The sequence below is a fragment of the Syzygium oleosum genome, unplaced genomic scaffold, assembly GCF_021117445.2.
Source record: "Syzygium oleosum isolate NSW1041296 unplaced genomic scaffold, Sole_v2.1 Sole_v2.06, whole genome shotgun sequence".
NCBI lineage: Eukaryota > Viridiplantae > Streptophyta > Magnoliopsida > Myrtales > Myrtaceae > Syzygium > Syzygium oleosum.
This window is the reverse complement of record NW_026607490.1, coordinates 2,802,622-2,918,767: the sequence shown is the minus strand read 5'-3', so window position 1 is coordinate 2,918,767 and position 116,146 is coordinate 2,802,622. Positions and strand designations below refer to the sequence as shown.

The following is a 116,146-nucleotide window of genomic DNA, read 5'->3' as shown; positions in this document are numbered from 1 at the left end:
TACGGTAGGAGTATTAGGACTCAATATACAAACTAATCATAACATTCAACGGCTTTTCCAAACATTTATCTGCCTTGTTTATCCGAGCCAAGGACCACAATCACGATAGCGACCATTCGAGCGTGGTGAGCCCATAGGGGTGATTGGTTCCCGGTCTGATCCGGTTTCAGTCCAATGGAACCGGTCACCTTTTTGTCATACAATAAGCAGAAGCGGGAGAGGGGGAGAGTGGAGAGCACGGGGAGGGGATGTGAGAAGGGTCTGGCTATTCTGGGGCTGAGGTTGGCGGGGGACCTTGCCGTCCACCACAAGTGTTGATAGTGCGGAGGATGAGGCGGTGCTGGTCGACGGCATCTTTCTTTTTCTGAGAGCCAAACTCCACCCCCTGGTCACAAAGAAGCAAAAGCAAACAAGAGAGAGGGGGTCGACGTTACGTGTTTAGAGGGGATGGAGAGAGCCACCCATTGCTGCTGCTATGGTTCGGATATTTTTTTTAAGAAATAAAAAATATATATATTTAGACGGTCTGGTCCGGTCCGGTTACCCTTTGGAACAAGGAACCGGATCGCCCAGACACCGGTTTCACTTTTAGGAACCGGGAACTTGACCGACACTCTCAGGAACCGGATCCAACCGGCCGATTAGGTCCAGTCCACGCGGTCTGTTTTGCTCACCCCTAGGCACATAACATTTAATCAAACAAAAGCTAGTTGCATGTATACAACAACAAAGATCCTACCCAAATGCTCTTCCATTCGTAAAAAAAATGACTGCACTTGGTCCCTTGACACACTAACAAAATTGTGCACGCTGTCAGCATGTAGAGTCATATCAATGATTAACAATACAAGAACATAGACTTAGGACTTCCTTTTCTTGTCGGATTTGGAGCCATGGTTGTTCCTGCTTCGCTTTTTCCCGCTCTCTTGATTCTCTTTGTGCTTTTTATGTTTCTCCATTTTCTCTCTACTGGATTTGACACTGATAACGCCACCGGAGGCTATCTTACCTCCATTTTGCAGAGCGCTCTCGAAATCGGATTCTCTGCCAACGATGGCGTACTGTTGAAGAAATTCAGGGTTTAGGAAACCCTCTGTCTTGGTCTTCATCTCGTCCTGGCATGGTTAAGTCAAGTAAGTGCAAGGAAAAAGACAAGCAAATAAAATAACGAGGGAATTGACCAAAACATCAACGTTACCTCAACTTTCTTCGCCGCCTCATTCAGATCTTCGTCCACAGATACACTGTGTGGTTCCAGAACAACCTGAAATTGGAAATCCCAAAATTAAGAACACTTGTATGTATGCTCATGACTCTATCACGTGATTTATGCTTTTGTTACATGTTAATAGTTTGATTTCCATTGCAGAGAGTACTACCCAACTGCTTATTGTCGTCAATGACGGTCATCAAAGCGCAAGGAATTATTTCGTGGTGCTACACATTTCAATGTCAAAGCTTGTCCTAGAAGACCCTTCGATATAGGAAAAGGGAGATTTGTTTTTTGAAGGGGGTTGTTTTGAAGAGGAGGGCAATAAAATCTTGCCGTGAGAATATGATTAAAAACACTTCGTGACAAACGACATGTCTTTAAAGTTACCTCTTTCAAGCGAGGTAGTGCAGAGTCTATCTCCTTTGCTGCAATAGCATATAGATGTTTGTAGAACTTTTTCATAACCTTTATGAACAAAGACAAAATTTGCTGCCTCTCTAACTTCATTTGTCCCTGCAAAATACAAGTTCAACATAAAATCCGCCATCCAAGTGGCAAGGAAATCCTCTGATAAAGAGCTCACAAAACACTAGAACACCATAGAGGTGCCTCACATTGTCCCAGGAGAAGTGACCTTATAAGCAGAAAAGGGAAAACTCATGCATGATGATGCTGGTGCAGTGGGCCCAGCAACCACAGCTTCCGGTCATCAAATGGCCGAAAGCGACTTTGATGCTAAATAAGACTGAATGATATCTAAATGAGCAAAACTAAGAGCAGACATTTGAGAATCATTGTACCCCCAATTAAAAATGAAAAAATGATTCACATTCCAATGAGCTTGCTTCCCTCGTAGACAACAACTATGTCAGAAGCTAGACATCCCAAGACAGGCACCATCAGATTAAGTGATAATTGTAGCACTAGTTTAGACACAGAAAAAGAAAATCCACCTTACAATTCTATTATAGCTTGCAACTGAAAAAGAAAAAGTTGAGCACCAAAAGCAAATGACAAACCTAAATTCAAGTTCACAGTTGAATAATGTGCACAAGGTATCTAGCATGAGGGTACATGGGCAAGGGCACAGACCTCAATATAACTGATGTCATGATGCTGCAATCCAATGCATAGCAAGACTGATGCCTGAGCATATGATAAAGAAACTGGAAGCTTCTCCTGGAAGTATGTATGCGAAATAATTGGCACAGTGTCCAGAATCTGTAAATTATGAAGGGTGCATCAGAAAATATTACAGTTCGTCAAGTAATGAATCAAATGCAAAATATTTGGATGACACTTCGACTGTGATTCTAATTTTTTTTTGGTCGAATATTGTTCTTCTAAGTTGACTAGGGGCAAATGCCACATAATGATCATATATTATAGCAAAATAATGTTCCGTTACTCGTTGTGTAATGCAAACAAGCCACCTCCTTTGATAGTTTTTAACAAAACAGCTTGCTAGATTCTTAATTAAGTATGCGGAATATTGTGCCACAGTAGGAAAGAAAGGGCTTATATAGTACATCCTGAACCAACAGCTCCAGAAATGAGTCGGATGTCTTTTCTAGGAACGATCTCAGGTAACAAATTCAACTTTTGCATATAATTTACATGCAGCATGCTCTCTATCATCATTATTTTAAAGACTTTTTCTCATATAAATTACTTCTGCCCAAGTCCATTTGAGGTCAAATGGTTCTGAAATCGGAATGAAAATAACTAATCTCAAAATACTACAAAGGATTGTCTTTGTTCTTACCATATGATAATCAGCAAGATTATTCGTATAAGCTTCAAGTCGCTTCATATCATGCGGTGATAATATTTGGTTGAGAGACCCTGAAAATCCTTCTGAGGTAGATGGGTTAATTTCTTCATCATCAAAGTTGATCTTCGGATCCAATACGCTGGTAAATTAGACACAACAAGCAATTTCAGTGAAACAAAAAGCATTTCAACCGAGACCAATTGAAAAGAACGTAAGCAGAGTGAGGAATATATGAACTTACCTCATAGCAAGTTTATATTCCATATTACGGAAACTATAGCTCAAAAGCCTTGCAAACCTTTGCTTGAAATCTGGCATTTTCAACAAAATTAAAGGGTTTCATGGAAGATCAACGCATGGGGAGCATGGGAAGCAATTAAAGCATCATCTTGAGAGGCAAGAATTACCTCTATAAAATGGACTGAAAAAACCCCACTGATCAGATCCAGAGACATCAATATCATCATTTTTTAAAGGCTTCAAAACCATACAGGTGTGCTCACCAGTCACAGTATTCTGTAATAATGAAGAAAGGTCAAAACACCACCCAACAGGGCAAAAAGGTCGTGTATTCAATGTGTTTCAGATAAGTGGTCTTAACTGGGATCTGGCCAATGTAAAATGGGACAAACTTATGTTTCCTCCAGAAGCGGAAAAGGTCAAGAGTAAGACCAAAGGAGACACCAATATAATGGAGCTTTTCAGGCTGTCTTTCACGAAGATGTACTAGCAAAGGTGGAAGATTAGCTCTGGGTTTTATATTCTCTTCTAGCAAAGACGCCTGAAATCACATCTGATGTGAGAATAAATTCAACTAACAATTGACGTTAAAACCAAGGGACAGCTTAAGTACAACGAATATGTACTGTAGGGGTAAAGACAAATAACAGAACCAACAAAATTGAACTACCAGAGATGAATATTTTCTGCGACTTTATCTCTTAAACTGTCCAAAATAATTCTAAATCTGAAATGGATTTGGACCTAATCAGATATAGGTAACGCAATTCTTGTCTTAAAGTCGACGGTCAATCAGTGCTTCTTGCAGAACTTAGTGAGGAAAAAGGTAAAACTAAAAGATACAGCTCTACTCAATTCATGTGGGTCACTTCTATGCTGCTCATTAAGACATCAAACGCCCACCTTAAAAGACTGGCTATAGATCCAATAAAAAGGAGAATGCAAAGGATTGCAAACTTGCTTGTAACACTGAAATACACACGATTCAAAATGTTTTAAGCCGTAATTTCATATTATCTCAACAATTTTCTTCTAAGAGCTTGTCGATTGTTGAATCTAGAGCTCATGCAAAAATACATTTCAACTTGCAAATGGGGAACAACAGGGACATTCATACGTTTAATTCTTCTGTCGAACGTTTTAGAATGTTAATAACCAACTTAAAGTAAGCCTAATACTCAATAACTGACATTGTTCAGCTACAGTCAATAACTGAACATATCCAACTACCCATTGTCAGTCACACTTTGGGTAAATGTAAGCATCAATCTAAGGTACTCCACAACTCTTATCAACATAACACCTAAAGATCCACTACCTAATCATAAGAATCAACTGCAGAAGTTCAAAGATCAAAGCACCTTCTGTGCTGCTTCTGTCACTCTGACAGGTGGCTCCTCTTCCATATTTTCGATCTCTGCTTCTGAAATATTTGTCAACTGTCCTTCAAAGTATCTGTGTGAAAGTTCGAAGTGCATAAGTCAATACATTAAGTACAAGTAACTTTTAATAACTATTATCCCAGTAAAGGAGTATTGTTTATTAATATTTTCTAACTTGGGTTTTACTGGAGGTGGTGTGGAGTTTCAGCAGTATCAGTATCAGAATATTCAGATATTCTGTTCACTTGGTTATCTATAGTTGTATCAACTGCATCTGGAAAAGTACCCTTTCTCAATGTTTCATCATAGACCAGTCAAGATGGGTATTTATTTTTTCTTTTTCAGTTGCAGTAGCTCACACGATGCATATTCCCGTGGTTCTGTGATCATCTTTCACCTAATCCAATTTTAGTGAGTCTACATTAACTTTCTAGGACATAGGAGTAACGAAGACACGTAGCAATACATAAGTAGGCAAAATGAATGAATACTCAACTGACCTCGCTAAGAGTTCCACAGCGGTTGAGCCATATCCAAGCTACACAATGTCGAGTCAAAGAGTAAGATAAACAAAAGAAGCAACATTAAGTAAATAAGAAGCTTTAAGGAAAAAAGTTACCCTCATTGCACTAGGATGTGTGGCTATTCGCACGATCCTAGCACCAGATAGACTAGGGAAAACCGTGTCTTGGAACTGCTCAGAGAACTTCCAAGGAATTTGATCTCCAAAGGGTTGATGCCCATCGCTTAGACTTTTAATCACAGATTTACGAGATATTTGTCCTTCAAGACAGACCTAAAAAAGGAGAAGTTTAAATGTAGTAAATACAACAGAATATCCCATCCATGATGAAGTTTTGTAATCGTATCCTTTCCTTAAAAGAATTGACACATATGACCACAATTAACAATCTTATTTTTGTCAAATATTGAAATGGTGTAAACGGAGATTCCTTCCATCGCCAACCCTCCCGGGCAACGCACATGAAACTCAGTGTGCACAAGCACAAGCACAAGCACAAGCGCAAGCGAGAGAGAGAGAGAGAGAGAGAGAGAGAGAGAGAGAGAGAGAGAGAGAGAGAGAGAGAGAGAGACCTGTAGGACACACAAGATGTCTGGCAGTTGATTCCTGGACTCATCAACAGGTCCTGCATATCCTATGTGAGGATCGAAGGATAGTAAAGGAAAAACATAAAGCTAATCATATGGAATGAGCATACCAAGCAATACAAACAAGTGGTGTGCCGGAGCATCAGCCATTAATTGCAAATCATTTGGCGAGTTTTTGTAGTGAGATGCAACATATAAGGCCATCATCCTCTGCATGCAGAGAAGTGAGTAAGGACCAACAATCCACATAATGATTTTGCACTCTAAAATCACATCAGATGAAACATAAGTACCTGTAAAAACAACTCACTGTCCTTATGATAGGAAAAAAGCGTATCTCTATTTACGTAGTAGAGATCACACTCGCCGGGAGAGGGAAAGCTACAAGGAGAAAAACAGAAACGTTATAACTAAATGTCCAAGAATTAAGTAGCTTCACTCCCAAAGACATTGTAACAATTGCGTCTAACCTGGTAATATTAGGAACATAATTGGCAACATCAAGGCAAAGCAACGCATTGAGCCAGGATTCAATTGGATCGCCAGAAGCATATCTGATAGATTCGGCCAGTTCAATCTTCTTGAAGAGACGACCTACATTTGTAGGAATTAAAAAACCAAGGAACTTATATGTGAAACAAAATAAAAAAGATTTGTGTAGATTCTTACCCACATTCAAATATGTAACTTGCCTAACAACAAGCAGTCTCTTTAATTTTTCATTTTTGCTATATTTTCAGTGCCCGATGCAGTCTGACTCAGAAAAGATATTGAATTTGGAGGAATTAATATTAAACATAGCACAATGGCATTAAAGAATTCATGTGGCTCATCTTTGTTTGTTTTGTTTTTTAGTGCCCTAGGATTTGTTCCTGTACAATAAAAGTTCTCCTTATTCGGAGCCATATATGACTTTATCAGCTAGAAAACTTGTCCCAAAAGTGTGTCAATGAAAAGAATTACTTATTGACGAAAATAATCACTTACTGAACCCATTTCCAGTTTCCTCAATTGGACCTTTGATCATCAACTGGTGAAGGGCAAAAGCTAAACAAAACCAGATAATCATCACCTGTAGTCCCAACTACCATGCTTTCAGAGTTTAGCGTTTCGAAATTGGACCAGAATAGCCAGTTCAACTGGTTAAACCAGGAGCGAATTTTTGCACTGGTCAGGTATTAGAAATAATTTTTTTCTCATTAAAAACCAATCAAAACTAGGTTTGTCTCAATTTGATACGTCAAAGTGGCGAACATCCAATGATCGACAGATATGGATAACTACAAAATATTTAAATGCTGGAGGTGGAATTGAAAGTAACCTTGTCACCTCTGTGTCAGCCACTCACAATAGCACTCGGCCAGGTGTCTTCTTCATCTAATTTATGCCAGAATTTGTTTATTGCAACTTAAGCTCTAGTTCCCAAGATATTAAAAGAAATACATATGTTGGTAATGACTGAGATTCAAACTTCCAATTAAGTATTACCATCCGAGTTGGTAGACCAGCTGTGCTATCATATGGTTTATCTATAGACATTTGTTATATCATATGACAATCTTCATCTTAAAACCAAACTGGAGGTTCAACCAGTTGAACCATCAATAGTTAAGCTGATCAGTTCTTGGACTAGTCCAGTTTTCAAGCATTGTAAGAATCTAGATATGCGACCTCAATCTAGGAGAGAAAACTCAAGTACAAACTATCCCAAGTTTAGGACAATTTTTCTTACAGACTACACTCACTAAGGATCTATCCAAGAGCATCGAGATATTGAAATCAACAGCTCCTGAAGACCTAAATAATTAAAGCATCAAAAGAGTTTTCTTCAATAGATAAGCATCATCAATGATGTTAGCGGAATGAAGCATATAAAAGTCTGCAATTACGCGGATGAAGGTCTGGCAAAGTCGTAGCAAAAATTATCGAAGAAACATATTGAACTAATTATCTATGATTTATAACCTTTACCAGAATTTAACTTCATGAACTAGTACAGACCAGCTTTTTGATAGACATAACGCTGAATTTTTAAAGTATATCCATATGGGCAATAAAATATCAAACAGGATGGACATTCCTCTGTATTTTATTTGCATATTACAGACAAAATTGGAATGTTAAAATTACCAGAATGAGCTGCCTCAGCACCATTAACTGTTGCACGACTTTGCTCTTCCAATTGCTGTAAAAGTTTCAGTGATAAAGACCGCCCGGTACCTTCATAACTGTTGACAGGAAGAAAATTATCAGTAGATGAATTGTACCATATGTTCTGAAATACTACAACCCTTGTGCAAAAATCCATGCTATATAAGCTGACAGTTCTTAAGCAGATATCATTTACTTCACTGTAGAATTGGTTTTAGTAAAACTGCCTTTAAAGCCCTTGTCTCTTTCGTAAAATTGGTTAAGGGGGAAAAAGGAAAAAAGGATATATTTTGAAAGTTCATTGATTTATGTGCCTTACTTTTCAAAATATATAATTTCGGTGAAGTTAAACTGGGAGAAAGGATGAACAATTGCAACAAGGAGGGTGTTGTATCCTCAGAGTGCTTGAGGAGTCGAAACAACGAACATTCAAGGAAAACTGTATTTAAGTTGTGCCACTCGACGAAATTCATCTCTTGCTTCCAAGATTATTAAAAGATGAGTACAACAGAACATACCCATTTACTGTGGATGAGAGGAACACCAGATATGGACCAAGCAATGATTTAACAACTGGCAGTGGAATTGCAGCTGCTTCATCAACAACCAACAATTCAACTTGGGATAGCTTCTCATGCTCATGTGGTTGTATGTACTGCAAGATGCATTACCAGGACAACTCACGAGTTGAACCACAAAAAAGGTGAAAGAGAGAAGGGGGGGAGGGGGGAGAGAGAGAGAGAGAGAGAGAGAGAGATAGAGAGGTTCGGGGCGGGAGGGAGAGGGGTACTTGGAGCTCTATATACTCAGAATAAATCATAATCGATAGCTCTCAAAGTAAAACCAATGGTTCTATAAAAACATGATAGTCCTAATTTGACAATCCACACCGTTCATCTCCCCAATCCAACAACTCATAATCCTCTCAATCTAGATAAAAGCCATTGAAACAATATGTCCAATCTGATAGGGGATTGGATTTGTTAACAATGACTAATGACCTTATCAGAAGCCTGCATTAAGCCGCTCAATTGAGTACACGGTCAACAAGTATCTAGATAGAAAGTAATGGACTTGTGCACAATCTCCACACGATAGACAATTCCTATTGACAAAAACTAACATAGCATAAAGAACAACATTCTCGGGTTCAACTATTCTCTCCCACCAACCTGAATTGTTTGTCTGTGCTGCTTGTAAATATTAATTCTCACTATTGCCTTTTTAAACTCTGGATTGGCACTTCTCACCACATCATAATCAATATGTTCCTGAGACAGAAAGTAGCAGGATTCAGCTGAAAGTTGAATATATAAAAAATCAAAAGCACATGGATCTCATATCCAGTAGAACCTTGTCCAACAATAAATGTGCCTTGAGTATTAAACCATATTGAAAACTTGATTTCTCATGTATCTATTGTATCTACTTTAAATGCTACTTTTGTTTGGTTACCAAGTTATATTGTATATTTATATATCCTTACATCTTTTAAATCCGTTCGGCAATCTTGCACATTGAAGAGGGGAGAAATGCATAGCAACAGGAGTGTTGATAATTACTCATTAAATGACATTACCCGTACAAACGAAAATTTAGAAATTTGTTCTATTTATCCTCAACTCTGATTCTTAAAGAATTCACTTAGGCGTTACCAAGAATCTTTTCAATTCAATTCAATTAACAAATGATGATTAGAAAATAAGTAACCGGATTCATGAATCATCACTCCATTTTGGAAACAATACATGCAGAAAGCTGAACAGACCCAATCCAGAAACCCAATCATCCAGTTAGAACTCAAAGGTATGATTCCGATTTATTAGCACCCTATCTGATATGTCCAACAGAATAGTTCATCACACAGGTCAATTTTTTCAGTTTTAACTGAGATGCAGGTCAAAGTAAAAAATAGAGAACCCATCCATGAGCATTATCTCTCGACTATGATTGGAGATTTAGCCAATTTGGTTGTAATGTCACTAACAAACACCACTAAATCTCGCATCATCTCTTGAATATTAGATGAGCATTATCTTATGAGCAATAACCCAAACTCAGACTGGTCGCGGACCACGATCTTCTTGCAAAGCTAAGAAATTTAGCCAACCCACTTGGTGAGATAAAGATTAATTCAACATACTAAGGAAACAGAAAAATAATATATATTACCGCAGGTTAATCCATCCAAAAGGATATTCATTTGACTTTTAACTGATTTAGGGGAAGAGAACAAGAAATCAATATTCTGATAGGAAATAACAGAATCCCCAGTTCATCGTTTTCTTTCCTGGAACGGAGAGAGAGAAAATGGTCAACCATCCCAACAACAGTGACCATCAATGCCCTTCAACCAATAACTTTATGATTTTCAATGGAGCAAACAATTGATGCCCAAAGCCTCACTTCTTACAACAAATGCTGACAGCTCAATTTAAACTTAATACAGGTGTTTTACCCATGACCTTACTAAATTTATCCGTCGGGTTTCTTATTTTCTCCATATAGAGCGAGCACGTTCCATAAAACATATCAAAGTGGAAATAAGATGTTGACTCTGAGTTATCAATCATTCTAACTAGCAATAGAGAAAAGAAGGGGGGAAAGAAAAAGGAGTGGAAATAAATGCACCTTGTATTCAAGTGAATCAAATCCCTTGCAAACAAATTCAAACAAAGTTTTCAAATTCTCCGGACTTGGTGCAGTCACAAAGATATTTGAATACCTAGTACAAAAAAACTTCTGTTATCAGAATGATGGAAACATGGAATTGGCAAAAAAACTATAATGAAAATGAAGAAATAATTACCCAGCAGCAATAGCACCAGCGATTGCTAAGCCAAGAGCAGCTGATTTACCACGACCCCGAGAAGCAAGTAAAGCAATTGTATTACGTAGAGTCTTATCCAAAATTGCATCAAGAAATGTAATGACAGCTTTCCCCTGCCCAAAAAAGATCGATTGTACCATAAGCCACTGAAGACAGATGAAAGATTTATTCTAAGATCACTGCAGATTGAAATTTATAAATCCACCTGATCTAGAGTGCAGCATTTCCTTATCAAAGGTCCGACAGGAAAATCATCATTGAGTTGGTCTTTTAAATCTTGTAGGTGCCTCTGTGCTTCTGATAGCCCTTCGGAGTCCTTAAACCACCAATTAAGAGGCAGACAATCAAATACTGTCCTTTAATAGTTGTAATGGGAAATGCAGGAGGAAGAACAGTACAATGTGTCGTGCTGGGCAGACCTAGTAAAAGATCTTAGACTTTCAACTTAGAGAATTTCCCATGCCAGAGTAAAGAGAAAATCCATTTATCACCTCTTTCGCCGGAACTGGAGTAATTGATCTGATGTGGGAAGATATTGGTAAAACATTGAGCTCGTCATCCATAACCACACATGATTTGCACGAAGCGAGTGATAATAAGAATCTCTCATTAAAGCGTCCAGTAGCCTCAGAATGGGATTCAGTACGGAACCTCTCGTGAACATCCTGTAATCACAGTCTTATATTAGGTGGCCAAACCATAAGACATTTCCATGAGGCCAATACTATGCATCATAGTGATGGTGTACAAAGACTACTCAATGAAGTGAGACATCTCAGCAGCAACACGATCTATTGCAAGACAAATAGTACAAAACCATGAGATATTGCAAGAAGAGTATACAACATACCATAACCATGGTATAAAGACTAGTCAATGAGGAGAGATTGCGAAGCAGCAATACAATCAACCCACCGCCCTCCACTGTTTCGATTGTTCTGGCAAGTAGATTTGGGGTCAAAGCTTCAAAATCCTAAAAGAGTGCAAAAGGTATTTACGCATGCAAAAGAAAGTTAAATGTTGCAAATTGCTATGATCAGGGGATTGTAACTAGAACTGCATGTGGGGGCAAACTGGAAAAAAGTTCCACCTGAAGTATGCACATTCCAAAAGTGTTTCCGAGAATTCTTTCAGAATCCTTGTACAAGCAATATGTCAACCCTCCACTTTCCACAAAGAGTGAAAAAGGGTCAACCTTCTCTGGATCCAAGAGCCCCCTCTGCATCAACTTTTTAATTTGCTTTGCCCGTTTCTTCTTGTGACTGCACAGAGAATCGGAATCATACCAGTCACAACTAACACATCGACAGTTATTTCCAATAATTAACAGAAAATAGAAATGATTATCAAGATAAGAGTAGTGCAGGACCCAGAATGACTGAATGAGGATGATGCCATTACCCTAACTTCATACAAGGAAAATGATTTCTAAATGACACCTGAAATACGACGAGGAGACGCAGCATGGAGTTCTAATGCATTCGGGGTGTTCAGAAAGATGACAACCTGCTGAGTTCAAGCTTATCCTTGTAGCACCACAAGACCGTCGGCCTAGACTTGATCACCGCCTTGCTCAGCATGTAGTGAAGATTCACAATCTGTCACACACGGCAACAAAGTTCTCACTTTCCCGAAACACAGTTCAAGAACGGGCCAACCCAGTTGGGCAAAAGAGCGGGCCACCAAAATTTGACCCAGTTCAAGACCTATGCAAAAGTTCACGAATTCAACAGGTCCGTCCTAAAATGCACTGAACTAGCTCACACCGGCAGGGAATGAATCGACACACAACCGAGCTCAAAACACGCGAACAGATTCCGGGGCGACGGGGGTGGCACCTGGTCACGGGACTTGTCGCCGACGACGACGAACACGGACCGGTGGCGCGTCTTGACGCCGTTCTCGATGAGCGTCCTGATCCGCTCGTCCACCTTCTTCCTCATCGTCGATCCTTTTCCCCGGCTGCTCGCTCCTCCCCGGAATCCGTCGGCGCGGCGCTGCAAATGGCGTCCGGAACGTTCCCCCGGGAAGGGCGGTGCGAGGAGGGTTTAACAGGCCGGTGGATTTAGGGTTTTAGGGGCCGGGGGGTAGGAGAGAGGGGTTTTGGGCGAAGACGATCCGATCCGATCCGTACCCGGACGACGGTGCGCGGGTCGGATCTCGGGCGACCCGTATGGGACCGAATCGGGTCTAGACGGGCTTTGCGACTAGGCCCATGTAATTCTATGCTATTCTAGCCATCGTGCGTGAGCCTAGCCAGTTCTGCTCATAACGCGGCATGTGTCCTTTGATGTTGAATACAAAATTGGAAGCGGAAGCTCTCTCTTCTCTTTCCATGGGCCGACGACAGACTTCGGAAAGGACCGACACAAGCGGTAATAAATGTCAGCTCTCTCTCTCTCTCTCTCTCTCCATGCTTTGTAACAAAACTCATTTCAAGATGGGCAAAAAGCTTTAAGACTGTTTATACTTTTTCTCTGAAAAAAGTCTGCCTTTACTTTAACTGTCGTCGTCGAAAAAAAACAGAACGCAGTACAAGGGCTGTGGCTGCCAGCGGTGGCCGCCACGCCCGCCGGAAGGAGCTGCGCCTCGCCTCGGGCCTTCCGGCGGCGACTCGCGCCGGGCCGAGTGCCGGCGAGGGCGGCGTCCGGGGCGAGGGTCGCGCCTTCCCCAGACGGGCCCGGCAGCCCTCGCCGGCGACTGCCCGTGGCGCGAGGTCGCCGGCCGCGGAGCTCCAGGCCTCGCCCGGGTCGCGGCCGCCTCTCCCAGATCGGGGCTCCGGGCCCTCGCCGGCGACTCTCGCCCGGGCGGCGAGGTCGCCGCCTTCCCGGAAGGCCTGCAAGGGCCGCGCTCCTTCCCGGCGTGCCAGGCGAAGGCTTGCCACGCCTGCAATGCTATTCTCGTTTTTTTTTTTTTTCGAGCGTTAATTGAACATTATAACGTAGGTAGATGGGACTGAAAAAGTTCGAGGTTTTTCTGAGAAAAAAAAAGTTCAGTGATAATTCAAAGTAAAGTTGTGTGGGTTTTTTTTGGAATTGAGCCTTTCAAGATGAGGCCCTCTTTCACGACCTTGAGGGATATTGCAGCTAGGGGTGTCACAAAAGCCCGAGCTGACCCGGCTCGACCCGACCCGACCCGAATTTTTAGGGTATTTTAGGGTCAGGTCTTATTTTCTCTGGGTATGGATTTTAGATGTGGGTATTTATTAGGATCGGGTCGGGTTGGGCCGGGCCGGGGGTTTTTGGACCTAGCACCAAATATAACCCTTCTCCCCTCCCCCTTTCCATGGGCCGACGACAGACCGCGGAAAGGGACCGACACAAGCGGTAATAAATGTCAGCCTGCTCTCTCTCTCTCTCTCTCTCCATGCTTTGTAAACAAAACTCATTTCAAGATGAGGCCCCTCTTTCACGACCTTGAGGGATATTGCCGCGAAGGAGGGAGAGAGAGAGAGGAGAGGGGGGGACATTAATTTTGCTATGAGCAAAAAAAAAATATAAATCTTTAATTTGGAATATCTCTTGAAAAGTCAAAAAAAAAAAAAAGAACTTTTTTCTTTTTGGTCTGAGAAAGCATGAAAAATACTTTGACATCTATATTCTCCTCCTCTTTAGAACAATAAAAAATGTTAACTTTAGTCTATCTATATAAAGAAAAACACACACTCTCTCTCTCCTCTCTCTCTCTCTCTCTCTCTCACATTTCAAAGCCCTGCCAGAACCCCGGCGCACCTCGCTGCGTCCGCATCAATGGCCGGTTCCTGGGCCGGCGCGAGTCATCTTCGTCTCCCTCCTCCATCTCCGAGCTCTCGCCCCGACCATCATCTCATTATCCCCAAGTCCTACTCCAGCACCTCCCGCGGTCCGCCCCGGCGCGCGCTCCTCCGCCCCCCGCCCCCGCACCGCCGCCCTCCGCCGCCGCTCCGGTTCCGACCCGAGAGGCTCCGCATTTCGCCGAAAGCCGCTGAATTCAACTCGCCCTTTATCCCCCCGGATGGCGACAGGCATGAACCCCGCGTCTTGCTCTCGCCCGCCTCGAAGTCCCTCAAGTTCTTGTCTGAAAAGCTGGTGATTTGTCTTCTGGGGTCGCTCGTTTTCGTGGGGTTTGTCCGTTCGAAGCCGAGCTTCGCGATACCTGCTCAGGCGAGCGAGTCGGGTCCCCAGACGGGTGAGGCCCAGAAGGAGGAAAGTGTAGAGGGGGAGGAGGAGGAGCGGGAGGAGGAGATGAGCGAGAGGCTCCTGGAGACGGACCCGACGAATGTGGAGGCGTTGAAGGTGGTCTTGTATGGGAAGATGAGGAGAGGGAAGACCAAGGAAGCTGTGAAGTATGTGCAGAGGTTGGTGGATGTGGAGCCGGACGAGGTTGAGTGGAGGCTTCTGCTTGCTCTGTTTCACGAGACACTGGGTCAGCTCAGCACTGCGAAGAGGCTGTTCAGGGAAATCTTGGAAGAGACGCCTCTTCTGCTCAGGGCCTTGCACGTATGATCCTTTCTTCGGACTCGTGCTTCTGTTATTCTGATCGGCTCATTTTAATTAGCTATGTTAGACAGAATCTTCGACGATTTTTACTTGAAGTGGTAGTAAGCTTATGCCCGGTTAGAAATCTGGCATAGCTAAAGATAAGTTGATGGATAGTGAAAAGAACGAACTTTGTACATATGACAAAGTGAAGGAAGGTGATTTGAATTGGGTGTTTGCATGATTCTAAACTTCGGCAGTTCTATAAGGGAGTTGGATGTAATGTATCTGGAGGTTTCGCATATGAAGATGTGACTTGATACGCCGGAATTCTCTTTCAATCGAGAATCTCTAAAGTCATGCTCATCGAAATGCTCTATGGCCTTTAGAGTCGGGAAGGGACTTTCTGCAGCTTCATTATTTATAATACGTTTGGACTTGTTTCGCGTCCTTACCATCATTTGGTACTTTTCATACATACATAATGTATACTGTCTTACAGTGACCCCCTTACTTTATTCTTCATTCCTCAATATGGATTTTGTAGAAGATCGAGCTTCCTTATAGTGCCATTTAGTTGTATTTAATTTCTTACTTGCACTTCAGTTTTCATCGACTATCTATCAGGGTCATATTTAACATGTTTTTCCTCTTTTTCTTTCCCTATAAAGAATAGTTAAGTGAATGCCAAAGTGCGTGTGCGAGGGCTAGTATTGATAAATCTGTGCCAAAGGGGAAAAATGACTTTCACTGCGGGTCATCAGCGTACTATGAATAAGCGGGTCAGCTTTAATATGTGTAAGTCCAATGTGAAAAGCTGCCCATAGGTGTACCTTTTCAGGTGCTAATCTATTGGTTGTTCTAAAGGCTTAGGTTAGTCTAATTCAAAGAACTGCCCATTCCCGTGCCAATTCGATGATGAGACAAGCACATAAAAGGATCTGAACTGCAGCTTTAATTTGGTTTTAGGCTTTTACCAACTCCTGGGCCATTCATTAGAAATCTCATTAGCTAATATAAAGAAAATCCACCACAGTATAAAGACTGAACGGATCATGCAGGTTTACAGTACAATGAATTGTTTCTTATGGAAAACAAAGACAAAAGAAAAAGAAAAATGAGAGAATGGTCAGACTAAAGCCCTAGAATTGTGGAGTTGGGAAAATGATTTAGTGAATGATCGCTGATTTATTTTACAATAATGTGTTATTGGTATCGTATTGCAAAATTTGTGTTGAAGCTTATGCTCTTTGTTTATTACAGGGCCTGGCCATGGCGATGCATAAGAACCAAGAAGGGCCGGCTGTCTTTGAGATGCTAAATGAGGCTCTTGAATTAGCCCGTCGGGAAAAAAGAGTCACTGAAGAGCGAAATATCAGGATTTTGATTGCTCAAATGCATGTCGTAGAGGTAGTTCATCTCTCCTACTTGCTACCATTACACTGTTAGTATTTTATATCCATACGTGCACTATTGGCTATCTCAAGCTAAATAGTCTGGTTGGAATAATTTCATTGCCATGTTCTCTGCATTTTGCTTGATTACAAAAACCAGATGACAGAAGGGAAGACCTTAACTCACTGAAACACAAATGGTGCCTCTACCCGCTAGTTGCCAGACTAGATAATAATTATGAGAGAGTAAAGGAAGGGAAGAGAATCTTGTACTAGCAAAACTCGCCACCTTTTTTTAAAGCAATTTATATTTGTGTTTGCAGGGGGACCTGAATGCGGGGTTGAAAGATTTTCAAGATCTAGTTAATGAAAATCCTCGAGATTTTCGGCCTTATCTTTGTCAGGTATGTAGCATGCTCTCTGCCAATTGAAATCAAATCATTACTTTGGTTCTCCTAGGCACGGCTTAACCATCCCTGAGATATGGGCATTCTGCTTCCTTGATCCATACAATCATACCTAAGGTTTCATGTAGCTGCTCAAAAAATTTCATACTTAATACGAGTACGGAATATGATGGAAATACTGATTGTCGTTACTTAATTATACTAATCTAGAATAGGTAAGTTCAACTATACTCTAGCCTCTTAACCCTAAAGTTTATTCCCATTATATGCAGGGGATAATATATAGTCTGTTGGACAAGAAGAAGGAAGCCCAAGAACAATTCGAGACGTATCGAAGCCTTGTACCCGAGGAATTTCCGCAAAGAGGATTTCTCGATGATGTCGTTTTGGCAGCAAAATCAACAACGTGGGAACAACTTCAGAAGGAGTTCAAAGCTGACGTTAGGAACTGAAAGATCAGCCGGTAGAATTTGACATTATCAGCACATATATTCGGTTACAAACATCAAACAGAGAGTTGAAATTAGCTTCCTTAGGGCAATATATAGAACTAGTCCACATCCAACTAAAATGGCCAGAGATTACATAAGGTTAAGGGAGTGGAAGCTAGGTTTTTCTTTTTCACTGAAAAAGAAACAAAAAATGCAAAGGTGGATTGGAACAATGCTGGTCATTGTAGTCTACTGTCAAAATTCCATGCATTGCCGCAACGGCTTTTATGGATGGAATACTACAGATTCTTCATTTTTTAAGGTCATGGACAATCAGAAGCTCATCATGATTGATAAGATGCAATCGTAGAGGTAGTAAGTTACTAGCTTTACCTCTGGTGTCACAGGAAGAAAATCACAAATTGGTGTGCCATATGTAGTGACCATAGGTTTAAGAGTTGTCGTCTATGGACAAGTGACAAGTAGAGTCTATATCAAAGTACTCTTTCAATCATTTACAAGAAACACACCACACAAAAACGTCATATATAATGACTTGGAGACATTCCAAATGTTACATATAACTTATTAAGGTGGCTTATACTAGAAACCCTGAAACTTAGACATCGTTTTTAATGGAGTTACTGTATCCACTTTGATCATCATAATACTTGGACCAGAGCATAACACCTCCATATTTTTCGGAACCTTTGATGGCTGGTAGTACTTTTGATGTGAGATCTGTTGCCGGTATGAAACCGCTTCCAGCTGCATCGGGCGAAGCGGGTAGACCCAGGAAAATCTTAGTGGCATGAATACTCGATGTCCATTGCTTCCATGCATCTTCCAGATTGCCGATGTCTCCCGAGGAGTACTGACATGGAGGGTTGTTGTAGAATTGGACCCAGACATAATCAAATAGACCGGTTTTGAGGGCCCCGCCGACCGACGCATCGGGGAAAGGGCATTGAGGAGCAGCAGTCAAGTAAACCTTCTTCCCGCGCTTGCTGTAACTCGAAAGGTACCTGGCAAGGTCATCCCAGTACAGGCCGGTCCCGCCTTCGATGTCGAAGTCGATTCCATCTAAGACTGCATTTCCCAATGGCCGAGAAGATGAACTTCCCCCCAAGAAGTTGTTCCAGAGGTAGGTCGCCAATTGTTGCGCATCGTTGGAGGATTCGAGAGAGTAGCCACCAGCCCCACCTCCAATCGAGAGCATCACTTTGATTCCCTTAGCCTGGCATGATTTGATGTCGGCGCTCAATGCGGTACAAGGGTGACTGTATGGATCATGAGTATACGGATCGCAGTGGCCGGCAAGGTTTATCATCGGAGTCCGACCAGCGCCGAAAGTCGCCAAGAAGGCTACATTCGCGAACTCATACTTTCCCGTGGCGCACGTCTCCGCCAAGGTTCCTTCGTTCCCATTCTGACCCCAATAGATAGAGATCCCTCCAGCATCGGACTCTACTGCTAGTGCGAGCACTACCGCCAATATGAGCGGACATACCACTACCACGCGATATTCCATTCTCGGTTAATTAGCTTGATTACTCTTCGCTCAATACTGAGAAATCAATTTGAGATCTGTAATCTTAAAATTTGCATGCAAAAATCAGTTGAGGAACCATCGTTTTTATAGTGGAAGTAGTGGCCAGTGTGAAAGAGGAGCTGTTTGGCTTTTGGTGTCAGATATTCAGAGCGTGCCTTGCTGGTCACTTGACCTCCATTTCTATCATGCTTTTCAAATTTTGAATATTGGCGATGATGACAAGAAAAGGTCATGTCTTGAAAGGCAAACCATCACAAATATGATCTTGCCTGAATGTTTTCATGTCTCTTAGCGTTTGTCCATGGCATCCGGGTCTGGAAGAACCGGAAAATGGCGTGCGTTCTCGAGTGTTTCTTGTCGTATGGTGAGTGACAGTGTTCTTTTTTTCAGCTGTATCCACCGTTTTCTTTTGTGCGTGCCTTGATGGTCATTTAGAGACTTAGAAATCCATTGGGCTACAATCAATTCACTCGTATTATAAGTGAATTTGGATACTTGATGATGACCATATTGGACACAAGGTGTATTTACAAAGCAAATCCAACTTTAAATCACAATTAATAGCAGCAAGGTGTAAAAACCGGCGTCCTAATCAAATCCGGGCTTTGCTTAGTATCTGTGGAAATTCAAGGAGAGGTTTTGTGAGCACAGAAAGTATGAGTTTGCAACTCTTCTTTTTTCCATGTGTGCTTTGGCTGATTGATAAGATCGTTGCATGGCGTTTGCACAAAGGAAGAAGTGAAGGAGAATCGAAAGGAAAACATGGAAAAGCATAGAAAAGAATATCTCCGAATCTCACGTCGGATGAAGAATAGTAAATGTTAAAGTTTATAAGAAGTACGTTCGACTGATGTTATTGTCGAGTCGACTAAAGTGAGTTTATAACCCAATGGGACATTAAAGTGATGGAATGTCGATAATGGGTTAGATCCGTGGATAGGCCAAGGCCCTCAATCATCCATACTAGTTTTACGTGCCCCGTCCCCGGGTGACAGGGACCTTGAAATTCAGCATGTGAAAATTTTAATATAGGCTCGGGAGATGACCCATCCAAGCATGTATTGTCTAGCCTACGTCAACTTACCACCAACTTCTGCTTCAATATTTGCAGTTCACATATTTCATGTTAGCTTTTTCATTGGAATTTAGAATCGATCGAGTAAATCTTGGTAAATGTCAAATAAAAGTTGGTAACTAAAAAGTAAGTGATAATTTCATAGAAGAAAAAGTTGGTAAACCTCTTAAACGAATGTTGATAATTTCTTATAAAATTGGTATTTTATTTGAGCTTTTGGTATTTTGAAAGCAATCAAATAAACAATTTAATTTAATGTAAGAATATCTAAGTTACTACCAAATCACAAAATATATTTACCGAAACGGAAAATTTTCGCGCTTTTTCCAAATTGTCCATGGCGGATTACCACGAGAAACACACTTTGCTCCTTCAATGTTGCACCTTCAAGTCAACACTACGTCGTTTGACCCTCCATCCTTTTACAGCCCACATGAGACTTTCTCCCAAGCGTAGCTACACATTAGCATATGATTATTAAAGAGAAGGAGAGTGGAGATAGCCATCATCATCGATCAATTTTTTGGACACCCACAACCTAATTCATCCCAACAAGTTTGTACTGATTGTGAAGATTTTGGTCAATTTGACATGGGTTATAAAAGTGCAGGGACAAAGTGATGCAAGAAATTTCAAGAACCAATGCTGGGAACTTCTTCCAGAGCTCACTCTATCATTAACCAGAATAAAGTGGCGAGACATCCTGCAGTTGTGAACCACCTTGTACCTTTAGGTTCAGCCAAGAACATGAAAGGACTTTTCTTAATATAAATTCACTCAGAAATCACAATTGTTGATCTTAAATGAAAGAATACTTCATTGTCAACCCCCTTCAGAAGGTACCTAATATGCCTAAATGCAACAAATACCGACTGCCCCTGCATAGTGGGAAAAAGTTACACCAGACGCCCCCCAGAAAAACGAAAGAAAACGCCAGTGAAGCTTCAATGAAATATGTCGGAGGAAAAAAAGGAGCTTCTCGAATTCCGCCGGACTCAGATACGAAAGAACATTAACACAATATGCTTGGATGCTCTTTCCAGAAGCTATCTTCAATGATATTTGAGTGGTCTACGATTATATTCTGTTTGACTTCTGTAGGCGTGACATTCTCGGGCATCATAGAGTCCTCTTCCTGCACATTGAGTGAATGTATAATCTTTGGGCAACAATTTTCGATGAAAATCCAAAGTTTATTGGCAGTTAGAAAGTCAACTTCGTCCAAGTACAAGTCTCATTCAACACTTTGACATTAATGGTGAAAGAGTTCAAATCTTTTAAGAGAAAATTTCGGAGTCATGAACAATGTGAATAGAGGCACGCTTCAAATGTGTAAGATCAAGCTAGCTCTTGCAGCCAGCATTTGTCACCAATTCTTGTCTCATCGGTTTTGCATAGATTAAAATAATATGCGATAACATAAATAAACAACAAACCTTCATGCGAAACACGGAGGAGCCCTGGCGGAACATTACAGGTAGTGTGTTGTAGTCAATGTTGAACTGTCTGATTAAAAGTTCATTCTTCTCTCGTGTTTGTGTGCCCTGAAAGTCAAAAACATAGGATGAAAAATTGCTAAAATATAAGGAAAATTCTCTCACAACTAAATGAATTTAGCATCATCATAGAAGGTGAAAAAAGTGGAGCTTGAAAATGCTTCTGCTTATACTTTCCTTTGGAGAGGGGGCCTGAGAAGAGAGTAATTATTACATGCTTCTGGAGCATTGCTCCTGATGCATTTCAACCACTGAATCTATGGAAAGATAATTAATGCATAACAGTCTCATACATCCAACCGCTGAGATGTACTACAACTCTACGAGCGATGCTCTTGAAGCACCCAATAAAAAAGTTTCGGTAGAAGAGAGAGAAATGAAGACTGAAAAATGGACCCAGACTCTTAGGTTGCGCATGACAACTTGCCAAATAGTGTTTGATTCTGTTCTTTGGTTCCCAGAATCAGTTTGGAAATAGAAATCCGTTTGTTTAATTTTTTGATTCTGGGCACAAATTTGCAAGAATTTGTGCCCAGAATCAGTTTTGGAGTAGAATCAAGAATAAAAAAAAAGTAACTTCTTGATTCTAGGAACAAAAATGAGAATCAGTTTTTTTTTCCTTCTTCTTTTTCTTGATTTTTAATATAGCTTCTAATGTCCGACGCGAGGGCCACCCTCGCCGTATCTGGCGAGATTAAAATACTTTAATAAAAAAATATTATTAATAAAAAAAATTTACCGGCCATGGCCAGCGACCAGGCCATGGCGAAAAAAATAAAAAAAATATTATTAATAAAAAAAATTTACCGGCCATGGCGAAAAAAATAAAAAAAATATTTTCAATAAAATTTTTTTTATTAAAATATTATTAATAAAAAAATATTTTACCGGCCATGGCCAGCGACCAGGCCATGGCAAAAAAAATAAAAAAAATAATTTCAATAAAAATATTTTTTTATTAAAATATTATTAATAAAAAAATATTTTACCGGCCATGGCCAGCGACCAGGCCATGGCGAAAAAAATAAAAAATATATTTTCAATAAAATTTTTTTTTATTAAAATATTATTAATAAAAATATTTTACCGGCCATGGCCAGCGACCAGGCCATGGCAAAAAAAAATAAAAAAAATAATTTCAATAAAAATATTTTACCAGCCATGGCCCAACGACCAAGCCATGGCGAAAAAAAAATAAAAAAATATTTTTTAGTAAAATATTTTTAAAAAAAATTATTAATAAAAAAATTATTTATAAGAAAAATTTTTACTGACCATGGCCAAGAAGGAGGAGAAGAAAAAAAGAAAAGAAAGAAAAGAAAGAAATATTAAATATTTAAAATGTTATTAAAATATTATTAATAAAAAGAAATTTTATGCCGTTACCAAACGCATTTCTGTTCTTTTACTATTTCAGGAATAAAAATTTTGAGCCGTTACCAAACGCATTTCTGTTCTTTTACTATTTCAGGAATAAAAATTTTGAGCCGTTACCAAACGCCTTGAAATACACAGAATCAGTTCCCGAGCACAGAATCAAAAAGAATCATTTCTGATCAGAATCTGCTCCCGGGCACAGAATGGTTGCCATGCGCAGCCTTAATAGAACAAGTCTGGAAGAACAAGTAGACAAGAAAACTGGATTCACATCAGATAAACTCCAAGTGGTTGAATCGAGAACAGTTCCATTATTCTTGTTTATTATGTGACAGCTTCTTGTACTAGATTACTTGCAGTGAATGTACGGAAAGTGGGGTGAGAGGCTAATGTACTAGTGTCTTGTAGAGCAAACTTTTCGAGTCCATGAAGACAGAAGAGGTCTTAAAACTATTCCTCTTTCTTTTGGCTTGTCAACTACCAGAAGAAGAAATGAACTTATGAGATGTTCAGACAGTTGATAAAGATGCAACCCTATACTTGGAACTTTTGTTACTTTCCAAAACACTCATATTTCTCTAGCTCAAAAAATTCCAGATCAAAGTAGCTGAAACAGCAGCGATAGAATGATAAAAAATTTGCATGCGGCCAATCTAACAAATATTAGCGTGGATATGCACAACATGTGATCGTGAGGAAGAGAGAGGACTGGAGAGTGCGTGCATGCTGACACATGGTTGGTGTGAGCGAGAGAAAGGGGGATTATGGAGAGAATGAAAATAAAACATCTACAGGTAGAAGAGCACCCAACTGAAATGCAGTTTCATAAAATAATAAGTTTTCCTATATGATAATATGCAGAAACTTTACATACATTTTCTTTTGCAATAACCACCACCAGTTCTCTTAATTAGCAGTACAGGTTATGAATTTACATTAATCAAAAGCAAGATGCAAACATTAGATTGCATATACAGAGCAAACCAAGCTGTTTGCACCAAAATTACATGATATGCACCAAATTGATGATAAATTAGACATGAAAACAAAAAGTAAGAGCACCACTAACATGGCATGGACCAGAGATATTAAGATACGTAAACAAACGGATTTCTATTGCTCATGGGCCCGAGATATAAGATACAATAGATGAAGGAGAAGCGAAAGACAGAGAAAACATGCTCTAGGACTAATAAAGTCTATCAATGCTGAGGCTTCTTCAGATAAGAGGTGGTCAAAAGCATCAATTATTTTTCTTCAAAAGAATTTAGCACCTTTAGATGACTCTGAGCTTCACTTTTACTCTTTCCTGACTTGACAAGCATCCAGAAACATGTGTTGTACTGATTGTTGATGTGGCCTACAAATTTGCAAAATACATTCACCATCTTCTCCAATTAAATAAATAGAATGGACCAAATGTATTTGACTGTACAAAATTCAAAACTATCTCTTCTTAGCCCAATACTCACAATCAACTTGTCTCCACGCCAGATAATCTCGAAGTATTTCAGTGGAAGGATAGCATACAGCGCGTCCATCAAAAGAAGGAGTATACTTCAACTCTTTAAATGGGAAAAAGTCTTTCCATTTCATCACATACGCTGAAGAGAAGAACGACACAATGACAGAAACTATTTGGCTGCAAACAAATGGAAGTGTATGAGGCAACATTTGATTGAATTACACAGCACAAAGCCAAAATTGCGAGCAAAGTCCATAAATCAACATTATGATGTCAAAATCTGGTACATTCTCAATTTTATATCTTCTTGCCACCTATTATGGTAGTCAACCGCTAACATTTCCTGAGAAAAACCGCACTCGAAAAGAAATGGGTATTTAAAAGAAATATCAATCCATTTGATGACCAACATCAGAGCATGAAAGGTTCTTAAATTCACATTCTAGAGGGAACAAACAGGTACGAACTTTCAATAAGCCACATATACAGCCCCCTTGAAAGTAGATGCAGTTCTCAGTTATTTGCCAACATCTTTAAATAGCTTTTTGTGACTTTAGCACAGAGCATCTTTCTTCAACTAACCATTAGAATCATTGGTTTCTGAAATGATTTGTAAAGAGAAAGGAGGAATTCTGAGAATAGTCCACCTCTCAAGAAAAACACCAGTAAAACATACTGTCTATTAATTGAAAGATCTCTAAAATTAATTTCTACTTCTGTGATCTAGAAACTTTTAGCTGAAAGTAATTGGTACTTTGCAGTACAGATGAGAAATATGTCTTCCAGATGTTATTTAAGGTCTCATATATTCTTCTAAATATTCAAAGTTCCAATAAGCATTGGCAGAATCAACAAAGACTGGGGACAAATTTGAAGAGGTACCTGGCCTGTCGCTGGTGAAGTTTAGAATCCTTACTCAAAACAAAGCTGGAGTGCGTAAACCCAAAGTGTCAGTACACCATCAAACGGTGCCCTAAACAATGAATTACAATTTGAAGTAGTAAGATACCTATACTCATCACTGACCCCATAAGAGAAGACAATATCTTTAAACTCTTCCAGAACTGCCACTGCACAGGAATTCATAAGGTTCAAAGCTTGCTGATCATTTGGCTTCTCAAACTCATGAACTTCCGAGAATCTACCAAAACCAAACCGAGAAAATTTCAAGTAAAAGCATAATTATAAGATGCCTCAGTTGTAACTTTGCACTTACATACCATTCACGTTGATGAGAATAACTTAAAGTCATAAGTCTCGAGATGAGCAGAGCATACAGAGACAATATAATTGACAATGACAGGTTAATCTATCCTAAAAACCAATTCTATAAGAACAAAAGTCCTATCCTTTTTATGTCCCCTCTTACCATCTGGATGTCCCCATTGTGTACCTATCAAGTGCCAAGATCTTTTCCTACCCGGAATTCCATCAAGAATCCTTTAGTTTGTAAGAATCAGTGGACGCGGAGAGGAGTTCTAAATCTTGAATGTCGAATGGATATCCTTTGTCACATGCTTGCTTCAAATAGTACACAAGATGAAAGAAAAGGAAAGAAAGTGCCGATCCCTCAAAAAATGAGCATTAGATCACCATCCCCTTCTAAAGCAATAAACATGTCCTTAAGTGTAATAATGATTGCAAATTTCTCCCATGACCATTTGACAGTCCTATTCAGGAAATCCTGGATGAGCTAAACATTGAATGGAATAATCTAATTTCGACATTAAAGGTCAAGGAGGTACTAGCCAACTACTATTACCTGTGGAAGTGGCAACCATCAATTCTGATCACAATCCAGGTAGATGGCATCAACTTGTTTTCAAACAGAAAGGATTTGATATATTCTGCTTTTATCTTCTTTATATCATTCTCAAACGGACCTAGTTCCGTCAAGAGGTATTGCTGTCCATTCCAAAAGTTTCGCCCAGCAATTTGTTCATTGTGGATCATCCTAGGCTTTCGCCGCATTCTTTTGATGGGAATTCCATGCTCATTGTGCTTCACTACGTCTTCTGCCTGAGCAATTTACACAGAGAATAGCAATGTGACATTTTTTTTCCTTTTTGCCAAGTTCAATTGACAAGTTAGAAGTTCTGTGCAACAACGAGCCAAAATTTAAAAGAAAAAAACACTTTCATTCCTATCAAATAGCGATTTAAAACACTATAGACAGATTCAGGGGTATTTCAAGCAAACAAAACCTAACAAAAGCACAACTGGTCAGGTCAATCCAAAAGTCCTAATACTTATTCCATGGCACAAGCAAGAATGTAGAATAATTACAGTAGAGAAGTTCCTCTGTATCATCCACATTAAATGACATTGCCTCTGGAAAACTCTGTGGTACCAAAGTTGCGTAAACTGATACAAAAAGTGCATATACATACAGCTTTGTTAAACCCTGAGTCGACTGGCTGGTTGAACACATTGAATCAGGAATAGGACCATGGTTGGGTCCACTTTTCATCAAATAACCAGAATGGTCAAGAACTGGTCATATTCGACATTGACCCAGCTTAAAAGTTAAACCTCGTGAACCAGTCAGCAATTTGGCAGGATCTTGGACTAGATCCTTGGCTTTTAAAAACATTGAGCAGGAGGCAGCAAGGGGAATTGAATCCCTGACCACTAGAATGCACATCTACTGCCAAAGCTGACTGAGGAGTCATCAACCCGGTGGTTCAACCGATTGAACCAGTTGACCCTTGAACTGGACGTGACACCGGTTCTTAACCGGTCTGGGTTTAAAAACAATGCATACATATGATCTCCCATAATGTGACTCTGTATATGCATATCTCTTAAACAGACCCAATAAAATACAATGAATTTTTCGCCCACGTGCACAGCAGGAGAATGCAGTATTTCTTTGCAACATAAAAATTTATTGATTCTAAGGGAAAAAATTTTGCTCACGTGCAGGATCTTGACAATCACACAAGTTGCATAATTTTTGGACTTTCAAAAATTTTCCCCACGGCAATCCTAAAACTTCTTACAAGATCACTCAGACAGTATAGCATGTCCTAATCTAAGAAGATACAACTGAGAGGAAACAAACCTGTGTCATAAAGATACATGACCCTTGACGAAACATTTCAGGAAGCATTCTGTAGTTGATCCCGAATTGCTGAAAAAGAAGCTCATTTTTCTCTTGTTTTTGGGTACCCTGAAAATATGGCAGATGAATTTAGCCAAACGAAAGTAGGAACCATTGCTTGGTATGGTTACGACATGATCAAAGCAGATGAAATAGGAACCAACACATAAAGAATATAGAGATTGGCACAGTAAGACTGAGCTACAGAAAGTTATACTTTTCATGAGTTTCAAATCAAGAAATAAAGAAAAAATAATTCAGATCAGATAACATGGTATTTAACAGATCAAGAGACAAAGCCCCACAGTTCTTCATTCAACATCCTTGTAAATGAATTCCACTCTAAATAACAATCCCAACAACAGCAAAGAACAAACCAGCTCTATTCTAAAAGAGAGAACATATGCATACATAGAGAAACACAAAGAACTAATAACCTCTAAAACTTCCACTGCTTCCTTGGCAGATTTTCCACTTTTAATCAGCATCCAGAGACAAGTATTGTGAAGGTTACGGATATGACCTGCAGAAAGACAGAACCGGCAATGACTTATCTGTTCCGCTAACTCACAAGTTGCCCTTCAATTACATTCCAACTGCTTAGATTTTACATACACAAAAACTATGAAATTGTGTCAGAGATGTTCAAAGGAGGTAGTATAATATAAAACCAAAAGCATTTAAAAAATTTTGGTTATTTGATTTTCCATATATAATAACTTCGGACTTACATACTTACATTCATTTTGTCTCCATGCAAGATATGCTTGAAGAACCTCTAATGAGGCACAACAAACAACACGTGCAAGAAAGGAAAGCGGACACTTCATTTCCTTATGAGGAAAGAACTCTTTCCATTTTGTGGCATAAACAGAAGAGAAGAAAGACACAATCAGCGACATTATTTTGCTGCAACCAAGATATGAGCAAGTTAGCTACATACACAACATTCAGGAAAAAAAAAGTAATTACAACCTCAATATCTGCGAAAACAACTTTTTATCCCCAAATATGTGGCATGAAGTCTTAAATTCTAAAAATATATTCTTCAGTCAATTCAATATGCCAAGTTACTGAAATGTTTTCTTAAATTGTTCAGTCACCACAGGATTGACGACTTTGGCACTATCCCAGTATTCCAACAATCAAATATTGCATCTAGCAACGACCAGAAAGAACTTTCATACACAGAAGAATTGAGTGTTCCACTTGAATCACCAAACTATTCTATTCCGAATCACTTCATCCCTTTACAGTCCGCTTAGCTAAGACTCTTTTCTATATTGAACTTGTTCTATAATGCAGCTCCACATAGTAGCGATCACTTTTGCAGCAATAGAATCAGCTGAATCAATTAAACAGATATCGATGTACTCAAAGAAGTAAGAAAAGAATATTAGTTACTTCCAGTTACTTTTTTTGTGTCCTTAACCCCCCACATACTTGCAAATGACATGGAGTCTTGAAAGTACCTGGCTCGCCTTTGGTAGAACTTCGTCTTCCTCTTGAAAACAAAACTGCAAGCCATATGAAAAACAAATACATCTAGTTTAACAACATTAATAACAATAATACAGAGATTCAGCAAAGCATGAAAGATAGAAGGAAACAGATAATAGCACCTGTACTCATCATTAAATCCATAAGAAAAAACTATATCAGGATACTCCTCCAACACAGCAGCAGCACAGGAGTTCATCAGAGCCAGTGCTTTCTCATCGTTAGCTTTTTCAAGATCATGGATGTCAGCAAACCTATTGTTGAAAAAGTCAAAAAAAAAAAAAAACATGAGTTGTTAAGCAAGATTAAGCAAAACAAACATTAAAGTCCTTCACTTTGAAGAGTTAGTGAGTGCTAGGCTTGGCTTCTGGCTTTTGAGGCTTTAGTTTTTACTTCTAATGTTAAAAGTGTGACCTTTTTCACATTAAACACACAAAATCTTATAAAAAATATAAATAGAATTATGATTGGTCGATACGTACCCGTCGAAATTGCATCCCTCGATTCGCACAACGATCAAATTCGGCAGCATCACCTCATCCTCCACTTCAAACGACTTCACGTACTCGTACTTGCTGTTTGCCATTCTCGCAAGCAAGGAATTTCTTCTCGACTACTCACACAGAACAATGAGCAAACACCTGGTGGGCATGAACAAGATAAAGCAATTCACACCACCAGCCGTACCTCGAGAAGATAAACCCAAGATCAAAACTTTAACCCACATGAGCAACACACATTGCCGTCATCAATTCTCGACCTAATAGTCCACATGCGATGCCTTATGAATTATGATACTTTCACATCAACAAACCCAAAACATATATGTAACTCTACCACTTAAAGTTGAGCACTAACATCCACACAACCATAGAGCGAGACAGGAGCGACCCACAAACCCAACAACAACAACAACAAGGAACAAAGTTACAGAACAAGGGACAAAACAGAACATCCAGGTGCTGAACTTTCACTTGGAGTTCGATTAAAAAGAATCGAGAGATACCCAAGTAAATTGTCGAACCCGTGACCCGAAAAGCCAGCAAATTCATTCACATGCGAGCACACAATTCCCAGGACTTCATGCTGGAGGTTGGGGGAGCATAGAGCGGCGAGAGAGAGACCGCAATGAAACGGAAGACGCTAAAGAATTGCAGCACAAAAGAGAGAGAAGTCTAAGCAGAAGGTCAAAGTCGTCGGAGACAGAAATTATTTCCTCCTATTTATTTTTTATGAGTTTACCATAATCACGACCTAATATTTCGTGCCATTTGGAATAACTTATTTTTGGCTACTTTTATTTAATATTAAACTTCTCCAATTTTTTGTAAACTTACACATGAGCATTTAAATTTTTGTTGCGAGTAGTGTAAAAAATTGTCGGGAATATTTAAAACTAATGTTTCCTTTTTTTGTTTGGGCAAGAAAGTTATTTGGATATCATTTTGCTTTCAAAAGCCAATCCAAAGAGGGCTTTAAGTTTACACTTTTTAAAATAGAAAGTAAAATTCGTCATTCAATTTGTATATGTAGATCGATCAGTCCAACTAAACTTAAACCGATAGATTAAAGCCTAATCAAACCGCCGAAAAGTTTTGAAACTTGATTACAATATCAATTATTCGATTTAGTTAGATTTTCATATCGATCCTATATATCATTGGGAGGGCTCATTCGTATTCTTTGAATAGGAATAAATATAAGAGCACTTTCACATTGAATGAGCCAAGATGAAAACAAAGAAATAGAGATTGAGAAGTTGACACGTGAAATTTAAAGTTCAAAAATGTCTCCAAAATGAAAAAAGAATTATCATGACCGACCGCCCTACTTCATTATAATCAACAATAATAAAGTTATTGATATAACCATAAATCAAAGGCGCAATTATCTCTCTTTTCTATTATTTTTGACTTGAGAAGTTGCGATCGTAGAATTAGAGAAGTCATGCAAAATTGAGCTCTAAATTGCTTCTATCTTGATCGGAAGTCATGCATGATTATGTAGTCATGAGATTTTGCCGCGGGTCTTGATGATCGAGAGCACCCCGCGACTAGACTTATAATATTCTTTTACCTTTTGATTTCTTTTCAAGAAATGAAAGATGGAAATAAATTGTTCAAAGATTGAAAAAAAAACTATACATAGTTCTACATCGCTGCATACACACTCCAAAAAAAATTACGAGAGCGCCCGCATAAGATTTAAATTGCGAGAGCGCCAGCAAAAAAAAAGAGGAAAAAAAAAGGTGAAATTGCATACTGAACAATTGCGCGATAAGTATTCTTCAAGAAATTCTGATGACAAAGATAGAATAATAGAAAAATAATAATAACATATAAAAGTAATTTTATTTTCAATTGTCTTGCTTCAAATTTTTGCGGTGGCGTATCTCGCTGGTACACTACGGGTTCTGCCGTATATTATACGCAGGTGTACCGTGCACGCTCATTCACCTGAGCAAATCCCAGCGAAATATATATATATGGAAAAGAGAGGAATTTCCGAAAAAGGAAATAAAAATGGAATTTTCTTTTTTAAGGACACCACAAAATGCTCAGATCAGATGACTCTCTGTGTATCTGTCTCTCTCTGTGTATCTGTCTCCTCTCTCTCTCTCTCTCTCTCTCGCTGGCAAGCTCGAGCTGCTGGTGATGGCCGGATCCTCCAGATCTGCGACGCGACCCTCGTGAGGTGATTCTGTGTGCTTCCTTTTGATACAGTTCATGTTCTGTTTGTGAATTCGATGGGTGTGGAGCTTAAAGTTCTCGGCTTGTTTAGGATAAAAAAATTCGTTCGTTTTTTGGTAGCGATCGAAGTTCCGGCTCTGTTGTGAATTCGATTTAGCTGCGAATTTTGATTCGGGGGCGATTGGTTTGGTACTGTCCGTGGGTGTTTCGATTTGGGTGGTTGACAGTATGGATGAACATTCGCAAAAGAGGAAGCTTCGGGACATTGATTGCGAGCAGTCCTCTTCGGGCGATCCGATTCTTTGCGCTGGTAATTGCGGTTTCTTCGGGAATCCCAGTACCAATAACCTTTGCTCTAGATGTTACTACCAGTATCTGCTGAAGAAACCGAAGGGTGCTATGGATTCGACAGCTGCGTCGGAAGGAGCTGGAGCTGCTGGCGGCGGTGTCGATGTAGTGGATGGTTGTAGTTGTGACGACGAGGAGGCACCGGCCGAAGCTGTAGCTAACCAGGCAGTGGCAGCAGCTGTTTCGGAGAATCAGGAGACAAGGGCTGTGGATCATTCTGGCCAGCCTTCTTCGAGCAATCCGGTTCTTTGTGCAAATAATTGTGGGTTCTTCGGGAATCCTACCACCAATGACCTTTGCTCCAAATGTTACTGCGAGTATCTTTTGAAGCAATCGAAAGAGGCTAGTGGTTCCGCTGCTGCAGCAGAAGAGGTCAAGGATGATGGGGCTGCGGATGATTCTAGTTATGCCGAGGAGGCACCGGTGGAAGCCGTGCCTAATCGAGTGGAAGAGGTGGCAGCATTAGAGAATCAGCAGACGAGGCCCGTGAATCGTTGCGGTTTCTGTAGGAAGCGGGTTGGCCTGACAGGTTTCAAGTGCAAGTGTGGGGAGATGTTTTGCTCCGTCCATCGATATTCTGATAAGCACGACTGCATGTTTAATTACAAGAGCGCAGGCAGAGATGCTATCGCTAAGGCGAACCCTGTTGTGAAGGCCGATAAGATTGAGAAGATATAACGGGCATGGCAAGTTATTGCAGTGCCATTAAGTGACATAGTTGCTGCCTCCCGTGTGAGTTGAAGTCGATTTAGCCAACACATTAGGAATTGAAGTCTATTTAATTTATGCATTAGGAAATAAGATATTATGTTCGCGAGTATTTTCATGTCTTATGTATATAGTTTTGTTTGTGTTCTTGATGTCATAATGTATCCACTGGATAATTTCGTTCCAAGTTTATGCGGTAGTGTTCTTTTCGTAATTTTAGCTCATGGTTTGCCAAGTTGTGAGTCTGCAAATTCTTTTGATACAACCTTTTCAGGAGATTTAGATTGTTATAATACATTTAGTGCAACCTTGGGAAGGATTGGGGGAGATTGTAGAATTCTTGAATTAACTGAAGTGTGTATGTCCATTCGAGTAAACCGAACTTTTTTAGCTAACAGCAGCTTGCTAAATGTACTCCACCATACTTTTTCTTCTTTTCCATGAAGTCCGCCAAAGTTACGTGATTGCAATCTATGGATTTTTTCCAAGAAAAATAATGTGGTTCACATTGTGAGGAAGCTGGTGCTTTTAAGTATGATCTCTCTAGATATTCTTTTTTCCCGTTTGAAGCATGCTTACTATAGTCAGCTATTAAAGGTCAGTTGTAACTAAAAGCATTGGGCTAGTAGTTTAGATGTTTTTGCTGCTTGAGCTGTGAAAGATTACTGAATTGCAGAGGAAGTTGCTTTGCTGTGGCATATGAGCCTACTCCTTATTATAGGGCCTTCTCGCGGTAGCAGCTTATTATTTGGTCTAATTTTGGGTTGAGTGGGTCACCTGCAGGGTTTCGTTGACTGCGGGATATCATTCTTTATTCTTATTACCTTTCCTTTTCTTTGACACAGTAGGTTGTGCATACTAGATTGAATTGCTTTCTGCATGTGTCTACCTAGCTTGTCTCCATTGTGTTCCGAAACCGATGTGAATGTAGGAAACAGGGATCTTCATTCAGGGTCCTTACATGATAAGTAGAATTGGTTTCTTCTTCTGTAGCACTTCAGAATGACTTAGATTTGCTCTCTAGTCCCTTGTAAGGGTTATGGGCCTTCTCTTCTAGATTTTCCATTGTATTCTTTGAGTGTGCTCGTGTGTGAGTTTTGGGAAAATCAATCCACTTCAAGATGTTCAGTTCTTGTTTACTGTGTTTCGTGCATTTAAAAAAAAGGTCATGATCATTGTGCAAGGACCAAGAGTCGGGAGCCTGAGTCATTGGGTGCAAGTTGGTGGACGATAATTTGTTGCCTGCCTTTTTCGTTGGAACCCCCAAAAGGAGACCTTTTTCAGGTGTTTCTTGCAGATTTTTAGTAGGAAACGTTAAATGATGCTTTATCAATCACAGTGCATGAACGTTATATGCTTTATTAGTCTCCAATATCAACCAGGTAGAGTCAGGACAGAAGTGGTTGAACTGCAAATGTTGGATTATGCGGCCAAGAATGAGGTTCAATTGATTTATATGACGTGAATGATGCGTTTGAATGTCGCTTTTAGAGGTTTAGATGAAACCAAACCTGACTTATGATGATTTGGTACACAGGCTTGTCTGTGGTGCTCCGGTGCTCATAGTCAGCTTATATCTTGTGGAAAACTAATTAGAAGTTCGTTCATCGCTCTTCCATAACCAAGCGCTTTGTGGTTTAGGCACTGTCTTGGATGTAAATTTACGAATATTTGTGACCGAACTGAAACAGCTCTAGTAATATAGTACGAGCGATTTGACATTCTTTGTTGGTTGAAGACAAAAATAGTAGCGTTATACAATGAATACTAATGAGGAACACCATATCCGGGGGCATTACAAGCTTTTCTTTTGTTGAGTTCTGATTAATGTCTAGCACCTGGTAGCTACAGCAAATGTTTGGCTTCAAACGTGAGGTGTCTGGTCGTCTGCAATAATGAAAGTTAAGATAGAATTGGCTGAGAAATCCTAAAGATCTTTGGGAAAACACCACCAAAAATCCCAAACTATGCCACTTGTGATAAATTTATCCTGAACTCTTTTTTGTGACGCGAAAAACCCCAAATTATGTCACTTGTGACACATTTACCCCACAATACATTTATCCATGGGCATTTTCGTCTTTTTTTCTGTTTTTTTTTTCCTTTTTTTTTTCTTCTCTCTTCCCCTCCGCCGTGCCCGACGCCGGCAAGGGTCGCCCTCGCCGGACCTCTGCCGACCACTGCGAAGGGGAAGAGAGAAGAAAAAAAAAAGGAAAAAAAAATAGAAAAAAGAAAAAGATGAAAATGCCCATGGACAAATGTATTGTGGGGTAAATGTGTCACAAGTGGTATAGTTTGAGGTTTTTCACGTCACAAAAAAAAGTTCGGTGTAAATTTGTCACAAGTGGCATAGTTTGGGATTTTTGGTGATTTTTTCCCAAGATCTTTTACACCGTGTTTGGAAAATGTACATATGTGATAAAATTACTCAGAATAAATTTTGGTCTCTCAAATTTGACATCTCACATGTTCGAATCTGGAACAATGTGAAGATGGTAGACAATTAAATTGCCTAGCTCATCGACGTCCATCAGCCATAATCAATGGTTTCGGCAGCATATTATTTCTGTCACACTTAGCCAACCATGTCACATTTCCGCGACCGATGACTAGAAATGGTTACAAAGTTATGCAAGCATTGGTTCAAGGCAGATTATGGCCCATAGGAAGTGAGAGCAATGAATGTAAACAAGCTATGCATCAGTCAAGAAACGTTCTGTTTTTCCTTTTTCCCTTTTGATATTCACTATTTGGTAAAGCTAAAGCATTCATTGTCGAAACCCGCATAAGCGACCTAAGGACATATTAAGCAGTTGCACCAAGTCAACGGGGGCAACTTTCCCTTAACACTTCTCTATCTTCCACTACAGGCTAGTTGATGCAGATTTCTGGGCAAACCTCGTGTGGATAACGAAGCATGAAGACCGGAACTGTTCAACATGAACGATTTTGACCACAATGTGAGTGCCAAACTGACTTTCAGCTAGTTGGATCTTTCTTGGGATGTGGAGGCGGAGGAGGATGTCTTTTAGAAAGGAACCGCTTAGTGCTCTCTAGGACGCCAAAGAATATCGACCCACCAATGCCGATCCATAGTACCCTCGGCTCAATTCCCTGAATTATACAGAACTCAGAGTGGAGTGAACATAACGAAAAAGCAAAAGGTTATCCGACGACCTACAAAATACCATGCGTTCTGCAGTTCTTGAGATAACAATGTCGATAACTACAACAGCGATCAAGTTTTCTCCCTGCTAAGTGAATTCTACTACATGGACGCTTGTATGAGGCTATGCCATTGTGCTATCTCATACTAAATCCTGACATTGAGCTTTTTCTTCAAATAATCTGGGGTCATTAGCATATCCATCATAGTGTCGCATCTTCTATTATGTTATCCTCACTCGACGCCATGCAAACTTTTCCTCAGTAATTATGTCTTTTTTCAGGGTTAGCAAATTCGTTGGAGCATTCATCGCTGGAACATTCACTTCGAAACAACTCCACCCAGGAAAAAATATTCAAGCTGTGAAAGCATTGCATGACAAGTGCCTAGGAGTTGCAGTTTGGTGCAAGATACGCGTGAAATATGGAGCAGGTTTCACTGTGTACCGATTATATCAAGAAACTGTTTGCACGTCGTACATTTACAACTCGGTAAAAAGTCAACATATTGTGTTTAAGCACTAATTCTACCAAACAAAAGTCCTACTTTCCATTTTAAACTGATTCTTTGAGAATTGAGAACTCATTGCCTTTCATTTATAATATGGGGCAGAAAACAGAGTAGAGTGGAAACACACTAACCATAGAGAAACAAGAGAAAAAGAGATGGTCTCAGAACTCAACATCAAGCTCAAAAATGTGCGCACGAGAGAGAGAGAGAAGAGAGAGAGAGAGAGAGAGAGAGAGAGAGAGAGAGAGAGATACCTTGAGAAGAGCTGACGGACCCTCTTCCCTCACAATAGTTTGAACACAATCAAATATCCCTTGGTACTGGTTTGCTGGTCCCTGCATGGATCAGAGCGAACCACTCGATAAACATCCCCAAATATGAACTTCAGGTAGCCACTAATAGCATAAACTCTCAAGAGGAGAAAACTAAATAAGATCGTGACTAAGGTGGATGTCAGAGGCAGCTTCTTAGTACCTGAGTCATTAGCCTCGTCTTGATTACATCAAGTGGAGTGGTTATTGCTCCAGTCAGTGCCCCTGCAAATCATAACATTATACCTAAAGAATGGTATAAATAGTTATCATGCATATCTGAGTAGTTCATACACTCCACTCCAACAAAGTTGATGGAAGTCTCAAGGCATGAAACTTCCTACCATGGGACAAGAACTTAATTCTTTCAGAATTTTCCCGGGTATTATAACTATGCATGTGAGAAACTGAGCAGTTAACTAAGGGAAAAAGACTAGGGCCTCTAAATTCTCAGATCTTACATATTAATATAAGCATTAAGCATAGTTTAAAATTGGCAAAAGGACACTATAAGTGCCATAACTTGTGTACGGAGATCACTTTGGTGCCATAACTTTTTTTCGGATCACTTTGGTGCCAAGTCGGAGGAAAACGATCACTTAAGTTGTCATAGTTTTTTTGATCACTTGCTAAAATTTTTGAAAAACGATCATTTAAGTGCTAAAATTTTTAAAAACGATCACTTAAGTGCCAATCTCCGCGAGCCACGCGCTTCGAAATTAATAAAAAAATGCCACGTCGGATTTCCGGCGAAAAATTGTGTACGGCACCGGAGTTGGCACTTAAGTGATCGTTTTTCAAAAATTTTAGCACTTAAGTGATCGTTTTCAAAAATTTTAGCACTAAAGTGATCCAAAAAAACTTATGGCACCAAAGTGAGCGCCGTACACAAGTTATAGCACTTATAGTGTTCTTTTGCCGTTTAAAATTGGTGAACACCTAAAATATATTGTTCAAAGAAGTTTAAGGGTGTGTAAATATCAACAACAAACAACCATCAGATTAAACTGCGTTAGAGAGACAATACTAGGCAGATAAAGCAAAAGGCATCAACTTTAGCTACTTTAGTGGCTCAGCAAGTGACTCAAGATATGCGACTATTCTAAATGCAGTATAACAATATCAACCACCAACTTTAATGCAATGAGTGGTGTCAGCTCGAATTTACTAAGACATTTTCCTAATGTAGCAGATAAGGCAAGACTGTTTGCCTGTTTAGACCAGTGTAAGAAAGCTGTGGAAACAAGAACATAATCATGCCACAGAGGAATTATTTAGGCAATTCACGGAACAATTCTCTTCAATTTTGATGGAACCATTTGTTGCAGTGTGCCACAAGATTTCATGTAACATGACCATACCCGATCATATTGTTTTAATTGGCAAATGGCCCCGATTGAGAGCCTTTGAAGACAATGTATATAAAAAGAGCACACAAAAATCACACCTGCGATGCTAATTTTAGAAATAAAGTCTGGAACCAAAACATGCACTAACCTTTATCCCATGGCAAATTATGCATCTAATAGCTGCCATATTATCTCTGTTATTCAAAGATAGGAGGTTACGGGTCATAAATAAGTTGTAGAGCGGATAGCAACACGTGTAGGTTTAGGGAGCAGGTTGCTCATGAGTCTATACTGCGGGTTTATTGAACTAACTAAAGGTAAAACCAACGCAGGCAATCGGAACTTTTTGGTGAAATCTTCGCCTATGGATGAAAATAAAATAAAATAGTGTACACCAGACTACCTCTTCAGTCTTCGGCAGTTCTGGTTCCCCTTTTGAATTGAACTTTCCCATTTTATATGAATGAAGTGATTGCGAAAAAAGCTCATTGATGCAGTACAGAATCAATGAACCATACTCGGCAGAATCAACAGCGACGAGTAAAATAGTTAAAAACAAATATAGCACCAACATCTGCAAAAGCACCAATAAGTACCTGCAAAAGCTCCAATTATGGCATTCTCTGGATCATTCAGTTCTCTACGTGCCTGTTTGGGAGACAATTAAAGAATCCTTAATCTCTTTTGATAGGCAAGAACCACAAAAGCAAACACGCATGACAACATGACTTTGCAAACGTGCTTCCTCCAAACAATGCAAACGCCATATTTAATCTGTTCAAAAGGTGGTTCCATAGTGAAAAAAGTCTCCTGAAGAAAACAGACGTCTACTCCATGAACAAAACTAAAGGCACGTATACTGGGGGTGCTAAATATAGGTTCAAAAGACCTTTCAACAGTCAACACTTTACATTGTTAAAAAGACATAAGTCTAGATGCTTACTGCTGCTTTATAACCAAGCCGAAGTTGCTCATAGATGCAGAATTGGATTGCATCAAATGGCAAATCCCGCAACAAGAATGATCCATAACCCTAGGTAAAATAAGATCAAAACATATGCTGAGTGAAACTGATACTAAGAAAGCGCTGATGTGTAGGTTTTTTTGGCCACAGCGCTTATATGTATGTGAAACACAAGAAAACATAGGCCTAAAACTCATAAAAAGAAGATCCCAACATTAAACTTAATCTCAAAATAGCAATTTCTTTTTTTTCACTCTTTTTCCCCATACCGCATAAAGACCTTTAAAACCTTCTTTAGAGACAATAAGGCGGACAGCATCAGGGGCGGAATTAAACTGCCTGGTTTGCATTCTTTGCTTAACAACCTGGAAAGTGTTCAGATACAAAGCAAGTTGGTATTCTTCGGATGAAAGAAAAAGAAACAATATGGAAAAATTTGTGCCGATAGAAGAACTCGACCTCTGTCGGAACACGAATAAGAGAAGCAGCCACTCCCCCTAAGGCACCAGCAGTCTACAAGATGCTCAATAAACTTCAAGAAAGTCAATATTCTTAAAAGGCAGCAGATTTAGACCAGCAACATGAGTGGTATGTGATTTCTATCACATAGCAAAAACAAGAGGAAAGAAAATCATGATATAAATGGCATGCCTACTTGAGACATGATCCTACTTATACTAATGATCTTACCATGCATCAAATTAGCCATCCTTAGCCAAACTAGAACTTATCTTGACCAAAAGCTTTACCATTGAGCTACATTATTTAACTTTTTATAATGCACGGGATCATACAAAAGTGTGCTACATTTTCCACAGTTAGGTGTTAATTTGCTCGACTTGTAGAATGCATTGATCCTCAATCCAGTACTATGATACAATAAGTAAACACCCATCAAGTTCTACTCAGGAACTCATTTTGAAGAACCTTGATTGCTAGTTGGATAACAAAATTTATCGATATCACAAATTAAATAATTATGTCAACTTTTGCTACATCACCGTATCTCTCTTCAATCATATACAAATAAATCAGTTTAGTTCAATTTAATTCACATGTTGCTTTACCAGAGAAAGCATTCACCAGAGGAAGTACTTAAGGATTCCTTACCAAATGAGCAAGAGCGCTGAGATTCTCAGGAAACATCCTTAGCAGTTTCTGTTTTGCGGGCTCATAAACACCGACAAATAGAGCAGAAGCCCTGAGAAGAGATGACTGCTGTCATGTAACTAATAAGACCATTCGCCGTTTAGCAAGAAAAACATATCGAAGAACTGATCCACAAAGAATATGACAGATGCATGATTTATTTCAAGTATTTCTATCCGGGTAGAATGTCCCAATTGTATTACATAATCTTCTTCCCGAAAGAAAAGTAGGAAATTTGATAATGTAAGGGAAAGAATGGCTGTACAGTTTCAAGATCTTTTCACCTAGCAGAAAAAACCTAAAGCTGCGCACATGAGTAGTTGATTCACATATAATTTCTATCCACTGAATAAGTTTTGCATTTTAAAAAGGAGCTTACGGTAATACACCAGCAAGATTTCCAGCCAACCCAGAATATAAGCCATTAAAATTAATTTTTCCCCCGCCGCGAGCTGCCTACACTAAATCAAAAGGTATCAGCAACTTCATGATGATATTTGAGCAAAATAGGAAAATTTCACCAATTGATGCAATTTGGATAAATGCTAAGAACAGGATTATTCATTTCCATGCAGTTTATGTATGGTGTCAGTGACTTCACTCTTGATGCTGTTTCGGCTTTTAATGGGTTCATAAATAGAAGGAAAACCACCACCAGTCCACGGGTACTTCAACAGCTAAAGGACCGATAAGGGCTTACTGAATAATTGTCCCAATGGAAGATGGTTACTCGAGTAACGACCAAGAGGGTTCAATACTACCTTAGAGAACAGAAAAAGCTCATCGCGGTATGAGAAAGAACTTAACAGACTTCAACATCTAAATTGTCAAAGAGAAATCTCTCAGTGATAGTTTTGTAAAGACCAAAAAGAACAAAAAAAGAGGGAGTCAGATGATGAGATGATCCTAGATATAAAAATTGAGAAACTGCAGTTCCCACATGTTAGCATCCAAAGCTGGAAATAATATCTGATTTTGGATGAAAGTACCACCAGAGTCTGCAAATATTATTCTCTTTTTGTCTCTCAAGGAAGAATTGGTTTTAAAGGCTTTTGAGGGTATATCCGTATCGATGCTTGACATCGTTGGAGAACTGTGCTCCATACTATACAATCCTTTACTTCATTTTCATTTTATACAAGAGGATTTGTTATGCTTATCCTCCTCATTTTCTGTTTTTTTTTTCTTCTCAAACTTCTCGTGACATCAGTGTATTCGTTCTTCGTTGCATAAACAATACCAAGGTAACCTGCCTGCAGCCTCGTTTTTATTGTGTCGATGGGGTATAAAGCTGTTTCAACAACAACACCAGCAGTACCTCCTGCCATAACTCCATCTGCGGATTGCAGCATACATATGAGAAGAGATCATACCATGTTCTATCAAACGCAACAACAGATGCAGAACAAGCGCTGAAACAAAAGGGAAAAAGCAGTGTCTCCAAGAAACAAACAGAGGAAACAAAAGCCAGGTTCCAAAAAATCTGAGAATGAACCATATCAGATGGCTCATCTTATCATATCCTTTCCCAGCTAAGTATCGCCATGATTATTTCCCATTCTCCTGCCCCGGACTATGGGAAGAAAATCACCAACCATGATGGACTTCCGCTCCCTCCCCGTATGCTTAATGCTAGTCTTTCATCAGCATTCCCTCTATGCTTTTGTGGATACAATGTTATTTATACAGACCTTGCTTCCGATGCAAATGATCTCTGAATTGGATATAACTTGGAGACAGGATAATTTCTAAGTCAACTCAAGTAAATGGAGCTCAGAAATGTAAGTCACTAAATGATAGCCCAAGATACAGTCACTGGAAGCATACTTAGCTTTATAAGTACTTTTGGCTTACCAAAAAAAGTACGAAAAAAGTCTAAGGGTTTTTCTTCTCCTGTGCCAAAGAACTTTGTCGCTTCCTGATGCAAGTTCTGAGGTTTCATCATGAGCAGATCTGCCGAGAATATCAATTGTTTCACAAGATAAGCAACAGAATATCAAAAAATAAGTACAGAAAAACAGAATACATCACGCCACATCAGTTGGGAAATTACTATAAAACAAGATCACATTCTTTTCTAAATCTGCATCAGCAACAACAACATTTAAAGAGAAAAAAATGGTCACACTTATGCACCCACCAACAATAAGCAAAATTAAAAAAATCTCCACTCAACACAGTCAACCAACAACAACCAAATTGGCAGAGCAGTCAAAGCAAAATGTTTCGGTCCTCTTTGTTGTCTTATTTCTCCAGCAAAGATATATACAAATTCGGATCCAAATGGGTTGATCCCATGGGATCTATTATTAAATGACAACCTATCTCACGATACAGAAATTAAAACAAGTTCGTTTCTTTGGGCGATTCCCTGCATTTCCATGTGCTGAATATCACAGAAAGCAAGTGCAAAACCACCAGATACATAAAAAAGCGAAGAACAAATCTGATGAATTCACCTAAAGGAGCTTGCGAAGCTCTCTTCGTGTCGAATACCAGCGCCAAAGGACCCATCATCCACTGACCACAACTCGACTGCACAAAACAATCACCATCAGTCACCTAGAGATACCCTGAAAAAAAACAAAACCCACCAAGCTGATCCCACGCCACAATTCATTACAATTCAAGTTCAAGAAAACTTTTGGACGAGACGGGGAGGAAAAACTGGAGAACTGCGACCTCGGAAAGAGGAAAGATATCGCGTTATATACAGCGAAGAAACGTAGGAGAAAATGCCGAAAATGGAATGCGGGATGCGTGAACATGGGCGTACAACGTTGCTGTCGGAAGTAGAGAGGGAGGGAGAAGTCGAAGGGTGTTGTTGTCTTCGGAGCCGTCGAGGGAAGAAGAGATAGACCGTTTCTTGTCCGGACTGTGCGCGACCGGTTGCGGTGGCAGAGAAACGGCGCTACAGCGTGAGCTTGGGAGGTATGGCATTTTGGTTATTATCATATGCCATGTATATATTCCTTTCATTATTATTATTATTATTATTTGGCCTGCCTATTTTTCTAATTTTGTTAAGAAATCCTTGGTGGTGGTCATCGAGGTTACGTCACTGAAGCCTAAGCTTCCGATTGGAGTCGTCCCGCTTGTCGAAGTATACATATCTGGCGAACTGATAGAACCGCGTTCTTTATTTTGATGTGCCGATATCCGTACGTCCAACCCCTCCATTAAAAAGAAATCTTTTTGCCCTTTTTAGGAAATACCCCGAGTTTTACATGCCAGAATTCAAACAAAATAGTTTAAAGACTTCGATTACCATCATGTGAGAGAAGATTGTAGAGCATATGAAAATGGAAAGTCAACGGTCCAAATGAGAGCACTTATCAGTGGTTGTTTTCGTGGGTTCTTCTTCTTCTTGTTCGTGGCGAGGTTCCTCGGGCGCTTGATCGCCGGCGCGACTGGCCTCGCTAGATCCGGCGACCTCGAGCCTTGCCGAGGTCGCCGACATCAGCGAGCTCCGGCGACCTTGGTGAGGCTCGAGCCTTCGGCAATCGGAGGTCGGGCTCGCGCCTCGCGGATCAGCGAGGCTCGACCTCGCGATCGCGAGCTCGAGCCTCAGGCTGGGCGATGCTCGAGCTCGCCTCCGGCCGTCGCGGCCGCCGCGCGCCGTTCGGTGACCTACGGGAGAAGCAAAAGAAAAAGAAAAAAAAGAAAATATTAAAAATATTAAAAGTATTGCAAGAAGGAAAATCATTTCTATCAACAACGGAAAATATTTTCCGAGGCTTTTTGATTTTAGGAACACGAAAATTGTGTTCAGAAAACATTTTTCGGGAAAATGACTTGGAAAATATTTTTCAAAGGAGAATATTTTAAAACGAACGGCAAGTACTTTCTTTTATCTATCTTTTTATCATCATTGCGATCTCCTCCAGAGTAAGAGGTTAAATTGCTTCATCTTAAGTTTCATACGGACCTCGATATCCTTCAGACGTTAAGTAATTAGAGCGTATTCCCTCCCCTTAGAAAAAATGAAAATGCAAGAGAGACAAGGAGGACTGAGCGTGAGGACATCGACACATTAAAATAAGGAAATGCAGTCTTGTTAACACGCCAGGGTTACCTGGACAGGTGGGGATGGGCTGAGTCGGTTGTTTCAGCAACCTATTCTATGGTGATGAAACACCTTAACCGTCCAAGGATCCATGGAGTACGCTGACTAAGTACTTTATTTTATTTGTCTTTTATCATCATTTTTATTGTTAGTTTATCTTATATATGTGTGTGTGGGTTTTGTACCATAAATAAGGTAATTTTTAAGAGGACCTTCCAAGGCCTATTTATATTATTAGCTGTTTTATGAAAATCATAGGATGACATTATTTCCACACCCATTTTGACAAAAAAAAAAAACACACCTTGTTTAGGCAATTGACTCATATACCTTAGATTTTGTCAAATGTATGTTGATGAGACTCTTTTTCTCTCGTTCCAAATTTATGAGCAATCGTTTTCCCATTTATATCTTATTTATAATGTTTCCTTTTTTTTTTCTTTTCCGTATGGGAAGAAGTAGACATATCTTTTTCCTTCATAATGGGAACAAAAATTAATCGAAATACGAAAAAAAAAAAGGGTTATTTTGCCAGAGGCATGGTCATATGCAAAACATGCCTATCTTTAGATCTTAATGATAGATAAACACAAAAAGGAAAGAAAAAGGAACTTCTTATTGTTCTACTTCTATCATGACAAAAATGATTTATATCAATCGTAGATTTAATATCATAGCAAGTGAATCAAAAAGTTTAAGAAATACTCATAAGTTTCCTAAATTAAAAAAAAAGTGAAAAGATCAAAACAAGGCACAAATGAGTGATCTTTAATTACATGAACCTACTAATTTAGTCAGGCAAAAAACCCACAAGTTCGAGATCGGTCAGACTAAAATTTAATTTTCAACTTTGGAATATAGTATACTCCGAACTATTTCAATAAAAAATATGCAATTAATTGAATATTCATAAGCCATCGTAAATAAAATGTACACTATTCTATATATGTTTAGTGATTCGAAAGACGAGACTATGAATAAAAGTTAACAACCTTATATAAGCATAGTGATAGGAGGATGGAGGAATAAGATGATATATTTTTGGGAGCAATGGTGGCATTTATATTTTTAAATTGTTGAAAGAGACGGTAGAAATAAGACTAGTTTTCTTTGAACATGGTGCAAAAAAGACAATATATCAATTAGCGAGAGGAGGTATTTTGGCCTGGTTAACTAAAATAAACTGGAATAGATATAACCTTACCCAAACTCGGATCATATTATAATTCAATAAAGCTTTAATGAATTTTTCAATGACCAGATAAATTTAATGAGGTACATGTTACCCTTTAAAATCAATACAAGATTACATTGCAAGTTAGACTCTTAGAAATTCTCAACCTAAAACCATTTTATCTGCATTGTTTTTTTTTTTTGGAACGGAATCTGCATTGTCATTAAATGAACTTAATGTCTTTTCTAGACTCTTCACTTTCGATTGAGGAAGATCAAGAGCTCTCTATCCCTTCATATAATATTTACTATGATTTTGAGAACCACTTAATTGAGTATTGCATCGACTTCTTTGCAAGAGCATGATAGAAGGTTTTTTTTTTTTTGGTCAGCAAACATTATATCTTATACTCATTCAAGTAAAAGTTTGCGACAATATACAGGCTTCAGAACAAAGCAATTCCAAAAGACAAGTAGGGGGATAAGCGACCCAATTAACCGGTAAATATTTATTACGGTGGGCTTTGGCGACCCAATCCTCAACTTGATTACTTTCTCTTCGGCAATGGGTCATCTTTAAATTGCTGAATAACTTTGCCCGAGCCTGGGCTTCGGTGATCAATGCATAAGCTTCCCAACTCACTTGATGTGCTCTCTCGCTCATCATCTCCACCAGATCAGTTCGATCTGTCTCTAACACGATCTTCAGTTCATTTTTTGCTTCAAAATGTTTTAGGGCTTCAAGTACAGCAGTGGCCTCCGCCTGAATCGCGCCGACGAGACTGTTACCGATCGAGCAAACCCATCTATCAAGATACCCCGGCTGTCTCGACATACACATGCAATGGCCCCTTCCCCTGTTTCGGCAACAAAAGACCCATCTACGTTAATTTTAATCACCCCGGGAGGAGGAGGGGTCCAAATCGGAGGTAATTCTTTCTATGTTTGCGGTTTTCCATTCGTTTTCTCTGACCATTTGCTGAGGTTTTTCTCCGTGGTGATGGCTGAGATGACAATGTGTTGGGGGTTTAACTTATGAGCTCTGAATATCAAGTCGTTTCGAGATTTCCAAATCTGCCATAATAATAAAGCAAGGAGCTCAAAGGATACAGAGGTATGTTTAAAATTCAGCACCATTCCTCTATTCGAGTCACTGCGTACCTATCAACTTCAATATTTACTGACGGGTTGTTCCATATTTGCTGAGTCCAGGGGCATAGCAGAAACAGATGCTCTATGGATTCTGGATTCTGTTGACATATCAAGCAAGTGGCTTCAGGTATGATCCGTCTTCGAACCAGATTCTCCTTAGTTGCGAAGGCGTTTTGGCAAACTTGCCAGAGAAAAAATCTGATTTTGGGTTGTAATTTTGCCTTCCAAATTCTATTCCATAATTCTTTGGGGGTTTGGTACGACGTTGAAGCTTGATTCTGATTTGGTGTTTCTTTTTGTGCTTTGATGTTGTTATACGCACTCTTCACTGTGAACTGCCCTGTTTTGGTTGGTGTCCACACCAATTTGTCCTCTGGAAGTTGGGGGTTAATGGGAATGGCTAAAATTTCCTGGGTTGTTTCAAAGTCAAACACCTCTCTCGCCCTTTTTTCATTCCATTTGGCTTCCTCCCTGACCATTAGTTCGGATACCCGAGTTGGATCCTCTCTGTTCGCAGGCCCTCCAATCAAGCCTCTCAACAGCCACTTATCTTCCCTTATGTTGATTTTCTCACCATTTCCAACCACCCATCGAATTGACTGACTGATTACATTACGGCCTAAAATCAAGCTTTGCCATCCCCATGAGGGACTTGAACCTTTTTTTGCATGCAATAAATCTGTATGAGGATAATACAATCCTTTAAAAAGCCGACTCCAGGGAGAGTATGGATTCCGGATTAGTCTCCATGCCTGTCGCCCCAACATTGCCTCATTAAATGTAATTAAGTCTCGAAAACCTAGGCCACCTTCATCCTTTCTTGCTTTAAGAGTGTCCCAGTTTTTCCAGTGTAACCCCCTCGTGTTTTCAGAATTTTTCCACCAGAAAGCTGCAATTTTCCTTTCAATAGTTCGACAAATGGATAGGGGGATTTTGAAGATGGACATTGCATACTGCGGTAGAGCTTGCACCACTGTTTTAAGGAGGATTTCTTTCCCTGCCTTAGATAAAAAATTTTCTTTCCAACCTTCCAGTTTCTTATTGACTCTATCGAGGATCCAAGCAAACATTTGTTTTTTTGAGCAACCCCAGTCGGATGGTATTCCCAAATACTTCCCTGTCTTCTCTATCTCAGGAACTCGAGGTCAACCAGGATTTAACCAGGGAAGTAACTCTTGAGGAGGTTACTAAGGCAACCTTCCAGCTAGGCACCTTAAAGGCCCCCGGTCCAGATGGCTTGAGTGGAAAATTTTTTCAATATCACTGGAAGGACATCCAAAATGAAGTATTCAGAGAGGTAAGACTTTTCTTTAGTTCAGGAAATCTTAACCATGAATTAAATAAAACCTTTATTACCCTCGTTCCTAAAGTTCCTAATCCAGAAAAGCTAGATCAGTTTCACCCTATAAGCCTGTACAATTTCGCTTACAAAATCATTTCAAAAGTTATGACTAATAGATTGAAACCGTGGCTCCCGAAATTCATAGCCAAGGAGCAAAGCGCCTTTGTTAGTGAGCGACAAATTCAAGACAATATATTGATAGTACAAGAGGTACTCCATCAGTTACGAATTCGAAAGAGAAAAAAGAAATTCCATGCAGTGCTCAAATTAGACATGAAAAAGGCGTATGACCGGGTGGAATGGGATTTTCTGGAAGCGAGTATGCTGAGAATGGGATTCTGCGAAACATGGGTCTCCTGGATTATGAAATGTGTCTCCACAGCCTCATACAGTGTTAAAATGAATGGGGAACCTTTACCTACCTTTCATCCTACTAGAGGAATAAGACAAGGCGACCCCCTTTCTCCCTACCTCTTCATCATTATGGCTAATGTGCTATCTGTTTTGCTGCAGACAGCGGTGGGAAATGGAAGTATCAAAGGGATCAAATTAAACCACTTCTGCCCAACTTTATCTCACCTACTTTTTGCGGATGATTTAATACTCTTCCTTGCAGGAAAGATTGTTGAGTGTCAAAATGTGGCAGCGGTTCTGAATCAATACTGTTTTGCGTCTGGACAAGCACTAAATCTGAACAAGTCAGGTATGTTTTCCAGCAAAGACTGCCCAAGGGAATTAAGAAGAAATATGACGTACGAGCACGATAGAAGGTTATCGAGCCACGTTTATGCTCAATAAGAACCGTCACACATTAACATTCGGGCAAGGCAAGTAATGACGCATTCATGATGTACCTATTCTCTTAATTCTTCTTTTTTCGAATTGTCTTATGGCATCGGAACGAAATGGGCACGTTAGATTCCGATCGAGGCACACAATTCAAAGGCATCACTAAGTTGGGATGACGGAAAGACTCGATTGTCTAAATTGAGATGAGCAAAAGAGACTCAAAATAATGCAAAGAGAAATAAGCAAAGTGATTGAACATCAATGATAGTAGGCTCAGATCCAAATGCAATCTGCTGCAAGTGCGCAAAGGTGCGAACTTTATAGCTAAAAGCTAAGCTCCCTTCTTCTTCCCGTCGCTCTCCTCCTCCGTCAAGCTCAGTGCTCCGACCGACGGGAGCCGCGAATCGGGATCACCCGCGGCGGCGCGACGGTTTCGCCGATTGTCTCTCGAGCTTGAGCTGGAGAGGAAATTCATCTGGAGAAGCGGAGCCGTCGCTCTGCGCGGATGGGATCAGGTGAGGGATTTGTGGGTCGTTCGGATCGCCGCTCCAACCCTAGAGAAGAGGAGAGGGGAGACATGTCAGCGTGGGCATAGGGGAATTTTGGGTCAATGGTTTATGTTGCTGTAGCTGTTGTTCCGTTGCTGTCACTCTGGGTCTGGCCTCTTTCCTGCTTTTCTGCCTGATTGCTTGCTTGCGCTTGCTTGATTCTTGTTGCTCCGTCGCTATCGGCGCTCGTCGGCTGATGTTGTGCAACTCAAGCATAGAAAGATCTGCCCTTTAACCGACCCGGTTCCGTTGAGTTCGATCTCTCCGGAATTTCGATGGATTAGGCATTGCGGAATTGCGAAACGACGGCAAAAGGCGAAAAGGAGAGATTTTCCCTCGATTCGAATCGGACCGATTAGCCCTGGGTGGTGGTGATGATCGGGGCTGTGCAGCTGGGGGTTCTGGCTGCGTGCGTGGTGCTGTTCGTGCCGATGGGAATGGCGGGCTGGCACTTGAGCCGCAACAAGATGTTGTTCTTCAGCGGCGCCCTCTTCATCACCCTCGCCGTGGGCGTCCACTTGTCCCCTTACTTCCCATCCTTCTCCCAATTCCTGACGTCCCCCGCCACCACCGTGGTTTTGGGCGACGGTCGCGGCTCTTGTCTCTCTCTCTTGCACGACATTGTCTGGGATGTGAAGCCGGCCAGACTCATGCGACCCGTGAGCTATACAGATAGCAATACCAACGGCAGTAGCAAGAGCTCTGCCTACGATCGGGAGTTGTTGTGGAGCTGGGTGAGATCAAAGTCTGTCCTTGAATGTGATTTCCAGAAACTGCGGTCTTCTGATGCTTCGGATCTACTGAATGGGTCATGGGTTGTTGTGGCTGGGGACTCGCAAGCACGTTTGGTCGTGCTATCTCTGTTGAACTTGGTTTTGGACTCAGATCAGATGGAATCTGTCAAAGGTGATTTGTTCAAGAGGCACAGCGATTACAGGATCACTGTTGCTGGAATTGCGTTGAAGTTGGATTTCATTTGGGCACCTTATACTTCTAACTTGACTGATTTGATGTTAAGGTTCAGGCAAAATGTGAACCTTCCAGATGTTCTTATAATGGGTTCTGGACTGTGGCACATGCTTCATGTCAGCAATGCCTCTGATTATGGTGTTTCACTGCAGATGTTGAGCAGTTCTCTTGTATCATCATTACCATTTTCGCAAGAATTAGGCGACGATGGACCTGTAACAGGGTCTGTGCCAATTAGATCGCAACATTTGTTTTGGCTTGGGATGCCAACTCTAATAAACTCGAGGCTAAACACAGAAGAAAAGAGGGAAAAGATGAATAACCGGGCTTTCTATTCGTACAATATGGAGCTCCATAAGAGTAGGATACTGCGGCAGGCGGGTGGCCATTTCTTTCTGCTGGACATTCATTCATTAACCCAGAGTTGTGGACCTCAGTGCACAGAGGATGGGATGCATTATGATGGAGCTGTCTATAATGCTGCTGTACAGATTGTCCTCAATGCATTGCTTATTGAATCCAATCAAAAGCTCTGAATGAAAAGTTTTGGTATTTTTGGCGTAAGCAATTCATAGGCAAAACTGACCATGATGATTTGAACTCCCACAAAGCAGCCATCTTCCTCCCAAGAAGAGACGTACTTTTTTTGTAGTTAGTTTGATCATTGCCATTGCGTTTCTGTTGATTAACAATATGTCATTGCCAAACAAGCAAATAGAAAAGTTATTATTCTTTTGTTCCCTTAATTTTGTATCTTTAATTTTGGTTAAGAGCTTCGCTATGTTACGCTGAGTACTTACTTGTATTGGCTATAGTCATCTTTAATCAAATTTGGAATTCTTTGTCTACATTTCTGCTGCTACTCTTCACATCTTTCATCATTAGTCAACTTTTATATCTTTTGATCACTCGCTGATAAATGCTTGGTGACAATTGTTCAATATGTGGCTTCTAATACTTCTTTCAACAGAGCCTATCAAGTGTGTTTATATGCAATTGGTTTGTAATTGCAATTTTAAAGTGAGTTTCATCTATCTCGTTAGCCATTACGTAACATTGCTTGATCGTTTGATTTTGCTCATTGAGCAGTGGGACAACTGTTCTTTATCTATGGATGTGCTATCGTTTATTTGTTTAGAAAGATGGCAGTGGGAGGAGCACATGTGGTAACTGGTTGATATGGATGGTGACTAGCATATTGGTAGGAATAATCCCAAGTGTGACAGTGATGAGGTAATTGCTATTTGGCCATTTCTTGATCTTCTTTTCTCACATAATTTAGCTTTTCTCACCAGTCAGTAACCAAGGTTGATTTTTAGCTCTTCTATTGATAAGGGATAAGTACTTGGTGACAAGTGTTCTATATATAGCTTTGACTATTGAAATCAAAGCAGCCTAATTCACTTGTTGGGTCAACGGTCTCAGAACACTTGGGTGAATACAAAACAGCCGCTGTTTCTTTGGTAGAGGAACTCTTTGGTCTTTAGCATCATGATTGAGCTGTCCACAATGTCGCTGTTCTTAATTTTCATGTCCTCCGTGCTCTGATTAATTATTTTTATCAAGAGCTTTGAATGGATATATATTTTAATAGTTGCCTCAAGTCCCATAAATGCACCTAGTTCGTGGTTCAATGCATAAATTATTGGTCTTCAAGCTGCTTGAATTGTATATGCTATGGAACGTGGCATCAAATTTAGCCATAAAAACTGCCTGAGCATTTCGACAATGCTGCATGTGTTATCGTCTTCTGTGATATATGCTGCAATGGAAGTTCACTAGTTTTTTTCCATGCAGAAAAAGTTACTTGCAAATTTGAAGAAAGTTATTTTTATTGCTTCTCATTGGACTGTGGCTGTAGCCTGTAGTGTTCAGTCTACAATAGTTTACGCCTTACTGCTTTCTAATAAACTATTCTAAGTGAAATGAGGAGCCAGCAAGTGCGTGCTTTCAGATGGTAGACTTCAAAAGGTTATCTCAGACGTCTGAGACATTAGAGGGCTGTAAGGTGAGATGAATCTCTCCAATGAAAACAGTTAGGTTTAGAATAGTTGATGTAACAAATCAGTTAAAGGATGTGTATCATGCATTGGTGTCAGAGTATGATGCAAGTTATATGAATTAACTTTATTCCAGAGATCTACTTAATGCACCTTGCTTTTTTAAAACTTAAATCAAATATGTGGCATCGCTGCAGTATGCTTTTCATAGAATTTAGTTGCCAACGTGTTCATGTTGCATTTTAGTGTAATCAGGTAATCAATTTCTGTTCCCTTTTTTTTTCTGGCCTGCCAGTTTAAGTCGACATTTCTTTTGAGGATGTTTTAGCTTCTGCTAGTTCTTCTGGTTTCTCATGCAGATGGAGTAATCATATTAAACAGTTTAGTGGCCTCTTGTCCTTCGGTCAACAAACATTAGCAAGGACTGTTGGACTGACATAAGTGCATGCAAGTAACGCCAGGCAGAATCTGTCATCTGCTGGTTGAATTCATCTGTCCCTGTTTCCAAGCTGCATGACCTCTCAGGCACCTGTCCATCGCCTCTTTATGCTTCATCCACCAATCCCATTGCATGCTGATAATCTTGCAACAGTATCATTTGGTTGAAATTTATTTCGTGTGCATGTAACCTTGCAAGGGGATCATGCGGCTGAAACTGATATTGGGTCTTAGCTGAAATTTCGAGTACATTCTTTAAAGGCAAATTTGCAAAGAACAAACAGTTCAGGATTTTATCATAGGAGTTTTGCAGAATTCAAGTTCTCATTGAGAAGCTGAGGCTAGTTGGGACAGGATAAATTACTGCAAGATGACTAAGAAGCTTTGGAATGGGGAATTGATGAATTCTCATTCTGCTTGGAGAATGACACCCTTAGGAGCGAAGAAAAGGTCATGTGCAGACCTGTAAAAGGAAGATCATTGACTTGTTTCATGCACAAAGCGCTCGGAGAAGCATGCACGGCAATGCACACATTACAGTAATTGAGGACTTCACTCCTCTAGGATTGTCGCAGCCACTGCCCAATTCATGTGCTGGCCCATTTCCAAGTGCTATTTGGGTGGAAATTAGCATGGAAAGTATTGAAGGCTTGCTGGAGTTTCATGGAGTTTGAGGGGATAATGATATTTCTTATTATGTTTAATGAAGGAATTACAATACACACTTAACATAACGTAAACCCCTCTAAACACGATATTATAATTCTACCTTCATTATCATAATTCTAACACTCCCCCTCAAGTTGGAACGTAAATGTCAAGTAGTCCCAACTTGTTACATAAAAAAATCCACTCTATTCCCTCATAGGGATTTTGTAAAAATATCTGTTAGTTGATCATATGTCCTTGCATGTTGAAGAATGATTCCCCTTTCTAGACCTTCTCTCATATAAAGTGACCAACCTCAATATGTTTGGTTCGCTCATGGAAGACAGGATTGTTCGCAATATGGATGGCTGATTGATTATCACAATATAATGTTGATGGATTTGATGTTGACACACTAATTTCTGACAATAACATCCTTAACCAAATCAATTCACCTGTCACATGTGCCATAGCTCTATGTTCTGCTTCAGCACTCGATCGGGAAATCACATGTTTTTTTTTACTTTTCCAGAAAACTAAATTACCTCTAAGAAATACACAATACCCTGATGTAGATCTTCTATTAGTAGGACATAGAGCCTAGTTTGCATCAGAGAATCCTATAATTTTCAGATGACCATAATTCTTGAAATGTAGTCCTTTACCTGGTGTTCCCTTCAAGTACTTAATAGCATTCCAGTGAGTAATACGAGGAGAACTCATAAACCGATTCACTACACTGACAGCAAAGGATATATCAGGCCTTGTAATAGTAAGGTAATTCAACTTACCCATTAATCTTCGATATTTGACTGGATTATGTAACAATTGTCCATTTGATCAAGTTTCACATTAGGCTCTATAGGTATATCAACTGGTTTTGCTCCAAGATATTCGACCTCATTAAGAATATCAATCACATATTTTTGTTGTGATAGATTGATACCTGTCGTGAGTAGGCAACTTCAATCCCAAGAAAATATTGTAGACATCCCAGATCTTTAGTATTAATTATGTATGCAAAAACTGCTTAAGTCGTTGAATACCATTCGAATCACTATCAATGATAATAATATCATCCACATAGACCACCAGAAGAACACAATCAGCTGAGGAGACAGAACTAAGCACTGAATGATCTATTTGACACTGTTTTACCCCAAACTTGATAACTGCATCAGTGAATTTACCAAACCAAGCACAATGAGACTTTTTGAGTCCATATAAGGCCGTATGTAAACGACAGACCAGATTCTCTCCCTGAACAATAAACCCAGGTGGTTGCTCTATATATATTTCTTCAGCCAAATCACCATGTAAGAAGGCATTTTTTTACGTCCAATTGATGAAGATGCCAGCCAAAGTGTGCTGCCAGGGAAATAAAAACACGAACAGATGAAATTTTGGCAACAGGTGAGAAAGTATCATCATAATCAATACCATATGTCTGAGTATATCATTTGGCAACTAACCGAGCTTTCAATCGATCGAGAGAACCATCAAGATGAACCTTAACGGTGAAAACCCAATGACAACCAACATGTTGTTTACCTTTAGGTAGTAATGTGAGCTGCTAAGTATGATTCTCAAAAAGAGCCTTCATTTCATCTTCCATGGCTTGTCGCCATCCAGGATAAGCAAAAGCTTCATTAACACTGCCAGGCACAGAAATAGAGGACAAGGACGAGACAAAGGTAGAAAAGGCAAGAGACAAATGATCATATGATAAGAAATTGGACATTAGATGATAAGTACGAAGACAAGAAGAAGAAAGGTCAGAAAGTGAGCATAGCGATCCATAGGACGACCAGCACAGGAACATGTACCTTTCTGAAGAGCAATGGGTGGATCAGGATCGGAGGATGGTGCTGCAATTGATGGAGGAATAGATGAATCAGATGTCTGTGGGACCTGTACTACCGTGGAAGGAGCTGTAGCACGCCGTTGATATGTACGTTCAGCAAATTGAAATAATGTTGATGGTGCTTGAGGTATAGAGAGTGGAGGAAGTGCTGGGAGGACACACCCGCCACCCTCCGTAGGATCTGATTGAGTATCATAATAAGCTTGATCTTCAAAGAAAGTCACATCAGCTGACACAAACAGACGGTGACGAGTAGGACTATAGCATTTATAGCCCTTTTGAGTTCGAGAGTACCATAAAAAGACACATTTCTCAGCACAAGAATCTAATTTATCAAGACCTAGAGAAAGACGATGAACATAGCAAATACAACCGAAGACACGCAAAGGTAATGCAAAGAGAGAAAGATCTGGATGTAAACTAGAAAATGGTTTCTCCCCCTTAAGGACAGAAGTTGGAAGCTGATTAATCAAGTAACATGCTGTAAGTATAGCATGGCCCCAAAAATGTTTAGGGAGATGCATATGAAACATAAGACAACAAGCAACATCAAGAAGATGACGATTTTTGCGTTCAGCTACACCATTTTGCTATGAAGTATATGAACACGTTGTTTGATGAAGAATACCATGAGATTCAAAAAAGGATTTAAAACCAGTAGAGGAGGCAAGATATTCTTTGGCATTATCTAATCGTAAAGTTTTAACAGACCTATTATACTGATTCAATACTTTAAAGTAAAATAGGCGAAAGCAATGAAAAATCTCAGTACGATCTTTTATTAAGAATAATCAAGTCATTCGAGAAAAATCATCCACGAATGTAACAAAGTATCTAAAACCAGAAGTATCAGAAACACGACACGGATCCCACACATCTAAGTGAACTACCTCAAATGGATTAGACACACAACTCTGAAAACGAGAAGGGAAAAAAGTCCTATGATGTTTACCAAACTGACAAACTTCACATTGAAAAGTACTCATAGACTCAGACTTAGGAAATAAAAGTCGAAGAATGTTTGGTGGTGGATGACCAGCACGACAATGCATGCGATACACATAAGAGAATGTGCACTTCATAGCTGCAGCAGCCATTATTTCCTTGTCAAGATAGTACATGCCATTTGATTCATGTCCCCCACCAATCATCTGTCCAGTCCTCAAATCTTGAAAAACACAACGAGATGAAGAAAATGTTACTGAACAATTCAGTTCCTTAGTCAATGAACTAACAGAAAACAAATTATAGGGAGATTTGAGGTGTAAGACAGAGGACAGTGAGAGAGAAGGACTTAAGTGAGCAACTCCAGTACCAGTAACATGAGATTATGAACCATCATCTAATGTAACAGAATTAGACACTTCAGAAGATGTCAAATGAAATGAAGACGGAAGCTTATGGTTACCAGATATATGATGAGTGGCTTTAGAGTCTATAACCCAGGAGTCGGACAGTGTAGACAGTAAACAAGATGAACTACCTTCAGAAGTTTGTGCCAGAGTTGTAGTAGGAGCTGAAGAGCCTGTCACCTGTTGAGAGCGAAGCCATGTATCATACTCAGTTTGTGACAGTGTAACAGTATCACTTGTACCATGTGCAATAGGAGGTTCTAATGAAGTCAATGCTGGAGAATCAACATAGGTAGCAATAGTAGGTCAAAGCTCAGGATGAAAAGTGTAGCAATAAGCCTCTGTATGTCCTATTTTCTAACAATGGTTGCAATAGCGAGAGCCACGACCACCAATACCACCACCACGACCACCAATTGGAACAAAACCTCGTCCACGACCCCTATAACAACTACCCCGGGTTCCATGTCCGCTAGTGCTATGAGAAACCATTGCACTTGTCTCCAAAATTTGTGGTGGAGATCTTCTCTATAGGTGTCGAACGAAGAGCTTGAGAGAAAACCTCATCCACTGAAGGAAGAGCGCTCTGATAAGTGATTTGTTGACATAGTAAAGAATATTCAAGTCCCAACGCCTTGAGAAACATAATAACTTGAGATCCTCTTGTCTCTTGACAAGAATGGCTGCATTGTCTGAAGCGGAAGATAAGTATCCAGTTGTCGACATAGTGTCGTGAAACGGGCATAATATTCGGTCAATGACTGATCTCCACGCTTAAGGTCAAATAGTGCCTCCCATATATCATAAACCCTTGTCATGTTATTTTGACCAGAGTATAGTAAAGCACATTTATTCCAAACCTGCTTAGCAGTATTACACTGAATAAAATGAGGACTAATTTTGGAATCCATACTGTTCCATAACAATATACGAATCAATGCATCACCATCAATCTAATCAGCTGCCTTACTTTGATCTGACGAGGCCGTAGATGTCAGATAATCACGTTGTTCAATAGAAGTGAGATAAACTTCAACAGCTTTAGATCATGATGCATAATTAGTACCATCCAACTTTACAGAAGTCAATTATAAATGTGGTAAACCAGCAAAGGTTCCAGCGACAGCCATCAGTAAGTAAAAGATTCGATTGAACCCACAAATAATGTCGTAAAAAACCAAATAGTCAACATTAATAATACATCCAGCCAAATATAATCACCTCAGTCTCCAACAACACAGCCAGCCAAATATAATCACCACTTTGAGGGTTCAATCGGATCAAAACTAGTCACTATAACTTATGGAAAATTCATATATCCATCAAGTCAAAATCGAAGAATTACCACTTCAAAATGCTACATCCATTGGGTAGTGATTATAGCTGCACTGAGTAACATAATAATTTTTTTTTCGAATTTTTTTTAAACTCTAGCTACTTTTCACCGTCGTCGTGCAAACAAAAGACGAACAGAGACGGCTTCAACTAGGCTTAAAGAGCAGAGCATATTAGTAGTCGACTGTACCTTTACTAGGGTTGACGGAGGTCGGCGTGAGAGAGAAACCAATGGGTCTCTACGCAAGCAGATTGGTGATCTGCATTCGGCGATATCGCAAGTCGCCAATCTGGGAAGTCGTCAACAGGAGCGACAGGGCTTGGTGGGAACGACAAGGCTCGATGGGAGTCGTCGGTCTGGATTCCTAGGTGGGAGTGACTGATCTAGGTTCGCCTGGAGTGTGAGCCACCAGATCTGGATTCGCCGGATTAAGTCACTAGTGTGGGTTCGCCAGAGGGTATTGGCAATAGTTAGGATTCCGCCAATGGCGGTAACGATAGTGGTTACCTCGAAAAAAAAATTAGGGTTTCTCAATCCGCTCTGATACCATGTTTGAGAGGATAATGATATTTCTTATTATGTTTAATGAAAGAATTACAATATATATATACTTAACATAACGTAAACCCCTCTAAGCACAATATTACAATTTTACCCTCATTATCATAATTCTAACACAAGGGAAGGATGCTAATTTTTTAGCCCGTTGATGCTGATTTTATGGCCATTTCTCATCCAAAATAAGCTGTTCAGGTGCCCAGTCTTCCGCGGACAATGTTCCTAAAATTCACACTATGTGCTCGTTCATCATAACCGATAGTAATTCAGTTTTTTGAGCCGCTTTTCGCAGGCAGTTTGCTGGCTAATGGCTATAGAGAGCTCATTTGCACTTATTAAGAAACTGCAGTTTGCTGGCTAATGGCTATAAAGAGTTCATTTGCACTTATTAAGAACCTATTACGACGAACTGAGACCAAACCCAAGCTTTTAATAGGTGGCTTGAAACTTATCATGTTTATGATGTGTAACTGTTCTCACGGGTTATTCTAGTGATTGTCTATGGTTGAGTGGTGATACGGTACTAATTGCCCTTCCTCTATCTATCAGCCTTGAACATTTAATGTGTTCTTGGAGATACACTTGTACCCGAGTGGATCAGTTTTGTGTTGCAGCTTCTAATCTCTCCTTCACAAGGTTCAAGCTAGAACAAAGCAATTCGCCAATGGACGGATGTCTGAGGGCAGTTTGTTGTGGTTAATTGGGTTGAGCAGTTGCTCTAAGTTAGATCTTTAATATGATAACCAGATTCTGTTTTCAGGTTGACCCTCGAGGACAATGTCTCATCAAATGGAGAGCCGTGGTTGGTACGCTCATTCAATGTTTGTTGTTTTCGAATAATAATAGCAATAGTTAGTATAAAAATGACAAAAAAGAAATTCCAAGTTGAATATTGTGAATAAAGTGAGAGAAATTTGTATATTTTCAATGTCAATAGAAAGGAGTACATGAAGTTTATTTATAGTCTTGAGTAGATGGTAATCGGATCAGATATGGCATAATTAAAATAAATATGGAGAATCAAAGAAAATATCCTAAATATCTCTAGAAGATACCTAAATATCTCTAACACTACCCCTCAAGATGGAGCATAGATGTTAATCATGCCTAGCTTGTTACAAATATATTATATCATTCAATTACTCAGAGGTTTAGTAAAGATGTCTACAAATTATTCACCGGTCTTAATATGATTGAGAAAGATTAATCCACTTTGCAGCTTTTCTTAAATAAAATGACAGTCAACCTCAATGTATTTTGTTCTCTCATGAAACTCAAGATTGGATCAAATTATTGCCTTATTATCACACCATAGAGACATAAGAACTAAAGCTTCAAAGTCTAATTCAATCAATAGCTGTTGTCCACATTAATTTAGTGCCATAGCTCTATATTCTCACTCAGCACTGGAGCGAGCGACAACACTATGTTTCTTACTATTCCATGACATAAGATTTCCTCCAATCAAGATACAGAAGCCAGTGGTTGATCTCCTATCATCTGGAGACCTTGCCCAATCAGCATTAGAGAATCCTTCAACTTTGCTATGACCATGATTTTGGTAAACAATTCATTTCCCTGGAGCCTTCTTCAAGTACCTTAAAATTCGAACAACTGCATCCCAATGAGAAGTACAAGGGGAAGACAAGAATTGGCTTACCACACTAACTGGAAAGGAAATGTCTGGTTGAGTAATTGTGAGATAATTCAGCTTATCTATCAGTCTTCTATATCTCTCAAGATTATCAAAAATCTCTCCTCCCTCAGTAACCAATTTTACTCCTTATTCCACAGGTGAATGAAAAGGCTTTGATCCTAACATGCCTGTCTCATGGAGCAAATCTACGACATATTTTTGCTATGACAAAATAATACCTTTCTGTGATTATGCCACCTTAATTCCTAGAAAATACTTCAACTTTTCCAAGTCCTTAGTTTGAAACTATTTCTGAAAATAGAGCTTTAGTTCAGAACCAAGTCATCTCTGGTAATGATAATTATTATCAACATACACAATCAAGAATAGCTTGCTTCCTTCTGACAATTTATAAAAGAAAGAGTGATCATTTTCACTTCTAGTTAATCCAAAAGAGAGTACAACCTCAAAAAATCTTCCAAACCATGCCCGTGGGGACTGTTTCAAACCACACAACTTTTTTAACTTGCAAACTAGTTTCCCGGACTCCCCCAAGCAACAAACTCCGAAGGTTGCTCCATATACACCTTCTCATGAAGAGTACCATGCAAGAAAGCATTCTTGACATGAAGCTAAAACAAGGGCCTATATGTGTCAGTAAGAGAGATCAAATACAAACGGATGTATGCTTGACAACGGGAGAAAAATGTATCTAAATAGTCAACCACATACTCCTGAACATACTCTATCGCAACAAATCTTGCTTTTAAGCAAGTAAGAGAACAATCGGGATTGACTTTCATAGCATACACCCAGTGATAATCAATAGCAGTTTTGCTTGAAAGAAGAGGTACCAGTCCCAAGTTTGATTAACCTGTAGGGCCTTTAATTCTTCTTTTGATGCAACCCAGCTTCAAGATCAACTTGTTCAGCCAAGAAGATTGGCTTGTATTCAAGACAAACAAATCGACAAGAGTCTTACCGATAAGATCGATAAGAAAACAGCCTCATCTTTGGCTTTGTCAATTTATCGACAAGAGTCTTACCGATAAGTTCGATAAGCGAAAAGCCTCATCTTTGACTTTGTCATTTTCCGTGCATCGAAGCTTGCATCAAGACTCCTCGAGACAGCCACTAGCATTGAAAATATTGTACATTTAATAGTTCCTAGTTTCTAAGTGTTTCTAGTTTCTATGTACTTTAATAACTTATGGTTTCTAGGTTTAGACTTTCGCTCTTCTTCTGTTTTTACATAAAAGGGCTTCAAGTTCATGTAAACAGATAGACTAAAGATGATTAATAAAATTTGCCTAGTGCAATTCTCTCGAACCTCGAAGAGTTCAAACTCCTTAAAGACCTAGAAGAGTTTTTACTTTGTCCTTAAAGAGTCTGAGCTTTTCAAGTCTGCATCCTTAAAGAGTTGCAGCCATCAATCTAGAAGAATTGATGCCCTTTCAACTTTGTTGGAGGCCTAGAAGAGCATCCTTGAAGTTCCTATCCTTTCCCGCATCCTGACCAGTCACGACCGTCCACTTTCCTTCTAAATTTGACAACTTTGCAGTGCTTATTTGAGAAAGCTCAAAACACAAAAGTTGTAGATCCAGGAGTCCTTGTTCTTTTGGCTTTAGAATCAGGTCATTTCGATCTGATTTGACAGAGTTATGCCCATTTTCCCAAACTAGCGTAGAACTGAAATTTCTGCTCGATTTTGCGACGGAGTTTCCGTGTGTGCAAGTCACTCTCCCAATCCTGTTGTTCAAGTAGTCGACCTTGGGGTTATGTCATTTGGTATCAGAGCCTTGGAAGAGAGGACAATGCCTCCAAGACAAGCAAGACGTCGAGGTGGCAGGACCATTCTATTAGACAAAGTGCACACACTTGCGGCAAACTTGCAGCAACGAATTGATGACTTGACCCAAGAAGTTCAGCATCTGAGGGCTGAAGCAAACAATCCTCTGCCCCGTTCCAGAACTAGAGAATCCAATGGTGATTCTTCTTCTTCAGAAAGTGTGCAATCTTTTCCCCGAAGGAGGAATACTCCGTTTCGCGGACAAGAAGTTTGTGAACCGGATTGGGAAAGGGAAATCAAGAGAGATATTCCAAAATTTTCAGGTACCAATTTTTGCTAATGAAATTTTCGATTGGTTGACACTTGTGAATGAAGTTTTCGAGCATAGGAATGTCTAGGATGATCGTCGCGTTGGCATCATTGCTATGCGATTCCGAGGCAAGGCTATAGCTTGGTGGAGATGTGAGAAGCAAACTCGCCAATCTGTTGGCAAGACTCCAATCACTTCATGGAGAAAAATGGAGGACAAGATTCGAAAGTACTTCCTGCCCAAAGGATACAAGAGAGAGCTCTACCAGAGATACCAAAATCTGAGACAAGGTATGCGAATGGTAGACCAATACACCAACGAATTCGATGAGTTGGTGATTCGCAACAACATTCAAGATCCAGAAGAGGTGCTTGTAAACAAGTACTTGAATGGTCTTCAACTTCATATCCAAGATGCCTTAAAAGTTCTTGACATTTGGGATTTAGGAGATGCACATCAATGGGCACTCAAAGTGGAGCGTTCTCGCTCTAGGAGGGAAAAACCTTCTACCTTACCAAATAGGACAACTAGGACTACCACCGGCACTGTCAAAGTTATTGAACCTATGGCACAATCTACTAGTAAGCCTTCTTCTCAACCCAACATTTCAAAATAACCATCTACAACTGGTATGCGTTGTTATTGTTGTGGGGAGATAGGTCATCGTGCTAGTAATTGTCAAATCAACAAGAATCGGCCAGCCGGTAAAGCTTTATTGGTAGATAATGAGTCTGATAAAAATTCGGATGAACCACGTGATGAAGAATCAAAAGATGATGAAGTTGTTGCGGATGATGAACAAATAATACATGCTGATTCCAGAGAGCTTCTTATGGTGAAAAAAATTTTCCTCACTCCTAAACATGACACCGGAGATAGGTGGCTACACACTAATATTTTTCATTCAGCCTGCACCATTTTAGGGAAGGTATGTCAATTAATTATTGACTCTGGTTGTTGTGAAAATGTGATTTCTAACGTGGTGGCAAGCAAATTGAAATTTGAGTTAAAAGCACACCCTACGCCTTACAAAATGTCGTGGTTGAAGAAAGGTTCCGAGGCAACCGTTTCCAAACGATGCCTTGTCAATCTTTCCATCGGCTCTATCTATTTTGATAAGATATGGTGCGATGTTCTTCCTATGGATGCTAGTCATATTATTATTGGCCTATCATGGCAATTTGATAGGAGGACTGCTCATGATGGCTATCATAATACGTATTCTTTTATGTATTGAGGAAAGAAAATTACTTTTGCGCCTAGTAAGGAACCTCTCAAAACTCCTTTGGTTGAGAATTCCTTATCCCCTACTTTACTCACAATGAAAGATGTAAATGGTGTCATGAAAGATGCTAGTATTGTGTATGTTTTTTTTAACAAAACAGGTGTGGAGAATCTAATTGTACCTCGCATACCCCATCAAGCTCAGTCTTTGTTGGAAGAATTTAAAGATGTCTTTCCATTAGATTTACCACCTGGTCTTCCTCCTATGAGAGATATTCAGCATCAAATTGACTTGATGCCCGAAGCTTCACTACCCAATCTTGCTCATTACCAAATGAGTCCGGCTGAACATGAAGAATTGCAGAGACAAGTTATAGAACTTTTGAACAGGGATCTTATAAGGGAGAGCCTCAGCCCATGTGCCGTTCCAGCCCTCTTGGTGCAGAAGAAAAATGGCACTTAGAGAAAGTGTATCGACAATAGGGCAATCAACAAGATCACCATCAAGTACCGCTTTCCTATTCCTCGTCTTGATGATCTTTTGGATCAACTTTATGGTGCAACCATCTTCTCAAAGCTAGATTTAAAGAGCGGTTATCATCAAATCAGAATCAAGCCTAGAGATGAATGGAAAACCGCATTCAAAACCAAGGATGGACTGTTTGAGTGGCTAGTCATGCCATTTGGGTTGTCTAATGCTGGTCTCTATTTGCCTTTGCCAATACCACAAGCCCTTTGGGAAGATATCTCTATGGACTTTATCCTCGGACTACCGCGTACACTTAGAGATATGGATTCAATCTTTGTGGTTGTAGATAGATTTTCCAAGACGGCACATTTCATTCCTTGTCGCAAAACTATGGATGCTTCACGAATAGCTGAATTATTATTCAAAGAAGTCTATAAGTTGTATGGCCTTTCTAAAACAATTACTTCTAATCGGGACACCAAGTTTCTCAGTCACTTTTGGCAACAATTATGGAAGAACATTGGTATTAAGCTACAATATAGTACTGTGTTTCACCCCCAAACGGATGGACAAACTGCAGTTGTCAATTGGTCCTTGGGAAATCTATTAAGGACTTTGATTGATGATAACCCCTGTTCTTGGGAGACACGGTTGTCACTTGGAGAATTTGTCTATAATTGTTCGGTGAATTGTACCACTGGATATAGTCCCTTTGTGATTGTATATGATCGACAACCGAAGACTGCTCTTGATCTTGCACCTATTCCTTTTGCTGAAAAGGCGATTGATAAGGTGGATGCTATTGTTTCTCAAATGAGGCTAGTTCATAAAAATGTGCGCCAACGGTTGGAGAATAAGGTCGAGTGCTATAAAAAGGATGTCGATAAGTGTCGACACAAAATCATCTTTGAACCAGGAGACTTTGTTTGGGCTTATTTTGTCACGCCCCGAACCCCTACGGCACGCGACACCGCCTCTGGTCGATTCAAGCGACGTCCCAGGACTATCGCTGACCTCAAATTCGCCATCAGAGATTTACTACCACAGCGGATATCAACAATTAAACCCGGACAATTAAAACTGGGGAGAAAAATCAGGGAGAATATACATATCTTTTTCATTTCCTTCTTATACCATAATATTTACATTTATAAACTGTCCCATACATGTACATGCATATCGCCTTTCTCAAAAACCGATACTCCAAGGATGAAAACTTGGGTTTACTACTACTCCAAAAAGGGTGCTCGCCAAAAACCCATTTTGAGTCTGATTCCTTGTCCTCTGAGTCTGAGTCCCTTTATACCGTCCCATCCACTGAGGACTCCAAAACGTTCTGGTGGCGGTGGCGGAAGATTCATGGGTCCTGTCGGGGTTCTGAAATTGTTGGTTGAAACAACCGTGAGAACACTTCTCAGTAAGTTCACCCCTAAACCCAACCTAGGCTAGGCTAGCATGCAATCTCCTGACTGGAAACAATTATTCAAATCACAATACCACAATAGTCAGACAATTATCTGACCCTGCAGGTTAGGCAGATCAACATACAATAGTCACGGCACATGCGTGGCACGCATAATCACACGTATGTCAATCACACATTCATGCACCGATTCTCATACATTCGCATGCCAGTCTATGCATGTTCCATGCATGTAAATGTCGTCTACATGTCATACGCATTCTCCGGCCCACTGGCCCACACTGGCACACTGGCAATTTCTCAATTTATTATTAATTACGACTCGAGTCCACATTATTAACGGCCCGGTGCGTCTAGCCTGCTTCAAAGTGCATGAGGCGCAGCAACCGATCTGGCCCAGTGTCTCTAGCCTGCTTTAAAGTGCATGAGGCGCAACACTGATCTCCTTACGAACCAGAGCCTGCTTCAAAGTGCATGAGGATGGTCGTCTTCCGGACGTACCGGACATCGTCCTGCTTCAAAGTGCATGAGGACGGTATCGACCCGAAGGTCACGACCCGAAGGTCCTTCGGTGATCACACAACTTATTATTATCTGAACCCAGCGTATAACGCTTCAGGGCATTTTAGGTAATCACATGCTCATGGCAGACACGCATTTTCACACAATTTCATCACATACCTCACTCTCGGCATACACAATGCGTGTCCATGTTATGCAATGCAATGCACCATGAGCGCCAATTAAATTCAAACACTCAATATCACCACACGCTGAAACATCACATTGCAGGCACAACAAATAATATTGCCAGGCTCAAACATGCGCACAACATCATTCAACTCAATCCTGTCAGATGTAAACACGCGCATATACCACTCTTATCCCATTATTCCGTCCATTCTCATTTCCTCTTTCTCATTCTTCGCCAGTGACCCGCGTAAACGTACACGCCTCAGGTACACTGCGACCACTCACCACATCCGGCCCGCGTACTCGTTCACGCCTCAGGCCCCTCGATCGCGCCCCGAGCATCACACGCCTCGGTCCGATCCCACATTCACTTTCTCATGCCATTGCCTCAAATTCCGTGCACACTTGCACCCCACACTTCACCACATCACCATTTTCACACAAAAGCACATTTTCGCATATAACAACATTTTTCTTTGTTCAAATGTTTTCAAATCATTTTCAGCCCTTCACGGGATTTTCATAAAATTCCAAGACGGACCTAACGGTACCGAACACGCATCAAACGACTCACCACAGCACAGTGCACAGTACTCCCACAGCTCGTGAACAGTAATTTCTGCACTCAAACCACAAAATCACACCACCGACTCTTCCCGACACTTACATGAAACTCCGAGCCGGACTCAACGGTATCATTCTCGTACCCAACAGCACGCCACAGCATACTCAACTTAATTAGCACAATTTACTAATAATTTAAATATGCATCCAATACGATAATTCCCATTTTTCTCTAACCAAACGGCGTCGGATTAATTCCGATCCTTCACGGGACTTTCTCGCCAAAATATCTAGCTTCCAAAAATTCAACTTGCGTCCCAATCGGACCATCACAGCTCGGTGAACAGTAACCCACAGCCAGTGAACAGTGATTCGAGGCATATGAACAGTAATTCGCAGCCCCTAATTTTCTGAATTTCCAATAAATATTACCCGAATTAATTCCTAAGGCCCTCCATAAAATTTTCACCCCCTATCCATGTGATTCCGCACCTAATTCCATACTGATTTTGTTCGAATTTACCCGTCGATACCCAAAGTCCTAAATTAGGTTTAGGCGCGACTTACCCGCGTTCTAGACTTCCTCGGCTAGAACGGAAAGCAGCGACCCTTAATCGGGGACAACGGCGATGACGTACAACTTCCGGGTGGCGGCGATCGGCTTGGACGGCGATGGCGTGGCTTGCGCGTGGCCGAGGGCCTCACGGCCAAGAGAGAGAGAGAGGGACGGCGGGAGGGGGTGATGGTGGCGTACGGCGGCGTGGACGGTGGCTTGAGGGTGGTCCGGTGTGGTGGCGGCGAGCGGCGGCGCCGGCGGTGGAGAAAATGGTCAAGGAAGAACTCACGGTGGAGGAGGGGAAACTCACGGCCAAAAAAGAAAAAGGGGGGGGGGGGGGGGAAGTCCACGAAGGAGAGGGAGAGAGAGAGGAGAGGGTCTTATCTAGAAACTTTGACCCAAAAAAATATCTAAAGCAAAAATGACTAAAATACCCCTTCTTCCATAAGCATGCCCTTTGTTAATCCTTAAGGGCAAAACAGTCAACTTCTTCGTTTCTTGTCCAAATTGAATTTTTCTGAAGAATTTGAGCACACCAAAATTTCACACGTGTCACGTACAACGTCGTCCTAACGTTCCGGCGTGACTTCCTAATTTTCAAGTGTCCAATTTGGACAAAAATTCCATAATTAAATTCTATTAAACGCAACTCGAGCGTTTCTCAAGCTAACGGGCGGCTTGCTGGGGAAACTCGCAGAATCGACTCATGACTGATACTGAATCGAGTCACGTGCAAGTCCGTTCAATGCGTGACGATCTCGGTTGTCATAAAAATCGCGAAGATCAATCACTTGATCCGAGGGGTACGATCGTTCGGTATAATTTCGGAATCATTCGTCAAGTCGTTTCGTGGTCCAACGGAATCACCCGCGATCCACTACTAGGACAGTGGCGAACTGACCCCTAACTATCCTTGGATCGGCCAACAGTGGCTCAAAATATCACTTACGCGATTTAATGGTCGAAGTCCATTCACGGTCGAATTTTCTTTAGTCGCGCGAATTTAATTCCCCTATTAGCCTTTCCCTAATGGTTAGCATTCCCAGGAATGATCAGTTCCGGGCGAGAATTTACTGCGAGCACATTTCATAAAACTCAATTATTCAATAAATTCCAATTTGTGGAAATTTCGGAATGTCACATATTTGCCACCGGAGCGTCCTCTCGTCGGAACCTACAACAAGCTTACTGATCGAAAGCTTGGTCCGCTTGAAGTTCTTGAGCGTATCAATCCTAATGCATATCGACTAAAGTTGCCTTCTCATACGAAGATACATGACGAGTTCAATGTTCGGCATTTAACACCTTATGTGGGTGATTCTTCCACTGATGATGATTCGAATTCGGGGTCGAATTCTTTTAAAGAAGGGGGGAATGATGCAGCCCAGCTTCAAGACCGACTTGTTCAACCAAGAAGATAGGCTCGTATTCAAGACAGACAAATCGACAAGAGTCTTACCGATAAGATCGATAAGAGAAAAACCTCATCTTTGGCTTTGTCAATTTATCGACAAGAGTCTTACCAATAAGTTCGATAAGAGAAAAGCCTCATCGTTGACTTTGTCATTTTCCGTGCATCGAAGCTTGCATCAAGACTCCTTGAGACGGCCACTAGAATTGAAAATATTGTACATTTAATAGTTCATAGTTTCTATGTGCTTTAATAACTTATAGTTTCTAGGTTTAGACTTTTGCTCTTCTTCTATTTTTGTATAAAAGGGCTTCAAGTCCATGTAAACAGGTAGACTAAAGATGATTAATGAAATTTGCCTAGTGCAATTCCCTCGAACCTCGAAGAGTTCAAACTCCTTGAAAACTTAGAAGAGTTTTCACTCTATCCTTAAAGAGTCTGATTTTTTCAAGTCTGCATCCTTAAAGAGTTGCAGCCATCAATCTAGAAGAATCGATGCCCTTTCAACTTCCTTGGAGGCCTAGAAGAGCATCCTTGAAGTTCCTATCCTTTCCTGCATCCTGACCAGTCACGACCATCCACTTTCCTTCTGAATTTGATAACTCTGCAGTGCTTATTTGGGAAAGCTCAAAAACACAAAATTTGTAGATCCAGGAGTCCTTGTTCTTTTGGATTTGGAATTAGGTCATTATGATCTGATTTGATGGAGTTATGCCCATTTTCCCAAACTAGCGCAAAATTGAAATTTCTCTCGATTTTGCGATGGAGTTTCCGTGCGTGCAAGCCACTCTTCCAATCCTGTTGTTTGAGTAGTCAACTTGGGGCTACGCCATCTTCTATAACTGTCTTCCGGAAAGAGCTTTGTAATGCCTCAACTATAGACTTGGGAACACAATATTCCTCAATAGTAGATAAAAATGACCGAAAGGAAGGAGACACAGAAGAGTATAAAATAAAGTTTGTAATAGAATATTGTTTGTACCTTTGCGATGAGTAATAGGAAGATCAAGATCAGATACAAGATGGTTTATACTTGGCGTCCTCGATAGCTACTGCTCCCCCCGTTCAACCTGTCACTACTACATCATCTTCAGCTAGCGCAGGTTCGCGAAGTCAATTGGCGTGGTCTTTGGAGGTGGGGATGTTTGGAATCTCGAGGGTGGTTTTGAGGACATCGGGTTGCGAGAACTGACTTTGCAAGGATCGACTTTGTGAAATTTGGACGAAATTTGGGTGGATTATCTAATTTGGTCTTTGTTGGTCTTATTCTCCTAATTAATCTTTGAAGGTTATAGGTACTCTACTATGATGACATTGTTAGTGATTTATTGATGTGACATTTTTCAATTGTGTTATATTATTGAATTGTTGAGATTGAGTTGCTTGAAGTAAAATATTGTGGTAGTTTTCTTATTGGAGAATGGTTGATCCTGAGAAGAGTAATACTGTGATGACTAATGTGATTTTCTCTTCTTCTAATCAAATTACCAATAAGAAGCTTGAGGGTAGTGCCAACTTTCAACAATGGAAGCAAATTGTAAAGCTAACTTTGACATGCAGAAATCAGCATATACACTTGACTGGGCCTAAACCCAATGATGATGCAACTTGGGATGTAGTTAATGCACGTATTCTTAGTTAGATGCTGAACTCTATGAAGAGTAATATAGTCGATCTCATAACTCACATTAACACAGTCAGATAAATGTGGGAGTATTTGTATATATTGTATTCTGGCCAAAATAATCTTTCACTGATTTATGAGTTATCGCAAGAGTTTTATCGATCCAAGAAGAAGGTGCATTCCGTTACATGGTACTTCGCTGATTATTAGAAGATGCATGAGGAGTTGAGTGCTCTTCTCCCTATTTCAGTCAATGTTTAACAAATGCAACTTTAGAGAGAAAAATTGATTGTAATGGGATTCCTAGGATGTCTCGATTCAGACTACGAATATGTTAGATTTCAAATTCTTGGAGAGAGACTATTGCATCCCTCACAAGTGCATTTGCTTGAGTTCTTCAGGTATCTTATGAGTCTACTTAAGACACCACGTCTGTGGTAGATAGTTCAGCTCGTGTCCCAATCTCAAATCTTTGGTGGTGGTAGGAGTGATGGAGGAAATCATGCAGGACATAATGGCCGTGGCGGCGGCCAAGGCACAAGAATAAGGAGAGGCCAAGGTCAACAGCATCTTTATGGACAGTCCCATATTTCTATTAATAGTTCAGGGGCTGTTTGAACTTGTTATTAGTGTTGCAAACCTGGTCACATTAACAAATTTTGCTACAAGTTATATGGGAGACCATGTTGCATCTGGTGCTGATCCTTCTTCTTTGCCACAGTCTTCTGAAGGCAACGTACTGGTTATGTTTGATGATGAATTTGCTCTAACACCACGTGAATAAAGTGGGATAGATATATTCTGTATATTTTTAATGTCAATACAAAAGAGTACATGAAGCCTAATAGGCTTGAGTAGATGACAATCATATCAGATATGCATAAGGAGAAACAAAGGAAATATCCTAGATATCTCTAGAATATAATGTGTGCAACAAGTGTTTCGAAAAACTTACGAATTGATAAGGAATGGGACATTTCCATTCTCAGTAAAAACGAACTTTAGAAGAACTCCGAGCCAAATACACTTCAAGTAACTAAAAGGTCCGCCAGAGAAAAAAGTAATTGCAGGGTCAGAGGATCAAATTTAACCCAAAGTATTGACGATGATCAAATTAAGAGGTGATAAGTTCAGCAATAACTGCAGCAGTGTGAGACCAATTATTTTGACACATTATTATTAGCACAAGCACAATGAACAACAATGCCAATGCCCACTTTTATTGACATTCGATTCTATTCCATTCTAATCATCCATTCCATTTTTCCATACCCAGTGTCGTTGAGAAAGCCGTGTATCCGCATTCCAGGCAGAGGAGCCGAGGCGAGCGCAATTCTGAGGATCACCTAAGGACTAATGTTTAATGAAATCAGTGATGGATATAGTCAAGAACAATCACAAAGCAGAGAATATGTGAGGACGTATTCTGCTTTTGGATTTAGCGTGGGTCTACGGAATTCTGGAATGCGATTTGACCTGATTTAACAAAGCGAGTTGGCGCCCCCGGTGCACTATTCGATGTGCTTGATATTGTGACGAAACTTGTTACTAATTACACGTTAGAAAGTTCCAAGCCATGCCGGCCAAAAGGACGGAGACTATCACGAGCATTTTGCTCCACACACATTCTCGTTCATCCTCTTCATCATCACAAACTCGTTCAACGTTTCGTTCCTTACAATGTTGTCTCCTTGCTCTTTCCGTTGTATTCATTCCCTGGAACCAGTTGCACCCAGACCCTCTTCGAAGCTCTCTCTACCCTTGTGAAACGACAACAATGGGGTGTGCTCAGTCGAGGCCACCCACGACCTCGCCACCCCGCGGTCTTGAGAAGACGAAGCTCGAGAGAGGTTACATCAAGGCTGAGAAGGATCGCAGCAATAATAAGCCCGCCATCAGGCGCGAAGCGAAGGACAACAAGATCACCGTCGCGGTGGGAAGAGCCACTAAAAGATCAGGCGGAGTAGGAGGAGGAGAGACCAATGCGGTCTCGAGAGGGTTAGGCAAAAAGATAGCGAAGAGCAAGAGTGATGGCAATGGAGGGAACGATAATGTCGTCAGTGACCAGGGAGTGAACAATAAGAAGATTAACGGAGGTGGAGGAGATGATCTTGTGGGTGGTTGGCCCAAGTGGCTTCTTGAAAATGTTAAGAAGGATGCTTTGGCTGGTTTGGTTCCTAAGACTGCTGATTCTTATGATAAACTGGCCAAGGTTAGTGTAATCAATAAATCCCTTTAAGCTGTTCATTGTAGTATTTCAAATCTTTTAACTATTTTGCCTCGAAGATCCTTATCAGTTTGGATGATGGTTTAGTAATTTTAGCACTAAGCACAACTCACCTAGGTGTTAAAGATATTAGCATCTCTCTAGTCCTAGTTTTTCATGCTTGTAATTGCATGATGTGCGCGTGAATTTGAACTAGACACAAAGTACAGCTTTAGGAAAAACCCTTTTCGTATGACGTGCCAACATAGTATTATGCACTCAATCACGAGCAATCTCATTTTCAGTGAATATAAAAATTTACAACCAAGAAGATGACTTGATGTGTTAGTAATATCATGTCAAGGTTACACGTCGTATAAATATTACATGATGATTCTGTATCTTGATACTGTACTTGTTCCTGATATCCCCTGAGTTCATCTTTTGTATGCGTCTGTTCTCCTCCATTTGATTTTCTTTACTACTGCTACACTAGCACAGATTGCTTTCCTTGGACTCACTTCGGTCTAAATCTAACGGGAGTTTGTTTCGGCAGGTCGGCCATGGAACCTATAGCAACGTGTATAAAGCTCGAGACAGGGACACTGGGAAAATTGTCGCTCTCAAGAAGGTCCGCTTTGACACGACAGAACCCGAGAGTGTCAAGTTCATGGCCAGAGAGATCATGATATTGCAAAAGCTAGATCATCCTAATGTGATCAAGCTCGAAGGGATTGCTACCTCAAGGATGCAGTATAGTCTCTACTTGGTCTTTGATTTTATGCAATGTGACTTGACCAAAATCATCTGCCGCCCAGGCTTGCATCTCTCAGAACCACAGGTCATTAATTTTAGCTTGTGCACTGGACAACTATGAAGTTACTTAGGGACCAAGCAATTTTTTCTTGTTAGAATGACTCATTAAAAGTTTCGACTCTAGAAATAGTTGCAGTATCTTAATTTATTTTCTTACAAGTTCCTTATAAACTTGAGCATAACAAGTTTCATCTCTGTTGCGGCGCTGTTCTACAATGACAGGTCAAGTGCTATATGCACCAGCTGCTTTCGGGTCTCCAACATTGCCACGAGAAAGGAATTCTCCACCGAGATATCAAAGCATCCAACTTGTTGATAGACAAGAGTGGCATGCTGAAGATCGCGGACTTTGGGCTTGCTAATTTCTTCAATCCTAATGAAAAGCGTCAGCTCACAAGCCGAGTCGTCACGCTCTGGTACAGAGCTCCAGAGCTCCTATTAGGCTCTACGGATTATGGAGTCGGCATTGATCTTTGGAGTGCAGGATGCCTATTGGCTGAGATGTTCCTCGGAAGGCCATTCATGCCAGGGAAAACAGAGGTAAAACATATGATGGATCTAACTTAGCACATAATTAGAAAGCATTTTTCTTGCATTTTGTGTCTATGAGGTATATGGGTTTGTCATTTAGGTTGAGCAACTTCATAAAATCTTCAAACTCTGTGGCGCACCCTCGGAAGAATACTGGAAGAGAAATAAGCTACAGACGAGCTACCGACCACCGCCACATTATCAGCCTAGTTACCGCGAGACTTTCAAGGATTTCCCATCCGCATCGTTCGGTCTCTTGACCAAGCTTCTCGCTCTGGACCCAGCTTATCGGGGTACTGCGGCTTTTGCTGTGCAAAATGATGTGAGCATGAGCAATTTCTCATCTGCTTCTTTTCCCATCATAATGATCAGATTTCGAGGGCTTAATCGGTTGTCAACTTTGCGATAACAATATATGTCGATGTGATATTGAGTTCTAAGCAGGTTGATGATGCTGCAGATAACGGCTTTATCAATTTCTCCATTCTAGGAATCACTTTGATAACAATATCGTCTTTGCTCTTTGTCTAACATTATTAGAGGTCTCTGCTTGCAGTTCTTTAGCTCCAGTCCACTGGCATGCGATTTCTCAGGTCTACCTGTGCTGCAGATTGAGGAGCCTCCACCATCTCATCAAGCTAAGAACATAAAGAGGTAAGTTCCCCGCTGATATTGTACAAAAGTCGTTTTCATTTGAAGAATAGAAGTATCGCCAATGATCGTGGAATAATAAAAAAGTTTGGTCACTGATTAACGCATCATATGCGGGGAAAACTGCAAATCATGCCTGTCATTATTGATGCATACGCGTCATCTGCCTTATACACGTTAGTACTTGAATATATGAGGATCTAACCTCTTGAGTTTAAAAGCAATCATTTTATGTTGCATTGCCTGGTAGCTCACACATGGCTCGAAACTCCAAAGCCCATCAATGTGCTTGTATTGTTTCACTTGACCCTTTTCCAGTGCTTTGGAAGGTATGCTTGCAAATCGTTGTCTAAACTGTATATATTTGCAGATGAACATGTTTATATTTTCAAGGTGATACAGACATTCGACTGACCAGTTTTTACCACCTTAACAGTAAAACAGCCAATGAACATATAGCGTATCGAGTATTAGAGGTTCAGATTGAACACAATATTGTCTACTATCAACAAATGCATTCCTAAATTCTTCAAATGCTTATCCAATGTCCTTATTACGTTCCTTCTGTCGTGCAGACGCAAGTCCTCTAGAGCAAAGCAATTGTCTCGAACGAACGGGAAAGCACAGGATAAGGAGTCCGTTTTAGCCATTGAAGCCAAACAGGATTCGGCATCTTCTAAAGAGGTATACATATTCAACTATAATATAATCTTCAAATGAGCTAGCATACATGTTCCGGCCTGGAGTCGAATCAAAGAATTTCATACTTCACTAGTTGTTTAAGAATAATTTATCTCGAAGAGCATTATACTTTTGGAATATCTCCTTAACATTCTTGAAGGATAGTTTTGTTATAGGCACTTCAACAAACACATCTTTCTTTTTTACAGGAGAAGATTGCAGAGACAAGCATCAAAAGTCAAGAGGCGACGAGCAATAGCACGAGCAGTGCTTCCTTCAGCCTAAATCCGAACTTGCATGAGGACAGCATACGCATCTCTCTCTCGCCAGTGCACCGATCCAACCGTACAGCATCATCCCCAAGGACTGAAGGCCACCCGAACGCGGCCAGGAATATCCAGAACTATAGCGCCCTCTTGCAGGCCTCCATAACGGACATCATCAATCCGAAGGAAGGCAACCAGGTTTCTCATTACCGGAGATCACTCTCGACTCTGGATTTCCGCCAGCTCGACCCCGAGAAGATATCCAAGCTCTTTGGAGTGGAATATTAAGGATTGAGGTGACAAGAGTGCGATTTCGTTCATCCTTAACTTGCTTGAAGCTTCTTTGTCCATTGATGAACCTCTTCCTTCTGTTGTGCATTGTTCCTTTTTACTGAGTCATAAATTGTTCTTTTGAGAGGCCACTAAAGTTGTATAATCAATAAATTAGTCCGTCCATGCGAAATAAAGGAGTGTGCAGTTTGTATATCCAATAAATTTGCTGGTGCATTGAGAATGATTCTATATAACACATGATTATGCACTTTGTATATCCAGTAAATCTGTCTCGTGCATTGAGAATGAAGTTTTATAACATCCCAAGTTGTCAGGTGAGTCCTAACTATCCTAGGCAAAAGCTCCTTATTGTTAAGTTGGTGTATGAAAGTTTAAATGCGACGCAAGTATCGAGCGACTGAGTCCTCCAGAACATAATCAGCGAGATCATAATCTTAATTACATCAATCAGCACACGAGTTTTTTTTTTTCTTTTTCACGATTTATACGTGCCGATCCTGTCCAATCTACACAGGTCGCGGAACCTGTCTGTGCTGGGACTCGAACTCTACGGACCGCCTTTGGCATATGCAGATCAGTTTTCGAGTCTTATTGGGGACGGCCATATGGTGCAGAAAGAACCACCGCGATGCAATAGGATGTGGAATGTGATCCACAACACGAAGCTCAGTGATTTGTGATCTTGGGGTCCATTCCTTGTCGGCTCGAAGACGGGTCGGACCGGGGAGGGGGCCCGTTCTGAATCTCCCTAAACCTGCGGGGGTTGCTTTGGTTTCGGTCGACAAGGTGTGCCCACGTTGTCTCGACGTGACAAATCAATTTCAGGGCCAAATAACATTGATTTGATTCACAAATTCCAAGTTGGTGCACTCTTTCAACGTCAACAAGTTCTGATTTGCCAGGTGGGAGTGGATTTCCCATGGCGATTCCAAACCCTTTAATAACCCTTTCCATAGTTGGTAATCCTGTTAACTTTTAGCCCGTATAATAAAGATTTTATGGGATCACTTGCCGACCGTTCTGAAAAGCTCAAATTGTTAGATAAAGGGGGCGTATCAAAATGTCAATATTCTGACACTTCTCCTCCTGCGTGGGCGGGACTGTCAATTATTTTAAAAGTTTAACTTAATAGATAAATGCGTGACTGTATGCCCGAATATTCTACGCCATACAATGTGATTGATCCATGCTCAATCTAACCAAATTCAGAGCATTGAATAATTTTCTATGGTGATAATTATTACTCAGAAAGGGCCCCTAGAGTCAACGGAAAAAGATGCAATGATGTTTAAATGAGAATAAAATGAAAATGCTAGTCTAAGATATTAGTGATCACTGAAACTCAAAGTGGGCTCTATAGTGTGATCGAGCTGGCTAGATTAGCGTTAATATGGACCGGACCCTCACCCTATACATTGACCTCTTCAATGGGCCATCTTATTCATATTGCCATTTACTAATGTTTTGCTTCGTTTTTTTCTTTCATATACTAATATGTTCATGATGGGAAAGCATGTAAATCTATTTGCTTATTTCTCGGGACAAAGTTTTACCTTGAGCCACAATTCGTGAAATTCATCGAAAAGATCTTCGCCCCTCAAATGTCAAAGAACTTTTGATGGAGGGAGGAAAGTTGCCTTTTTATGTTACTCTGTCCATCACCGGTAAAAGAACAGTTCGCGGGCAGGTGATGAACATGCGGGCGTCTCCTTAATTAGCTCGCTGACACTGCTGATTAGTTTCTGTTGAATGCTTATTCTGAGGTATTTGAAAATCCTCACTTTATCTCATTTCATTTCATGATACCAAACTGTCATCAATGCTTTCCTAAGTATTTTATCATGGGTAAATCCTAAAACATCAAGGTGGCAAATAAGGTAAATCTTTTTCACTTTTGTTTAGTTTGATTCCTTTTAACTTTTTTTGTCCTCATAATAGTTTTCTGATTAAATTCTTCTGAACTTTACTTAGCTGAACAATTATCTTGATCTACTAATAACATTAAGAGACAGATGTTTTGTTCGCTTATAAAGGGCACATGTGTTAGGACCACTGTTAGGTTAGATGCTTTAGAAATTTGATTGTTGTGGAGGGTTTTGGCTTCTTGGATGTTAAAGATATCGTTACATTCATTAGGGATATTCAGAATATCATCTGATATGTTGTTATCTTTCGCAACCTGCATAATATTTCGATAGATTGGATCATACACAGTTTTTTTCGATAAGTAATTGCATTCAACAATGGAAAAAGCAGCAGGAGAGCACCCTGCTACAATCTTATTTCAGTTTCAAGGCAACGATCCTAATTTTCTGCAGCCCCTTTGTAATGCCAGGTGACGAAGAAGGAAGAACATGGGCGCCTGCCCTCGCCCTCCATTGGAAGGTGAAGTCCTGGGAGGTGCTCGATGATGGCCTGAACGTCGCAAACATCTTCTGAGCTTACACTTCCGGGCCTGTTTCAGCGCCGGAACGATAACATAGCTAAGGACGGCCTAACACCGGCCGATAAAAAAGTACGGGGATTTTACTAATAGAGATGACGACAACGAAGAAATCTTTAAAGTCCATTAGACAACTAATAGCAATGTTCTCTATGGAGTTTTTCATTTTTCCATGACATCCTAACATATACCAATTCGAGGATTGTTCCTTTCGAAAGAAATTAGATATGATCAGTTAATATTTTCATGTAACTTTATTGTAATATCCGAATCATAAGTGGTGCTCCGCGGTAACACACGGGCACTTACTAGTACATACGACATGCATGAATGGTTCGACCGTGCTTGATTTCCTGATATTTATTTCTGATATGAACGGTATCGGTAACGAAACACGTGTCGTGACCTTATTCGAGCTATGCCTGAGTCCTCATACCCTAGTTGAGCTCATTGCCACAAGCAAAAATGATTTGGAGGCAAAGTATATATGGTTACTTGCCCTGGACAATGACAGATTATCTGATATATGTCTGCACGCCGAAGACCTATCTATCGAGGCTCTTCATCAACTCCTGTTGCATTACCTTTTCAAAGTACAACAGATCATGTTTATCATTGTATGCACAGTCTCTCTAAAGACAAGGCAGGGCCACCTAAAGGGTGATCATTAGGGCATGGCCATGTGACTTTGGTACGTTCACACAGTCATTCGCCTTATCTGAAACTGGGTCGTTGCCCGAACCCTGTCTCTCTTAGTCACCTTCACCATTAAAAGCACTAACCTCCTTTCCCAAACTTGATTACATCAAACAAGTCCTCTCAAGATCTTATAAAAGTTCTACTTTTTAAAGATGGGTTTTGCTAATTAAAGACAACCTTTTGAAGCACTTCTTATGAAGTATCCACTTTTCGATGCACGGTCTTCTTATATTATGTTCAGTCGGTATGTTATAATCCATGATATTCCCTATTAAGTGTACTTAACAAGTGTTGTGAGAGCTCTTATTAACAAGACCATTCCACGTTTGTAAACAAAATGGCTGCGGCTGTGATTTGCATTTGGTGAAAAGGTTTTAGTGAAGTGTAGCATTTCTCTATTCAATTCTACCACCACACCACATTACCAATAGTCTGGTCGGCCAATAATATTCGATACGTATCATAGTCATTTAATGTGCTTGGGGAGTATGCAATGGAAATCCGTGCGACCTACTTCAATGCTCACTGAAAAAAAATCTAATGAAATCCACATGTTCTCTGCAGCAACAACATTATCATGTCAAGTGGACAGAATGTGAAGGCCATTGATATTCAATGTTCATCTAAGTATGGAATCATGTATACATATACATGTATAGCTTGCTTGAAGCTGTTCCCCGCCTGTTTCTTGCTGCAGATTCTGAGTCACCACAACCATAGATAGCAATTAAATCTTACTCAGCTGAACAAGGATATCCACCTATGGGGGAGACAATGGTTTGTCCGAAATCATTCGAAAAAGGTATGTTAAGATTAATGTCCATACACCTCCTCCAACCTTACTTTCATTTGTCACTAATTGATGACATCAAACTTTTGTAGTTAAAAAAACTAAATTTCTCAACACTGTATTAAAATGGAAAACCCTGCCTCCTCCAATAGGATGAGCTTGGAGTGGTGTCTTGTCCGAGGATGTGTAAAATGTACATTTGAGATAGCCCTAGGCGAATTTTAACCAAAACAAATACCGATGAATCAAGTTATAAACTACTAAGGTTCATACAGTGATATTTATACATGCGCACACACATACACACAAAATTTTTATCGTAACGATCACAAATTATCATCAGCCAAAAAAGCTCAAATGTGGGCCTCCACTATCATATAATAAATTTATAAATAAATAAATAAATTCACGTCAAGTTTATAATATTTCTTATGTACTTAAACAAAAGAAAAAAACACATATTTCCTCAAACTTTATTGAGATTATTTATATAGCGCGAATTCAAGTCTAGGTTATCAATATATGTTCATTCTATTAATAGTTCTTGTCTACAAACTAGGGGTGATCGGTTCCCGATCCGGTCTGGTCCAATGGAACCGGTCACTTAGGATTTAGTTTGTTTTTTTGGTCAAACATTTAACATTTAGTTCACATTTTACTAATTTTTTGAAAAAAAAATTAAAAAATATATATAGTCAGTCCGGACCGCTTAGACACCGGTTCCACTTTTAGGAACTGGGAGCCGGACCGAACCGGCCGGTCCGGTCCCAGTCCGGGCGATCCGTTTTGCACGCGCCTATACAAACTCGTGTTGTTAACATCTGTTTTTCACTAATGGTGGATTGAACGAATACAATTCATTTTCTAAACCGTCATGATTGATAAGTCCCTTATACAAAAATAGACCTTTCAAGAGAGCCTATAAAATTAAACAGTAACCCAAGAGGATCCAATATTTGCTTTGTTCATCGGAGGAAGACATTTGCAGTCTCTAACATGATAAATCTATTTTAGAAACAGTTAATAGTATAAAAGCTTTTTCCTTTTTATTTTCATTTTCAGGTATTGGACTTATATTGGGAGTTATCCTCAAAACCCTAGGGCTAGCACCTTCGTGCAGGACATTGGAGGGGACATCGATGTTGACCTCAGGTAGAAAATTATTTCAAGGAGGTATTTCTCTATCACTGTCCTAGTGCAACTCAGCCCCATGGTAAGTACAGCTCTATGCCTATATAAAGAGAAATGTTATAATGCAGGCACGCAAGAAGTGACGTGAAAAGAAGATTTACTACACACACACATATATATACACATCTAGGTTTAGGGAAGAAGCTTGTGAGAAATATGGCTGATGATAGTAAGCTCTCATGCAAGAGACTTGTTTTTGTGGCCTTTTGCTTCCTCTGCTTCATCTCCATCACTGCTCAGGGTAATTATGATCTCTGTGTATCTCTTTCTGTATAATTTCTTTGAATTCTCCATTCAACTTTCAGAACCTTTTCAGAAGAATAAGGGTAGTCTGTGTTTGAGCTGATCAGCTTAAAGGTGCGACATAGTTTGATGATGGATGTAGATCTAAGAACGATATTTCTCTTGCAATATCGAGATTGCTATGACTCGTGATGTGTCTTCAAGAAGATAAACTTGGATTGATGGAAAGAAAATCCCATTTAAAGCTTTGAAGAAGTGCATATGTAAATGTATATTATTTGAAATGAGGAGGCATGCATCAGCATTTGTATGCGACATTTACATCACTACTATGGTGATTTTGAGTAGATCTTTCTTTTATTGATTGCAGGACGGAGTTTGCGCGCTGCTGCTGTGGAAAATATTGAGGTGCGAGTTCACAAAGATGCAAGTACACCAAAAGAAGAAGGAACAATGGAAGCCAATGATGACTTTTCGTCCTTAGATTACACTCCGGCAAGGAAGAAGACTCCGATCCACAATTAAAATTTGCGAACTCTTTATCACCACAAGCAAATCTAGTTGATTAATTTGGTTGCATATGTACTTGGTCCTATATGTGTTCATGCGCAGTGCCTGTATACGCAAGAACAAAAGTTTTTAGGGATGGAAACTGGGTGATTTCTCTACTACATGTATAGTATCTATAGCTTCTATTAATTAGGCATCGATTAGATGTTAATTTATCGTAGAAGAACTGACAGTAAACACAGTTCTAATCAGACAAATGTTTCATGAACTCAATGGTGAAAATAAAGCAAGTCAAGTCATTTAGCGTCTCTCTTTCAATTCTTTGAGGCATTGCAGGCATCAAAATGATTACTTGCCGGGTTGGTTACTCGCGACAGATGCTGATGGATAATAGATTCATAGTATTGGATGAAAACATCAAGCTAAATGTATTTGTTCGTTCCGTTTTTTTTAAGCTATCGTTTTCTATTTTGGAGAGGGGTTTGGTTGCAGCTTCCGCTATTATACAACCTATTTGATCACGGGGAGCTATAGGAGAGGTGGGATAGTCTCAAAGAAAGGTTTCTAGTTATGGTTTGATATGCAATCACTAAATTAACTAATCTGCTGATGATGCAAGAGAGGAGCAGAAGAAATACTTCAATGAAAGTGAAAGGAAAAGAATTTGTTGAGTGTTCTTCACGAAATATTTCAAAACACAGCGCCATGTACTTTAAGCTAGAATCAAACAAACAACCCGTGTTTTCCAAAAGCTCCTCTAATGCCGCGATGGGGCCGATTTCCTTTTAGAGCAAGTCGATCTCTTTTTGTCATAGGACTCTAGATGTAACACTTACGTAAAATTGGCCAACTCTCATGCTTCAGATGTTAATCAGGCTAAACCTCGACATTAAATGGTTCAACGCTACATATTTCGAGAGCTATTTGGAGTTACTGAAATAAAAATACCCACCAACAAAATGTATGCATAGGAGATTTTAAGAAGTTAAGACTGTAGATAAAATTCCATCAGCAAGGGGCGTCAGATGTTATTTTCCTCCCTTTCAACACAAATTTGGTGAATAAGAAGAGGTAAATATAGATCGCACCCTACTAATTGACACATCGTGACGAGTAAACGACATGTCAGAATGATATCACTAATACCCATTCAAACATCTGTACTTGTGGCTAACTTTGTACATGCCAAACGAATACGACACCCTGTACCATACCGCCCAGGAAAGTGTTTCCACAGTGACATGAGTAGATTGGCAAGTGTACAGCTCGAATCTTGAAAATCAATCCTCATTGCATGAATAGATTACGATTATACACTGTGTTCTCTCCTAACACAACTTATAAATACTATGTATTCCTCTTATAATGATCACAATAGATAGGCATTAGTACACATAGACACACGGATACATTAGTATACTTTTCGTTCTTATAAGTTGTCTTGAGTCAGTCCTTCCAAATGAGCACAATGGTACACAATTCTGTGCCAAATAGGAACAAGAGATACCATTTCTTGATAGGTAACAACCATGTGAACCTGATGACTATTAATGCAAGTAACCATGTAATATCCCTTTCAATGATTCAGATTCCAAGAAGGAGAGACATCATTATCAACATAATGATGGTGCAATCAGCCACCTGTTTGGCAAAGTACTTAAAACCAAAAAAGACGACAAAGGTCATAATGAAAGTTGCTGGTATTTCGGTTTCCCTATAATTGAGCAACTCAGCGGCTTAGCCAACAAGGACTGACACTGTAATTGACAACTGAAAGAATCCTATAACCAGCGCCCCAAGATATGTACCTTGAACACGAAAACAAAAATCTGTCTAAAGGATACTCTTTCATCAGGTATTTATCACGCTGGCTTGCACGATCTGCTCTGCTGAAATCCCCATATCCTTAGAAGACAACATAAATCTTCTTATCTTTTTCTTTGGGCAGAGCATGCCCTTGAATCTTCACCACGCCAAGGAGTCTGCAATCATACAAAATCACCCGTGTCTGGGTTGCTAAAGCTTCCTTCATGTCAGAAATGCATTGTTGGTTCACTCTTCATTTCTCGAAAATGCATTTGAAAATAAGGCCTCAGGTTCTCCGACCATGGAACTTCAACCATTCCGGGCAACTAGTTCTTACTTCTGACATGTAAATCTCAGCCTTACACCAATCTCTCGTAAAAGAGCAAGCTAGCCTCAGCTGCAAGAACATCACTTTCTGACACATTGTACACCTCCGAATCTGAAATGTAAAACCATTGTTCTGAGGCAATATCCAAGCGTGGCTGATTTTCCTCCTCAGGCGCCTTGGTTCTTACCCTTCTGTAAACTGTATAATGGCCGCTTCCCGTTCTTCCAAAATGTTCCACCACTGAAACAAGACGGTACCAATGACTTCTTGAAGCTTGGGGTGTCACATCCTACACTCCAAGGGAGAGAAACATGGAAGTTTAAGAAAACCAGGCAATTTGAAGGTCAAGTATGTAGAGAATACCAAGCTGTAGTTTTAAAACTTCTAGCTAACTCGTCAGAAATTAATTACTCAACAAAACATAGAATGCCTTTGCATTAAACAGGAGGCACATTGACAACAGGGAACAAGAGAACAGGGATGAAGATCCAAGACTAGAAATGAAACACGGTAGCTATGAGCTGGCCAAGCAATATTGCCAAAAATAGCTACATGCAGCCAACTCTAATTTGGATAAATGGTCAATTTAGTTCACTAAGTATGGACTTGTCCTGATAATGTGATTTTATAGTTGTTATTCACTACAGCTAATTCAGTAGCACATCAGGTATGAATTCGACTAACCTTGCCATGGGATTGCATGCATTCATCATTACATGAGTCACTAGAGCTGGGTCCATTGACTACCTCCGCCTCTTCTTTGAAGGGTTTCTGCTGCACAACAGACCCCAAGTCATAGTCTACTAACCCTCTTGACCAGATACTATGGCTTTCTGAATCAATATGCATGTTAGACTGCACGGAAAGAGGGCTTATTTGTTGACTATTAAGGTTCCCTTGCCCAGCGGGAACACTTCCTCTCATGATTTGCATCCCCAACCTATTTGTTGTGTAAGGAGAGAGGTCCAGAACCAACGGAAATGAAATGTGGCCCTACAATCATCAATAATATTGTTGCGCAAGTGAGAATAGCAAAAGATTGGACCACAGCACTGGAAGTTTCAAATCAGAATACGAATAAAAGGTCACAAGAAGACAATCATGTTATATCTACTCCCAATCTGCTTTGAGCTGGAAAAGGGGAAAACAAGGAAAATCATTTGAATAACATGCTTGGGAATGGTCAATATGACTAATAAAGATCCAGCACTAGACAAAGTACTCAGTTCAAGAGAATTACACTATTAGACAGCAGATTGGGAAGACTTCATCAAGTAATAAACAGAAGTACGGAACATATCCCTAGAAATCTTGTCAGCGCAAGAATGCCAGTGAAACCTCAAGGCAAGAATCCTCGAGTACCTGAAGTTTTATTAACTCTCCAAATTCATCCACTGAAGCCCGTTGCAACTGAATGCACAAAATCTGCAGGTGGAAAGCACACAAATTTAGCCCTCCGAATATGACAAGGCTCTTGCTAACAAGTGCCTCCAATACACTTGTTAAACATACTTAACTTGGAATGAAGCTATTTTCAAAAGATTGATTTCTCTTAATACGAGGACAATGAGTGCATGGGAAAATTGCAAAATTTCCTAAATTAATTACTTAATCAATACCTTTGGGGCACTCGTTAACAAAATCCACATGAAAATTGTTTTACCTCATGATAGGAGGAGAGAAAAGGAGAAGCTCTACATAAGGAAGGTTATGATCTATCTGGAGTGACTTCCGATTTTTAAAACTCTTTGCTTTTCCTTTTGCTTTCAACATTTCAGATTTGGTTCTATTCACATACATATGTGGACATTTAAGATCATTCAGAATCATCTGGAACTTTTCATTTTTTCACATTAAAAATATTTTTATATAGGAAAGTCAGATAAATGCTTTTTTCATAAAAGGAAAACAACTTAGGCCTTAATCTGTGTTTTCTTTATTGCCATAGCATGGAGTAGCATCCACATTTTCCCATGAGGGAACTTCTGTCGGCCCAATAAGGCTGGCAAACAATGGGATACCTGCTTCAAGCTATGCCCTCATTAAAATTTAAGAAAGTGGGTTTGCGTGTTGACCTCATCCTTCTACACTTCAGTCGTTCATCATTCCAGCATGTCAAAAGAGAAGGCCTTGAGTCAACCAACAATTGGAAAGGAGTCTTACACTTATAAGAGTTAAAGTGTATTAAATTTCACCTTTCATAGTATACTGGAGTAAATCCATCAATTCGAAACAAATATTTGTAGTAAAGTTCCTGAAATTCACTATATAATCTCCAAGAATATCCACTTTTACAACAAATATGATGCTACATCCACTTTATAATGCTTCCAGAAGAATGAGCCACATCTACCATAAAATATTGATAAGCCAATTCTATTTGCGAGAATGAAACATGGTTTTAGATTTCATGAAATTCAACATCCTGTGTAATTGCTGCTGAGCCCACAAGAATGTGCACTATGTATAAAAAGGTGGATGCAGTCAGTGAGAAGCTTAAAAAGAGACTTCAGGAATCTAATTCAACCATTAAAAGAGATCATGGCTTCATTTACATCAAGCGGGGCAAAGACTCAATAGTACCTCTGGCGGGCGAGCGATAGTTGACTGCCTGACAGTATGCGAAAAATCGTTTGACCAAGGTAGCATCTCGAGATTGAACTGATTTTGGCAGTCACATAAATCTCCACCGCTGCATGACTTAAGTTTCATTACATCCATCTGGGGAAAAAGGCACCAAAGCAACATTGACCTATATAAGCACTAAGTAACTTCAAAATTTTTCTAAAATTTTATTCACACTACATGGAGAGATGGGTGGCCTCTAACATCCCAAACCAGGATTAAGGAACTTGCAGATGAGAACGTAGAATATGAACAAATTCAAGTGTAATTCGCCCCAAAGCAGTTGAGAGAGATGGAATAAGTTATGTCTTTCGGAAGGTACCTCACTTGCTCTAACCAATGATACGTACTTCACTGCAGCAATGTGCCAACATCGACTACAATGGTAATTGGAAACTCTCTCGGCAGCAACAAACTGCTTTAAGCAATCTCGCAATGTACAACCTCCTATCTATTCAAACAAATAAGTCCCGTGGTGAAAACAAAATGACAAGGATTTCAAACTATATCTAGGTAAATCCTTAGTGAACTTACAATGGTTGAGCCATTACACAGCACAGGAGAAAGCAGCAAAGTATGGAAAAATTCAAAATTCAGTGAAATCTGCAAGAACAAGAAAAGCCCATTACTCAGAAGATGAATAAGTAGATCACTCCAAGTCTACAACCTATATGTCCAAACCTGAACAACAACATACAATTCAGATCCAAGGTCAGAGTCATAATGTGCATCCGATAAAATGACAAAAGTGACTCATCAAAGCTTTTCAAAACAAATATCCTCGTGAAGGCCATATGAACCTGAGATGAACAACTTTGACATGTTAAAAAGCTACGGATTATCCCATCAAAAGGCCCGAGGAAGTGCTTCTGCCATCTTTGCTGGTCACTTTGGTTGTCTCTATTCTTTGAAGAAAGAACCCTACTGGTAGTATCAGAAACAACGGCTAGAGGACTTTGAACTGGAACGTACCACTCTGAAAATTCCTCCCTTAAGGAGGAGAGAAGATGGAGGAGTGCTTCTGCTGCATCCTAAGCACCAAACAAGGAGATTGCGCTAAAGTCTGCAAATCTTAAAGTCATCAAATAAAGCAATGTAAGAGACATAATAGCACCTGCTGGCTTGTCAAATTGAAATTGGGTATATAATGGGCCATCTCAAGCATCACTCTTCGAGGGCTTAATACTACCCTCCTAATACCAGAAATGCATAGCTCTGCAGAAATGACATGTATCAGTTCTTGATAACTAAGTGAAGAGCAAAGAAAGAAACCTTTGCAATGACCAATAAGATGTTTATATGGTCTAATTGACACTTGAATTTTTTTAATGGTTCAAGGACAAGAAAATCAAAATCTTTCCACTTTTCTTCTGTTTGTTCTTTCAAATTTGGGCTAATAAAAGAAATGATAAACGTTCAATCAAGCTATAAATGTAATACTGCTGCATCTCCATTGGGCATTGTGAAATTCCAGCCAACCATAGGATGAAAAAGGAAACTCCCTACTCAGCTTGCAACTTCTAATTAGCTTCCACCATCAACCCATTTTAAGATTAGCGGAAATATATCGTCTCTTAAGTTGCAACCACAAACTTACAATGAGTCTCCATTAAACTTGAAGTGTTACCTTTGAACAGATCGTCCAATGCAAGGGTTAGTGGCATCATTTCTGCCCTCTCTTCTGCGACTGTCGGTTCACATTCCTCCAAGAACTTGTGAACAAAAGGTTGGAAGCACGAACAACTAGCCAGAGCCTGCAAAAGTTTCCATCTTCTTTAGCCAAACAAAATCAACCCCATCAATCAGACAAATTGCCTTAGCTCAGGCACATGAATATTTTCATTCACACCGAAGCACCCAAATATCATCACACATGCTAATCAAGATTGTCTCTTTGATCAAGATCTTAGTTTCATGTTCCATCCACAAACTCCTTTAAACCAGAGAGCCTTGGCAAAAGTAAAGACACAACAAAGAAAGGGCAAAACAAGAAAACTCAGCCAACAAGCTCGATTACCAACGACAAGAAACCTCGGTACCTGCAAGATTACATTGAGGAAACAGTTGTTACCGAGATTCTGCAAACCGGGCACAGAGTATTTCGCTTCAAGATGATTCTTTCTCTGGAATAACAACGAGAGGCCACCGAAGGACCCGACTATGCCATCTCTTTTCAAGGCGAAGACGAAACCAGCAACACCCACAAGACCAACGAGGGACAGATTGAGCTTAGAAGCAGAAACCCACTTCATGTGCGCAACAGAGGAGCGCTACTTCTCCCCAGGGTCGTGTCTCCGAGCAGCAAAATACCTTCTTCGCTCGCCAAACTCCTCTGCGGAGTCACCGTACGTCTCTGCCTCTCGCAGTACAGACCGCCATTGGGCGGGCCTAGACAGGCTCTGGCGGGGCCGACAGGAAGCATTAGCGGAGCTCAGCCCATGCCCTCTCAGGCTTCGGACTGAAATGCTCTGTCTGAATGAGCAATGAGCAAATGATTATGACTCTTTCGACCCAAAAAAAAAATGATTATGACTCTTTCTCCAAATCTGTGTTCTTCGGTCTCTAGAGCACTCCCAAGCCTCCCAATTATAGGCCAAGAGCGGTCCACTTCAGGCCCAAAATGAAGTATTCATATTTTTTTTCTTGCAAAATGAGAAAAGCTAATGATGTGGAGGCCCATGAAAGGTCCCGCGATTCCCATAAATCGGCTAAGTTCAGATTTTCGGCCAGTACAAGTGGCTTGACCTAGAGCAGCTCGCATGTTGTTTGTGAAACTCGAACGGGTGACGAACTCCAGTTCCCGAGCTAAAAATCCCTAAGAACTCGACCAAGTCTCACGGCTATTAATAAGTTACGTACAATAGAGAGGATAATGTTGCCACCTGGGTTGCGGCGGCCACGGCCAACTAAGACATTTTTGAGGTAGTCAAAGACGGCGGTCCATCGATGGGGAGAGAGGGAGGATGAAGAAGAGGAGATTTTGGGTACTCTATACCATGAAGATTGTTGAGAGTGTGCAGCAAAAGTGGGGAGATAGCCAAGAGAGAGCCCAATATGAGCCTATCAACATATCCAAATGGACTCACATTCACTTAAAAGTTTAAAACAATGAGTTGTTACGAGCCAATTATGATATGTTGACTGCTCAACATAATACTAATTTTCCGATGTGAAATTTCTCTAATACAACTCACTCATGCATCCTACCGGAGATCGTCATCATTGATAGCTATTTCACATAGTGCAATGGCGATTTTATATAGCTGAATAAGAACTCAAGGAGACAGTGATTCATGGGTGTGAAAAAAAAAAACCATGGAGGCCAAATCCGGTTCAAAAGTTTCGCTCATATTGTACCGTGGATTTACTCTCATAGACATACGGTACACATTCAAGCGTTCGCTAGACCTTTGCGGTATGAATAATGCTTGGCATTGTAATTAAAACTGGTTTACAAACAAATACAAGGTCAATTCCGAAATCACAAACGAGTGCATATACAACTAATGAAAATAGAGCGAACAAGAGTATATTCAAAACTGCCTAGAGAAGGAGCTAAAATGGCCAGAATCAGACCAAGTTGGGCAAGCAAAGGATCCTGCTTTTGAACCTGAAGATGAAGAAGAAGGTGGTGACGACAACAAATTAGAAGACGCAAGATCAGGATCAGGAGACAACCAAGAGCACCATTTGTCAAAGCCTTGATCCAGACCTGAAACCAACTGAGGTTCTGTGCTCTCCGGAGCGGACAAAAGGGTCATTTCGGCATCCGAAACAGCCACCTGGTTCGCGGGAGGATCGGCCAGGGAGAGGTGGGCGACGACATTCTCAGGGAAGTTGAGCTTGGCCTTGTTGCCTCGGTATTTCAAGGCCGCGACGTCATACGCTCGGGCTGCCGCTTCTGCCGTCTCAAACGTGCCTAGCCAAACCCTTGCAGCCTTGACCGGGTCTCGGATCTCAGCTGCCCACTTCCCCCACGGCCTCTGTCTCACTCCTCTGTATTTTCTTCTTGGTTGGTGTTCGTACTTGGACATCGACATCATAGTTGTACTGTTGCTATACTCATACGTTGGAGTTGCATGGTTTGTTGTGTTCATGCTGGGACCTTCCATGATGCCTATAACAAAGAGTTGGAAAAGAAAGTACAAAGAAGCATGTAAAGGTTCAGACCACAAAATATATATGTAGAAAGAAAGCACAAAAAAGTATGGGAAGGTTCACACCGCAAAATGTGTAGCACAACTTGGCGATATCACATGCTAATCAAATGTATAATGTTTGTTTTTAGTTTTTAATAGGACAAATGACTCAAATGGTCTATGAACTTTGACCCAATGTGTAATGTGGTCCCTAAAATTTAAATTTGTTCAATGTGGTTATTGAACTTTAGCCCAATCGGCAATGTCATTCCTGAACTTCTAATTTGTCACCTTGGACTTTTAAAAAAATGTTCAATGTAGTCTCAGGACTGTATAAAAATGTTTAATATTGTCCTTGAACTTGAATTAATGGAATGACAATATTGAATATTTTCAGGAATAATATTGAATATTTTCATACAATTCATGGACTAAATTGAATATTCACCAAAAGTCCAGAGACCACATTGAATACATTAAAAGTTACATTGCACATTGAACAAATTAAAAATTCAGAAACCACATTGAATAAATTTAAATTTTAGGGTCCATTTATGTCATTATTCTTTTCTAATATACATTTTGAGAACAAGATCATTTCATTATAAAGTATATAATATCACGTCAGTGCGTCGTAGCATACTATTGTTATATAAATGTTAGAAACGTGTTAAAGTGCAAGGAAAGGATGACCTATGAGCTTAAATCGATAATTGTGTTGATAGGTGATACTTAGGACGCTAGATAATCCGACGACAGTGATTGTCTCCAACAAATGAAATAAATGTGCTCCATAAGCTAAAGCGAATATAAATTATTAACTACAATGCAAAAGTGGAGTTAAAGTGTATCTCAGATATGATATTAGCAGTCTATACCTAAAACTCGCGATTTATAGTATCAGATATGTAGATGATTATGTCTTCCGTTAGATTTATGTAAAAGGTAAAGCCAATGATATTGAGTTCTATATGCAAAGTATTTCATAGCACGCATCATCTCCAACTTAGCATCTCAACGTTTCATTATCGTTATAATTTTATCGGATGTCTCTGGAAAACCATTAAACTCATATCCATCGCAATTACCTCTCGCAGCATCGACTGATGATCCTCTTCCAGGGGCTCTCCAAAGCGCCTCAACCGATGCCTCGGCCAACGAATCTCCGCCGCCTCTCTTCAGTCGCAGGACTCCGGGGGGAAAGGAGCACGACCCCTCGGCGTCGCTGGGAACATCTCCGGCCACCACGCGCGTCAGGGCCAGGACCATGGCCGACATCTCTCGTTCCCTGTCCACCCCGGGATGGAAGACCGGCGCTTCGCCACTCTGGTCGGCCGCCTTCGGCTCCGGCATCATGGCTCGCGTACACCCCAGTGCCCCTTGTACTTACTCACTGTCAAGGCCCTCAACTCAAAGGCTCGAGAAAGACTCAGCGAAACTCATTGAACAGAAGGAGGGTCGGATAAATAGAAGGGGCAGCGCGGCTAGTGGATTGGGTTGGTGAATGGGGGCAATGTAAACGCCGCCTTTCGACTTCGGAGAGACGGATGTAAACTTTGCGCATGAGTTGACGAAAACAGGTGAGGAAGGACGGACGGAGAAAAGAGTTACGTATCAGAGTCCAAAGAGCATGGTGCTGGTGTGAACGTTGACGTCGGTACAGAGGGTGGTGGGGCACTGGGGGATATCATAATTACAATCTCGCGGTTGTTTAACGTCGGCATTATTATCTATTTTCGTGAGACCAAAGCTCAGTTGTGAAGATATCCTAATCATGGGTTTCCACTGTATTGTCCTGGAGCTTTCGCATACTGTTTCATCTTTTGATGGGAGCGATTGGCGGACGACGACGACGCCGACAAGACTGCGTGTTTTGGATAGCGGGAGCGAGAAGGAATCCCGATCGACATAGAAAGGGGAGAAAGACGGAAGGAGCCAAAAGAAAATCTAAGGATTTTTGTCGTTTAGCTGCCCACGTGGGCTCTCGCGATTGGTGACTGAAGCGGCGGTGACATGGCACCCGGACTGCTCCCCGAAGCTCAGAAAAGAAAAAAGCCAAAAGGGGGAGGGGGTGGGGTCAACGCTCGACTCTCGTGTGGGACGCGGTTTCACCACGTCCCGGACATCAGCTCGGTGTCATACGAGTTAACTTTAGTGATTCATGACAATTGTCAATTAATCCATATCCTTTTGGATGAGAACGACCTTATCAACCAATCAAATTGCAACGCATAGAGATAGCGAAGTTAACGAGAATAGATGTCGTTAGGGGTGAGCATGATGGACCGTCCAAATCGAGATCGGACCGACCTGGATTTTTGGTCCTGGGTCGAGAAAGATCGATCCAGGTTCCCGATTTCTAAAAAGTGGGATCGGTTGGGCGGTCCGGTTCTCGGTTCTAGGTGAGAAGGACCGGACCATATATATATTTTTTATTTTTTTTATTTTTTGAAGAAAAAAGAAAGCCTAATCTATTCCCTCTTGCCTTTACCAATTTTTTTAAGGATTGGTTCCATTGGAAAATGGAATTTGTTCCATTAGAACGTGATTGGTTCCATTTGAAAATAGAAAAATAAATACATTTATTTATTTAAAATGGAAAGCCTAATTTAAAAGTACGTGATCGGTCCCATTGAAACCGGACCGGACCATGGTCCTAGGACTAACCAGTCCGATCCTCGATCCTAGAAAATGGAAACCGGTCCTCGCGATCCGGTTTCCGATTCTTGGGTGAGACCAGATCAGACCGGGAACCGCTCACCCCTAGATGTTATAGGTCCGCTTTGGAGTCATCTAAGAGAGAGTTTGTCTTACAATCTTAAGTATTTTCTATCGACCGACCTGTGTTCGGTTTCGAGTCCAGGTATCCTTTTGATGGAAAGCTAAAAAGTTGCAAAACAAACCACTTCATACTTCATGCAAACATTAAGATATACACGTTCAAAGTTCAACAACCCACATCAGTATTTGAAGCTATACAGATAACTTGTCACTCAGATTAAAACCTATGGTACCAAAGCTTTTTCGGCTAAACCGAGCATACAAGCCGTGTGCTCCATTCACCATGGCTATAACAGGGCCGAGCCAAAAGCACCGCATCTTATGCATCTGTTTAGGGAACTCACTTCAACTTCCACATGCCATGCATTCTTCCCTATTTGTCAAGGAACACACCACCTGAGCCATTTTTGTGCCGTCGTCTTCAGCTGTAGTGGTTTCCTGCATCACCAAACAAAAATAGGCATAAAGCGAATGAACTCCACATAAGTTGAAATGCAAGAGTCCAAACAGATGTCAAATGTATAGCCCTACTTTCATAACTGAAGTGTCCACCGTGAACTTGATTGCATCAGCTGCGGCACGGGTTCGCAAATAGTACATCCCTGTTTTTAGTCCCTTTCATGACAAACATTAATAAGTGAGATGAGATGCTCAAGATTAGCTTGGTTAACAAGTTTTCCCCAAAGCTCTATGAATAAGCATAGATAAGCAAAGACTGTTAAGTGTAAAAGAACAAAGAATATGTACCCTGGTCCACGCATAGAAGTGTAGGGAAGTTAGCTTTCCAAAATTAGGTTGATCCATATGAATATTTAAGCTTTGACTCTGGTCAATGAAGCTTCCACGGTCTGCAGCCATGTCAACCAACGTCTTCTGCTTGATCTCCCACACGGTCCTGTGAGCAAGTGAATTTCTTAGCACGAGACAAGGCATAACACTGAGGGGGGTGAAGGAATATCCAGTGAAAAACTATTACATACTTGTATATAAGCTTTAGGTCTTCAGGAACCTCTGGAATCTTCTGAACAGAGCCGTTCTCATATATTATCTTGTTCTTGACGACCGGAGACCAAAGCCCCATCTCCGTCAAGTCATGAAGAAGATGTTTGTTCACAACAACAAATTCACCGCTGCAAAGAGAAACAAAGATGGACACATGGTCAGAAGTTGCATAACCATATGAAATATATTGCAACAGATACTGATGCCCAAAAGAAACCTTAGAACTCTTCGGCTGTATATGTTGGAAGTATATGGCTCAAAGCACTCATTATTCCCAAGAATTTGACTGGTTGAAGCAGTCGGCATGGGAGCTATAAGAAGCGAGTTCCTCACTCCATTCTTTGATATCATTTTCCTAAGAGCAACCCAGTCCCAACGATCCGATGGAGTCACATTCCACATATCTGGCTGAAGAACACCCTAAAGCATGGTTCAAAACATTGCCAGTTAGGCTTAATTCAAGATGGCCTACCAATACCTATAACATTCTGAATAAAAAACAGGTAACATCCCGAAAAGTGTCATGTGAATCAGTAGCACCCAAATGAACTGTTTATTTTTATCTTTTCTACCTTTCGGTACAAGCTATAACACTACAACAATACAGAGAATCACAAGCCTACTTGGGAATCACAACACTAAAAAATTGGCTCCTTGCAGAAATATACCTTGCTGACAGGACTTCCTTCATATGTCTCATAGGGCCCTTCTATTGCAGCCAGCTCAGTGGAAGTCTTCAAAGCATGGTAGTATATGGTTTCAAAGATGTCTTTGTTTAACTGCTGAGCCTGAAAGTCCACAGCAAAAACTACTGATAAGAACAGATGGAATCACAATCACCAAAACAAATCAAGATTGAACTTGGCTTACCTCTGGTGCATCAAATGCCATGCCGAGCAAAATAAATGTATCAGCAAGTCCTTGCACGCCAATGCCAATTGGCCTATGTCGTAAGTTTGACCTTCTAGCAGTTTCAACAGGGTAGTAATTGACATTGATAATCTTGTTCAGGTTCGTAGTAACAATTGCAGTAACCTAACCAGACATTACAAGGACATAAGCTTCATCACTAAAATTTAATGGAGTCAAAGAGCAAATAGCGTGTCCGGTGAGTTAAAACGCAAACCTCTGCCAGTTTGTCAAAGTCAAAATATCTATTCTTGAATCCCCTACTCCCGACAAGCTTAGATGGACTTGATTCCATTCCCTGTGATCAAGAACAGTTAAAATGTAACCAACAAAAGGACATATTAATGGAGCAAAACCAAGGAGAGAACTCCTTATGGAAAGTCATGCCATACCTTCTCTCGGACAAATCTTGGCAAAGCAATAGATGCAAGATTACACACAGCCGTTTCTGTTGGACTTGTGTACTCAATAATCTCAGTGCAGAGGTTGGAAGATTTGATGGTACCCAGGTTCTGCTGGTTGCTCTTTCTATTGCAAGTATCCTACATGAACAATAAGATCAGACAAAAAACCTAGAATATTCCCGTGAAAATCAATGTAGAACAATAGCCCATAGAACATAGATTAGAGAGAAAATTTCCTCACCTTAAAAAGCATGTAGGGGTTTCCAGTTTCGATTTGGGCCTTCAGTATTTCAAACCATAAATTCTGGGCCTGGACAACCTTCTTTGCTTTACCCTGCATACAGAGTGAAACAATTATAGTCAGCTTTAAACAGACATGTTTCAAGATGTACAACAATCAAAATTAAGTAGTAGGGTGGACTGACAATAGTTACCTCTCTTTCATAGTGCAAATACAACTTTTCAAATTCTTCCCCCCAACAATCTGCCAAACCTGGAGCTTCATTTGGACAGAAAAGTGACCAATTGCCATTACTTTGAACCCTTTCCATGAATAGATCAGGCACCCAAAGGGCATAAAACAGATCCCGAGCCCGATGCTCTTCCTACAATATCAAAGTTCATCAACAATGAGAAGAAACTATTTCAGACAAAAATATTCTATTGGCACATGCAATTACACAAATGAGAGCCAAATTCATTGGCATATTATCTATACCTTCCCATGGTTTTTCCTGAGATCAAGAAACTCAAAGACATCAGCGTGCCAAGGCTCCAAGTAGACGGCAAAAGCACCTAAATGCAGCATGAATAACAGATTAAAGGAATGAAATATTACAAGGGCATCACTAGAAAACAGAAAACCAGAGAAAAGAATAGAGATGGCATGCTAAAATCACCTTTTCTCTTGCCACCCCCTTGATCTACGTAACGAGCTGTATCATTAAATACTCGTAGCATTGGAACAATGCCATTGGAAGTTCCGTTCGTCCCACGTATGTAACTACCAGTGGCACGAATATTATGAACAGATACACCAATCCCTCCAGCCGATTTGCTGATAACAGCACACTCTTTCAAGGTATCATATATGCCCTCAATACTATCTTCTTTCATGCACACAAGGAAGCAACTGCTTAACTGCCAATACGAATCAACAGTATGATGTCAGTGAAATTGGAAATTCAAAACAGCAGAAACATGCAATTCCCAATGGATATCAAATCTCGGCCTTATGCATGCAATGCACGTACTTGGGGTCGAGGTGTTCCTGCATTGAACAGGGTGGGGGAAGCATGTGTGAACCATCGCTGAGACATCATATGATACGTTTTGATCACAGAATCAATATCATCCTTGTGAATTCCAACAGCAACCCTCATCAGCATGTGCTGAGGTCTTTCCACAACCTTCCCTTGCACCTTCAGAAGGTAAGACCTCTCAAGTGTTTTGAAACCAAAGTAGTCATAGTCAAAGTCTCGGTCATAGATGATTTCACTGTCCAAACGAGCAGCATTCTGCAAGACAAAAAAAGAAGAAGCACAAACTTAATCATAAGAAGCCTCACTTCTATAAGCAATCATTACATTTCCAGAACAGCTACCATCTCAAGGCCTAATTTCACAAGTAGGAAACATGTCCAACAAAGTTGCCAGCCAGTTACCTTCATAATTATCTCATAAACATCATCAGCAATCAGAGGAGCCTTTTGCCCCGACCTCTCATTGAAATGGTAGTACATATCCTTGATTCTGCATCAGAAATTAAAAGGAAATGACAATCAATATTTTTTCAATAAAGGAAATGAGCATCTTATGCACCTGACAAGACAGTTTCAATAATACATCAGTAAGCGACGAATTTAATAACACTTACGTCTCTGAAAATGACTTTTTGGTGTTCTTGTGAAGATTTGAAACAGCAATCCTAGCAGCCAACTGCAGAACAATATCATAGGACATCAGATCAAGTCCTTATAATCTGCGGCTGGATAACGCGCCAATTGCTTATGTAAAAGGCAAATCATGCACACTTTGGTGCCCTAATTACAATATTACTTCAAATATTCAAAGCCTAATTAGTTTAACTGATTGGACCAACTAGACACCACTTGAAATGAGCACGATGGCCATACAGAAACGCAGATCATCTACTGAGGCAGACCCATCTCACAAATCCATAATCATTGGCATGATCACTACCAAAACAATAGAAAAAACATTCAGACAAAAGAATCTCACCCATCACGCCTGAGCCATACAGAAATAAACACTAGAAAATGCACAAGCGTAATCAGGGCGAAACATTAACAGACTCGACGATCTCAATCGATTGCCTGGAGGACCGATTTCAATTTCAAGCGAACAAAAATGAACGAGCATCCAACTCACGCAAGCATAGTCAGGGTGATTGGCAGTCAAGGCAGCGGCGGTCTCCGCGGCCAATTCATCGAGCTGACTGGTGGTAACGCCCTTGTAGACCCCGGCGCAGACCTTCTGCGCCACCGAGACCGGGTCGCAGTGCTCCGTGCTCAGCCCGTAACTCAGCTTCTTCAACCTCGCGGTGATCTTGTCGAAGTGCACCGACTCCTGACGCCCGTCTCTCTTCACCACATACATCTTCGCTCCGGCCGACACGCTCTCAGAGGAATTCCTACAAACAGGTCTCCCGCACAGACGGAAGCAGCCGATGGGTCGGATTTATATAACCCCCGAGGTGCGCCTGCGTACTCAGGAAGACTGGATTCGAAATTCGTAATTGAGGGTCGGTTTGATTTTCCCTCTACTGTGACCAATTCGGGTAAAGTTTGAAACTTTGGCGCCAAAAGGCGAGTTCTTTTCTCTGTGTGCTGGCCCTTCTTCTCTGCGTAGTTGGAGGGTTTGAAACAGGGGAGGGGGATTCGAACGGCTGGAGATGAGCTGTCGTGGGGCCAAAATGGCACTAATTAAAAGCGACCCACTAATTAAAAGCGACCCACATGAGATTTTGAGGGGAAATTGGAAGGAATCCAGGGAAAGTTAAGGCACGTAATGGAGCGTCGTCCTTTTGGGTTTGGCGCAACTTTTCGATTTTGGCGCCCACTGATATGTAAGAGATAGAGATAGAGATAGAGAGAGAGAGAGAGAGAGAGAGAGAGAGAGAGAAATTATTCATTTAATGGCAATTTCGCTCACATTTGTGAAAAGAAATCTGGAATTAAATGATCAAATTTCAAGAATGGTCGACTTTGCCATTATTACAAGAGAGGAAGTATTTCCGATTTTGAAAAAGACAGAGCGTTGAAAAAGCGGTGGAGGGTTATATATAAATTGCCCATTATTTTTTTTTTAAATTAAATGACATTCGAAGTGTTTATAGTAAAATAGTAAGTTTTGCTTTCGATTAAAGGCAAACAAACCAACCCTTTCCCTTGCAAAGGAGTTGCTATTCTCTTGTTGCTTATGAAATTGTCTAAGCAGAGGCAATAGCCTAGGAACGTTAGAATTAGTATATATTAAATCACGCCTTCATAATTAACGGTGATCCTACAAAATCTCACATGACATCATAATTGAAGGTCCTGAGTTAAAATCTTTCCAAGCTCCAATTGTCTCTTCAATTAAATATTTTCACGCTTAGTACTAGGCAAAAAAAGACCAAACTAAGCTAGAACAGTTGGTGGTAATCCCACAAAATCTCACAGGAACCCTTGACAAATAATAGGGCCCTAGTCTTTATGGGAAATTCGATTATTTTTGCATGCCTATCTCAATATTCCAAATTTCAATATTTACATTCTCAACATCAAGAACCCTATTTTTATTTTCTCAAAATTGAGTTTTATTGAACTTTATCGACTTCTTAGGAACCCTTGCAACATTCTACGTTTTTTTTAAACGGGAAAAGTACATATTTGGTTCTTAAACTTTTATTGTTTTTACAAGGCATAATACCTTAAAAAAACTCTAACTTCATATCTGGTCCCAATTCTACCCTAAGTTTTTTTTGTTCAATAAAAATCCTCCAATCTTAGATTCAGTCCCAATTCTATCCTAAACTTTTTTTTTTGTCCCATTAAAGACCCTCAACTTTATGTCACAACCCAATTCTACCGCCCAGTCCCATTTCGCTTAAATTTTTTTTGTCTCATAAAAAATCACCAACTTTTACTCGAATCACAAATCTCTCTCTATTAACCCTCCAGCCAAAATTTCTCGTTGACAATTGAAAGATGGAAAACCTTCAAGCACGGGTTGTACGAGCGTCCGTGGCCGAGTGTCCCGAGCGCGCGAGATGGAACACTCTCAAGTACGAGAGTCGAAGATTCTCGAGCGAGATGAAAGGAAGACTTTCTTAAGAGTAAGAGCAATTGAAGAAAGCTAATCCTAATTGCTCTAGTTTATACCCAAATTTCATATTCAAGAAAACGTTGTTTGGGTTGATATAGAAATTCATATCCAAAGGACGTATTCTTGGATCTGAAATTTGGAGGAAAACTAAAGCGATAATGTGGAAATACCACATAATATCACCAAGGGTGATTTTGGACGGAGGGCTAATGGCGGTAGATTTGGGACTTAAGTAAAAGTTTATGAGTTTTTATGAAACAAAAAAAGTTAAGATAAAATTGGAACTTGACCTAAAGTTGGGGCTTTTTTTTATAAGATAAAAAAAAGTTTAGGGTAAAATTGGGATTAGATCTAAAGTTGGGGTTTTTTACGAGATAAAAAAAGTTTAGGATATAATTGGGATTGGAGCTCCAATTGGGGATTTTTTTTTTATGGTATTAAGCCATTTTTACAAGGGTTAATACCACAAAAAACCCTAAACTGGTACACTTGTGACACATTTACCCCAAACTATTTTTTTGACCATAAAAAACCCGAAACTGGTATACCTGTGATAATTTTACCCTGAACTATTTTTTTGACCACCAAAAACCCCAAACTGGTATACCTGTGACAATTTTACACTGAACTTACCACAAAAAACCCCAAACTGGTACATATGTGACAATTTTACCCTGAATTAAAATTTTAATATTATTTTTTTCGAATTTTTATTTATTTTTTATTCTTTTTTTTTTTTTTCATCTTCACACCCTGGCCGGTCGCCGGTCCGGCGACCGGCCAGAGGCGGAAGCCGGCGAGGGCGGCCCTCGTCCGACGCAGCGAGGGTCGCCCTCGCTGCATCCGGCGAGGGCGACCCTCCAGTATCTGGCGAGGGCTGGTCCGCCTCGCTGGGCCCCTGGCGGGCGGCCCTCGCCCGACGCCGGATTTGGCGAGGGTCGCCCTTGCCCCAAGTGTGCGAGGACGGCCCTCGCCCGACGCAGCGAGGGTCGCCCTTGCCAGATCCGGCGAGGGCGGCCTTCGCCCGACGCAGGCGAGGGTCGCCCTCGCCCGACACCGAGCGAGGGCGGCCCTCGCCCGACACGGCGAGGGCGGCCCTCGGGACGCCGGCAGGGCGGTCCTCCCGCCCGCCTACGGCCGGTCGCCGGACCGGCGACCGACTAAAGGTTGAAGGTGAAGGAAAAAAAAAGAAAAGAAAAGAAAAGAAAAAATTCAAAAAAAATTCAAAAAATTAAAAAATATATATAAAAAATTAGTTCGGGTTAAAATGGTCGCATGTGTACCAGTTTAGGGTTTTTTGTGGTATGTTTGGGGTAAAATTGTCACAGGTGTACCAGTTTGAGGTTTTTTATGGTAAAAAAAATAGTTTGGGGTAAATGTGTCACAAGTGTATCAATTTAGGGTTTTTCGTGGTATTAACCCTTTTTACAATGTAGTCAGTAAGCTTGTGAGTTATACAATTAAGTCATTAAACTCGTAAATTTTTCCAATCAAATCCTTTTATCTCCATTTCTAGCGAATAGAAGATGATGAACAATGGCCGCCAGTCGAAAGCTTGGAATGAAAAGCTATTGAGGTAGCCATCTTCTGCTTGCTTCATCTGGTCGATTACAAGATGGATTATGATTATATATTTTGATCCAAATAGCAAAAACTGTTAAATAAATTACTCTCGGACATTAGAGAAAGAGAGAGAGAGATGGGTTTTGGAGTGTATATAAATTTATTTATTATTCGATGAGCTTTTACACAAATATATCAAAGCCATATACACCATTTCAGAGACTTTAGTGCATCAGATTTTGCCTCTGGAGTGAATTTGAACGAAACATAGGTGGATATTGGCAAGCACATAAGAAATCGTCACATCAACAGTGTCTCGGGTCTCCACAATCGCTGACAGTCTTGCATGGTTTGGTGACGTTCCGCGCTTTGACCATCACTTGAGAACCTATACCAAATAACACATGCACATAGGATTAAACCACAAGCATCTCCACTAATACATGCAATTTTTATCTTTAAGTGAGAGAGAGAGAGAGAGCACGAGAGAGAGACCTATTGCAATGACCAAAAACATGAGAAGCAGGATCGACTTCGATGAAAATTTATCCATTATCTGATGAGGTTTGCTTTGCCAATCCCCACTATGCACCTTTATATACAAACTTGACGTAAATGTGAATTAAAAGCTCATGTTATACCATTGATTTCGTCTGGGATCCTCATTAATTGAGCTCGGATATACTAACTCCATATGCAAAAGATCGTCAAATTTTATTTACTCAATTAGATTAGACTATTAGAGTAAAGTGCAATGTATGGACATTAAAGACCCGCCCATATTAAAATATCTTTTCTTTTATTCACATAAACAACCACATAGAAAATTATAAAATGAAAAATTTGAAATTATTAGTGTATGCTCCAGATATATGTATCTCATTTGTACATACTACTTTGGATAATTACCAAAACAGTCCTAAACTTATTACACTTTACCAATTCAGTCATAAACGTCTTAATTTGTTAAATTCATTCTTAAACCTTTTGAAAATTTGTCAATGTAGTTTATCTGATCAATTTTGATCGAAAATCGTTGTCGTGGACATTGATTGTCCTGTATGGCATGACCGATGCTGATATGGATATCGGTTGTCCTACGTGGCTTGGTCGGTGCTGACATTGACAATAATTGCAATTTTTTAAAATTTTTGTGATTTCTTTTAAAAAGATTTTGTTGACTTTTTATCTTTGTTTTGTTTTGTTTTTTATTTCCTTTTTATTTCCTTCTTCCTCCACTTGTCATTAGGTCTCCCCAAAGGCCAACAATCAGCCACAGGTGAGGGTCAACCTTGCTGGCCTCGAGCGAGGCTCGACAAAGGTCACCCTTTGCTAGCCTCGGGCAACCTTGTCAGCCTCTAGTGAAGCTGGCAAGGTGACCTTACCAGGCTTGGGTGACCTTGCCCCTGAAGGTGGGCCTTGCTCAGTGTGCGAGGCTGGCAAGGCGACCCTCGCCTATGGCCAATCGTCAGCCATCACAGAGGCCTGGCTGTTGGTGGAGGAAAAAGAAAAGAAAAGAAAATTATAAAAATTTTCCACGTTAGTGTTGGTTGTCGACGGCTGTGCCATGTGAGACGGTCGGCGTCCACATTAGAGATTTCTGGCCAAAATTAACCGGATGGGCTACATTGGCAAATTGTCAAAGGTTTAAGACTAAATTTGTGAAATTGAAATGCTTGACTGAATTGGCACAAATGCAATAAATTAAGAATTTTTTGGTAATTTTCCCAACTACTTGATATTAGAATTTATTGATAAAGTCAACTATCTAGTCTTGTGCATTGCATATGGTTAATTATTTGATGTCAAGAATACTTATTAGATTGATTTTACATAAACCGTTAAATATGTGACCCAACTGAAGTTATGTAGGTTTTTTTTTTGGTTGATATGTAGTTGAATAGCTCGTGATATCTATGTCGATGAATGTGAAAAGAACTAAGCGCGCACCAATTATATGTATGAGTTATTATAACTAGTCTAAAAAAATATATACCACTCCTTTTGTTTGTCATTACTTTCCAGGCAAGAAGAGCAATTGAAATGGAATTTTGGATCATATGTATCATTATCTAAAGAGGCTAACACAGAGACCGAGAGGGGGGGTGAGTTTGGTCTATTTAATTTTCACGAAATACTTAAATAAAAACTATTCGTAGAAGGAAAACTGATGAAGAGATGCAAAAGATTTTATCAAATAAAAGATGAATAAGTTGAAGAGATAGAGAGATTTGCAAACAGATACGTACTTGTTCAATCAATCCCTTCGATAGATCAGTCTCCCAAACTAATAATCACAAATCAAGCTGGAATCAACTAGTAAACTCAGAAGGCTACCGATAATAGCAGGTGCTGCTTGTCAATCCCACATATGTTGTGCATTTAAGACAACGCACGTAAATGTTTTCTTGACCCAGACTGCGTGCCCTGTTCAATTTGTTTTTTTTTTTGGAAAAATAAATAGGAATATGATTGGTAGTATATACTAAAATCCTATTGGTATTTGAGAAAGGGAGCTTTTCCCCAGTATTCTCCACGTGAATTTCATTAGACGACTTTATTTTTAGTTCTTCTTAGTTGGCTATTACAGTCATATCCATCGCTCTATAAAGAACATAATTAATTGCTTTTTTAGACAAAAAAATTCGGGACTGATTTGGGACTAAAGTTAAAGTTGGTGACTTTTTAAGGAAAAAAAAATGTTTAGGATATATTTAGGACTGGACCTAAAGTCGAGTTTTTTTAGAAAAAGAAGTTTGGAGCAGATTTGAACTGGACCAAAAGTTGGGTCTTTTTAGACAAAAAGAGTTCGGAGCAAAATTAAGACTGGACCGAAAGTTGGGGTTTTTTTTAGGGAATTTGGCCATATATGAAGTGGGTCTTCATTGTGTAGAGTATCCAAGAGGATGATTCTTTGTGAATTACACCTTGAAGCAATTTGAGAGTGTTGAAGCCAATTTAGTCTTGTAAATAATATTTATGAATTCCTTTGTGATATTGATAGATTATTTCGTGAGGAATTATGGGGCTCACTTTGTGAGTTATTGGATGTAATTGGGATTTGGAAACATCAAGGGTATTTGAGTGACTCGAGTATAGTGGTAATATCAGTTGCATATCTATAGCGGAAGTTTGTGCTACTCTCCCCATAGACGTAGATGACATCGATGAATCACGTAAATCTAGTATCCGGTTTATTTTCTTATTCTATTTATTTTATTGTTCAATTTTTTTTTCCTCAACAATTTGTATCAGAGCTAGGCTTGATTGAGTTGAAGCGAATTGATGGCCACAAAAGAAGGAAAAGTGAATATCGACAAATTTGATTGGAAATATTTTGGTTTCCAGAAGATGCAGATTGAGGATTATTTGTACTAGAGTAATCTACATGTACCCCTGTTTGGAAAAAGCCAGAGTCGATGAACCAAGTTGATTTGGAATTATTGTATAGATAAGCGTCGGGTGTTATTCAGTAGACATTGGCTTGTAACATGGCGTTTAACATCATGAAAGAGAAGATCACCGTGGGTTTGATGAAGACCCTATCAAACATATACGATAAGCCTTCTACGATTAATAAGGTCTATTTGGCAACGTTTATGTACTTTGATTATATTATCCTCATACCTTAACAGTTGGAATACTATTGTTATTTTCGTTACAAATTCCTTTAGGCCAACAAACAAGGTTTGTTGGGGTTTACGATTTGATTCTGAGTGAAGAGATCCATAAGAGAGAATTTGGTGAACTAAAGTTTGTTGAGGTTCACAATTTGATTCTAAGTGAAGACATCCATAATAGATAATTGGGAAAATTGTCCAAAAAATCCTAAACCTAATGCTAATTCAGTCCTAAACCTTTTAAGTTTTTCAATTGAGTCCTAAATCTTTTCACTTTTTGCCAATTGAGTCCATTCGGCCAATTTTGACTGCCCGGAGTTGACGTGGATGCCAGTCGGCGCCAGACGTTTTGGCAAACGCTGACGTGGCAATTTTTAATAATATTTTAATTTTTTTTTATTTTTTTAATTTTTTTTCCTTTTTTTTCTGGTCTTCTTCCCTCTGGCCGGTTGCCGGACCGGCCGGAGGCGAGAGGCCGATGAGCTTGACGTCTCCGGCTTCTAGCAAAGCCCGCCCCCGCCGGCAACTGGCAAGGGCGAGGCCAGGTGAGGCCGACCTCGCCGTCACTGGGCGAGGCCGACCTCGCTGTTGTTGGGCGAGGTTCGACCTTGCCTAGCTAGGGGCCGGCGAGGCTCGCCCTCGCCAGTGGATAGAGGGGGCCAGCTTTGCCTCGCTGGCCTCTCGCCTTTGGCCGGTTCGGAAGGAAGAAGACCAAAAAAAAAGGGAAAAAAAAATATTATATAAAAATTGCCATGTCAGCGTTTACCGGATGGCCGGCGTCCACGTTAGCTCCGGGTGGCCAAAATTGGCCGGATGGGCTCAATTGGCAAGAAGTGAAAAGGTTTAGGACTCAATTGGCAAACTCAAAAGGTTTATGACTGAATTGGCAAAAGTGCAATAGATTTAGGACTTTTTGGACAATTTTCCCTAGATAATTTGGTGAACTTGTACATGCTGCTTTATTAGGTGAAGGTAGATGAAGAATCAGTAATCATTAGGGATGATTGGTTTCTAGTCCGGTTCGATCATGTCCCACCTATGAATTGAGGAACCAGACTAAGAGGACTGGTTCCCAATTTTTGGAACTGGAAACTAGACCTGACCGGACCGACCCCTAGGCAGTCCAACAGAACCGGTGAAGTATCAGCAAGCCAACCTCCTCCTCTCTCAGCTTCATGGAAAATACGTGAGAAACCTAAGCAGAACAAACCCCATAATCACCAATCTACGGTCTCACTCAAAGAACACTTCTGTTCAGCACAAGATTTGGCGGGCGTAGCGTGATTCATCCTCCACAAACCTCTCTCTAGTGAAGCTCATCCCCACCAGCAGCTCTCAAGCAAGAATTGACGACAAGAAAAGAAACAAGGTAGTTTTGGGTTCTAAATTTTTGTGTGGAAAAGGTTAATAATTCATCAAGTGGTATTTTGAGAACACACAAAAGAGAGACATATTATCGTGAGCTTACTAACTGATAAAATTAAGTGCCCATTAATCATTACAACTTTATAAAAGTCTATGGATATACTCAAATTTATATTGAGCATGTCTTGATTGACTTTTACTTTTTTTTGTTTAACCAAAATCTTGCGGCTCCTGGACTTGAACTCTTTAATCCAAAAGAGCAAAAATTTTAAAATATATAAAAGTTCACAAGTAGAATTATATATAAATTGCCCATTATTTTTTAAATTTAAATAATATTTTAAGTGTTTATTGTAAAAAAGTAAGTTTTGTTTTCGATTAAAGGCAAACAAACAGACCCTTTCCCTTACAAAGGATTTTCTACTCTCTTGTTGCTTATGAAATTGTCTAAGCAGAGGCAATAGCCTAGGGAGCCTTGGCAAGTAATAGGGCCCTAGTCTTTATGGGAAAATCGATTATTTTTACATGCCTATCACAATATCCCAAATTTCAATATTTACATTCTCAACATCAAACCCTATTTTTATTTTCTCAAACTTGAGTTTTATTGAAATTTATCGACTTCTTAGGAACCCTAGAAACATTCTATGTTTTTTTAAAAAAGGGAAAAGTACATATTTAGTTCTCAAACTTTTATTGTTTTTACAAGGCCTAATACCCTAAAAAAACTCCAAGTTTAGGTCCGGTCTCAATTTTACCCTAAACTTTTTTTTCCCATAAAAATCCTCAAACCTTAGATCCAGTCGCAATTCTATCCTAAACTTTTTTTTGTCCCATGAAAAACCCCCAACTTTATGTTCCCAATTCTACCGCCCGTCCCAATTTTGCTTTATTTTTTTTATCTCATAAAAAACTACCAATTTTTACTTGAGTCATAAATTTGTTCTCATTAACCCTCCGTCCAAAATTTCTTGTTGACAATTAAGAGATGGAAAACCTCCAAGCACAAGTTGTGCGAACGTCCTCGGCCGAGTGTCCTGAGCGTGAGAGATGAAACACTTTCAAGCACGAGAGATTGAAGAACGAGTGCAAAATTAAAGATTATCAAGCAAGATGAAAGGAAGACTCTCTTAAGAGTAAGAGCAATTGAAGAAAGCTAACCCTAATCGCTCTAGTTTTTGCCCAAATTTCAGATCTAAGAAGACGTTGTTTGGGCTGATATAGAAATTCATCTCCAAAAGCCGTATCCTTGGATTTGAAATTTAGAGGAAAAGTAGAGCAATGATGTGGAAATGCCACGTAAGATCACCAAGGGCGATTTTAGACGGACGATTAACGAGGGCAGATTTGGGATTTAAGTAAAAGTTGGTGATTTTTATGAGACAAAAAAAAAATTTAGGGTAAAATTGGAACTAGACCTTAAGTTGGGGCATTTTTTATGAGACAAAATTTTTTTTAGGGTAGAATTGAGATTGGACCTAAAGTTGGGGTTTTTTATAAGATAAAAAAAAAATTATGGTATAATTGGGACTGGAGCTAAAATTAGGCATTTTTTTTTTATGGTAATAGGCTGTTTTTACAATGTAGTACGCAAACTTTTGAGTTATACAATTAAGTCCTTAAACTTGTAAATTTTTCCAATCAAGTCCTTTTATCTCCATTTCTAGCAAATTAAAGATGATGAGCAATGGCTGTCAGTCGAAAGCGTGGTTAAAGAGTGGAATGAAAAGCTATTAAGGTAGCCATCTTCTGCTTGCTTCGTCTGGTCGATTACAAGATGGATTATGATTATAAAATTTGATCCAAATAGCAAAAACTATTAAATAAATGTATTGCAAATAAATTACCCTCGGACATATGAGAGAGAGAGAGAGAGAGAGAGAGAGAGAGAGAGAGAGAGAGAGAGAGAGAGAGAGAGAGAGAGAGAGAGAGATGGATTTTGGAGTGTATATAAATTTATTTATTATTCGATGAGCTTTTAGACAAATACATCAAAGCCATATGCCATTTCAATCTCTAGGGTGAGACTTTAGTGCATCGGCTTTTGCCTTTGGAGTGAATCTTGAACGAAACATAGGTGGATATTGGCAAGCACATAAGAAACCGTCACATCGACAATATCTCGGGTCTCCACAATCACTCACAGTCTTGCATCGATGGGTGACGTTTCGCGCTTCAATCATCACTTGAGAACCTACACCAAATAACACATGCACATCGGATTAAACCACAAGCATTTGCACTAATGCATGCCATTTTTATCTTTATGTGTGTGAGAGAGAGAGAGAGAGAGAGAGAGAGAGAGAGAGAGAGAGAGAGAGAGAGAGAGAGAGAGAGAGAGAGAGAGAGAGAGAGACCTATTGCAATGACCAAAAACATGAGAAACAGGATCGACTTCGATGAAAATGTCTTCATTATCTTTGAAAGGAGGATTACAGATGATAAACAGGCAAATTTGATTAATCTTGTTTGCTTCTGATGAGGTTTGCTTTGCCAATCCCCACTACGTACCTATATATACAAACTTGATGTAAATGCGAATTAAAAGCTCACGGTATATCACGGATTTCGTCTTGGATCCTCATTAATTTAGCTCAGATATACTTACTCCATGTGTAACAAATTGTCATATTTTATTTCCTCAATTAAATTAGACTATTAAAGTGAAGTGCAATCTATGGACATTAAAGACGCGCCCAAATATCTTTCCTTTTATTCGCATAAACAACCATAAAAGAAATTATAAAAAAGAACAGATCTGAAAATATTACTATATGCTCTAGATATATGTATCTCTATGTATCTCTTTTTTACATACTACTTGGGAAAATTATCCAATAAGTCCTAAACCTATTACATTTACCAATTCAATCATAAACCTTTCAATTTAGTTAATGTTTAATTAGTAGAATTAAGCCAGTAGACTGTTAGCATGGGAGAGTAAACATAGGCTTATATTAAAGCCGAACCACTATAAACTCTGTGTGTAATTGCTTGCTAGATACGTTGCACGGCACTACTTGAATATTATCAGAACTTGCTCATATACATATTATGTTTTACTTAGTTACTCTCCTATCAAACTTGGCACTATTAATTCCACACTACTTTGCCAAGATTTCTATATACATATTGTTAGCCAGGTTTAACTACTATATAACATGCATTTAAAACTGTATTATGAAATTAAACTATGACATAAGCTACACAAACCTCAACCTTACCTTAATTAAGTTTACCAGGACTCCCATGAGGAATTAAAGCAAAGGAAAGTTAGTCGGTGATGCTCGGTGGACTGCCGATGCAAAGGAAAGATCACCAGTGAACTGAAGGAGGATTGACGTCGCTAGGAGCTATGCTGCGAGCGATAGCAACTGGGCAGTTATGAGCGAAGGTTGAAAGACGAGGACTTGGTGTAGTGGGAGAGGCAGAAAAATCATTAGGATCACTAGTGACTCGCTAGTAGATGTTGGGAGGACCTACAAGGAGCAGGCAGAATTGCTAGGCTTCACCAGAAGTGTTGCACGGATTATTTGGAGACTCGCTGGTGATGTTGGATCGCTGCCGGCGCTGCTAGAAGCTTGATGAAATCGCTGGGAGTGCTGTGGAGCTTGTCGGGATGGCAAGAACTCGCCAGGAACTGCTAGGCGAGCTTGATACGATGGCAAGGTTTGCTTGGCGTCGCTGGCAACGATTGGGCGTGTTGCGAGAGTTGTTGAACGAGAGGGAAATGGCAGTAGGAACTACTAGGCGGTTGTGTAGGAGTTAGGACGTGAGCTGTGGCGATGACATGCATGATGGTAGGAGCTTGTCGAGTGGCGGGTGAGTAAGCATCAAGAGAAAGAAAGATCTTTATTATTTGCTTTGTGTGTATTTCGTATGTGTTGCGTCCTACGTCTCTTGAATAATGTGTTTATATAGCCCTAGGTTTCGGGCTCTCTTACAAGAACAACGGATCTCTCACTTTCGTAATTTAGATCAAACAAATACATGATCTATTCAAGCAAGGAAATTACAATATCTCCCTTATGGTAGAAATTTTGTGGTATATGGCCTCATGGCTTCCCAAGTTTGATAAAAAATCAACTTTCCTAGTTTAGAACACCCCCATGTGCTATGCACATAAGCCACGTTTGGTCATCTCGATTTCTAACCATGATATGATTGAATAAGATAGGATATGAAATTAAAGGATTTGCTAGATCCTATTTACTATTTGGCAAATCTCAGTAATAAAGCCGAATGTTTTCACATATTACCATGTTCATTATTTTTTGTGAATGTCAACCTAAAAATTGCACAAACAAAAATGATAAAAATTTCTCACAACACTCTTACCTACTTCATTTTTATTTTCTTTTTTATTTTTTATTTTTCCATCACTTTTTAATTATTTTCTTTTTTATTTCTTTTTTCCCTTCCATCATTCTCTAATAAAATTTTATTAAATAGTAAACTATACAAATATACCTAAAATACATAATAAATATAAATACTAAATGTATTTATATATCTATGAAATTTATATCATAAGATAGAAAGATAAATGAATATATAAATAAAATCAAGAATAAATAAAAACGAATTTATTGTTATTTTGAATTTTTTATATTAAAATTCAAATATTATTTATAATCAAATATTATTATCAAGTTTGTTATTTGAGAAAAATAGCTTTTATATTATGGATATTAGAAATCCTATCCACATTTATCCCACTTCCTCCATGGGATAATTTTATCCGGCCTATATTCCTCTTATATTCAACTTTATCCTATCTTGGGTAAACACAAACATGGAATATGATCACATCTATCATATCCTGAATTTTATCCCGACTACCAAATATAGCTAGAGGGATTTTCGGCCACTGTGGACAATATTAGGGCTTGGCCGAATTTTAGAGGGTCTAGCTCTTGTGGTCTTAGTTTTATAAATTTAATTAAGATTATGGCCTTCCTTCTTAAACCTACGCAACAATTGGGCTAAATCCAAGACAATTTATGACCGGACTGACTTAAATGCAATTTATGTAAAAATATTATTATTAAATGAAAGAAGTTCCTTCTGACCCAAAAAAATGGACTTTTCGATTGCCTATAATGCAAATGTGAACCTAGTTAATGATATTTTTATGCTATAAATGATTAATAATGATTGCCAAAATTTAGGCATTATCATAATCGACATAGATGGTGCTTGTAGTAAGGTGGAGGCTGTGAAGTCAACAATTGCCGTAAATGTTGAGTTTGATCATGTACATGTTCGATCTCATAATCGATATGGATGCAACCGTGGTTTTGTTTTGTTTGTAATTGAGGAAAATCCTTGTGGAGTAGTTAAAGGTGAAAGTGGAGTTGGTATTTTGATGAAATTCATGGTTATTGCGAAGTTCAAGCGCGACTTGGACTTTGAAGATGTCCGTGGTAGTTGAAGAGCCCATGATGGGCTATGGGAGATTAACAACAAAATTCAAAATTTTAAAGTGATTGTGACTTGGCTTAAACTTCGAGCCAAGGTGGAGATTGTTGAAAATGTGCCTCGAGTTTGAGCCCGAAAAGGAAACTTTCCAAATCCAAGTAGTTTTCCTAATTTGAATAGATTTCCTATATTAAATGGTTTCATAGTTGGAGTAGGTTTCATTAAAAGAGGTTTCTTATTTTGGATCATGCTCTTGTCTTTATATAAGAAGCGAGTCTTTAAGATGAAGAGTATCAAATAGGCCGTTTCTTCATGAATTACACGTAGAAGCAATTTGAGAGTATTAAAGCCAATGAAGTCTTTTGAGTAGGAATTGTGAATTTCTCTGTTAGATGGAGAAATTATTTCGTGAGGAATTGTGGGTCTAAACATTATGTTAGTTGTTGGATATAATTGTGGTTCTGAAACATTGAGAGTGTTTGAGTAACTCGAGCGTAGTTGTACTCTCCGTTATATCACTTGATTTATAGTAAAATTCTTTGTTACTCTCACCATGGACATACTTATACTAACCAAATCACGTAAATCTGGAGTTTGATATATTTTCTTGTTCTATTTATTTTATTGTTTGATCACTTGTTTTTGCAATAAAATTGATTATGGTAATGAATAAAGTAACCACAAATCAAAATTGACATCCATGATCGGGGAAAAAAATAAAAGGATAAAATGAAACATACATTTCTTGTTAAATTGGTTTTAGGAGTAACTTTTCTTTGTGGCTTCTCTTTTTATTTCTTGCAGTCTAAAATCAGACATTTATTCAATGTTTAGGCATTATAGATGGAAAATTTACGACGGCCATTTACTTTGGTTCAAACACTATCCTGAACTCGGTTCAAAAGTCTTTTCTGGGTAAACTTTATAGAAGTCTTCTTGTTATAGACATATATACTCAAAGTTACGTTAAGCAGGTTTAGATTGACTTTTTCTTTTGTATCTTTGCTTAATCAAAATCTTGCGGCTCCTGGAAATTTCTTTTAATCGAAAACACCTAGAAGTAGCATAACATAAAAAAAGTTGATACGTATGTGAATATATATAAATATATATGTATATATATTCATAATTTTTTAAATTTGGATAACTTTTTAAATTTTTGCAATGAGAAAGTAACATTGTAGATGCTAACATTGCAGATGCTTTTTAGTTAACATTGCATATGCTTTTGATTGATGGCAAACAAATATTGACCATTTCCCTTATAAAGTAGTTACCGCTCATGTGTGACTACCTATGAGATTGTCTAGGTGGAGTCAATAGCCTCAAAAGCCTTGCCAAGTAACATTCCACATATCAATATTAACATTCCTAACATCAAAACCCCTAAGATCCCTTTTTTCTTTCTCTCAAAGCTGAGATTTTCAACTTTATTGACTTCTTAGGAACCCTCGCTACATTTTATCAGTTTTTTTAACGGGAAATGTACATATTCAGCTCTTAAACTTTTTAAATTGTTATTATAATGTAGTCAGCAAACGGGTGAGTTATGCAATCAAGTCCTCTTATCTCCATTTCTAGCAAATTGAAGATGATGAGCTATGGCTGTCAGTCGACAGCATGATTGGAAATGATAAATGTTAAAAATGAAATGAAAAGCTATTGAAAGTTGCTTAAATCTTTGTATCTTGCTTAATGGTACTGCCGGTTTAATTGACAAATATTGGTTGACAACAGTGGCATTTGTTTTTCGACATCACTCAACGTCCATATACCCAAAAGTAGAGACCAAGAGGGTTGATTTAGAAAAGCTTTACAAGTTCAAGAATGCCGAAATTTACAAATTTGAGGACCGAAGTGGAAAAATAATGTAATTTAAAGGACCAAATATCCTTTTTCCCATATTTAATTCATGTGCTTCTTCTGCTAGCTTCGTCTGGTCGATTACAAGTTGGTTTATGATTATCTATAACTATCCATATAGCCATTGAAGCAAAAACTGCTAAATAAATATATTAGAAATGAATTTACCTTTTGTTTTCCCACCATTTTTTCTACAGCCACATGAAATCCCTAACATGTGGACATATGAGAGAGAGAGAGAGAGAGAGAGAGAGAGAGAGAGAGAGAGAGAGAGAGAGAGAGAGAGAGAGAGAGAGAGAGAGAGAGAGAGAGAGAGAGAGAGAGAGAGAGATGTTTTGGAGTATATATAAATTTATTAATTATTCGATGAGCTTTTACACAAATACATCAAAGCCGAGAAAAGTGTCAAAAAAGTTCTAAACCTTTTGCATCGGTGTCAATTTAGTCCTAAACCTTTTTTTGGTGCCAATGCAGTCCTAAACCTTTTGCATTTTTGTCAATTTAGTCATAAACCTTTTTTTGGTGCCAATTTAGTCCCAAACCTTTTGCATTGGTGCCAATTCAGTCCTTTGACACGTGAATAGCTATTAGCCGGAAGGACTGAATTGGCACAAATGCAAAAGGTTTAGGACTGAATTGACACAAATACAAAAGGTTTAGGACTGAATTGGCACCAATGCAAAAAGTTGAGGACTGAATTGACACAAAAAAAGGTTTAGGACTAAATTGGCACAAATGCAAAAGGTTTAGGACCTTTTTGACACTTTTCCCATCAAAGTCATATGCCATTTCAACCTCTAGAGTGAGACTTTTAGTGCATCGTGTTTTGCCTTTGGAGTGAATTTTGAACGAAACATAGGTGGATATTGGCAAGCACATAAGAAACCATCGCATCGACAATATCTCGAGTCTTCACAATCACTGACAGTCGTGCATTGATGGGTGACGTTTCACGCTTCAATCATCACTTGAGAACCTACACCAAATAACACATGCAGATTAAACCACATGCACTAATACATGCCATTTTTATCTTTGAGAGAGAGAGAGAGAGAGAGAGAGAGAGAGAGAGAGAGAGAGAGAGAGAGAGAGAGAGAGAGAGAGAGAGAGAGAGAGACCTAATGCTAATGCACTGACCAAAAGCATGAGAAGCAGGATTGACTTCGGTGAAAATTTCTCCATTATCTTTGGAAGGAGGATTAGAGATGATAAATAGGAAAATTTGGTTAATTTCGTTTTAATCTGATGAGGTTTGCTTTGCGAGAGAGAGAGAGAGAGAGAGAGAGAGAGAGAGAGAGAGAGAGAGAGAGAGAGAGAGAGAGAGAGACCTAATGCAATGACCAAAAGCATGAGAAGCAGGATTGACTTCGGTGAAAATTTCTCCATTATCTTTGGAAGGAGGATTAGAGATGATAAATAGGAAAATTTGATTAATTTCATTTTAATCTGATGAGGTTTACTTTGCCAATCCCCACTACGGACCTATATATAGGCTTGATGTAAATATGAATTAATAGCTCGCATTATATGATGGATCTCGTCTTAGATCCTCATTAATTTAGCTCGGATATACTTACTCCATATGTAACAAATTGTCAAATTTTATTTACTCAACACAATTAAATTAGACTGTTGGCGGTAGAGACCGATCTGTGGACATTAAAGTTCCTCCATTATTTATAGATTTTACCTTTTATTCACTTAAAAAACCATTAAACAAATTATAAGAGAAGATAAAATTTGAACATATTATCTTAGGCTTTAATATTTATTTCGTCTGTACAAACTACTTAATATGATAATTTATCGTTAAGATCGACAAGCCAGTCCTGTGCATCACATAAGTTTAATTAATTGATGTTGTATATATACTTATTAGATCAATTTTAATATGTCATCCAACTAAAGTTATGTGGGTGTATAGCTTATGAAATCTAATTGGATGAATTAAAAAAGAAGTGCGCACCATTTATATTTATGAGTTATTATGTGTAACAAATTGTCATATTTTATTTCATACTACATCAACATGTTTCATCTTGAATTTCCACTTTGAAACTTTGTTACCTTGTGAGGACCGCAGCAACAACAACAACGCCCACATTCATCCCCGATCCTTGATATATTCACCAAACACCTATATACATTAAGAGTGGCCACCAATCAAGTATCAGCTCTTATACCATTTGTTGGAAGCGCACAATAGAAATTTGATACTTTGAGAGATCGCTTAGGGGAGCCCAAGTCCAAGCTTACCAACATATCCATTTGGACTTACGTTTACTAGAAAGCTCAAGTCAATGAGTTACAGGCTAACTAGGATTATTAATTGCTTCAACCGCATCAATTCTCCAAAGTGAGACTATTCTAACACAACTCACATATGCATCTCAACGTAAACTCAACTTGGAGTAACCTTCCAAGCATAGGCAAATCCCAAGATACTAATCTTTTATTTCCCAATATAAGACCAACAATCCCTACAAAAAACATGAATATTGTTGAACTACTTGTGTGGGTTATGCTAAAAAAGTCCCACATAAGAGAATTGGAGTGGTGTGAAGTAGTAATATATCTTAGTAGGC

General features: G+C 39.8%; 11 protein-coding genes and 3 long non-coding RNA genes across 21 annotated transcripts; 5 read left to right on the top strand and 9 right to left on the bottom strand.

The window, feature by feature from the left end:
- Nucleotides 1–664: 664 nt before the first annotated feature.
- On the bottom strand, nt 665–12,793 carry LOC115683061 (RNA cytidine acetyltransferase 1-like). Of its 2 annotated transcripts, XM_030607466.2 has the most exons (26): nt 12,539–12,793; nt 12,207–12,298; nt 11,791–11,962; nt 11,551–11,673; nt 11,192–11,365; nt 10,906–11,016; nt 10,680–10,813; nt 10,502–10,595; nt 9,043–9,141; nt 8,389–8,525; nt 7,850–7,947; nt 6,190–6,313; nt 6,013–6,100; nt 5,830–5,929; nt 5,705–5,757; nt 5,229–5,405; nt 5,110–5,147; nt 4,589–4,682; nt 3,589–3,768; nt 3,395–3,503; nt 3,229–3,298; nt 2,979–3,126; nt 2,306–2,434; nt 1,601–1,726; nt 1,199–1,264; nt 665–1,115 (listed from the first exon to the last, which is right to left on the bottom strand). In XM_030607466.2, the coding sequence occupies exons 1-26, from the start codon at nt 12,641–12,643 to the stop codon at nt 861–863; spliced, it is 3,096 nt and encodes a 1,031-aa protein (XP_030463326.1). In that variant the 5' UTR covers nt 12,644–12,793; the 3' UTR covers nt 665–860. The 2 variants fall into 2 exon arrangements, with proteins under 2 accessions (XP_030463326.1, XP_056168240.1); XM_056312265.1 differs by lacking the exons at nt 12,207–12,298; nt 12,539–12,793 and having other exon boundaries at nt 11,551–11,638; nt 11,791–11,914.
- Nucleotides 12,794–14,393: 1,600 nt separating this feature from the next.
- Nucleotides 14,394–17,710, top strand: LOC115683064 (protein SLOW GREEN 1, chloroplastic). Its single transcript, XM_030607472.2, has 4 exons — nt 14,394–15,178; nt 16,421–16,567; nt 16,875–16,955; nt 17,231–17,710. Exons 1-4 carry the CDS (start codon nt 14,450–14,452, stop codon nt 17,408–17,410), a joined length of 1,137 nt encoding a protein of 378 aa, XP_030463332.2. The 5' UTR covers nt 14,394–14,449; the 3' UTR covers nt 17,411–17,710.
- A 193-nt stretch (nt 17,711–17,903) lies between these two features.
- Nucleotides 17,904–19,049, bottom strand: LOC115683065 (acidic endochitinase-like). The gene has a single exon (XM_030607473.2). It carries the CDS (start codon nt 18,918–18,920, stop codon nt 18,009–18,011), a length of 912 nt encoding a protein of 303 aa, XP_030463333.1. The 5' UTR covers nt 18,921–19,049; the 3' UTR covers nt 17,904–18,008.
- A 1,701-nt stretch (nt 19,050–20,750) lies between these two features.
- Nucleotides 20,751–30,144, bottom strand: LOC115683062 (tRNA(His) guanylyltransferase 1-like). Of its 2 annotated transcripts, XM_030607469.2 has the most exons (14): nt 29,964–30,136; nt 29,440–29,598; nt 29,080–29,211; nt 28,930–28,974; nt 28,197–28,366; nt 27,895–27,980; nt 27,419–27,526; nt 26,117–26,373; nt 25,364–25,495; nt 25,237–25,281; nt 24,362–24,531; nt 24,164–24,249; nt 21,453–21,560; nt 20,751–21,151 (listed from the first exon to the last, which is right to left on the bottom strand). In XM_030607469.2, exons 2-14 carry the CDS (start codon nt 29,541–29,543, stop codon nt 21,029–21,031), a joined length of 1,566 nt encoding a protein of 521 aa, XP_030463329.1. In that variant the 5' UTR covers nt 29,544–29,598; nt 29,964–30,136; the 3' UTR covers nt 20,751–21,028. The 2 variants fall into 2 exon arrangements, with proteins under 2 accessions (XP_030463329.1, XP_056168315.1); XM_056312340.1 differs by lacking the exon at nt 20,751–21,151 and having other exon boundaries at nt 21,447–21,560; nt 24,164–24,277; nt 29,964–30,144.
- Nucleotides 30,145–31,546: 1,402 nt separating this feature from the next.
- On the top strand, nt 31,547–32,917 carry LOC115683053 (zinc finger A20 and AN1 domain-containing stress-associated protein 2-like). The gene has a single exon (XM_056312695.1). The coding sequence runs from the start codon at nt 31,876–31,878 to the stop codon at nt 32,671–32,673; it is 798 nt and encodes a 265-aa protein (XP_056168670.1). The 5' UTR covers nt 31,547–31,875; the 3' UTR covers nt 32,674–32,917.
- A 2,465-nt stretch (nt 32,918–35,382) lies between these two features.
- Nucleotides 35,383–43,059, bottom strand: LOC115683074 (S-adenosylmethionine carrier 1, chloroplastic/mitochondrial). Of its 5 annotated transcripts, none has more exons than XM_056312760.1 (13): nt 42,929–43,059; nt 42,612–42,687; nt 42,007–42,105; nt 41,402–41,488; nt 40,532–40,604; nt 40,114–40,204; nt 39,463–39,516; nt 39,273–39,368; nt 38,983–39,072; nt 38,636–38,687; nt 36,854–36,915; nt 36,634–36,714; nt 35,383–35,817 (listed from the first exon to the last, which is right to left on the bottom strand). In XM_056312760.1, the coding sequence occupies exons 2-13, from the start codon at nt 42,667–42,669 to the stop codon at nt 35,683–35,685; spliced, it is 978 nt and encodes a 325-aa protein (XP_056168735.1). In that variant the 5' UTR covers nt 42,670–42,687; nt 42,929–43,059; the 3' UTR covers nt 35,383–35,682. The 5 variants fall into 5 exon arrangements, with proteins under 5 accessions (XP_056168735.1, XP_056168737.1, XP_056168733.1 ...); XM_056312762.1 differs by having other exon boundaries at nt 43,013–43,031; XM_056312758.1 differs by having other exon boundaries at nt 42,867–43,006.
- A 3,338-nt stretch (nt 43,060–46,397) lies between these two features.
- LOC130138544 (uncharacterized) lies at nt 46,398–46,902 on the top strand. The gene is made up of 2 exons (XR_008816896.1): nt 46,398–46,505; nt 46,604–46,902. It is a non-coding gene; the product is annotated as an uncharacterized LOC130138544 (long non-coding RNA).
- A 1,940-nt stretch (nt 46,903–48,842) lies between these two features.
- On the top strand, nt 48,843–51,039 carry LOC115683046 (protein ALTERED XYLOGLUCAN 9). Its single transcript, XM_030607444.2, has one exon. It carries the CDS (start codon nt 49,597–49,599, stop codon nt 50,725–50,727), a length of 1,131 nt encoding a protein of 376 aa, XP_030463304.1. The 5' UTR covers nt 48,843–49,596; the 3' UTR covers nt 50,728–51,039.
- Nucleotides 51,040–64,916: 13,877 nt separating this feature from the next.
- LOC130138545 (uncharacterized) lies at nt 64,917–67,350 on the bottom strand. The gene is made up of 2 exons (XR_008816898.1): nt 67,063–67,350; nt 64,917–65,192 (listed from the first exon to the last, which is right to left on the bottom strand). It is a non-coding gene; the product is annotated as an uncharacterized LOC130138545 (long non-coding RNA).
- A 4,513-nt stretch (nt 67,351–71,863) lies between these two features.
- On the top strand, nt 71,864–75,627 carry LOC115683005 (probable serine/threonine-protein kinase At1g54610). The gene is made up of 7 exons (XM_030607380.2): nt 71,864–72,298; nt 72,849–73,133; nt 73,331–73,648; nt 73,740–73,961; nt 74,196–74,293; nt 74,866–74,974; nt 75,181–75,627. The coding sequence occupies exons 1-7, from the start codon at nt 71,864–71,866 to the stop codon at nt 75,523–75,525; spliced, it is 1,812 nt and encodes a 603-aa protein (XP_030463240.2). The 3' UTR covers nt 75,526–75,627.
- A 7,259-nt stretch (nt 75,628–82,886) lies between these two features.
- On the bottom strand, nt 82,887–88,621 carry LOC115683015 (ubiquitin carboxyl-terminal hydrolase 27). 2 transcript variants are annotated; one of them, XM_030607389.2, is made up of 10 exons: nt 88,206–88,621; nt 87,794–87,920; nt 87,281–87,381; nt 86,967–87,197; nt 86,701–86,769; nt 86,489–86,617; nt 86,125–86,262; nt 84,904–84,966; nt 84,226–84,534; nt 82,887–83,830 (listed from the first exon to the last, which is right to left on the bottom strand). In XM_030607389.2, exons 1-10 carry the CDS (start codon nt 88,416–88,418, stop codon nt 83,573–83,575), a joined length of 1,638 nt encoding a protein of 545 aa, XP_030463249.1. In that variant the 5' UTR covers nt 88,419–88,621; the 3' UTR covers nt 82,887–83,572. The 2 variants fall into 2 exon arrangements, with proteins under 2 accessions (XP_030463249.1, XP_056168139.1); XM_056312164.1 differs by having other exon boundaries at nt 88,238–88,373.
- Nucleotides 88,622–89,575: 954 nt separating this feature from the next.
- LOC115683016 (ethylene-responsive transcription factor ERF110-like) lies at nt 89,576–91,928 on the bottom strand. The gene is made up of 2 exons (XM_030607391.2): nt 91,394–91,928; nt 89,576–90,283 (listed from the first exon to the last, which is right to left on the bottom strand). Exons 1-2 carry the CDS (start codon nt 91,659–91,661, stop codon nt 89,700–89,702), a joined length of 852 nt encoding a protein of 283 aa, XP_030463251.2. The 5' UTR covers nt 91,662–91,928; the 3' UTR covers nt 89,576–89,699.
- A 1,267-nt stretch (nt 91,929–93,195) lies between these two features.
- On the bottom strand, nt 93,196–98,354 carry LOC115683014 (ribonucleoside-diphosphate reductase large subunit). The gene is made up of 17 exons (XM_030607388.2): nt 97,792–98,354; nt 97,277–97,338; nt 97,065–97,152; nt 96,655–96,918; nt 96,301–96,541; nt 96,120–96,196; nt 95,836–96,006; nt 95,643–95,735; nt 95,390–95,539; nt 95,215–95,295; nt 94,959–95,123; nt 94,757–94,876; nt 94,306–94,508; nt 94,067–94,216; nt 93,834–93,981; nt 93,618–93,701; nt 93,196–93,524 (listed from the first exon to the last, which is right to left on the bottom strand). Exons 1-17 carry the CDS (start codon nt 98,017–98,019, stop codon nt 93,432–93,434), a joined length of 2,418 nt encoding a protein of 805 aa, XP_030463248.2. The 5' UTR covers nt 98,020–98,354; the 3' UTR covers nt 93,196–93,431.
- Nucleotides 98,355–108,214: 9,860 nt separating this feature from the next.
- On the bottom strand, nt 108,215–108,756 carry LOC130138351 (uncharacterized). The gene is made up of 2 exons (XR_008816757.1): nt 108,635–108,756; nt 108,215–108,471 (listed from the first exon to the last, which is right to left on the bottom strand). It is a non-coding gene; the product is annotated as an uncharacterized LOC130138351 (long non-coding RNA).
- Between the last annotated feature and the right edge of the window lie 7,390 nt (nt 108,757–116,146).

Excerpts from the sequence above, each read along its gene's own strand:
- LOC115683061 (XM_030607466.2), bottom strand. The coding sequence starts at position 12,643 with ATGAGGAAGAAGGTGGACGAGCGGATCAGGACGCTCATCGAGAACGGC. Across the intron at positions 3,127-3,228 it reads GAATATAAACTTGCTATGAG|CGTATTGGATCCGAAGATCA; the intron begins GTAAGTTCATAT and ends CTAATTTACCAG. Across the intron at positions 1,116-1,198 it reads AGGCGGCGAAGAAAGTTGAG|GACGAGATGAAGACCAAGAC; the intron begins GTAACGTTGATG and ends TAACCATGCCAG.
- LOC115683064 (XM_030607472.2), top strand. The coding sequence starts at position 14,450 with ATGGCCGGTTCCTGGGCCGGCGCGAGTCATCTTCGTCTCCCTCCTCCA. Across the intron at positions 15,179-16,420 it reads TTCTGCTCAGGGCCTTGCAC|GGCCTGGCCATGGCGATGCA; the intron begins GTATGATCCTTT and ends TGTTTATTACAG. Across the intron at positions 16,568-16,874 it reads CTCAAATGCATGTCGTAGAG|GGGGACCTGAATGCGGGGTT; the intron begins GTAGTTCATCTC and ends TTGTGTTTGCAG.
- LOC115683065 (XM_030607473.2), bottom strand. The coding sequence starts at position 18,920 with ATGGAATATCGCGTGGTAGTGGTATGTCCGCTCATATTGGCGGTAGTG.
- LOC115683062 (XM_030607469.2), bottom strand. The coding sequence starts at position 29,543 with ATGGCAAACAGCAAGTACGAGTACGTGAAGTCGTTTGAAGTGGAGGAT. Across the intron at positions 29,212-29,439 it reads GAGGGATGCAATTTCGACGG|GTTTGCTGACATCCATGATC; the intron begins GTACGTATCGAC and ends TTTCAACAATAG. Across the intron at positions 21,561-24,163 it reads AAGCTCAGAGTCATCTAAAG|GGCACACAAACACGAGAGAA; the intron begins GTGCTAAATTCT and ends TTTGACTTTCAG.
- LOC115683053 (XM_056312695.1), top strand. The coding sequence starts at position 31,876 with ATGGATGAACATTCGCAAAAGAGGAAGCTTCGGGACATTGATTGCGAG.
- LOC115683074 (XM_056312758.1), bottom strand. The coding sequence starts at position 42,920 with ATGTTCACGCATCCCGCATTCCATTTTCGGCATTTTCTCCTACGTTTC. Across the intron at positions 40,605-41,401 it reads AAAAACGAGGCTGCAGGCAG|CTCGCGGCGGGGGAAAAATT; the intron begins GTTACCTTGGTA and ends TAGTGTAGGCAG. Across the intron at positions 40,205-40,531 it reads AATCTTGCTGGTGTATTACC|GGCTTCTGCTCTATTTGTCG; the intron begins GTAAGCTCCTTT and ends ATCTCTTCTCAG.
- LOC115683046 (XM_030607444.2), top strand. The coding sequence starts at position 49,597 with ATGATCGGGGCTGTGCAGCTGGGGGTTCTGGCTGCGTGCGTGGTGCTG.
- LOC115683005 (XM_030607380.2), top strand. The coding sequence starts at position 71,864 with ATGGGGTGTGCTCAGTCGAGGCCACCCACGACCTCGCCACCCCGCGGT. Across the intron at positions 73,134-73,330 it reads TGCATCTCTCAGAACCACAG|GTCAAGTGCTATATGCACCA; the intron begins GTCATTAATTTT and ends CTACAATGACAG. Across the intron at positions 73,962-74,195 it reads CTTTTGCTGTGCAAAATGAT|TTCTTTAGCTCCAGTCCACT; the intron begins GTGAGCATGAGC and ends CTCTGCTTGCAG.
- LOC115683015 (XM_030607389.2), bottom strand. The coding sequence starts at position 88,418 with ATGAAGTGGGTTTCTGCTTCTAAGCTCAATCTGTCCCTCGTTGGTCTT. Across the intron at positions 86,263-86,488 it reads CATTGGTTAGAGCAAGTGAG|ATGGATGTAATGAAACTTAA; the intron begins GTACCTTCCGAA and ends CTTTTTCCCCAG. Across the intron at positions 84,967-86,124 it reads CTATCGCTCGCCCGCCAGAG|ATTTTGTGCATTCAGTTGCA; the intron begins GTACTATTGAGT and ends TTCCACCTGCAG.
- LOC115683016 (XM_030607391.2), bottom strand. The coding sequence starts at position 91,661 with ATGATGCCGGAGCCGAAGGCGGCCGACCAGAGTGGCGAAGCGCCGGTC. Across the intron at positions 90,284-91,393 it reads ATCAGTCGATGCTGCGAGAG|GCATCATGGAAGGTCCCAGC; the intron begins GTAATTGCGATG and ends TCTTTGTTATAG.
- LOC115683014 (XM_030607388.2), bottom strand. The coding sequence starts at position 98,019 with ATGTATGTGGTGAAGAGAGACGGGCGTCAGGAGTCGGTGCACTTCGAC. Across the intron at positions 96,197-96,300 it reads AGGGGGTGGCAAGAGAAAAG|GTGCTTTTGCCGTCTACTTG; the intron begins GTGATTTTAGCA and ends TGCTGCATTTAG. Across the intron at positions 93,982-94,066 it reads GACCTAAAGCTTATATACAA|GACCGTGTGGGAGATCAAGC; the intron begins GTATGTAATAGT and ends ACTTGCTCACAG.